Source organism: Phragmites australis, chromosome 20 (assembly GCF_958298935.1).
Source record: "Phragmites australis chromosome 20, lpPhrAust1.1, whole genome shotgun sequence".
Classification (NCBI taxonomy): domain Eukaryota; kingdom Viridiplantae; phylum Streptophyta; class Magnoliopsida; order Poales; family Poaceae; genus Phragmites; species Phragmites australis.
In genome coordinates, this window is record NC_084940.1 from 1,920,566 (window position 1) to 2,035,875 (window position 115,310).

Sequence of the window (115,310 nt, forward strand, 5' to 3'; positions counted from 1 at the left end):
TGTCCTCCCCGCGACTCCTTCTCCTCTCGACCGACGTCGCCGCACAGCTCAAGGCCGTCGTGCCACCCTTGCTATCACCGACCGAACTCCAAGGGTCTTTTATTGACAAAGTGATACCTTGAACGGATTCCTATCGCATGCCAAAGCCCCTTCTGATTTTCGATTGCCGAGTTGCATCACCAATCACTGTCGATGGGCTCGAGCAGAGCCGCCACGGTCGTCTCCTGTCGATTTTGAATAGGATCAATAAGGGGGACTTGCTGAAATTTGCAATTTAATTATGCATTTTCGTATTTTATAAATAAACTACAAATTTGATTGAACGAGAAACGTGTCACGAAATAGTAAACATACAGATGAGAACATTTCAGATTTTTAACATGCACAAACAATAATCCAACTTACCCAAATTTAAATTGTCAAACAACTCTTAACTTTTAAATCCCAGACAGAATCCAAAAACTGTTTTTTAAAAATCTACAGCTGAAGCAGTACCCTCAAACCGCCAAACAGGTACTCCACCAAAATCATTTTATTATTACCGACATAAACCGTAGTTAAGCAGGCAAATCAACAGCAGCCACGAGCTCCAAAGTCCAAGCACAGCTGCACAGGCGCAAGATATTATCGTGGCCGCAACGCAACGCCAACCACCAGTATACCTGACACCTCAGAATAAACATTCCCATCCCACGAAAGCCCGGGCCCCACACTCCTCGCCTCCTCCACCACAACCGCACGATCCAACAGAGGGCCCGCCCCCCACCGGCCCACCCTCGACCACACGATCCCGCCTCCCGATCCACCACGTGTCGCTGTCCTAGCCGTAGATCTGATCCTTTAGCTCGGGGCCTACCACGTGTCCCTCCCGCCCTGGGAAATATCGGCCTCTCCGGTCCCGGCCCACGCGGGGAAATATCCCAACCACTGACCAGGCTCCCGCCACGTCACGCGGGGCCCGCAGCCCGTGGGCCCAGGCCGCCCGGGCTTCGTAGCCTAGGTATCGATCGCCTGACGTGGCCGCAGATATTTCGTAGCCGCGAGGCCGCTCACGTGCCCACGTGCCACCGCCTTGCAGGCCCACTGATGAATGGGTCCGCGCATGCGTGGCCCACTTGTCTGTGGACGGGGTTTAGTGTATGTATATAGCCCGCGGCGCTTCGGCCTTGTCGTCTCTCTCGCACCGGCATTTGATTTCGCCGCCCACCGATTCCGGTTTCTTTTTTCTTCCAAGTGGCGAGCGCGAGAAGAGAGAGAGAGAGGTGGTTGGACTCCTCTCCGGAGAGGAGTGAGGAGGTGGAATGGGGGGAGGAGTGGAGGAGATGAAGGTGGTGGATGTGTATGACGGAGATGAGGAGGCAGCGGCGGCGGCGGAGGGGTCGAACAGGGAGACGCGGATGCTGCCGAGGATGCCCGTGCGGGTGCTGCTCGCCGAGGGCGACGACTCCACGCGCCACGTCATCTCCGCGCTGCTCCGCAAGTGCGGCTACCGAGGTGCGCACGGCCGCGTGCGAATTGATTTGCTTAATTACCTGTTATGTTGGTAATTAATTTAGGATTCATAGGGTTAGGGGTGAAGAGCGGCTAACCAGTAATCAGACGAGTGTAAGCATGGGGTGAGTGACTGAGTCGTCTGTGCGGCTGTGCCTCAGTGGTCTGTGGAATGGAGTTGGTGGTGTAGGTTTCTTGGGACGGAATCGATGCGTTGTTTGGTGTGCGGTGGAAAAGTTTCCAACTTTGGTGCCGATGTTTCTCGGCGGTAAAATTTGGAGGTGGCAGCCGATTTTTCTGTTTTCATGCAAGGCATGGTGGTATGGTTGCTTACTGTGGTGTCTGGCGTGATGACGCCTTGATCTGCTTTACAAGAAACCAGTTGTTGTCAGAGACGCTAATTATGGTTTCTAGTTGACAGTGGTTTGAGGATATTGGATAGTTACCTCCCTGCCTGAATCTTCTAGTGTACATCTGCTGAGTGGATGAGTGTTAAAAGATCATTGCTCTGTTGCCACCATATTGATGAGATTTGCTGCAGTGCTGCCTGCTTTTAGGACTACACCGATTAAGACTCGCATGAGCCAAGTATCAGCTAGAACAATAATTTATCACTAACTTCACGACATTTGGGGCATCTGCTGTTAAATATACTGTGTAACTAAGAGTACAAGTGTTATATTATGTACTGTCGTAATTTTTTTAGCATAGTTAGAAATGTGGTTGAAGCGGATGCTGATTTATAGACATTAACTTAACCTTTTTTTAGGTATTTTACCTTAATGTTTGGCCTCTTGAGTTTGTTCTTTTTTTGTTTTGAAAATGACATTTTTCATCAGCCTTATGCATCATATTTGTTCATGCAGTTGCTGCAGCCTCTGACGGTGTGAAGGCATGGGACATCCTAAAGGAAAAATCTTTCAACATAGACCTCGTCTTAACTGAAGTTGAACTTCCTCTGATGTCTGGGTTCCTCCTGCTCTCCACGATCATGGAACATGATGCGTCCAAGAACATCCCTGTTATAAGTATGTGTTAAATTTCACTTCTCCTCATGTTCTTTTTTTTTTGTCACTATTAAGCCTAATGCTGTTTTTTTTTTGGCATCCAGTGATGTCTTCACATGATTCAGTAAGCATGGTTTTCAAATGCATGTTAAAGGGTGCAGCAGATTTCCTTGTTAAGCCGATAAGAAAGAATGAGTTAAGGAACTTGTGGCAGCATGTTTGGAGAAAACAATTGGTAAGATGACATATTTGCATCATTTTAGCATGACTGCATTTCTTTCCTTGCTCTTATTAATTGAAACTTAGATTTGGCGCTCTTCACAAGAGTTAAGTATCACTAAATTTCTCTTACCCTATTTACAGGCAAACGGTGGGCCTGATGTGCAGCATATACAACAAGAAGAGAATCTTACAGAAAGAATCGAGCAGAAGACCGCCGAGACAAAAGCTGATCACTTGATTGAAACCACAGCCCGCAAAAATAGGGAATGCAGTGAACAAGAAAGTGATGCGCAAGTAAGTTTTAGAATCAGTAAACATAATGTTGTCTAGCTGCTGCTTCATCCTACTAATGGTAGCCCTGATTTTATGATTTGACTTGTAAAATGCTATGATGAGTTACATATGGCATTTGTGCTAGATCATTTTACTTTGCCCAGTCAGGATCGAATGGTAACACTTCCATCACCTGATGTTTGGTCCAAAGGCAGTTTCATTACCCACATAGTAAAGCTGGTACTAGGTCATTTCAGAGACGTTATTTAACCATTTGGATCTTTATTAATATTAGGAAACTGATTTATCAATTTTCCGAGTCAGGTGGGTAATGGAACTGTTTGTTGAATGAGAGATTGAGAGTAATGTTTCTTGTTGGGGAAGTGTCACAATTCGGTCCTCTTGGGCATGGTAAAATGAAGTGCATCTGCCAAAAAAAAGTGACTAGTTTTTTTTGGCTGCATGCAGGATCAGAATGTGCAACATATGAACAGCTAATGTAGCATAAGACTTGATTTCTTTTGAAGTACTGGATTGTTGACGTGTAACATTTTGACGGAACGTGATGTGTAACATTAAATCAGTAATGTGATGTTCTCTTCAAGACATCATACCGCATAGTGTTGAAATTCTTGGTAGTTGGTAGTAGGGGCTATTTTGCTGTTTGCCAAATTCGGTTATCTTCACTTTGTCTTCGTGGATTGAATTTGATGCCCCTTATGCAGAGTTCGTGTACAAGGTCAGAGCTGGAGGCTGAGAGTAAGCACACTAACAACTTTTTGGAGTATAATCAGCCAACAGAAAGGCATCTCTCTACACCTAATCATAAGAGCGCTGAGCAAAATGGACAGACCAAAATTCAAAGTAACAATCTTTCCAATTATTTTTTACTTGTATAATTTGCTTGCTGGCATTTTGCTAATTTATACCTGCTTGTCATGTGGCAGCATCTAGAGATAGTAACTTGATTCCAACAAGAGAAGATGATTTATCACCAACAAAAAGGACACGTTTGAATGATAATAATTCTGAGAAAGCTTCCAAAGATATTGAGCTAGTCCATATTATTGACAACCAGCAGAAGCATCACACGCAGAGCGAGGTGGATCTTATGAGAACAATATCTCAGGGAAATGACGAGAGTTGTGCCATCCCAGCACACCAGTTGGAACTATCGCTGAGAAGATTTGACTACAATAAATTAGAGAACCAGGAGAAAAATGATAGAAGAACACTGAACCATTCAACTTCATCCGCGTTTTCCTTGTAAGTGTTCCTTTCTTTCACTTGTTATAGTAACGATGCTTTTGTCATTCCAATGACAGCTGTAAAGTAGCTCAACTAGTTACAGTTCAGAACACCAGTCTAGATGTTCTCTTTGTGTCAAATATTTTTGGTCATTTAAAAAAAAACTCGACCAACCTAAGAGGAACTTGTAAATAAGAACAAATAGGCACCCAAATTCGCGTCGAATAGGACTCGAACTTGAGTGGTCTAGGCGTACATCTACACTCTCAACCAACCGAGCTAGGCTCAGTTCCTATTTTTGGTCATTTTAACATTTCATCATTTTTTTTCCAAACATGGTATGGGACCTTGACAAGATACGATCTTGCAAGCATAAAAGATCAAAAGATTGTTGCTGCAACACAAATTTTGACATGGAATTTCTTCTAGTGTAACTTGCACACAATTTGCTTGTTTTCACAGTTTCACAAGAGTCAAAATATGAGATCTTACGGTTGAAGTATCTTGTTCACAGGTACAACTGCAGGACTACGTCCACTTTAGGAAATGCTGGTTATGGTCAGATATGCGGTACCTCAGAAACACAAACCCATCTGGAAAACAAAAATGGAGATTTGGCAGCTCCCTCTCAAGAAAAGACAGAAACAAATTGCCCTCCTATTAGAGTTGTACCATTCCCTGTTCCTGTTGGAGGTATCACATTCGATGGGCAGCCATTCTGGAATGGCACACAGGTGGCATCCCTATACTACCCACAGGCAGCCCCTCCCATTTTGAATAGAAAGACATCCATGTGGCAAGAATCGACCCCACAAGCAACTTCATTGCAGCAGAGGTCACAACCGAATGATCCAAATGAAATGGGCCCTAAGCAAGTCGAAAATGCAGAGGAACAATCTGTCATTAGTCCTCCTAATGCCAATGACAAGTATCTGCGTATTGAAATTCCTAAAGATGAGCCACAGCATGTTTCCCCTATGACTGGTGAAAGCGGAAGTAGTACTGTGCTTGACAGCGCCAGAAATACTCTCAGCGGCAGTGGCTGTGACAGCACTTCCAACCGGATCACTGCCCCTACTGAATCATCCAACACATTTAATGGTGTTCCTGAAAACCCAAGCACCGAAGGCTCTCGTCACCTGAGCCAGCGCGAGGCTGCATTGAACAAGTTCCGGCTAAAGAGGAAGGATAGGTGCTTTGAGAAGAAGGTATCCCCTAATTAGCAACTGATTTTACCATCTACCATCTCATTTCAATCCAATTCTCGGTGTCACCTACTACGAGCGGTGGTTTACATTACACCTTTACATTCTTTTGCAGGTTCGGTACCAAAGCAGGAAATTACTCGCAGAGCAGCGTCCACGAGTTAAGGGCCAGTTTGTTCGTCAAGATCATAGCATTCAAGGAAGTTAGGGGTGCCTACTACAAGTGACTATTGGGTTCCGGCTATCCTGATCGTCAGTGTCAAAGATTTTGTTGAAGAGTTGAAAGCTATGATCTTGACGGGCAGTACTGTATATTTGCTAAAGCTTGTGCAATATATGTTTGTATAGGCTAACTTTGTTCTTTTCCTAGGTTAGGCACTGGACCTCGTACGTTTTAGGGCTTGTTAGTAGACATTAGAATACGTGGCTTACTTTGTTTCAGGTCAAGATGAGATATGAGTCTCCCGTGGCACGTGCGTGCTTAAGCTTTGTAACTAGCCAACTCGTTTGATGTTTTGGATATCCAGAGACATGCTCCTTTCTGTGCATCTTGTTACAATGAACATTGTTGGTATAGTTTCTGTAAAACAATTTCGTGCCTCGAATGCTATTGTGAAATTTTCCTGAAACAAACAAAGTGCTACTGTGGAATTGAGGGATGGTTATTATCTCAAGAGTTGTCTGGTTATTGTCTCTGTAAGGATCGGACCAGTTTGGACAGAATTCGTCTTTCTTGTTTGCTGGCCTCGCGACTGCTGTCGCTTACCTTCGCCAGCGCCACTGCCGTCGTGCGTATTTACCTGAACCTCACAGCACTAGAGGCAGACCGCGCCGCCATCGTGCTGGCTTTGCCAACGCTCGGCGCGGGAGGCCGTGCTCGTGCGTGCCTCCCCGCGCAACCGCGCCTCCGCCACGTTCGCCTACGTGTACAGCGGCGCGCGGCCACCGCGTGCTGCCTCCGCCGCAGCCTGGGCACGCGGCGCATGCGTCCGGTTGCCGATGAACACGACGGTCGCAGCACGGCTCGCACTAGCTTCCGGAGCCAAGGCAGGCTGGCTAATCACCAAATCAAGCGAACACGCTCACTGGGCGCGCGCCGCGCGGCACCGTCCACGCACCGACTGGGCATTGGGAGACACAGCATGGAGGACGCGCCGACTGGGCATTGGGAGACACAGCATGGAAGACGCACCGGTTGCGGTGCTTCCGAAGCCACCAAACGACCAAAATCACTAGGGAGTTAGGGTATGCGGTATTAGGATAAAAATTCAGCTAGGTTGCTATGTAACTGTCAACTCGTCTCAAAGAATGGTCAGAGGGCTTGTTTAGTCATGTGCAATTGTACATTCAGGGTTACAGTGCCTAGTCAATTTCACATATTCCTATCCAAGGATATGAAGTATAGGCCCAGGGGCGGAGACAAGGGGGCGGGCAAGGGCAACTTTTGTTTCATATGATTAATAATTTAGCAACCCTGCTGATCTAAGTTGGTTAAAAGATACATGTCCCACTCATGAATGTGTTTTAGTCAAGGCTCAGGCACAATAACTCAATAAGTGGCTATAGTGAAGCCCGTGTGTATCCAACCAAGTCTCTACGTTGTTTAACCTGTCAGAAGAGTCATGCAGGGTAAGGACTTGCCACGGCTCCCAATTGCGACTAGATTGTAGACTCTAGACATCCTCGTTTGTTCGTCTTCGCGGATGCCGCAAGCACACCGCCGGCCGGCCATTTGCCTAAGTGCGATCACCAACCCGACATTGCCGCAAGCACGCCGTCGGCACCGGCCATTTGCCTAATTGCGATCGCCAACATGACCTTCTCGCTCGGCCGGCCGTGAAGGTACGCTTTCAAGATTCAACGGGTGTGTCTAGGTCCTAGGATCTCCAATTGTAGTATCAATGTGTATTGTAAACCTACGAGATGCATTAATTGGGTATTATTTGGTATACAACATACACGGAATTTGGATATAAAGAATGATGTTTGAAACAATCTAATTCCTCTTTCAATTTCAGTATGCTTAATTGTGTGGTAGTGATGAAAAATAACAAAAAAAAAATGGAGATTTTCTATTGAAAAAAGAGTTTGTTTCACGCTCTAACCATGATAAAAAGTTCTACTCCGACTGCTACAAAACTATGAATCTACAATATATGGTAACATATACTTGTCATTTTTGACAAATGTGAATTCAGTTAAAAAAATTGACTGTCAATATCTTTGTAAATGTTTAGTTAGATTAAACATATGAAGATTTGTTAAGAAAATTACTTTTACAATAATATGATTTTAAAAATATATTATAATAGAAAATAGTTGTAAAAGTTGTTTTTCAAGGCATGTCGGTATCTAACCATTATGTATTTTTTTTTTTATCGAAGTGAGTAATTATTTTTTAGATCGCTGTCTACTTAGCCTCCCAATGTTCAAATCCTGCCTCCGCTCCTTATCTACAGCCCTAGCATCAGCCGCCGCCGCCGGTCCACTTGCCGAGGGTCAGTGACAATGCGGCGCATGCGAGTGGCAGTGCGGTGGCCGGGTCATCGGGAAAGCGAACGATGTAGGAGGCGTTGAACGGCTGCTGCCGCCGCGAACGGGTGGCGTGGAGGAAGGAAGCGGCGTCGGAGGGGCGCACTCTTGAGGCGAACAGCACGGGGGTTCACTGTTGTGGACTCTGACTAGAAGGGGACTGACGCGTGACGAGTATGGCCGTACATGTCTATGTCGGACACTTTTGATCCTGTGGCCACCGCACGGAGGAGGAATAAACAGGGGAAGTAAGAGAAATTTTATGGTACCTTCTACTGTCGATGGGAAGAGTAAAATCAGGACAACCATTTGTATTTATAGGGTGATATGCAGTGAGTACTTGTTTAGTTGGTTGTATGTTGTTTTGAATTTGGCTTATGAAAAAGAATATAAGTGGTATCTAATGTATGGTTTTGAGTTATCATTCAGTTTATTTTTTATTTAATTAGATGAGAGTGAATTTTTAGTTTATTTTTTAATTTTAGATCGATCTAATAACTAAAAAGTATGAAACTTGCATACTCATGGATAGAAGGACTTGTTAGCTAGCAGAGTGGAAACACACAGCTCTGCGGCCAGCTGTATATTTTGTAATCCACATCGGTGATTTAAAAAATTGTCAAAATTTTATGAAGTTTGGGAATTTTAGAGGAAACAAAATATCTAATATCGTAATTTTTCTTCCACTGACATGTGAGATTAACATAGTAGAGGACGAAAAATGATCAAAATTTCACAAATTTTGACCTTTTCAGCGACGAATGAAAAAATTACAAAATAAAATTGAAATCCCTGATCATCCTTCTTAATTTCTAGGAGGAGTTAACTTGGGAGGCTTCCATCGCCAAGCTCAGATGAGCTCGTGTGTAGACAGACAAGCCAGGCGGAGAAGGCGGGCGGGTGGCAGGAACAGATCCAACGGGCGCCGGAGACTGGTAGGAGCAGGAGAGTTGGGGGCAAGCGCGTGAGGAAGATTGACAGGGGAGGAAGAAGAACTGTGCTTGACCGGAGGAAGAAAGAATCTATACCGTTCAATGCTGATCTAATGGTAGAAAGTCGTCGACTGACAAAAAAAGGGAAAAAAAAAACAGACGTCCGGTTTCGCTTCTCCTTTTGTTTGTGTGTAAGGGAGGAGGTTCAAACAGGTACTCGCCCGCGCTGATCTCATCTCTGCTTCAAGTTGGTGTACAAATCAACGCAAGCGGCATGGGTCGCTGAGCATCCAATGAAGCTATGAACGGTGGATTTTGTACGAGGAAGAACACTGTGTCTTTGTTCCAGGGCGGCAGCCTGCATAATCACGAAGAGCATCATCAGCTGTGTTGCAACCTCACACTGCCGAGGCATGCTGATCAAGCTAATCGATTGATACGGAAGCAACTTCTGAAGATCCAAAATCGCTCGAGGACGCCGTGACGTTTCGGTTTTGACGACCGATTAGTTCTGACTATAATATTCTTGTTTTTGGTGTTTTTTACGCATGCTGATCGAGCTCAACGATTGAATGTTGTTCTTGATGTTGCTTACAGTTTGGATGTTGCTTACAGTTTGTCCAAAAAAGTTTGGTCACTTAGCTTGGAAGCTGGCTCTGCGCGCATGCATAATTCAAGCAAGTTGATTGCTTATCGCTAGATCTGTTGAAAAAGTTGGTTTCTTGTTGATGACGTACAAGAATCTCCATGAACCCTAACACTGGACGTGCTTTTCTCTTCGCTGATTTCTTGTTTGTTTGTTTGAGACTGTACGTTTTTTTTGTTTGTTGTCGGTTTAGTTTCCGGTGATTAAAAATGTCTTATTTTTCAGTCAAATTCTGAAGGAAAAAAATTGGATTTCTTGGGGCCAGATAATAGATGCCCTGTTAGGCACAATCAGTTGCCGCTCAGGCTAAACCAACTCGGTCGTGCCACCCATATGTTGGGCCGTAAGGCTCTTTTGATACAAAGGAACTGAATCACGAATTTTTAATTTTCATATTTCGAAAATAAAAATTATAGAAATTGACGTCTATTTGAAAATATTGTAGAACTAGGCTATTATCACCTGTTGAAAGGGCAATATACACATGTCGCCATTTCAAGAGACGATAGGTTAAAAAAATAAAATTACAACATTCCAATTATGTACAATGGGAAACAAAAACAATAAATTTTATTATATCTATACATATATTATATTTTTGTTTGAACTTTTTGAGCCATGTCATATTATCCTCTGCACCATAAAAAAATTTCAGAATTTTTCATGACTATCCAATAGTATTTTGAATTTTAAAGTAATAGAACGTAATATTTCTTTTGATTTTTAAACTTGACGTCCTCGCAACGGGTGGCAATAGTCCCGAGCTCGCGGTCACGCTATACGTCGTCTACTGCCCGCTGAAGCCGCAAGCCTCCGTGGCGCGCGCCGCCGTGTACCACCCGGCAAACGTCGGCAACAACGCCGCCGTGTACTAAAAAAAATCATTTGTTTTTCTACATCTTAAATCTAGTTATAAAAACAACTTTGTAAAAAATTATTAGCGAATTAGAATGATTTCGTAAGCAATTTAATAAACAGATTAAGTCAATTTAAATCGGATGTTTGATAAATTTTATGATTAAACTAGAACCATTCAAAGGATAGCTGCTACATATTTTTAATAAAAAATGAGAATAATTTATGAATAGTTCTGCTGCAAGAAAATTAAAAAAACAAATTTGTATATTTTTAAAAGCAATTACGACTAAAATACATACATATAGTTTTAAACTTTACCATAAGAAAACTCTAAGCAATTAGGACCATAAGTTGAAGCCAGTGTAGTCCGTACTGTTGATACAGAATAGCTAGCCGCTAATCTCTAGCCCCAGTAACCGTAAGTCATTGTTAGACTTATCTTCAACGGTTTTTCTTCGGTATCTAGAATTTCTTCACGACGGAATTTTCGTTAACTTCAGCATTTCAATAGTTTCTATTTACGGTTCCCGTCACAAAGAAATTTTCAATATCATTTCCTTCACGACGAGATTATCTTTTCTTTTATTTTAAAAATAAACTATTGAAGGTGAGATAAAATAAAAAAATAGAAAAAAAGAATAAAAAAACAGAATGAAGGGAATATAGTTATATCGGTCTTGCATATGGCCCCACCCGATAGCGGCTGTCGTGGCCTGTGGAGCTAAGAATTTCGGGCCAGTCCATTCTGTTAGGGGAAATGTAACCCCAGGTGTTTTGTAGATGTACTATCTATCTCGTACATATATTTATCTTATTTAATCTTTATTTATTAATTAATTTTTTATCTATCTTATGATTTTTTATCTACTTATTTAATAAGAATAATAGTAAGACATACCTGGGTAAGGGCTTGTGAAAATTTCTTATTTGTTCTGTTAGCAGCGATGCATTCGAAACCATGTTTGCATTCCAAAAAAAAAATTTGTTCACCAACTCTAGGATTTCTAAGAGAGAGAACGTTTCAGAGGAAAGAACTTTGCATGCTCGATCCGCTGGTCTGTAGACATCGAGGGAAAGAAAAACGTGGATCATGCTTCAGTCATCGTTTGAACAGAATCCGAGTATTGGTTCTATGGAATGCGATGGGCTGACAGTAGGGGTGCAAGTGGTATTTAATAGTAGTTTTAGGTTAGGTTTATTTTTTTAAACTTAATTTGGTGAGAGGAAGTCTTTAATTTATTTTTTGAGTTTTTAATCGATCTCATAACCAAAAGATATATAACTTGCAATCCTAATTGACAATTAAAAATAGCTTAAAGTATACCAAAATATCCTAGCCAGTAAAAACTTTCATTTAATTCACTCCGAAGATAATCTCCTAATTCAAACTAAAGGTGCATTTGGTATAGATCAAGATTTCTTAAAAATGTTCTTGTTGCATATTTTTCTTTGAAATATTTCTAAGGTGAATTAAAATTACTTCTAAAACCCGTTTGACTAGCTCTCTAGATTCAGTTTCTAAAAAAAGAGAATAATAATGCAATTGATTATTTTGTCCTTATGCTGTTATGGTGTTTGTTTGTTTTTTATTTATAATAACAACATTAAAGATGTGTGATGACAAAATATATGATTCTAATACAATATTGTAAATACATAGTTTTAATACAATATTACAAACTACATGGTTTTAATACAATATTATAAATACATGGTTCTAATACAATATTAAAAAATACACGGTTTTTACCGTTGGACCAGTGGCATTTTAGCATAAAATCCGTTGAAGTCTAGGGGCATGTTCGAAGTGCCCGACGCAGAAACGGTGAGAAGCGGCCTCCCAACCATTTCGGTGATTCAGGCCGATTCACCGAATCGATCCCAGCTGAACGTTTTGACAGGTGCCGTTTGGCTTGCGGCAACACCGATTCTGCGCGTAAACGGAATCAATTCAGCTATTCAAATGAGGTCAATACACAACCATTGTTGGGAGCACGAAAACCAGTGGAGCATGTTCCAACTCTTTCGAAGTTCTGGACAGGAGAGGGAGTTTTTCATGGAGCAGAGAAATCCTTGACCTGTTACCACTCGACCGTGACCGCGTGCCTGCAGGAGTTGCCCGGAAGCGCCTGCGCGGCCGGTGACTCGGCCGTGAGCACCGACCGTGATTCCACACGTGGCGCGCACGGGTCGGGACAAGGGCGTCTACGTACGCGCGGCGTGTCGCCTTCGCGTCGAGCTGGGTCGCCACCGGCGGCAAGGGCTGGGCAGCGTCCTGCGCTGCTGGTCACAAGACGACGTACGTGGACCAGCACCTCACTCAAAAGGGCCCGAAAGCCACGGAACCATGCCACCACACGCTACGCTAGTCGACGTGCCTTCCAAGCATCACGAACACGTACGCCGCACGCTCGTCCCCACGTGACCACGCTGCCTGAATCGTTTTTCCGTCTCGCAACGCAAGGTAGGTCTGCACTATTGCATGAGAAATGAAAGTAGAGATAGAAAGCATAGATAATAAAATTTTAGTATTGATTTAATAAAATGTTTATACATACAATAAAAATGTGTTATTGGAGAGATATGTCTTTCTCCAATCGATATAATGAAAGGATATTAAGTCTCTTAACTAAAGAATATGTCTCTTTGATAAAGACACTTTATTGCTAATTGATCACTAACTATAATCAAATTCTAACACTCCCTCGTGATAAATTATCCGTAATATAAACATTTTGTTGAAAAACTCATCTAAAATATTGTAGAAAAATATGAGAAGAAAATAGCCCTCTCTTCTATCCGAAGCCGGTATAAACTTCACTCTAAATTTGTTCCAGATTTTAGATTCAAGGCAAACCATCCGGAGCCTGATGGTGATTGCTGGAGATGAAGCTGTCAAGTGGGCCTAGGGAGGCGGTTCACGACCCCCTCGACCTTTAGCTGCGGTGAGGTTCCAGAGGCAAGGTCATCTGAAGTCCCGCGACGGTTGTCAGAGGTGGAGTCGGCGATCAAGCTGAGGGAGGTGGTCAGCGACCCCCTAGGCCTTTAGCCGTGGTGAGACTCCGAAGGTAAGGCTATCAGGAGGTGAAGCCGACGAGGTGGCTGAGGGAGGCGGTCCGCTACCCAGCCTTTAGTCGCAGTGAGGCTCCAGAGACAAGACCATTTAAAGTCCCACGGCGGTTGTCAAAGGTAAAGCTGACGAGGGGGGGGGGGGGTGAGGGAGCCAGTCTGCAACCCAATTGATCTTTAGCCGTGGCAAGGCTCCGGAGGCAAGGCCATCTGGAGTCTCACGGTGGTTGCCCGGATGTGGAGCCAACTATCGGGCCAAGGGAGGTGGTCCGCGGCCCGCTTGGCCTTTAGCTGCAGCGAGGCTCCGGAGGCAAGGCCATCCGGAGTCCCGTTGCGGTTGCCAAAGGTGAAGCCGATGAGTGGGCCAAAGGAGGCAGTCCGTGACCTGCTTGGCCTTTAGCAGCGGCGAGGCTCCGAAGATAAGGCCATCCGAAGTCCTGCGGTGGTTGCCTTAGGTAGAGCCGATGATCGGGCAAAGGGAGGTGGTCCGCGACCCACTTGGCCTTTATCCACGGTAAGGCTCCGTAGGCAAGGACATTCGGAGTCCCGCGGCGGTTGTCGAAGGTGGAGCCGACGATCGGGCCGATGGAGGCGATCCATGACCCCCCTGGGCCTTTAGCCCTAGTGAGGCTTCGAAGGCAAGGCCATCTAGAGTCCGATGGCAGTTGCTGGAGGTGGAGCCAACGATCGGGTCAAAGGAGGTGATCCGCGACTTGCTTGGCCTTTATCCACGGTAAGGCTCCGGAGGAAAGGCCATCTGGAGTCCCGCGGCGGTTGCCGGAGGTGAAGCCTATGATCGGGCCAAAGGAAGCGGTCCATGACCCCCTGGGCCTTTAGCCGAGGCGAGGCTCTAGAGGCAAGACCATCCGGAGTCCCGCGGCGGTTGCTGGAGGTGGAGCCGACGATTGAGCAAAGGGAGGTGGTCCATGACCCCCTAGGCCTTTAGCCAGCGCGAGGCTCCGGAGCAAGGTGGAGTTGACGATCAGGACAAGGGAGGCGGTCCACGACCCTCTTGGCCTTTATCTGCAGCGAGGCTCCGGAAGCAAGGCCACCTGGAGTCCAACGGTGGTTGCCGGAGGTGAAGCAGATGATCAGGGTGAGGGAGATGGTGTGTGACCCTCTTGTCCTTTATCCGTGGCGAGGCTCTATAGGCAAGGCCATCTAGAGTCCCACGGCAGTTGTCGAAGGTGGAGCCGATGATTAGACCAAGGGAGGCAGTCCACGACCCACTTGGCCTTTATTCGTGGTGAGGCTCCGGCGGCAAGGCCATTCGGAGTCCCGCGACTGTTGCCTGAGGTGGAGCTGACGATCGGGCCAAGGGAGGCGGTTTGCAACCCGCTTGGTCTTTATCCATGGCGAGGCTCCGGAAGAAAGGCCATCCGAAGTCCTGCGGATGTTGCCAGAGGTGGAGTCGACGATCGTGCCAAGGGATGTGGTCCGCGACCCCCTTGGTCTTTAGCCACGGTGAGGCTCCGGAGGCAAGGCCACCCGGAGTCCCACTGCGGTTGCCGGAGGTGGAGCCGACGATCGGTCCAAGGGAGGTGGTTCGTGACCCCCTTGGCCTTTAGCCGCAGTGAGGCTCTGGAGGCAAGATCACCCGGAGTCCCATGGTGGTTGCCGAAGGTGAAGCTGACGATCGGGCTGAGGGAGGTGATCTGCGACCCCCTGGGCCTTTAGCCGCGATGAGGCTCCGGAGGTAAGGCCATCTGGAGTTCCGTAGCAGTTGCCGGAGGTGGAGCCGAGGGAGGCGGTCCGTGACCCGCTCAGCCTTTATCCACGACGAGGCTCCGAAGGCAAGGCACCCAAACTCCCGCGGTGGTTGCCGAAGGTGAAGCCGACGAGGGGGACGAGGGAGGTGGTTCGTGACCCGCTTGGCCTTTAGTTGCGGGAGGCGAGAGCTGCGGGAGGTTTACCGAAGAGATATATTTTAAATTCTACCATCTATTGTTTGGATAGAGGTGTAACCTAAGCTAGGTCTAGTACCTTACCATTGTCGGCAACTAGCTAATTGATAGTATAAGTCGCGATTTGGTCGAACGGCTATTCTTTAGTACATGCCGAACTGAGGCATGGCTTAGGTTCTACTACCTATTGCAGGACCAAGATATAACTAAACTTAAGTTTTTGTTCTTTCGGCATCGAGGCTTACACCATCGACTCGCCGGAGGGGTTTTGCCTGCCGCACGTTGGATGATATTTTCGGCAAGGGTAAACCGTTTAAGCTAAGTTTCATACTTTACTGTTGAACAGTGATAAAGATTAAGTAAAGCTGCCTACTACTGAGCAGAAGCGTGATCTAGGTCTTATAGTACCCTGTTGCTGCCTATTAGTTATTTGTCATAGAGACTTTCTAATAGCTAGGCTAGCTATTTTCAGGGTATGCCAACTTTGCTATATAAATATAAACTAGCTGGATAAGCTATTGCTAGGTGGCTATAGACGGGCATACCTTTGCAAAAACAGAGCCTCCACCATAAGGTCAGGGGCCAGGGAGCCTTCACAGCCTAAAGGCGCTGGAAGGGTTAGTTCCCCCAGTCGGGGTTGTCTGTTGAAAGGTTCGGGCTACACGAGAGTCCTAGGAGCCCAGTCAGGGGTCCCACCCCTCCGGAGGCCCAGGTGGGGCCGCTTGTGTGTCTCAGTCCCCATCACTGGAGAATTGCATCGTTGGTGGTGGAGCCGGAGGCAGCCCTACGGGCCAAGTGGAGCTTGGTAAGATCTGGCCTCTTGCCCAGCGGCCTGCTGTAGACTCACGACCACCGGGTCGCCTGTTGACAGCTTTTCCTCCTACCGGGCATCCCATTCTCCTCCCAAGGAATTTCTCCCAGAAGGTTACGAGGGTCCGATAGTGACCGATGTTGTGGCCACGTCCGCCGCCTGCAAGATGCAATGGTATTCTTCCGGTAGTGTTGGAGCCTATGGTCGGCACCCCTGGTGCCAACGGGATATGCACGTATCAGAGTCTGTGGTTCCCCAGAACTTCCTTCCACCCACGGGGGGCGAGGAGGCTGCAAGGTGACCAAGCTCTCGGAGGACACCGGCTCAACGGAGGTGTTGGGGATGCCGTCGTCGGAAGCATCTGGGGGCTGGACCTAGGCATGGGTGCCATTGGGCTCAAGTGCCCAGAACCATTGGAGGGCGGCCTATCTTGCAGCGACCTCGACTGCAACCTCCTAGGGTGCGGCGAGGTCCTCACCACGCCATTGCTGGAAAGTTTCTGTATCATTTTGGGCTTCCGTGCCAACCTAGGCTATTGGGTCGATGTTGGCCAGAGGGTTACCACTCTGTCCAGCTGTGAAGCAGGCGTGGGCACATTGGGTGCCCGGTTGCAGCTGTCATGCGTACTCCTGCATAGGTGTGGCGATAGAAACGACTGCTTGCGCCAGCTTCTTGGTGGTCTTTGGTGGCGTCCTACCTCCCTTTAAACTTCTATATTTAGATTCCCACGGGCAGTGCGTTGTTGGCATAAGAAGATATCTTGCACGAATAAGTACGGCGAGAGCTCACTCACAAGAGTGGGTCAAATTTGGAGATGAAGTGGAGAGGAAGGAACACCAAATATGTTGATTGTAAGAAGGATTGGTCTCTTGGCCTGATGACCATGGGTGTGTATTTATAAGATCATTCAGGGTGCAGATGTACATGTATGTTCTTACAGCGATATAAGTATCGTAATACGTCAAGGGCCTAGAGCCGGTTGAATCACGCAGCATGGGTCTAGGTGGAATACCTTTGCTCCTAATTTAGAAGATATTATCTACTATAGTGATACATTAGTACAAGTGGCTCTAAAGATGTGGTATTCTGTCAATCGCCTATTACGACGTGCACTGCCAGGATGTCAAGACGTCCTCTACTTGCGCCGAGGATGCCAGGTTGCCCCCTCTAGTTAATCTTTCTCTAAGGTCTGATGGCCTCTCCCTCCAAGCTCCGAAAAACCTATCTAGGCTCCGAGAGACGAGAGTCTTCAGAAGGCTAGGGCTCTGAGAGATCGACGAGACCGAAGACGTCGAGATCCTCAGAGACAATCTTCAACTTCTCTCAGAGAATAATTTATTCTCCTACTTAAGGGACAATAGCCAGAGAGACCTATAGCCTCCAAAAGCTAAGCTTCCCACTTTAGATTCGAAGACCAAATGCTCAAAAGAGCTCGTCGTGATGATCTTTTAACAATATCTACGAGTTAGGATATTTCCTGGAGTTGGACTGTTCGTCGACACCAACGGTCCGCCTAGCTACCGGCCGGCCTGACGGTAGAAACGAGGGATTTTGCGCGATCGCTCTTGCAAAATCAGAGCGGAAAGTCCATCGAGCAACACGTTTGTGTTTCCCGTCTGACTCACCTCCGCTAGGAATAAGACGACTGACGGGCATCATACTGTAGAAAAAAAACAAGTTGGAAATGAAAAGTGAATATACAACTGCTAAAATATCCATATCCTCTCTTTCCTCCAAAATAAAATAAAATAAAAGGAATTCATATCCTTTTTATTTATCTGTCCACGATAGGAAGAAGGGTCGCAGATAATAATCACGAGTTCTTTTTTCATTTCGGTCTTCCAAGTTGCCCGGGCAGGGTTAGTCAGACATGAGACAGAGAATCCACAGCGTTGCTTGCACTTCAGTCGAAGTCGCAGTAGTGCACGCATGACTCTTAAACAACATACCAACTTCTATTTCTAAATACTTATCCATTTTAACCATTTTATTTTTTAAATACTTGGCACTATGCGCTTTTCGAGATTTTATTTTCAATTTTGCCCCTACCATGGCACACGTGTCAGAAGGCTGCACAAATTCTTTCAAAAAATTTCACCATTTCACTCATTGGCCCTAATTTTTTACTCAAGGGTATTTTCGTCAGTTGATACAAAAATGATGGTTGCCTTAAGTTTGTGTCTGAATTAAAATGGTCAGTTAAATAGAAACGGAGGTTAGTAACAGTGTATTGTATACTCACACCATGTACCACCGGAACCGTACATGGAACGTTAACTTTCCCAGAAAATATCTCAATAGCTTTGTCAACGCGTTACTTCAATCATTTAAAATGCCGAAGTGCCAACGATCTATATCTGCTGTTTTTTACCAACTCTTTTGACTTCTAAAATGGGTCAGGGATGTGATAACTTCAAACCATCGCAAAATCACCGTGCTAACAAGAGAATGAAACATTATTTTTCAATCATCCTAAATTTCAAATGCCTGGGATATACGAATTTTTCAATCAACCATGTGAACAGAGTGATATAGCGACAGGGTTGGCAGCAGTGACTTCCCGATGGAAATTTATCTATTGTTGGACTTAGAGGGACGCCACTGGCCGTAAGTGACGGAGGATCACCAGATGGGCTAATGCTCGGGCCAGAGAGGCAAGTTGATGGTCCCTGCAGAGCCAGGTTAGCGTGGTGGGGTACGACGGGCGTAAATCCGGCGACAGGAACGCCACCAGAGACGAGAGGAGGAGAGTGGAGCGTGGAAGCGAGTGAGCTTCGTGTTGGTATTATGATCTCGACGGCTAACACCGATCAAGTCATAAGGGGTATGACGCCCACGTACGCGCCCTGATCGGGGGTGCCAAACCAATCGATGGTTTAGGTCCCCAGTGGCCTACTGCAATATAAACAAAAGAGGGAGCCGGCCCTCTGGTTGATCCAACGATCTCCAGAGATTGCTCTTGCCCCCACAAATCCCTTGCCTGATCGGCTTGACACGGGTGCTCACGGGAAGAGATATGCCTCTACTGCAAGACCATGCCGATGACTTCATCCATGACATCGTTGTGAGCTACATCAAGCCAACGGTTTCTTGCTCACGCTGGCGTGCACTACATCACCTCATCGTCAACCCTAATTGCATCGCAGAACTCCGGTCAGTACATGCTTCTGAACTTATGTTTGTGTGTTCAATAGTTGAGATTAGGATTAATGATATTGAGCCCTGTGCGTTGGTTCGAGTCCCACGAAATGCAAAGATCAAAATATGTTTGAAAATGATGTGGATTGGACATATGCCATGGGCTCTGTATTAGGGTGGCTCTCGGGTGAATTTTTTTTTTCGTGTCAAAAAACAGAAAAAATGTTCGTTAGTCATAAGTGACGGGTCACAACTATGGCCCGTCACTTATGACTTGTAATAAGTGACATGTCACAGTTGTGACATGTCGCTTATGACCTTAATAAGTGACGGATCCTTATACGTCACTTATGACTTATCATTAGTGACGCATTCAGGGTGACGGGTGCGGCACCCGTCACCCATGACTATTATGACACTTCACTTTTGAGGCTTTTTCACATAGTGAAATCTTTTTCTCATGTCTTAACGCTTCCTCTGCTATTGCTACAATTGACATCATAGATCAACTTATGGGGAACAACTTTCCTACTTGGAAAGCTAAAGTGGCTATTGTTCTTGGAGTTTTTGACCTTGACTATGCACTTAGGGTTGACGCTTCCACTGCTCCTGCTATTAGTGTGGAGAATTATGATAAACTAAAGAAAACTTATGATACGTTTTCTAAGAAATGGGTGCGGTCCAAATACATGTCATTAATAATTATGAGGAACTTGATCTTAGAAGGTGTAAGGAGAGCAATCCCAATCTCATAAAAAAGCTATGACTTACTTGGCATGGCACCTCTAAGGTTTATACTAGTACGTTAATTCAGAAGCTCCTCAATACTAAGTATAATTATGGATCAAACGGTATAAGAGACACATCATAATGATAACAGACATAGCTGTCAAACTCAAGAGCATGGAAATGGAAATCTCTTATGCTTTTCTTGTCCATTTCATTATGACCTCTCTCCCTATTGATTTTTTTCCTTTAAGATTAACTGCAATACTTAGAAGGATAAATGGACTATGAGCGACTTGACGATGTGCGTCCAAGAGGAAGAAAGACCGAAGCCTAAAAATAAAGATTTCATTAATCAAGTAAGCAGCCTTAAGAATAAAAGGAAATTTCAAGCAGATTATAAATCTAAGAAGAAATTGTTTTTTATCGCTAAGCATGACAATACAGCATAGAGGGCGCCCCATGCATCTGCTCCTTCCGCCCCTGACACTGAAGAAACTAAGGATGATGATTGCCACTTCTGCAACAACAAAGGACATTAACAGAAAGACTATCCTGGTTTTTTAAAGTGGCCGACAAGAAAAAGTAATGATATAATAACATGTATTGATGAATCACCTTATGTTAATTTATCCTCTTATTTTATGTGAATATATTCAGGTGTTATTGTGCACGTTTCCAACTCATTATAGGCATTCCATACCATGAGAACAAAAAAAGAGGGGGAGCAAAGTCTTATAGTTGCCAATAGAACAAAGATGAAGTTGAAGCTGTCAGACCACTTTCATTAGTATTAGATAGCTGCTTTATTTTTCAACTTAATAATGTGTTCATGTTTCTTCCATCACGAGGAATCTTCCACTAGTTTTTTTATTGGACGATTATGGTTATTAATATAATTTTAGAGACAATAATAGTATTATTAAGCTTAAATTAAGAAATTAATAGTTTTCCTTCCTCTAAATGAGTTCTTGATATCTTTGAATATCTATGATGTGAATAGAGCGTTTCATTAAGGAACTGTTTCTCCACCATTTTAGACTCATCTGACTTTGACAATTGCATAAATGATGGGGAGTTGTTGATGTTTCTGAAATTTCTAATAATGCACCTAACAATTAGCCTTAGCACTCCTAGAAAATCCCAACTCATATGAAGAATGTTCGTCTAGGTGGTTTAATGCCATGAACAATTAAAGTTTATGAGCGATAATGATGAATGAGACTTAGTAGAAACTCCCTACATAGCCAAAACAGTATGCTGTAAATGTGTCTATAAAACAAAGCGTGGCACTAAGGGAAAATATCGAAATGTTCAAAGCAACACTCAAAAAGAAGGGATTGATAATAATAAATCTCAACTAATGATTTCTTTCATTTTGGTTAAAATTATAAGGAAATTAACAACTACATTTAAATAAAATTTAGATGTGAAAAATTCACCATCTTAATCATATAAAGGATCTTGATAAAGCTTTTACGTCCTTTATAATGATATTCACCGAGATAGGTCCAAAGATATATATCGACAGAGCACTAAAGAAATACAGTATGCATAAGTGACCTGCCTCGCTTGCTCCTATTGTAAAGGGCAATAAGTTTAAAATATTTTAATATGCGATGACCGAGGAACCATTATGAAACTAAGCAGATGAAGTTGGTTCCTTATGTTTCAGCTGTAAGAATCATTATGTACACGTCCTAATTTAGTTTTCATAACTGAGATACTTCATATATCAATAAAATCCAGGACCAAACCAATGGAAAGCCATTAAAATATATTTTCATTAAAAGGTATTAAGCACTACATGTTCATTTTAAGAATCTGTTTCCAATGTGTGTGGATACTAAGGAAATCCACGATATGTTTTATCCCCACCCTCGCTAGAGGAACTATCTCGTGAAAAAGCTACAAATAGACACTTACATCATTATCAATGATGCAAACTGAGTTTGTAGTATGTTATGAGGCTATCGAGCAGGCAATATGACTAAAGAACTAACGTTATTCTGGAATTAAGAATGTAATATAGTATTATGAAACCACTTATGTTATGCTTAATTTTCTATACGAGTAACAACAAGTCGAGTGGTATTGTCAAACACATCGATATTGAGTATTATGTTGTGAAAGATAGAATCCAAAATCAAACTATCAGTGCCAATCATATAAATATTGAATTAATGCTTATGGCGCTGCTCACTAAAGGCTTACCATCCTATTTTTTTTTATTATATTGCCGACATGGGTTATTAGAAAGCCTATGATTATGAATTAAGAGGTTAAACAGATCAACTCTCATTAAGTATAAAGTTTTTCCATATCTAGATAGAATAGTGCACTATAGGTGCTGGGATTTCAGTGGCATTTTATTGAACATTGTAACACCTTGCCTTGGTGTATTATTTTTTTGAGAGGTGGAATTATGATGTTAGCCTTTGACAATGAAGAGGGAGAATGTTGGTATTATGATCTCGATGGCTAACAATCGATCGAGTCCTAAGAGGGTACGGCGCCCAGTACGCGCCCTAACCAAGATGCCAAACCAATCGATGGCTTAGATCCCCAGTGGCCTAGCACAATATAAAGAGAAGGGAGAGCCGGCCCTCTGGTTGATCCAACGATCTCCAGAGATTGCTCTCACCTCAACAAATCCCCTACTCAATCGGCTTAACGTTGGTGTTCACAGGAAGACCTACACCTCTACTGCAGGATCATATCGGTGATTTCATCCACGACGTCGCTAGGAGCTACATCATGCCGACAATTTCTCCCTCACGCCGACATGCACTGCATCACCTCACCGTCAACTTAATGGCATCGCAGAACTCCGATCAGTACATGCTTCCACACTTATGCTTGTGTGTTCAATAGTTGAGATTAGGATTAATGATGTTTAGCCTTAGATAAGTACCAACACCTTGGGGACACCCGGCGGTTGGGCGGAAGCAAGAGGAAGAGGACGATGCTTGGAAGAAGAAGAGCCACATCCGTCGGATCTTGATCGTGTAGTTGAAACCAGTCAACTGAGATTAGCACCTGAAATAAAGAATCGTCTTTTTTTTAACGAACGGGTAGAGAATGAACATCTATTATCTTAGTATACGGGAAAAAAAGGAGCCTCCACGTTAATCCTCAAGGCCTAGAAATTCCCACATTAATCATAGAAAAAGGGAAGGATCTACACCATCTATTTTGGGTACTAAATTATACGGCTCGGATTGGAGATACGAATTGGAAATTGAACGTACTGATGTTAGTCTTCAAAAATATCTAAAATGATGTCGGATAGGAGATTGGAATTTGTTTATGTAACCATGCTGATCTCCAAAACTTTATGTCAGAAACGGCTCGGATTGGAGATACGAATTGGAAATTGAACCATACTGATGTTGGTCTCCAAAAATATCTAAAATGATGTCGGATAGGAGATTGGAATTTGTTTAAGTAACCATGTTGGTCTCCAAAACTTTACGTCAGAAAGCACGTCAGAAAGCAGATAGATATTTAAATATTGTAGGCATCTCCGTATCCTAATAGATTCCTCATCAATAGCTTATCATGACAATAAATATGGCATCACCAAAGACCAGAACAACACAGGCACGCCCAAATTTTGGAGTTCAATCGGCAAGTACGGACACAGATCCAAAATTTTGTCGCCAAATCCTGAGGCTACAACTCGCGGACCACTGCCACTTGGTTTTCAACTCGCCTGGTTGGTATGCTCCATGCCTATGCCTTCTTCATGCCCGTTACTATATTGACATACGCATATTACATATCATCACATTAATTTTGTTCTCAAAGTAAACCTGACAGATCCAAAATTTTGTTGCTAAATCCGGAGGCTACAACTCGCGGACCACTGCCACCTTGGTTTGCAACTCGCCTGATTGGTATGCTCCATGCCCATGCCTTCTTCATGCCCGTTACTATATTGACATACGCATATTACATATCATCACATTAATTTTGTTCTTAAAGTAATGTTAATGTGAAGACACCAGAGAGGAAGCATGTTTGAAGTACCTCATTAGCCTTCACAGTTATTATATGGGTTTGAAGTAGCTCATTAGCCTTCACAGTTATTATATGGGGATTAAACAATGCCCCTAAAGATCCTGAAAATAGCATATTTGAAGTACCTCATTAGCCTTCACAGTTATTATATGGGTTTGAAGTAGCTCATTAGTCTTCACAGTTATTATATGGGGATTAAATAATGCCCCTAAAGATCCTGAAAATAAGCACAAAAAAGTGAGGCAGGGAATATTTCAAAAGGATTGCTACCATACCATGATCATATCACAATTCCCATCTGCCTTTCTACTTTGAGTTACAAACATTATGTCAGCATATTTTGACTACTATATCATGAACATATCTGAATTTCCATTTGTCTTTGTACTTTGAGGTATCAATACTATGGCATATAAAAAACTGAATGAGTTCACGACAAAAGGAGAATCAATGAGCATTAAAGTGAAAGTCATAAGAATTTGGGATTCAATTAATAATGCAACTGATGAACTCATGAGCTTGGATATGATCTTGCTGGATGAACAGGTATTTTTTTAGTAATATTCGTCTATACAAATACATATTTTTTTAATTGTTTGCTAAATTCCTCTGTTTCAACAGGGCGAAACTATTCATGCTACTATCTGGAAGAATCTAATAGATACTTATAGACCACAGATCAATGAGAAAGCTATATATGCATTCAGTAATTTCAAAGTTCAGGAATCCAGCAGATACCGTCCATTGAGCAATTCAATTAAATTGTTTTCATGTATAATACAAAGGTGAAACAGGTGAATGAAGCATCAGATAAATTCCAGGAATACTACTTTGAATTTGCTACAAAAGACAAACTACTAGAACGAGAAAATAAAGATAAACAATGGTCAGGTAACTGTTTGGTTATGAACTAATTTAATTTATGATTGTTTTTACTGTACATTAATTTATCCTTAAATTTCCAGATATAATTGGATTACTTACCAGTATTAAACCAGTACAAGAGAGAACAATAATGAGGAATACATCAAGTCAGCGTACTAAAGATATCCGCGAGATTGAACTTCTCCTGTTAGAGTAAGACAACATATTCATTAAATTTATGGACATCCAAAAAATATTTTCTCGCATTCAGTTTTTACATTTAAAGTTCATGCTCTATAAAAAAAAAATTTCAGGGGTGAAAAAATCAGGATAACATTATGGGGGAAGCTAGCACATTATCTGAATGAAGATGTAATTGGAAAGCATACAGTTGTTATTGTTACATCAACTATGGTTGAAGCCTCAATGTTCAAAAGTAAGTTCAAATATTGTACAATATATTATGATGATTTCTCATAAATATAGATAACATATAAATGAGTCAACCAGGTCTCTCTTTGAAGAGTACTAGCGCTACAAGATTATATATAGATTTAGATTTACCAGAAACTTGGCAACTCATTGACAGGTATGCAATATATTCTCTATGTATTTTCGAAATATGGAAATATTGAATATTTTCCTGAATATTGTAATTATTACATCTTTAAACCATTTATTTTTATGTCTTAATACCGTGTATTGTACAGGTACTCAAACGATGAAACTTTACCAAAAATAATGGAGGTAAACAAAAGTATACAAGGGACACTAGAGGAGCAAATGTTTTACAACAGAAGAACATTACAGGAAATCACAGAAATGAGACACGACAACCCAACAGATCAAGTATATCACCTTTAATTGTTTAAACTTATATATTTGCAGTACTAACACTCATGTATTTTATTTGTAGGATTTTGTATTTACATCAAAAGCTAGGATAGATAAGATACAAGAAAATGCTAGGTGGTGGTACATGTCATGCAAGTATTGCAACAAAATGTGTGATAAAATAGACGAGAAGTATTATTGCAATAACTGTGACAAATATCCCAACAAGACAACACCTAGGTAAACATGTTGGACCAGCCTTTATTAACATTGTTTTAGTTCTATTATATTTTCATTGTTGTAACACATGTGTTATAATAGGTATTTTCTTCGACTGCAAATAAGTGACTCTACAACAACTACAACATGCACTGTATTTGATGATGAAGCACAAAGAATGGTCAACACATCTATCTCAAACTTACTAGATTCCCTTAATGGAAGCTGTGAAGATGTGCCCAAGATTATACAACAATTATATGGAAAAATACTTATCTTTCGATTCAAGCTGAGCAACCAAAATTTGACTGAAGGGAAGACAGGCTATTTAGTAAAAAGAACATTTGTGCCTAATGAAAATCTTGAAACAAAATTCTTGAATGATAAAGATAAGAAGGTAAGGAATATTTTCTGTATTCTTAAATCGGGTAATAGTATTCTATTATATTATAGATTAATATCTTTATATCTTTATGGAATCTTCCTGACAGGAATTGATGCATGATAATGAACTGGAACAAACAAAAAATAAGGTTGTTGAATAGATCTGCATGCAAGACTATATTTTTTCAACCAAAACAAATGACTGAACAAAATATTTTATTTTCAGGAAGACAACACAAAGGATTCACCAGTGAAAAAGACATCAAATTTTGTTGTGCATTGTGAAGAAGATATTGAAGATAGGGATGAAAGCAACATACATTTCAGTGAATGTAAAAGAAATAATTCATTATCAAGAAGTAGATGTATCATATTAGATGATGACTCAGATGAATACCACACAAAAAGAACTACACCAAAAGAAAAGGATACAAAAGTTTGCAGCAAAAAGAAGAAAATTATTGTTGCAAAATCCAGAAAGGGAACTCCTAAAGTTGAAAGCTTGGAATTTGACGAAAATCTCGCCAAACAGAAAGCTATTTTAGAACAAGCTATAAAGACTGGAATAAGATTAGGCAAAAAGATTGATCAGAAGAAGAGGAAATGCAAGGACACTGGTGATCAAATATCACGGATCAAAGATCCTCACAGAAAAAGGAAAGGAAGAAATGTCATAATAGAAACAGAAATTCCAACTTATCAGGTATTTGAGTGAACAAAGCTTTATGTTCTCATTGTGTTTAATAAACTGAACAACTTCTCGATATATTGCAGGTAGAACAAACCATTAATTCAGAGTATATAGAGGATGACAATAACGACAAGGTCACCACCAATGAATATGAAATTGATGTGAAGAAGAGAAAACACAAGGACACTGGTGCTCACACAATTCGAAAGAAAGGTGCTCATAAAAAAAAAGAAGCAGAAAGGTTGTGATCGATACGAAAAATTAAGATTATCAAATCTTTTTAAATCAACAAAACCTTTATATTTCATTTGCGTCTAATGAACTTAACAACTTATCGATTTTTTTTGGAAGGACAGACCACTGATTCAGAGGAGCTAAAGGAAGAGCAAAATGACAATGTGACAAATAAGTATGAGAGACAAAACAAGCAAAAAAAAGGACGAAATGCTAGAAGATTAATTAAAATTAAAGATTCAGATGACCAGATAAAAATTGGTCATGCTCATGATGATTCTGATATAGAATCAAAGTTTTCAAAGAATGAGGTACTGTTCCACATAAATATATGTAGTCATTTCATATTTGTTTATTAACATTAAATGTACAAATACCATTTTTAACTTTTGGTAGGAACAACAAAGCAATACTAGAGGAGACATAGATGCTGCAAAGAACAACAATATCAATGAGGTAATCCTATGAACATGTATTTATCGATTTATTTTACCTTGATAAAATAATATCTTGGAAATAATTATTATCATATTTTTTACTGCACGTTACTAATTTTCAAAACAAACAATACTTTGCAGAACAAGCATAAAACTAATGCAGAAGAAGTAAAGGAGGACAATGAAGGTATTAGCGGCATAAGCAACTCTGATGAAGGATGCAATCCAAGACCTACAGTGAAAAGAAAGGAGAGAAATATTAGTACCGAAAAGAACAATGAGGAGGACATCTTACCAGTGCACAAAACTGAACATCCAATTCTATATAGATCACAAAGAAATAGGAGAGCACCTGTAAAATACATGTATTAGGTACATAATTATTGTTCTGCAGAGAGATGTCAGGAGGAAGTTTGGAAAAATATTCACGCACATGCCACTACGCTAGAAGTAGAAATTTTATTAGTTCATATTAATGAACAACACTATTTGTACCTCCTTGAAATACCAATAGTATATTAACAGAGTTATAAATGCATTCGTAGTTCTCACAATACAGTATGAATATTTCATCAAGTATTTATCCCATCAATTAACTTCCTTGAATGTTATTGTTTTTCTTATATATATCAAGACAATGAAATACCAGTACTTAATATGAATTCATAAAGCTTTGGACTACTTTATCTGATGTTAGAACTACGTATCCACGAAATTGTAACATAAAAAACATGCATTTAAATATAACATATTGACCTCTATGTGCCATCTAGCTTATACAACTCAGTAAAGTCAATACGAAGCAATAGAGAACAAATCTAAATATTAAAATAGCAAACCAATAGAGACTCAGGAAATCTGCTGGATGTAGGAACTCAAGCGTTGCATCAGTGGTGTCGTCCATTTCTTCGACTTCAGCGCCGCCAAGCTCGCCGTCGCCTGCGTCGCCTGCATGTGCGACCTCATCGCCAGGGTCTCGCAGCACCGAGCCGCTGCACCACCTCCTGCCATTCAATGTTGCTTGCACGCTCCGAGAGACCCAGATCCAGAGCGAACCCATCAGATTCGCAGAGAAGTGGAAGCACCGGTCTTGATTGTTGGATCTACCGATTTTTTGCCATCGTAGACAACACAGGAAATGGGGAAAGGATGGGAAGGAAAAGAGATTGGAGGAGCTGGAAACCGCCCTACCCCGGCCACCTCCCCAGCAACTCCCTTGGTTGTTGGATCTAGCGATTTCTTGTTGTCGTAGATAACGCAGGAAATGGGGAAAGCATGGGAAGGAAAAGAGATTGGAGGAGATGACGATGCAGGATTGGAGAAGACTAGAAATATACTTGGGCTGGCCAGTGAGCAGGATTGGAGAAGACTAGAAATATACTTGGGCTGGCCAGTGAGCAGGATTGGAGAAGACTAGAAATATACTTGGGCTGGCCAGTGAGCAATACTTGGGCTGGCCCATATGCATTGATTGGGTTAGGCTAATTCTGTATTTGGCATGGACTGCACACTCCGAGTAGAATACGATTGCTATTAATCTGATCGTATCTGATTCAATCTCAGTTGGCAGGAAACGGATACGCCAGAATAAATTCAACACCATTGCTCACGATTCTCAATCATCTTCAAAACCGGTGATTCAACACCTCATAAAATCAACAAAGTATTATCAGTTTTATTATATTTCAATATATTTCTACCTATCACTTTTGTCCTTAAATTTTGTGATCTAATTCCTCTATAACCTTTATATTTAACAGAGAACTGATTGTATCCATCATATTCTTCAATCTCTATCAATCATACAATTTTCATCTAAGGAAACAGACAAGAGGTACGATCAATTATCTTATACTATTCTCAGCACAAATTCTAAACTACTTTTACTCAATCAATTCCATTGAATTCAGATTGCTTTCTCGCCTCGCTCGTCGATTCATATCTTGGTGCAACATCATATATTGATTGCTTGCCAGATTATTCAAACCATACTCCATTAACACTTCTGGTATGTTCCATGCCCATCTCTGTACCTATTATTATATCACAGACACAAAAACGATATTATCATATTATATCAATTTGCTTCTTTATTTGTCCATGTATCTATTTTGTGCTAATTAATTCTACTTCTGTAATTACCATCTGCCCCATTAATTATACTACCCTTACAACCTGCATCATGCACTGATGACAAACTTCAAATTCAAACTGCATGTAACCTTTCATTGACACAAATCAAATTTGTAAATTCCCCACACTAGCATAGTCTGATTGCATCTGCATCAAACTGAAATAAATATAGTACTTCACAACAACCTTTGGCATGTCATATTTCCAATTGGAGTGGAATTTTTCAGTTTCAAATGAGTTGACCTTGAGGTCTCATAAGCAAATCTACATGCACTTCAGTCGCTGTTCTGGGAGGAGAAAATCCTCTTCAGAGCACGGGGTAGGTCCAGAACGATGTCTGCATATGCTGAAACACAGAATAGGGAAGGTGTGAACACATATGGGAAAAAAATTCAGCACATATTACATTGTTTGGCAAGGTGAAAGACAAAGGCCGGGATAGCAACCTTCTGGTAGACACAAGGTCTTGAGTGCATCCTCAGCATATGAAAGGCGAAATGGTACCGGCTGGGCAGCTGAAGCAGCACTGGCCCTTGTGGATATTCTCTTCGATGAGCGAAGTGGCCAAGCCAAGACCCTAGCCTGACTCAGCAGTGTCAACAGTAGATCTGAATATCGAATGCTGACTGTAACCTTGCTGCTCAAGTGGCAAATGGGTGAAAAATTCAGTTTCTAGAAGAGGAATAACATGAGGCTTATGTATATAAAGCCAAGGGCCAATGAAAAACGAGGGTGACAATTACCATGTTTAAAATCAGTAGGCAGTATTCAACATGGTGCAAGATAACAAAAAAATTGAAAGACTGCACTATATTTTCTATATTGTTCATACATAATGTGTTCATACATTATTTAAATTTCAAAATCTAACATGCTATCTTTCATGTTACCTTAAGTACAGTTCTAAAACATGCGCCTCAATGGCACACCAATCAGGAGGACAAGCATTGCTGAATAGAAAGAGGAGGAAAGAACAACTTGACTTGAAAAAAAACAAAAGGCGACCTGTAAATGCAGAGGAAACAAGCAAGGCAAACTCAAGGGTACGAAGAGTTAAAAGAAAGGAAATACTTCAGCAAAAGAAGGAAGCGAAGCGTGCAAGAATAGACAAATATACTATCAACGAAGCATCCAGCAGTACCAATCATTTAGAAAATGTTGATAGCAAAATATGGAACTTTGGAAAACCAACATGCAGATGCAAGAATTGCAATGCTCTGCTATGGCACGAAGAAAGACTGGCTCCCAATGTAGGAACAAAAAAGCCATATTTTGGAATCTGCTGCAAACAAGGAAAAATCAGCCTACCTCCACAGAAGGAGCCTCCACCTTACCTCGAGAACCTCTTAAAAGGTGAAGAAAAAGAATCAAAAAACTTCAGAGAAAACATCAGGTCTTATAACTCAATGTTCGCATTTACATCCACCGGAGGAAATGTGGACAAAGAAATAAACAAAGGGTACAGACCATACGTTTTTCGAATGCATGGCCAGAACTACCACCACATTGGAACTCTTCTTCCTGAAGAAGGCAGCAAACCACGCTGGGCACAGCTATACATCTACGATACCGAACATGAGGTAGCAAACAGGATAAGCGCATCGGGATGCAAAGAAGAGACATCATCAGTTGATCCTAGCATTGTCGCCGGTCTTCAGAACATGCTAGATGAGAACAATAGCCTAGCCAAAACATTCAGAATGGCACGAGATAGATTCAGAGAAGAGAACTACCATGACTACACGCTCCGATTAATAGGAAAGCGAGATAGAAACGGGACGCATAGCTTGCCATCAGCATCTGAAGTTGCAGCCTTGGTTGTGAGAGATCCAACTGAAGAGAGCGAAGGGCGTGACATCATAGTCGAGTACAAAGATATGATGCCCCAAAGAATATCAGAAATCCATCCAAAGCTCATGTCCCTACAATATCCACTGCTCTTCCCATACGGAGAAGATGGATTTACACTCGAAATACCATACAAATATAAAGCAGATGTTAAATACAAAAGGAAGTATGTAACTATGCTAGAATACTATGCATACTATCTTCATCAGCGTCCAGGTGAATCAATGTTGCTGCTGATGTCAAGACGTCTATCACTGCAATTTTGGGTTGACATTTTCACATGCATCGAGCAAAATAGATTGAACTGGATCAGGCACAATCAAGGAAAGCTTAGAACAGAACTTTACAGCGGTTTGCAAGACGCTATCCAACGAGGAGACACTAGAACAGACCAGGTCGGGAAAAGAATATATCTACCTTCAAGTCATACAGGAAGTCCAAGAAACAAGACACAAAACTTCCAGGATGCAACGGCAGTATGTCGCTGGGTTGGATACCCAAACCTCTTTATAACATTCACATGCAATGCAAAGTGGCCAGAGATACAATATATGCTAGATGAAACAAGAGATAAACAAACACCAGCAGACCGATCTGATATTGTAGTACGAGTCTTCATGATAAAATTGAGAGAACTGCTACAAGATATAGTGAAAGGGAAACGCTTCGGAGAAACCACATCAGGTTAGCACCATCAAACATCAATATTTATTAGACATTTATTTATTACCCATAGTTATTTACTACTCAACTAAGAACTATGATATTTAAGTGCAGTCATCTACACAATAGAGTTCCAAAAACGGGGGCTCCCGCATGCACACATCCTAATATTTCTTAAAGACAGAAACAAATGCCATGATCCAACACAAATCGACCATATAATATCTGCTGAGATCCCAGACAAAGAAGAGGACCCTGAGGCATATGCAACTGTTAAGAACTTCATGATGCATGGGCCATGTGGAGAGGCAAACAAAAATTCACCATGCATGGTGGATAACAAATGCACCAAACACTTTCCAAAAGGATTCAATTCTGAGACAACAATTGATGAAGACGGCTTTCCCGTATACAGGAGGCGAGATGATGAGAGACAGATAAAGAAGGGCAAAACCATGCTTGACAACAGATTTGTCGTGCCTTACAACAGGGATTTGTTGGTCAAGTTCCAAGCTCATATAAATGTTGAATGGTGCAACATGTCTAGGTCGATCAAATACCTATTCAAATACATTCACAAGGGCGTTGACTACGTTGTAGGTTTACTAAAGGAGAAAGGATCATCAGAAGATGAAATAGACGAGATCAAGAAATACCTAGAAATGAGATACATATCAACAACCGAAGCATGTTGGAGACTGTTCCAATTTGATCTACATTACCAAGATCCACCGGTTGAGAGGCTAAATTTCCATCTAGAGAACGAGCAGCAAGTCATTTTCCCAGACTCAACCGATATAGAAAAAATAGTGAGAAAAGGAGTGAAAATTACCAAGTTCACTGAATGGATGGAGACAAACAAACAGTATGAAGAAGCAAGAGAACTAAAATACGGAGATTTTCCTACTAAATGGGTATGGCACAGCGACAAGAAAAAATGGGAAAAACGAAAAAAACATTATGCAATAGGAAGAATCTACTACGCACATCCAGCAAGTGGAGAGAGATATTATCTCAGGATGCTACTCAATACCGTCAAAGGATGCACGTCATACGAGGACATCAGGACAGTAGCTGGAGTCATCCACCCAACATTCAAATCAGCATGCCAAGCATTGGGATTTCTTGATGACGACAATGAGTGGATCGAGTGCATCAACGAGGCAACTAACTGGGCAACTGGAATACAATTACGCCAACTATTTACCACGATAATGTGCCACTGCGAGGTAACAGACCCAAAGTTGTTGTGGGAATCAACATGGGAAGCACTCTCCGAGGACATACAAAACAAGAGAAGGATTATCCTAAATTTTCCAACGCTAAAGCTGACTGATTCTCAGATGAAAGCATACACTTTGATTGAGATAGAGAAATTAATGCGACAAGCTGGAAAGTCGATGAAGGATTATCCGAAAATTGAATTGCCAAACGCAGATGAGTTTGAGGAACTTGGCAACAGACTTATAAACGAAGAGGAAAACTATGACAAGGACAAGCTGAAGGATGAACACCTCACCATATTCAACAATCTTAATCCCGACCAGAAAGAAGCATTTGGAGCAATTATAGAGTCAATAGACAAAAAACTGGAAAAGCTAATATTTGTTGAAGGCTACGGCGGCACCGGTAAGACATATTTATGGAAAGCCATTACAACAAAGCTACGTTCCGAAGGAAAGATAGTACTTGCAGTGGCTTCATGCGGCATTGCTGCTCTACTACTCCAAGGTGGAAGAACGGCACACTCCAGATTCCACATTCCACTTAACATAACTGATGAATCTACATGTGAAATCAAGCAAGGCTCCCATTTGGCAGGGCTACTAAATAAGACATCGCTAATTCTGTGGGATGAGGCTCCAATGACACACAAAAACTGCTTCGAGGCACTTGACAAAAGCCTAAGGGATATACTCAAGTTTACAAATGAAAATACTGAGACAAGACCATTTGGTGGCATGACAGTTGTGCTAGGTGGGGACTTTCGACAAATCCTTCCCGTGGTGCCTAAGGGAAGGAGAGAGCATATAGTAAATGCATCAATCAAGCGCTCATATCTGTGGAAACACTTTGAAATATTAAAGCTCACACAAAACATGCGGCTCAGTTGTATATCAAATAACATGATAGAACAGCAGCATGTTGCAGAATTTGCAGAGTGGATACTTAATATTGGTGATGGGAAAACAACATCAGATGACGGAGAAGAGTTCATAAAAATTCCAAGTGATCTACTGCTAAACAAAGGAGATGACCCCAGAGAAACAATTGTCAAAAGCACGTATCCAGACTTGATGTCTAACTACAAAAACCGAAATTTCCTTGAAGAAAGAGCCATATTATGCCCAAGAAATGAAACGGTCGAGCAGATAAATGACTATATCATGAACCAAATAAAAGGTGAAGAGGTGACATACCTAAGCTGTGACTCTGTATGCAATGCATCAACAAACAACATGGAGCATATGTACCCTAAGGAGTTTCTCAACACCTTGAAGTTCCCAGGGATTCAAAACCACGAACTGAAGCTCAAAGTCGGACTGCCAGTAATGCTCCTTAGAAATATCAACCAATATGCAGGGTTATGCAACGGTACAAGAATGACAATCACTCAACTTGGAAAAAATTCCATCGAGGTACAAATAATTACCGGAACACATGTGGGGGACAAAGTAACTATACCACGAATAATCATGTCACCGAGTGATACAAAGTGGCCGTTCAAGCTGAAAACAAGACAATATCCTTTGTCAGTTTGCTTTGCTATGACTATCAATAAGAGTCAAGGACAATCACTTAACAAGGTTGGATTGTATTTGCCTAAACAAGTATTCTGTCATGGACAATTGTACGTGGCATTATCTAGAGTCACAAACAGGAAAGGTTTGAAGGTGCTTATCGACGACTCAGAAAGTCAAGAGGACGACATGGCAAAAAACATTGTGTACAAAGAAATATTCTAATTTATTTTCATTCAATTCCTGTATATATAGACATTTCTAAAGTTTAATATGGACTATCATAAAGTACAGCAATAATCTCTGCACAGTTTAAATTTCTGTTATGTTCCTCATAACAAATTCACATTTTTTTCATTATATCTATGTTCCTACATATCTAGATTTTAACAGAAGCACATTCCTATATTTACATATCTATAAAATTATTGTGTTGCTTTCATGTTTCATCCAGACATTTGCCATGCATTGATGCAATCTAACTAACACCTTAGAAGCACTCGACTTAATAAGCTGAAATATACTAACTGTTCTCAGATCTGATACTTACCGTGCAAAACCAAACTGAGTACCTAGACATCGACTCTCTGAACGAAGGATTCAGCGAGATGAATGAGTGGAATCCCCGGAGACCCAACAGACAATTCTAAACTAACAACAGAGATAAAATAGTGTTGTCAATGAACTAATAAAATTTCTACTTCTAGCGTAGTGGCATATGCGTGAATATTTTTCCAAACTTCCTACTGACATCTCTCTGCAGAACAATAATTATGTACCTAATACATGTATTTTACAGGTGCTCTCCTATTTCTTTGTGATGTATATAGAATTGGATGTTCAGTTTTGTGCACTGGTAAGATGTCCTCCTCATCGTTCTTTTCGGTTGAACAAAGGGGCAAAGAGGATTGAAGCACGACAGTGGAATTTTTGCTTTCTAAATAAAATCTTTCAGCCTAGATCTTGCCCAACAGACAATTCTAAACTAACAACAGAGATAGAAAACATACCCAGCTCCTCAAAGATCACTCGATTCTAGATTAAAAATTTGTCATGCTTTGGCTCACCTACAATTTGAATCAAAAATTTCAGAAAAATAAAAAAAACCCTAAAATAAACATCAACACAAAGTTAGCGGAACACTCACTGTGATGGAGGAGGATCCGAGGAGCAAACGAGAAAAGGAGGCGAGAAACTGCACGAGGACGCCAGGAGAACAGGCGGCAAAGCTGGACCCGGAGAGCAGGCCGCAGGGAGAGCAAGGCGGCAACCGGCTGCTCAGCAGCTCTCCAAGATCTGGGAAGGGCGGCGAGCCGTGACTATCAGACGGCCGGATTGGGACTGGCCATCAGGCGTATGGAGCCTCTGGAGCTGCAGCACAGAAGTGTAGTGGAGAGGCGTATGGATGAGGGTGACCTGAGTATAAAGATGGAGACAAGGGCCAAAACCAGAGACAGGATACCTTCGGTAACAAACAGGTGTGCCGTAGACAGGTTGAGCTGAAGGATCCGGCCACCCGGGAGAGGTACGTGCTGGGTGCTCTTCCCATCTTGCCTCCCCTGCTGGTAGCTCGGTGCCTGGATATCGAGTTTCCCATGTGGTGAACGCCTGAAATAGACGCGACGCTAATGTCTTTGCTCGCTTCAGGCCTCATCTCCTCTTACTCTGCTGCAGAGCAGACGAGCGTACGAAAAGCAGCTACAAGGAATACATCGGTAAGAATTGCAGTATAAACAGGAAGGAAGAGACCAACTATGGAGTTGTGATGCTTCAAATACACCACCTTGTCACGTAACATCCCACTTTCACATAGAAGAATATCAAATTGCATATTTAAATGTATCAAATTGCATATTATTACCACAAAACTTCAATTCACATTAAGTATTTTCTTAAATACATTTCATCGAAGTTTAAATTATTCTCTTCAAATAAAATAACTTTCCGCCGCAATATAATTGTACCAAATTTCAAATAAAAAGTGTATGTGACATTTGTAAAAATTACCTTATCCATTTATCACAAAATTAAGTTGTATGGTACTCTAAAATTTTTTGCATTCAAATATCGAAATACTTGATTTACAACTGACTAATAATTTATCTACAATTATATAAACATGATGTATCAACACTAGCCGCGCAAATGCGCGGGCAGCCTTACTAGTTAAACATTAAACTGTTAATCCTCACCGCTGAAGAGACGCCACGTGCAACTCAGGCGAGCGGCCAACCGACGAGCGTTCTTCCCTAGCGCCCGAGACCAGTATTTCTTCCCACTCCCGCACGCATCAGGTTGCCACTTTTTCCGTCTCCGTTACGCGCTGAGAAGAGAGCAGGAGGCGAGAGACTCCCGACACCTGAGCTTGGCCACCCGCGCACACAACCGCGACGTTTCCCGATTCCACCACCACCTGCTGTTCTTCCCCTTTGGCTCACTCTTATAACTGGTACCAAACGGTCCAAGAAGCCAATTGCGAGTCAGGAAGCGCAACGAGCCGACTCCGGCCACTTGCCTACCTCTCCTGAGCTGCTAGATCTGGAGAAGGAGAACCATCCGGATCCAGCTGAGGCGTGCAAGCTTCGTGCTTCGCCGAGGGTTAATTAGCCGCCGCCGGCCGAGCTCGATCCAGCTTCTGCGGAAAGTCTGCAGCTTGTCTTGGTCCCAATTTGCCAGCTACTTTTGGTCCGTTCCAAGGAGCAAACATGGCAGCGGCCACTTCTGCTTCTACTATGTCCCTGCTCCCGATCTCCCAGCTCAAGCAGCAGCAGGGGCACGCCGCGGGCGCGGTGGTCGAGTTCCGGCGGCGGTCCCGGGACGCGCGGCGGAGGCGATACGTCGTGCCGGTACGCAATTTTCACCTGATCTCCCGTGCGACTTGCTCGTTTTCTTTTGTTTGGGGCGTTGTGAGCTGATGAGTCAGCAGGGGCTGGTGCGGTGCTCTGTCTCCAGACGGCGAGGCTGTTCGGGCCGGCGATCTTCGAGGCGTCGAAGCTGAAGGTGCTGTTCCTGGGCGTGGACGAGGAGAAAGAGAAGCACGGGCACCCGGCCGGGAAGCCGCTGCTGCCGCGGACGTACACGTTGACGCACAGCGACGTGACGGCCAGCCTCACGCTCGCCGTCTCCCACACCATCAACCGCGCGCAGCTGCAGGGGTGGTACAACCGGCTGCAGCGCGACGAGGTGGTGGCCGAGTGGAAGAAGGTGCGGGGCAGGATGTCGCTGCACGTCCACTGCCACATCTCCGGCGGGCACTTCCTCCTCGACCTCATCGCCGGCCTCCGGTACTACATCTTCCGCAAGGAGCTCCCCGTGGTACGTGATGCCGATGGAACCACATGTACTGTGCAATTATTCGTTTCTCGAATTATGATTGGTGGGCGAGACCCCACGCCGACGCGGCAGCACTGTCTGACACGATCTGCATCCTGTCGTCCTCGTTTGTCCCGTCCACGATTTGAACATGCATGATAGCGGTAGAAACTTCAGCTAGGGTGCGTTTGGTTGTATGCTTAGAAACTTCAGATAGTGGTAGAAACTTTAGCTTGGTTTGAAGCTATCTGTTTGGTATGATTAAAAAGAGATATTGCTTGATTGTTTGTATAAAGATATATTATATGAGAGAAAATATACAAATAAATATTATCATAATATTTATTTTATGTCATTATACTATAGTCATTAATTTATCTTATTAAGTCTTAATATTTTTAAAATACATTAATATCACTTAATATACACTAATCATATACTAATAATATCATTAGCTGAGCATGCATCCAGTGAGTCTGGCTCTGCAGGAACGTATTTGCATCCAGAGCCAGCATGAGTGCATATATTTGCATCATGAGAGGCAGACTGCTCACCAGCCTGAGTGCATATATTTGCTGCTCACCAGAACTGTTCGATCCTAGTGCGATAAAAAAAAAAGGAAAGAAGAAGAGCTCCACGTAAAATGGGGAGATATTAGGTTGTGGTTAATTACACTTAAGAAAAATGGAACAAAATAATCACAGTTAATAAAAAGACGCCATTATTATGCAGCTTATGTTGAGTCACGATATTTAATCAGTCATTTGTACTCTGCTTTAGTCTCTGATACTGTTGAAGCAAGAAATAATTATAGGTTCTCTTTGTAAAGAAGGGATTAGGATGAATATTCCTAGGATTTAGAACAATTTTTGAACTATCCTGAGAAATTTTATAGCAAGCTACCTCCGGACCCTTGTCTTATTTTGTTGGTTCAGCAGTTTAGTAGTCAGTCGGTCGCTCAGGGTGTTTACCTCGCCACTCTGCTTTGCTGCGCAGGTTCTGAAGGCTTTCGTGCACGGCGACGGCGACCTGTTCAGCCGGCACCCGGAGTTGGAGGAGGCCAGCGTGTGGGTCTACTTCCACTCCAACCTCCCCCGCTTCAACCGCGTCGAGTGCTGGGGCCCTCTCCGCGACGCCGCCGCACCCGCCGAGGACGACTCCACCGCGCCGGCCGCGGGGTCCGAGGAGGGTCAGATGCCCGCGGGCGAGTGGCCGCGGCGGTGCCCCGAGCAGTGCGAGTGCTGCTTCCCGCCCCACAGCCTCATCCCCTGGCCGAACGAGCACGACATGGCCGCCGCCGACGCCCCCACCACCGGCCAGACGCAGCAGTGACACTGCCACGTACGCCGACGACGCTACGTAAATCGTCGTAGACTAGCGAGTTGTTTGGTTGGGTAGCTGCAAACGCATGCATGCAGTGGCGCCAAAACCGACCTGCATGCCCGCGTTATTCTTTAGTTGGTAGCTTAGCTTAGCTCAGCCTCAGCTCAGCTATACTCCCACAAACCTAGCTTTCAAAATAGCTTAGCCGAGGGCAGGGGAAAAAGAACGTGGTGGTCTTGTAAATAGAATGGAGTTCTAGATGGCAAAGAACGATGTACATGTACGTACGTACATCTTGCTTCAAGATGCATGCATGGCAAGTTTCAGGGCAGGCAAGTTTCATCTTTACAGTACTCTACACTTGAACTGGACTGGACTAGATTTGTATAGTGAAATGATACTTGTAGATTAAACCATTTAATTATTTTATCTAATTATATTATGTCCTGAGATATAAGTTATGCATGCACGTCTCTGTCAGACGATGTCAAGATGCTTCTCAAGTCTGGAAGTGGGAGGAGAAAGTCGTTGCGAGTTTGGTAGTTGTTGATCTCAAAATGCGCCTTCCCCAGGGGTCTGGAGTTACGGCCGGTAGCTTTCGCGATTGCGTACCGGCTTGATGAAGCTGGCTCTGGAGTGTTAGAGTTTGTGTTAATTCGGTTTGTACAGATACAGGAAATCAGTTTGTTTTGGTAGTTAGAGATAATCTTGGCATGATCTGATTGTATAGACTTTAGAAATAGATATTGTACTTCTTTCAAATTGATCTCCTGTATATCTCGCATGATCTATATATGCCGCCGCAGGGGCTTTTTCCATCCTATATTAACATTCAGAGCGGCCTGGAGGGTTAACGCTTCACAATTTCTTTCATGGAATCAGGGCCTATCTCCTCTAATACATCAATGTTGAATTCATCTATTTCTTCTTCTCTTGCGCCTGCCGTCATGCCTGGCTCATCGCTCGGGCTGTTAGTCACCGAGAAGCTGACCAGGGATAATTTTATCCTTTAGAAAGCTAAGTGTTGCCGACGATTAGGGGTGCTCAACTCATTGGATACCTAGATGGTTCTGTCCAGATGCTGCCAACAACAGTTGATGTCACAAGAGACGACAAGACCATCGAAGTTATGGCAAACCCGACGCTCTCTGCCTGGATCGCCCATGACTAGCAAGTGATCAGCTATGTTCTGGCATCACTGTCCAGGGAAGTCCTCGCTCAAGTGGCGACCCTGACTAGCGCCGCTGATGTTTGGAAAGAAATACAAGAGATGTTTACTTCGCAGTCACGTTCAAGGATCATCCATCTACGGTCCAAGCTTACAAGTACGTGCAAGTGTGATATATCTGTGTGAGGAACCATCCAAACAATATTCTAATTAATTATTAGGAGGATCATTATTCATAATCACAATCTCAACGATTAATCAGAATACCATCCCAGTAGTCCCGACACGTATTTTGTGTCTAAGATCGGAACACATGCCTTTCCAACATAAGCAATCATAACCAAGCTTAATAGAGAGCGAGTAATTAAAGTTATATTACAAGTTATTAACCATTTATATGTTTAACAATTTACAGCAAAAGAGATCTAGGAGGATACTAAAACTGATCAACTCATAGTCAAAAGAGAAACTACGCGGTGGAAATAAAAGCTAAAGACAATAAAAAATGGGTGAAATATATGCACTTAGGCTTCACCCAAAAGCGCGATCTCCGAGTAGTTGCCTACTCATTCCCGCCGCCAGCATCAACGAGCGTAAAGTAGCCAAACATCGCCTCATCCTCACTTGTATAACATGTAGAGCAGGTGAGTACGAAGGTACTCGCAAGACTTAATTCATATATGGTACATATAAATAACCCGACTCCAAAGATTATATATTGGTTTATTAGAAAAAAAAAATCACAAGGTTGATTAAAACATATGCGCTGCAACCTAGACACATATGTGTGAGTATCTAAACATAACTAACAACAATACAATTATACCCTGCAATAACCAACTATACATAAATATAAATGGAACCATAGTAATACATCAATAGCTAGTCATCAACATTACCCAACATACCATCCATACCACCATTTCACATTCATAACTCTACGACTGATACAAATGAACATAAGCATGCTCATGACCGAGAGCGCGATATTTTAAAATATTTTTACACCCTACAGCGGATACTCCTAGACCCACATAACTCGAGGACCATACAACTCACGTGTCCACACAGGCCCACACAAGGAGTACTCGTGTCAACATTTTCCAATAAGCCTCAACTATTTGGATCGTGCATCGCTCAGCGCGGAGGTATCTAGAACTACTCTAGGAGCAAACCAGATACCTCTATAAGCCCGCCCGCTCACACCGTCGACGTTCAGACCCAAATAATCACAGATACAAAGGTATTCGGCTCGTCTTACCATTAGATCGGCTTGTGCTGAGTAAGGTAAGTGTTAGAGACAACTGCACCGACGTACAGCCTTAAACGATGCATGCGATCTACGGTGTCCGGGTTCCTCTCCCAAACTGCCCCGAGGACTCCTCCTGAACAGAGAACACCGCTAACATCGCACACATCTCGCCTCATACTCACCACTCATCCAACCATCTCAACATCATAAATGTATTTGTAAACCGTAAGTAAGACCTAAGCTTGTGAACAATGGTTGCACTATCGCTCAACTTCTACCGAGGATCTATGCATTGCTAAGCATTTCGAATACTTTCAAGTTAGACATCAACAATGTTATCAAGACTACAAGGATGAGGATAATTAACAACTCAAAGTAGAGGATATGCAATTTAACATATGTTCTACCTGAATAAGCCTGACACTTGACTCAATACATGCAAACATACATATATTGGAAAAATGGCAGCCTAACTACTTATTATCATCATCTTGAAAGCTGGGTGCATAGTTTATTAATTTAGACTCTCTTCAATTGAACAGAGGGTGCAATATGCTTAGATGCCTGTCTTGCTGCTCTGTTGGTTGTCTGATGCTACCCGCACAAAACTCACAAAAGTGTGGTAGACCGGCGGTCGTTTTTGCTTGCTTGAATTGTCGGATCGACACTCTCTAAAAAAACACAGGTGCAATGCATAAATAAACGAACAATGCAAAAAGGATGCAATATGTATGCTCAAGTAATAGTAGAGCGCTATGACTCAAAAACATCTGAAAAAGATTGCTAAAGGATTAGGGTTTCAAAGTTTGAAACCCTGGATAAGCTAACCTTAGCCTTCATAGGCTGGCGGTCAGACCGGCCTTGGGGTGGTGGTCAGACTCCTGTATAAGTTTTTAACTCGCATTCTCCAGTCCCCAACTGGTGGTCAGACCGGCCGTAGCGACGGTCAGATCGCCAGACCTTTCCGGCAGCGTCTTTGCGATGTCGCCAGCTAGGATTCGGATGAGACCTTCGACAATGAAGGATACCAAAGTGCTCTATAGGACTAGTGAAGTGTTTCTAAATTGATTTAAACATCATTCACTGAGCTAAACTCAAAATAACCCATAGATTGGATCTAGGCTAGGTTGAACTTGGTCCTAAACGACATGAGGGTTGAATCAAGCTCGGAAACAATAGGAAAATGGTAGGGGATAGCTCACCTCAGCTTATGAAAGCTTTCTATTGGATTAAAATGCTTCGGGGAGGCTCTGATTCACAGATCGGCTTCCAGAGTGGTGGCGAAGCTTGCGGTAGATGAACGGGTCTCCGGTAAGGGAGAAGAGAGGGAAAACTTAGGGAAGTCCTCCGAAAAGCTCATGGGAGTTCCCACCTCCGATCTCCGACCTTCGAACGTGATGAGTATAGCTCTCTTTCTCTCTATAGGGTCAAGTGGAGAGAGAGAGTGAGAGAAGAGTGAGAGCAAAAGGAAGTGGTCGATCCACTTAACTTGAGCCTCTGTGTGCTGGCTGTCAAACCGTGAGCTCGAGCGTTCAGACCATGGGAAATCCACGTGGCAGCCCACGTGATGGCACACCTAGTGATCAGACCGCGGGTGACACTAGTCAGACCACGAGGGGGTTCTTTTGCTGAAATTTTTCTAAGTCTCACCTCATCCTCCTCCTTCTATTCTTTTCCTTCTCCAAGGCATGTAGGGATTCTTCAAAGTGCTCTAAACCATCTCTAAGGTGTTTGAGACATGTTTAACTGGCTTTTGATAGACAAACACGTGCAAGAACATGCGATGACGATTATGCATGCCTAATTACGTAATTAGCATTTTAGGACGTGATAGTCTGCTGCTGCATACTTCTCCAAGATGAAGGGTTATGCAGATGAGATGGCCGCCGCTGATAAGTGGATTGATGAAGATGACATCGTGTCTTATATTCTCATGGGACTTGATGCTGAATACAATCCGCTCGTGCAGGCGGGTAAGTGCTAGACTTGGTGCAGTAAGTTTAAGTGATATCTATGCTCAGTTATTGTCCACAGAAGATCGGTTAGAGGCATCAAACTCCCAGTACCAGGTGACTACCAATCAAAGATGGCCAAACAGGTCACTTGGGCTGGCCTGGCACGGGACCGGCTCAGCACGGCCCAAACGGCCCGACTACTGTAAGGGGTCGTGTCGTGCCGACTCGCATGCCTTCCCCTCGGCCCACGGCATAGCCCGTCGGCCACCGTGTTGTGCCAGGCTGGCCCAGGCACGATTGCGGCCCGGCCGCACGGCAGGCCCAATAGGCACGATAGGCATGGCAGGGACAGGGCCACGGGCCCATGTTCGGTTTCTATAGATACAGAAGATCAGTTTGTTTTTGGTAGTTAGAGATAATCTTGGCATGTTCTGATAGTATAGCCTTTAGAGATAGATATTGTACTCCTTTCAAACTGATCTCCTGCCTATCTTGTATGATTTGTATATGCCATGGCGGGGGCTTTTCCAGTCCTATAATAACATGCAGAGCGGCCCAAGAGGGTTCAACGCTTCACAATTTCTTTCATGGAGCTCTCTCTCTCTCTCTCTCTCTCTCTCTCTCTCTCTCTCTCTCTCTCTCTCTCTCCAAGTTCTTGGGTCGTTTAGGGTGAAAGATAAGATCATCTTGCCACTTCGTCATTGCTAGAATCGACAACTTTGTCAACAGTCGTCGTCGATTTGTTAGAATTGCTTGTTGCGTACGTGTTAATAGTTCTGCCATCCTTTTGCTGCTATAATGATTCCTATGCATCTTAGCAACAAATATCAAGAACACCTCTCAAAGAAAAAAAAATAGAACCGAAGATAATACAAGTAGCTATGTTCTTTGGGAAAGAAATATATAATATATATAATAGTGTTACAAACTGGTACTATATATTATTGTGAAGTCTTTTCGATGTAGATGGGCTCATCAATTCTCAATATCCCTTGTCATCCATCTTCTCGTTTGTTATGATGTCCAAATTGGAAATATTTAACTAGGGGATGAATCGTGAAACCAAGAGAAGAGAAATAGAGAATCCAAGCCTACAATTAAATATGTTGTGTTCGTGTGTAGAAAGCCAAGGTTAGTCAGGTTAGTTAGGCACTCATACTCTGTTGTTTAGGTTGTTAGCGGTGACCACGTTCCTAACCGAGCATGGCATGCACATGACCGTGGCAAGCGTGGCTTGCACGAACGTGCACTACGATATCAAATCTCCAATGATCCCCATGTAAACGTCTGCTATAAATGGAGATCACGATCCATGTTGGATGGTGTGCTCATCAATCCATTCTCTCCTTTCAATTCTTTCATGGTATCAGAGCCTAGATCCAATTAACCACTCTTCCTTCCCTTGCCATGGCTAGCACTAAGAGCACCCCGTCTATGACGAACACATGCACCATAGTCGCTGGCTCCACCTATTCTCAAGCTACTCTCTTGCCCACACCATCCTTATATCACATGTAATGTGAAGCTCTCGAGCAACAACTATTTTCTTTGGGCGTCGCAGTTGTTTCCATACATGCGGAGTAAATGTCTCATGGGCTACATTGATGGCACTATTGCCTATCGGAACTCGACGATCACCCAAGCTCTGGAAGGTGGCACCACCCAGATCATCGTCAGCCCAGAGTACAACCTTTGGTGCCAACAAGATCAACTCGTGGTGAGTGTTATCCTCTCTTCTCTCACTGAGGAAGTGCTTGCCACAGTTGTTGGGAGATTGACAACGCATGATGTCTGGTGTGTTTTGGAGAGGACCTTTGCATCCAGCTCCCGAGCATGGATCATGCAAATCAGTATGCAACTAGCGACGATCCAGAAGAAGGACATGGGGGTCGGTGAATACTTCAGCAAGACAAATAACCTCGTTGACACACTTGCAACCGTCGGTAAGCCATTGGAGGACGATGAGCTCATATTGTACATGATGCGCGGACTAGGATCAGAATTTGATCCACTGGTGACGAGCATTACAAGTAGGGCCGATCCAATGACGGTCAACGATGTTTATGCACATATGCTTAGCTTTGCATTGAGGCAAGAACATAACAATACCATTGTGCAAATTTCTTAAGTCAACCAAGTCAGCAGGAACCAGAATTGTGGTGGCGGCAGGAACGACCATGGCTGGGGGTGCAACAATGGTGGTCGGTCTTCTGGACATGGTTGTCGTCAACCCAATCAAGGCGGTGGTGGACCAAGACTTGTGTGCCAGGTCTGCTATCGTGAGGGGCATGATGCATTGTGCTATTATCATTGATTTGATCACTACTATCAAGCTGAAGACTCAAATCGGGTTGCAGCGACAATCACTAACAGTTACTCAATGGATTCAAACTGTTACTTCGACATTGGATCTACGGACCACATCACTAATGCCTTGGAACGCCTGACCACCAAGGAGCGCTACACGGGCAATGATCATGTTCAGGTTGCAAATAGCACAAGGTTGTCCATTACTCATGTTGGAAATCCTTTCATTGTTGTTGCTGCTAGACCTCTTCAGTTAAACAATGTGTTACATGTGCCTAAAATCAACCAACATTTACTCTATGTCCATAAGCTTGCCCTTGACAACAATGCATATGTTGAATCAGAACTTCAACGTACTGCTCAAAGGTAAGTGTGAAGATGGTCTCTACTGTCTCCCAAATAACAGTCCCAGTCAAGCTTTTTCTTCAATCAGAACTTCCAGAGAAACTTGGCATCGTCGGTTGGGACATCCTGCTCCCTCAGTTGTTCATAGGATTCTAGAAAAGAATAAGTCTATTGTAGTCCCAAATAATGAAAATTCTATTTGTGATGCTTGCCAATAAGCAAAGGTTCATCAACTTCCTTTTGCTTCCTCCTCATATGTGTCTTTTAGTCCTTTAGAGCTGGTTCATAGTGATGTTTGGGGACCAACTCATGTGTCAGTCAATGGTTTCAAATACTATGTAAGTTTTGTTGATGACTACAACAGATTCTCTTGAATCTATTTTCTCAAACAAAAGTCTAAAGTTGAATCAGTCTTTTATTAATTCAGAAGCATGTTGAATTGCTGACAGGAAAGAAATTGTGTGCTGTTCAATCTGATTGTGTGTGTGGGGGGGTGAATTTTAGCATTTGCATAAGTATTTCACTAATACTCGCATTACACATCATATTTCCAGCCCACACACACATCAACACTACGTCATAGTAGAGAGGAAGCACATACACGTTGTTGAAACCCATTTAGCCTTGCTAGACCAATCTCAAATGCCACTTCGATTTTGGGATACAACTTTTCATTTTGCATGTTATCTTATCAATAGATTGCCCAGCCGTGTTATACACCATGACACACCTATCCATAAGATTACACGTACTGAACCTGATTAGAAACTCCTGCAAGTCTTTGGATATGCTTGTGAGCTTATAATTCTATAAAGTTATATTTCAGAAGTAAGCAGTGCGTGTTTGTTGGTTATGGTGCAAATCACAAGGGGTATAAGTGTCTGGACAGAAAAACAGACCGTATTTACATATCCCGAGATGTTTTTTTTATGAAAATTTGTTTCCCTTTGCAATCCAACCATAAACACATACAAAATTCACACACACTTCAAACCAACCCACAGTTCTCCCTTATGTTGTCCCCTTGGCTTAATACACTGAATAATTGCTCACTGAATCAATACAATAGTCAGACAGACTGTCTGAAACATGTCTGACAACAGAACAAACACCAGTTCCTACTCCTAGCAGCTCGGCAGTGAATGAATCATCCACTGATAATGGACTTACTAACCCAAAAACTGAACAATCTCCTGGTGGTACATTTGTTTCTGTAGAATCTCTAGGTCAGGCAGACCAATCCTCACTTGCAGCATCAGCTTCAGAATCAATTGTTCAAGCTTCAGGTCAGTTGGAATACAGACCAGCCATCCAATGCGTACATGACTTAGAGACAACATAATCAAGCCAAAGGAATTCAAGGATGGGACTCTCAGATACACAACATATTATCCACAGATCGACAACAAACTTGATTGAACCATCATCACATATTCAAGGTATGCAGCAGTAGGAATGGATGAGGAGTATTCAACATTACTTAGGAATCAAACTTCGACATTTATTCCACCAAAAAAGGGCATTAATTTAGTAGGTGGGTGTTCAAGTTGAAGAGAAAGACACATAGTTCAGTGGATAGATTCAAAGCTAGACTTGTAGCAAAAGAATTTAGATATAGGTTTGGGATTGATTATCTTGATACCCACAGTCTAGTTGTAAAGACTACCGCAGTGAGGATTATCATGTCCCTAAGGCAAATTGACATACAAAATGCCTTCCTACATGGAGTACTACAGGAGAAAATATATATGAAGTAGCCACCTGGTTATTCTGATCCATAAGTTCCTTCAAATTATATCTGCAAGCTCAATAAAGCTTTCTATGGTCTTAAGTATGCTCCTTAAGCTTGGCATTCAAGACAAACCAGAAAACTTCAGGAAATGGGATTTTATTCCTCTAAAATTGATGCCTCTTTGTTCATCTGCATTAAGAATGGACTGACAATATCTATGCTTATTTATGTGGACGACATCATTATTGTGAGTTCATGTTCAACAACTACTGACAGACTTGTTGAAGAATTGACAAAGGAGTTTGAAATCAAGGATTTGGGTGCACTTGAGTATTTTGTGGGCATTGAAGTGAAAAGAAAAACTCTAAAGGACTTATTCTTTCTCAGAAGAGATATGCACAAGATATGCCGAAAAGGGCAAATATGCAGAATTACATACCTATATCCACTCCTATGGCATCAAATAAGAAACTGTCAAACGAAAATGGGATAAGTTTGTTAGATGATGTACAATTCTAGTATAGAAGTATAGTTGGAGGATTGCAATACTTGACAATTACAAGGCCATATCTATCATTCTCTGTCAACAAAGTCTGTCAGTTCATTCAAAGTCCAACATACGCACATTGGGTTGCAGTCAAGAGGATTCTTTGATACATCAAAGCTTCACTTGAACAAGGTCTGAAAATTCAGAAGTCCACAACCAATCTCAGTGCATTCTCTGATGCTGATTGGACAGGGTGTCATGATGATCAATGCTCCACAAGTGGTTTTGTTGCTCTATAGGGGTCAAATCTAGTCTCATAGAGCTCACGCAAGCAACCTACTATTTCACGGTCTAGCACTGAGGCCAAGTATAAAGCCATTGCGAACGTTGCAGCACAACTCGTGTGGATACAATCTTTATTGAAAGAACTCAAGATTTTTCAACACAAGGCTCCAATACTTTGGTGTGACAATCTTGAAGCAACATATCTTACAGCAAATCCGATGTTCCACTCAAGGACTAAACATATTGAAGTCGATTTCTATTTTGTTCGTGAGCAGGTTGCACGCAATACACTAGATGTTCGGTTCAATGCATTGGTTGAGCATGGCGTGTGCAATGCACTTGCCGAGCCTGGCGTGCACATGGCAAGCATGGCGTGCACAAACATGCGCTACAATATTGGATTTTCAACTATCTCCCATGTAAACGTTTGATTTAATTCGAGATCACGATCCATATTGGATCGATACGCTCGCCAATCCATTCTCTCCTTTCAATTCTTTCACGTCTAAGGCAAAGAGCTACGTGATGGTATACATCACCCGATATAGATATAACAAGAGGGGTATTTTTTTGTTCTATTATATAAAAAATAATCTGTATTTTTGGGAGAAAAGTAGTATATCTGTATGTTTATTTTTCCCTTTTATGAGAGGAAGCACATCTGCATACATTTTCTTTTCGACGAACATCTGATTTTTTTTTTTTATGGAATGCATGTTATACTTTTTTTCTTCTAGAGGAGCACATCTGCTTTTTTTTTTAAGAGAGAAGTGCACATCTGCAGAACTTTTTTTAAGGAAAACATCTACAGAACTGGAGATTCCGAACGTGCGAACCACAGAAGTCACAGGGCCCAGGAAGCCGGCTAGCCGTCACCTAATACTTTCCAGTCATCCGAGTTTTTTATTTTTATATGTGGAAAATAAAAAATTGCAAAAAATAGGCTTTGTTTGAAAAAACAGGTTGCTGTCGTGCTTACAACGTGCGACAATAATATTGTTCTGTAATTTTTTCAAACAGGCGTTTATTTTTATAGTTTTTATTTTCGAAATATATATATAAATCCCAGTCATCGCATCGAGCGCCACGCGTCGGCCCATGCACGCCTCCTGGGCACTAAATGGACCTTCCGTTCGAAGCAGAGTCCAGCCCAAATCCCACAAAAATCAAACCCCACGAGCCGCGGCCCGTCGATTCGGCATTGGGTGCTTTGCTTGCCGTTCCGTTCCGTTCCTGGCTTCCTCACCTCATCACACCACTCCCCACTCTCCCAAGGAAGCGAGGCGTACGCGCCTCGCCCCGCCCTCCGGCGAGCCCGCCGCCGACGGATCGGATCAGATCCGGAGCCCGCCTCGCCGAGCCGCCGATGCCGACGCCGAAGCAGCGGCTCCCGTACTCCGCCGCTGGCGGAGGCGGGGGGAGGCGCGCCGCCTCCTGCGTGCTGCCCCCCGCGGTGGTCCTCGTGTTCCTCTTCGTGATCGCGCCGTCGCTATTCTTCGTCGCGCGCAATGGCGGGCACGTACACGTCGCCTCCGGTCTGATTCGCATCCCCTCCCTTAGCCCCTGATGCGTGGCGCCGTGAACTGTTTAATTCCGGGGTTACGTTGCACGATGAGCCCCTAGATTGGGCAGAGTTTGGTTAAATTTATCTAGCTTGAGGGTTTGATGAGCTTTACAGCGTCAGTGAGACGTGGGCTAGTTGGAGAATGGAATCTATGTAGTTTCGGGTCATTTAGGGATTGTTATTTGGTAATCGGTGTGCTGTGGCTAGGTTTTGTTTGTTTGGATGGGAATTGTGTCGGTGGAGCACGATTCTCTGTAGCGGAGGATGTTATAATCCATTGATTGTGGAATTTGTTCTCCTGTCACTTGGTGTTACATTTTGCCGTTGCTAGGTTGGATGTATTATAGAGGGTGAAAATAGGATGCTTTTGTAGTCTTATACAAGCTAAAGTTTCATACATATGACATTGTAGTGCCCCACAAAACTATAGGCATTCGGGCAAGTGCAAACAAAACTGTCTAATGGGTTATGAACTCATCATGAGCATGCTGAACAACCTTAAGGCGTTACATTGGCTGAAATGAAGTATTGTTGACGAAATAAACATTATATAAAATTTGAAATCATGTCGTTGTTAGCTGTGAGAATTCTGTTCTATTTGAATACACTGTTTACTGATTTGAGATAGATAAGAGGTGATATATTTTGGTTACCTGCAGATCCCGAGGGTTGGAATGGCGATCAGGTATCCATTCTGAAAGGATTTCTATTGCTTTACTAGCCAAGTTTTTGAGGATTCATCTCACTTCATAAATTTCCCTGTAGGCAGCACAGGCAATGAAGAACCTGGAACCTATTTTGTCTAAGGAGGTCAGAACATCTTGCAAATCAGTAGTGCAATTTTCTGATATCCCTTACTTTCTTCCGTGCTATACTTTAATTCTTTTTGACATTAAACATGATGCTTAGGTTGAATCACCTTCAATGCTGACTTCTCCAACCATACTATAATACCAAGCCCTGATGTTTCTGTTTTAAAATTATGTGCGCGTAGCTTATGCGCCAAACTGTGTGGTGTATCAGTTGATAACCCATGTCAGAATGTGGTGACAAACCATATCATTATAGTCATTTAACTTCTTTCTGTTTTTTCTAGGCAACTATTGTTGTTTCCCTGTCTCATGTAATCTATTATGCCTTATAGTTCCCATGACTTTGCTTATTACCCACTGTGTAGTGTTGCAGTCTGTATATTGCATGTTGTGGTAATTTATTAACTTTTATTTATCATGTTGATCGCATATAAACAGTCATGAATCTTTTCGCATTTCCTGAACTTCTTTGTATTTTTGCATCCTTTGGTCTTCAGGTGATTGAAGCTATAGCTGCTAATCAACAAGAAGCAGGCTCATTGAGTCTTGATTTCTTTAGGAATCATGCATCTCTCTCTTGGAAAACTGACGATCTAGTCAATGAGAAGAGCATGGATGTTGATGACAAGGCTAAAGCTGAAAACAGTGCTGCAGAACATGGTTTACCAACAAATAAATCACCAAAAGATGATCCTGGTACCAACATAAGTGTGAAATTCAAAAGCCTTTTTACATCTTTTGATTAGGTACACCAGAAAATAAAGTGCTTCTCAATGCAGATGAACATCAAGTTGACACAGCAGCAAAAATAGCTCGAAGGGTAAAAGTACTAGCCTTGTATACATATTGCCTTTTTCTGGTCTATGTTTCTATGCATTTCTTACATCTTTTTTACTTCCCTGGATAATGTAGAAACTAAGGGAGAAAAGGCGGGAGAAAAGAGCAATGCATTTGGTTCGCAAATATGATGAAGCACATGTTAAGCTAGAGAATGCAGCTATTGAGCGATCAAAGGCCGTTGATTCTGCTGTGCTTGGGAAATACAGCATATGGAGAAAAGAGAATGAGAATGAGAATTCAGACTCAACAGTTAGGTTGATGAGGGACCAAATCATTATGGCTCGTGTCTATTCTGCGCTTGCTAAATCAAAGAACAAGAATGATTTATATCAAGAACTGCAGACCCGAATCAAGGAAAGCCATTGGGCTGTTGGAGAGGCTACTGCTGATGCTGACCTGCATCACAGGTGCACATCTATTTCACCCTTTTTTATCTTATTCTAGAAAAAAAGTCCTTTTCTTACTTTGTTCTTCTTTTTTCACAAACCATCTCCTTTGCAGCGCACCTGAGAAAATCAGAGCAATGGGCCAAGTTTTATCAAAGGCTAGAGAAGAAGTGTATGATTGTAAGGCGATAACTCAGAGACTAAGAGCTACACTTCAGTCAGCAGATGAACAGGTCAGGAGCTTGAAGAAGCAGAGTACATTTCTTAGCCAGTTGGCTGCAAAGACAATACCAAACAGCATTCACTGCTTGTCTATGCGTTTAACAATTGATTACTACCTTCTCCCTCTGGACAAACGCAAATTCCCAAGGAGTAAAAATTTAGAAAATCCAAATCTCTACCACTACGCACTTTTCTCAGACAACGTCTTGGCAGCCTCTGTTGTTGTGAATTCAACCATCATGAATGCCAAGGTAATTTGCATCTCATTTTAATCGATTGCACTCTTTTACAGTATTGGTTTCTAATGGTGATGCTTGACGTTTGATATGACTTCTTCAGGAGCCAGAGAAACATGTTTTCCATCTTGTGACTGATAAGTTGAACTTTGGAGCCATGAACATGTGGTTTCTGGTGAATGCACCTGGCAAAGCCACCATCCATGTTGAGAATGTGGACGAATTTAAGTGGTTGAACTCATCATACTGTCCTGTGTTGCGGCAACTTGAGTCTGCTGCCATGAAAGAGTATTATTTCAAAGCTGATCGTCCCACCACTCTTTCAGCAGGTTCATCAAACCTAAAGTATCGGAACCCCAAGTACCTCTCTATGCTGAACCACTTGAGATTCTATCTCCCAGAGGTCTATCCAAAGTTGGATAAGATACTTTTCCTCGATGACGACATAGTTGTGCAGAAAGATTTGACAGGCTTGTGGGATGTTGATCTTAATGGAAAGGTCAATGGCGCTGTGGAGACCTGTGGGGAGAGTTTCCACCGTTTTGACAAGTATCTTAATTTTTCAAATCCACATATTGCTCGGAATTTTGATCCGAATGCTTGTGGCTGGGCTTACGGGATGAACATCTTTGACCTGAAGGAGTGGGAGAGGAAAGATATTACCGGGATCTATCACAAATGGCAAAACTTGGTGAGATTTCTACTCTTGTTACTGAATTGCATTGATTTACAAAAAGAAACTGTTGCGCAAATTAGTATGTTCTTAGTTTAAACACTTCATATCTCACATAATCATTTCTGTTTTGTTAGAACGAAGACAGAGTTCTTTGGAAGCTCGGGACGCTTCCACCTGGCCTCTTGACCTTCTACAAGTTGACGCATCCTCTGGACAAGTCGTGGCATGTTCTTGGATTAGGATACAACCCAAGCATAGACCGTTCAGAGATAGATAATGCTGCTGTTGTTCATTACAATGGGAACATGAAGCCATGGTTGGAGCTAGCGATGACAAAGTACCGACCGTATTGGACAAAGTATATCAAGTATGATCACCCTTATATCCGTGGATGCGACTTGAGTGAGTAGATAGACGTAATGGAAAACTGATGGAGGGTGACCCAGCTAAATAGAAGTGTTCCACTGCCATGTCCTGCGGTACGTTCTTTGATTCAGCAAAGTAGTGCTACGAGCAATTAATTGCATTCGCCCTGAGAAATTTGCTGATGGATGTTCTAACCAGCGATGTATTATAGCTAGCAGTTTTTTTAATTCAATTAATGTGCAGTTATGTTTCACCGTCAAAATTATCAGGAGAAAGCTGTTAAAAATGTGTTTCGGGGTTTGATGTTGCGTTCTGCTTAGAGGTGTGTCTAGACTCTAGAGAACTGCGAGTTGTTGGAATTACATCGACTTACGTATCAGATGACTTAAAGTACAAGCCAAAGTCAAATTCATGAATTGTATGGATTACAATCTTAGTGGTGACTAGTCTAAATCTTTTTTTCTCGGCAATCTTAAGAAAAGCTGGTATCAGCTGAGATGATTTATGAAGCTGCCTGCTACTTCTGTGATTCTTCTGGTCCTGCGTGTTGCTCAATGGAGCGCAGGAACCACCGGCGAGGCCTAGCCAAAGCGTGCTTACATTACCGCTGTGATCACTGACCAAGGCCGCCGGCTCCTTGTAGAAGGTCACGGCACCGGCCGCACAAGCAGCTGCTCTCGGCCGGCTCCTCTTCGTCGCCAGTTTCAACTAGCGGCTTCCCACCTCCAAGTTCAGGGCTCTGCAATGCTGCTCCTGACCCTGTGAGCGTATAGGCCGCCGGCGTCCTGCAGCAGCACCCGCCCATCTCTCCGTTTGCCGTTCCAAGGCGTGTGCAGTGCGGCAGCGGGAGACGCTGCCCACCCGCCCGTGAGGCAGCGTCCAACGTGACGCACCTAGCCCCAGGCACTACGCCAAAGGAACCGTCGACACGGGCTCAACGTAGCCGAATGTGCGGACAACGTCCCGCCCTCCTCCGCATGCCGGGCTATCGGCTCGAGCCTTTTCCCCGTGGTGATCAACCCTCTCACCGTCGCTCTTCTTCAGCCGGTCACGGTAACACGGTAGTGCTATAATGCCCATGATCGGGACTACCGACTCCCTCTTGACGCGCGCACGGTCCCCGCCTCCACGACACGGAGCAGCTGCGTCGGCCGGCGTCTTCGCGCCGCCCCTGCATCGAGATGAGCCTTCGACCAGCACCTTCTCCCCGGCGTGCTCGACCCTCGTCACTCCGCTCCCCTTGATCCTGTGCGCGTACAACGCCCCGTCCTCCCCCTGCAGCAGCAGGTGTTCCCGGTGCACGGCGTGCGGCCCCGGCACGTGCCGCAGCAGGCGACGCAGCTGCACGACGCACGGGCGGGCCCACCGCCCGTCCTCGCCGAGGCGCCACATGCCCATGTTGTCGTTGGACGCGTCGAATGGCTTGCCCGATGTCGGGTCGTGCCTCGGGCTGGTGATCACGCACGGCCTCGCGTCCGCGTCCATCAGCCGGCAGTAGAGCGGCCTCTGTTGGCCGTCGAACGGCGGGAGCTCGACCGACGTGATCACCTCTTCGCTCAGATCAAAGCGAACGAGCCTGGTCATGGCCACCTTGTAATGCGTGAGCCAGTACACTGCGCCGTCGCCGTAGACGGTGCCGCCCGTGGACAGGCAGCACGCGGCACCAGGTGCACGTACGGGCCTCCAGTACTTGCCCCCTACCCTGAGCACGTACACCACCCCCTTCCCCGTGGAAGCGGAACTCGCGCTCTTGTAGTCACTGGGGAGGTGCACGATCTTGTGCCTCCTCGTGGTCGCGTCGAAGCCGAGGCAGTACGCGCGGGGGTCGTGCCGCGTGCTCGTGCACGGCGGCGGCGGCAGGTCGAGCGACTCGCCGGTGACGGGGTTGGAGACCTGGACGGCGCCGCGGCGGACGTCGAGGAGGCAGAGCAGGCCGCCGCACGCGCCGATCATGTCAACAGAGGTGCCCGCCGTGAATTTGGACGTGACCGCCCACTTCTTGTCGAGCACGAGGCCGCGGCCGGGGCGCGGCTTGTTACCACCCAGTACCGGAGGGAAGAACACGACCGTGTGCGTCGGCGCCGTTTGGTCACGATGGGGCGCACGGCCCTCGCCGCCGGGGCCGGCGTCAGCGTCATCGTGCGGCGCTGCCAATCGGCGGGGGGAACCGTGCGGGCTGGGCGCTGGGGCTTGCGGCATCAACCGTAGCAAGCTACCAATGTCGTTCGAGGCGTGCGTGGTTGGGAACATATTGGCGCGGACGGGGCTCGTGTGCCGAGTCGGAATCGAAGCCGAGTTGCACGTTTGGGTGCCGACGACGACGAGACCAGGAGGCTTTGGTTCTCCGACTCCGCAGGAGCCGATTTTATGTCGGAGAAAGGCAGTACGTGTGCGTGTGGTATATGCGGTGTAGCAGGAGATGTCGTACGTGTGTGGTATTGCGGTGTAGCAGGAGGTCATGGTACCATGACTGGGGAAAATTCTACTACGGCATGCTTACGAGCTCTAGTTTATTAGTATCATTTATTTATATTAAGATTTGTAAAAAATTATAGGATATAAAAGAGAATTAATAAATAGATAAGTACTGAATTAAAGAGATAACAGTTAAGATAGATCGTACCTACGTAAAAACATACGAAGTTACATACGAAGTTCATCCTTTAGCTTTCCCACATGTCACATGAGTACACGACCCAACCGTAGTCTACACGGTTTCTGATTATTTTTAGAAAATCAACAGTCAGAGCGTCATGTTCCCTCTTAAAGAAAAATGCCTGTTTCTTTTGCTTACACGCAACGAAGAGAGTAATGTTAATGCTAAAATATACAGCGCTTTATGATATGCGTCAGTCACTATGCGAAGAGCGATATTTTTTTACAGAGAGGTCTTCACTTGCTTTTATTGAAAATGAATAAGAGTCTTAGCTAAGCTTTCCGAATATCCCGCTAGAATCCGAAACTTTAGCTAGGTTTACACTGCAAAAGGATTCAGATTTTTTTTTCTCAAACATGCGTAATTAATAAATCTCAGAACAGGACTACCAACGACTAAAGCTAGATTCTACATCTTTAGTTTGTCGAATCTTGAGGAAATCGGCAAACCATGTCTTCGTCTTCAACAACATTTCATCTAGTTGAGCCTGTTTGGGTGCACAAAAAAGTGTTCTCCATTTCTGCACGAAGAAGAAAATTTTGTGTAACAGGTCAGAAGGAGTTCGTATGAACTTTTTTCTCGATGGTCATGTTGTTCCTGACTTTCAGATTGACCAAGCAGTTACAGCCTGGCAAAACACCCCCAAATTATAACCTTTCCGAACTTTAAACTACATAATCAAATATTTCAGACTTAAACTTTAAATACTCAGACATTTGGCCCATATGATGGTATCGGATGTCAGTTGCCTTGTTGTAAGATCTATATCCTCTACAGAAGAGAGGCTGTTTGCATGGGAATTTTAATGTCATATTCTGAAATTTCCCCTGCTTGCATAGTGCTTTTGAGTCCTATGTATAGTATTTTGCAGTAGTGATGTAGCGATTCTTTTGTCCGAAGGAAAAGTTGGGACGATTATACTGTTCATTCTATTGCAAGGACCGTTTTTGAGCACATTGATTTGGATCGTCCGCTACTTATCGGACTATGGGGATGCAAAACATTCACTATGCACCAGAGGATCTGCTTCCTTGTTGCATCTGAGAACTAAGTAATGGTTGGTGCTTGTTCTGTTTTATGTATAGTCTTCTCTTCTTGTTTAGGATAACATGCATGTAAGAGTGAGATTGTTTATGCAGCCTGAATGAGGAATCTTGAGTTCAAATATGTGCATTTTACATAGAGACACTAGACGATGACCAGTGAGCAAGCTACCTGACATAAGAAAACTAAACTTCGGCTCTGCACTCTGTAGACGTCTGTTGCTTCTCCTATACTCTGTAGATGTGGTTCGTTTTTTTTTTTTTTCCTTCCGAGGTATCAAGAGGTTTATTGGCAAATCTCACAACGAGCTTTTCATGGATTTCATCGACCAATGTAGGGTTTTCTTCCTTGAAAGAACGGCATAAGCTCTACCAATTTTATCATAGAAGAAGAAAGATGACTTAGTTTATGAGAAAAATCAAATCTAAAAACCTTACAACAGTAGGGTTAGATAAAAAATCTCTAAAGGGACGGACTGTCAGACAAGCTCTCCATCACGCTCACAACGGTGGTCGGTATTGGCAACAACACTAAGTTCTGAAGTGATCGCTAGTTGTTGGGACAATCTCTAAAGGTACTAGTGCCTCATATGCATGCTTTGGTATCTAAACGCACCTCCAAAAGACGAACTGTCAGACAAGCTCTTCACAACAACACTTGGATTCATGGCATCAAAGGCACCATCACGGTCCAGGTTTTGGAGGAATTCCTTTAGGAGCTTTTGTCCAAGGTGAAATTACATAAGGATGTTGAGAACTCGCACCTCTGGTCTGCTTCCGCCTCGGGTGTGTTCTCTTCCAAATCGGCCTACAGAGCCTTTTTCACGGTAACATTGAGTTTGAACCATGGTCGCGGCTATGGCGATCGTGGGTGCCTCCTCGAGCGAAATTTTTCATCTAGTTGGTGTGACACAACCGGTGTTGGACTGCTGATCGTCTTGCGCGCCAGGGATTGCCTCATCCGTCGAAATGTCCACATTGTGATCAAATGGACGAGATTATCACACACCTTCTTGTCGGCTGTGTTTTCACTTTGCATGTTTGGGTGGAGGTCCTGCAACCAAGTGGCTTAGTTCGGGCAAGGCCAATGAGCCAAAGTTCCATCTCCTTCCGGACCTAGTGGTACAAGGCGACCACGGTGGTGGATACCCATCGACGTAAAGGCTTTCATTCTTTGGTCATGTTGGTGACTTAGCTCCTTTGAAAACATCGCTGTCGATGACATAGGAACCAGGGGTCCCCGAGTCCCGAGGCCAGAACAGCAGAGTGCCATATGGCGCCCTCCCTCGGGGGTTATCTTCCCGAGGTCCGAGAAGACTAAGTTCCGAGAAGAGGGTGCTCGGGGCCATGAACAGTGGTCCCCGAGTACCCGAGTTCCCCGATGACTCGAGAAAACCAAGTACCGGGAAAATGGTGCTCGGGGACCACTGTGCAAGTCCCCCGACGACAAGAAAATCCAAGTTCCGGGAGAGAGTGCTCGGGGTTGCGAACAGTGTCCCCCGAGCACCCGAGTCCCCTAAGGACACAAGAGAAGTCAGTTCCGGGAGAGAATGCTCAGGGCCGTGAACGGTGGCCCCCGAGCACTCGGTTCTCCGAGGACCCGAACAGTCAGTTCCGGGAGAGAGTGCTCGGGGTCGTGAACAGTGGCCCCCGAGTACCCGGTTCCCCGAGGACCAAGAGAGGGCATATCCGGGAGAGAGTGCTCGGGGCTGCGAGCAGTAGCCCCCAAGCACTCACAGTTCCCCGAGGGCCTGAGAAGTCCTTCGCCGGTGGTCCCCACAGAGGCCCAGCGGTGAGGTGTCAACTGGTGAGAGACCCGATGCTGCATTTAAAGATGGTGCGTGGCCTGTCACTTCCAACTGCTCCCCCCATGCTTGTTGTCAGTCCCTGCCACGGCCTGGCAGGGAGGCGTGGGGATATTTAATGCACGGGTCCCATCGCGCGTCATCCGGCGCGCCTCGGGATAACGTCGCAGAGCTCGAGGCACCCCGCCTGCCGCCCTGCTGTGTCAGGCTTGCTCTGACCGGGCGGGCACGTCGGGCTGCTCAGTGGCTGCCCGATGGCCCCTCCCTGCGGCGTCCGTTGAAAAGCGGCATGATGACGAACAAGACCAGATGGGGGCGCGTTTTCAACCCTCCCCGTCACCTCGCGCAGCAGCCCATGATGGTTGCTTTCCATTTATGGTGTCTTGGGACTCGCGCCATCCTTTCTGGGCACGCTACCACCCTGACGGGTATATAAGCGGGGCGGGCTCCCCGGAGAAAGATAGTTGAGGTCGAGACAACAGAGGACGAACCAGAAGACAGATCAACTGAAGAACAAGAAGCACGAAGCTCTAGACTTAGACAAATATTCTTGTAACTCATCAGATACTCAAAGAGACATTCTCAGAGCATTTATAACATACACACAGGAGTAGGGTGTTACGCTCAGTGCGGCCCGAACCTGTCTAAAAATCTCCTGAGCATTTACTCCTTCCTGCATCCGATCATTCCACCCCCACCTGCATCTCATTTACTCCCATTTATTTCACCTACAAAGCGGATTCAGAATCATCCCCCAAGCCGAATCTCAAAGGGATCCCTCCGGATCCCCGCTTGAGGAGTTCACCCTCCGACAATCGCAATGAGTGTGTTTTTGAGGGTAGGAACCATAATGTTCCCTAGCTATTCCATAGGATCCATGAGGGAGTCCGCTCTATGGTGCTATGTAGGCGCCGATGAGATGAGCTACTTGTTGGTACGAGTCAGTTGGTGTCTAGGTCGCTCTTTTGTTTCATTGGCACGTATGTACATCTTGAACCTATGTAAGTGGGGTGTGGGTGTTGGTGTTCTATTTGTTCTTTGTACTATTTCCTCCTTCTTAATATAATGACGGACAACTCTCCTGCTAGTTCGAGGAAAAAAGAAAAAAGAGAGATGGAAAATCAGCTAAAACCCTTAGACTTTTGGACGACGGAGACAACTAGACCAAAAGTGGATCTCACTTCACTCAACAAAGAAAAATTGCCTCGATGTCATTACACTCGTGCCCATGGCCACAACTAAGATCACGAGAAAGAGCCTTGCCTCGTGTCATCATTGTCGAGCTCCATTGGACCCCATCGATGCAGCAGCTCTGACTCCACCTTATAGCATGCTCGTCCTAAAGTGTGTCAACAACTACCCGATACAAAGCGAAAACACCAAAGAAGCAGCAACCCTGCCGACACTTCTGAGCCTTCTAGAGTGGTCAAAACCACCGTCAAACCAACCACACTTCGCCCAAACTAGCGGCCACCAGTACGCAGCGACGGACCTCCAAAGGCGACTCCTCCAGGGAGGATGCGATGTACAAACGCCACCGTCACCTATCCAGAAGCCCAGACATGGATTTCACTTGGAGATTCCCACATTTCGGAGAGGGAGAGACACCATAACAACACCTCTATGGAAGAGAACGGAGCCCGAAGGCGTCGCCGTTGTCGGCACTGGCAACTAGCCAGGCTAGATTTTCGCTCGTGCCTCCCCGAAACCCACCCACTACACACGGCAGCTGCACATCCGCCACCGCCAGATCCACCCCTTCAACAGGGTTGCGGCCAACACATCACGCACGCACCGTCCTCATGGCCGCCACCACCCACCACCAGGCTCCCCACGGGCCAGATCTGGTGGGAAGAGATAGATCAGTAAGGGGAGGAGACTGAACGACATCGGGAGGCCATGACCGGGTAAGCGCCATGAGGCTAGAAGAAAACCCCGCGATGAGCACCAGCACAATGACCAATGGTAAAGTCCACGCTGGCCAATGCCTCTAGAGGAGAACTAAAGAGTGTCAAAAACTCACGAGCAAGAGTGAGGAAAAGTCTCATGTATACCAAAAGAGAGGCAGTATGTGTCCCAAATACTCCACTCCCACTCGCACCACATATCTCTCCTATGGCAAAAGCAAAATCTAACTAGGTGACCCTCTCTCTGATAGTAAGTGCATACATATCATCTCCCAGGGATCACTCTAGGTTCTATCATGGGGGATTTCTTCTTAGGCTGAGGAGCTTTCTTGGGTTGTGTCTTTGGAAGCTCTCTCTTCTTGATTTGTGGTATAGGCTTGTTCTTTTCTGGCATAGGTTGTGCAACATTGATCTTGGCTTTTTCAGACTCTAAGGTAGTGGGCGCGATGAAAACAGTCTTGCCAGGACTGGTGTAAGCAACTTTCTCAAAGCTCAAATCCAAACTAATCCAGCCTTATCGACACACATCTTAATCTTGACCAAGATCAAATCTATTTTGCACTTACCTTCTGAGCACTTCCAGCTGAGCTTGTTCTGAAAGATTATACAAGTGGAACACTGTAACAACCCAAATGACTTAAGCATGTCATTAAGCATCATAAACATCATTGGCATCATGCTTAATTATTTTGGTGAATTATGAACATGCTTTTTCAGTAACCATAAATTGTAAAAATCAATGTTATTTGGTGCATTGTTAAGCAACTCAAAATATTGCTATACAACATAGGGTTAGAAACAATTTTAGAAATTATTCCATGCAATTTGAAGAATATCAATGAATTTTCTCAAATTTTTGGGATGCTTTTGAAGGCATAAAAATTACCACAAGTTTGAAAAAGTTGCATTTTTGGAGAATTTTAGTTTGAAATTGGCTCAAGAATTATGGGTCAAACCAGTTAAAATGGGTCCCATGATTTTTGGACCACGGAAAGATATTCTTTTGAATAGAAGAAGTGGAGATGATATTTTTCTTTAGTCGATCACTGTTCACCAGCCCCACCTGTCATCCCTCTCTCTACCTCTCACCTCCTCTCACTCGCCGAGCTTTGCTCAGGGGTAGCCGCTGCTTTCCTTGACTTTGGAGGCCAGCCACGTCGCCCTTATCTTCCACCCCCCCCCCTCGCTCTCTCTGCTCTCCTCTCTCTCTCACTCGGCCGCACAGTCTAGAGCATAGCAAAGCGCCATAACACGGCCGCCACCCAAATCCGCCATGCCGGAGCACGAATCTATTGAGCCCAAGCCGCAAGAAGCAAGAGAGAGAACCCAGGGAGCATCATCGACCGCCTCTCACACGGATTCCACCCTTCCGCGACCGAAATCGGGCGCAGGCGCCTTCTTTCGCATTTTCGGCGGCCTTCGTCGCCACATCTCAGTCGAGCGACCGCACTGTTGCTTCTCCAGACGAATCGATCCCGCGGTGAGCTTCCCCGCAATCTCTTGAACACTTTGCACGCGTAGTTTTTCCTTTTGCCTGTCGTCGGCACGCTTCTCCACGTGAGCCGCCCGCCGCCACCACCTCGGCGCACACTACCGGCCGGACTGCCATTGGGCCTGTTGAAAATTAGCACGCCGTTGAATCCACATGCTTGCGTAGATGCTATGGGGCTGCTCGTCCGGCTCAATTGCATCGTCGTTTAGCCGCCGGTGAGCCGAGCCGTGCCGCCGTCGTGCTGTTTTCGCCGTGCGCCGTTGCTCGCCGCCTTCCGGCCATCTCCGTCGATAATGTGTACACCAGTTGAGTTCGCGCGCCTCCACTGATCACGTTGCTATCCTCCCCGGCCACCGGCATTGTGTCGTTCGCCGCCGGCGAACCGCACTAGTACCACCCGTCGTGGCCGGCCTGGGCGGGGGTTCAATTTTGACCCGAGTCAAAACCCACTGGGCCCACTATCAGTGACTGTGGCTAGCTCGGCTTGGGTGCAAAAAGGATTCTGAGCTATTTTTAATTCGGATATTCCAGAAAATACGAAATTGAATTTTGGTTCAACACATAATTCGGCTGAAACTTGTAAAATACATAGAAAATTGTATACAACTCCAAAAATCATGAAACTAATTTTGTTAGGTTTATATGATCATTATCTACATGTTAAAAATACTGGGAGCTATGAAATGTGTATTTAAATCGCATGGGTTAATAAAATATGTTTGAGCTTCATTAATCCATAATTAAATATTGGTGATTCCAAAATTGATGAAAGCCATTTTGTAAATTCTGCTAATTGATTTCTTGTTCATTAAAAATAATCACCCTCATGTTAGACATGATTAAATTCCTATTTAGAGTTAAGCTTTGTGTTAAGCTTAATTAATCTAGGAAAAAAGTAGATACTTAACATTAATCCAAATTAAGAAAAAATTGAGGCTTTAAAACTCATGTCATGATGCGTTGCATATCCACCTTGTCATGCACTGTGGAGCATCCGTCATTGCATGTCATTCGTGCTCATCATTGCATGCATTATTCAGTAGTGAACGAAGAATCAGAGCATGACGCGAGTGTGATCGAGGGTGACACCGAGGCACACCACTTCTGCGAGTTCTGTTCGGGAAGTATCAGGCAAACCTTGGAGCAACAAGGCAAGCATCTAAGCATACTACACCCTTTTCTCAATTTAAATGGAGTCTAAAATTGATAAATTATGCTTTATGTATGTTTGCGTGTGTTGAGTCCAGTGTCGGGCTGATATGGGTAGATCTATGTTGATGCATTATCTCTATCTTGACCTCTTGATGAATCCTTATCCTTGTATCCTTGATGATATAGTTGGTGTCTAGCTTTAAGGATTATTCGAAATGCTTAGGTCCTCGGTAGAAGTCGAGCGACGGTGCTACCGATGTTCGCGAGCCTAGGGCGTAATCACTGTTCATAGATACAAAGATGAGGTTAAGATGGATGGTTGAGGTGTGAGATTGAGGCGAGGTGTTGACGGTGTTAGGGGTATCTTCTACCCAGAAGGAGTCCTCTGGGTAGTTCGGGAGAGGAGCCTGGATGTCATAGACCACTTGCATCGTTTAAGATCGTCTATCGATACAGTTGGCTCTAGCACTTTCCGTACTCACCACATGCTGATCTAATGGTAAGGTAAGCCGATTATCATATGCTGTGCTGACACTTACCTTGCGACTCTATGACGCGTAAGAGAAAAAGAAAAGGAGAAGCAAGGTGGCGGGGAGCTGGAGGTGTCCGGGACACGCTCACGGTAACCCTGGTGCCATAGGGGCATTGCAAGTGGGTGGTTTCGGGTATGAGAAAGGTTGACTCAAGTACCCCTTGTGTGTACTTTTGTGAGTAGCACAAGCCGAATGGTTCTCGAGTCGTGTGGGTAAAGTTGTACCCCCTGCAGGGTGTAAGAATAATTTGAATTACCGCGCCCTTGGTGATGAACATGCTATTGTTTCATTTATATCAGTAGTAGAGTTTACGAATGTGGGATAAGGTTATGGTATGATGGAATTGGTTGGTGGTTTGTTGATGAGTTACTATGGTTACTATACATATATGTTCAAGTTGTGATTTACAGGGTAGAAAAGTTGTTGTTTTTGGAGTTAAGTATAGATGCTCACACATATGTTTCTAGTTTCCTTACCACATATGTTTTACTTAACGTTGTGGCCTATTCTTGCTAACAGTTCAATGCATAATCCTTGGAGTCGAGCTATGCATATGTGCTCTATATGGTTTAAGTCTTGCGAATACCTTCGTACTCATGCCTGTGTTTTCAGGTTCTGCTGATGAGGGTGATGCGGTGTTTGGCTACTTTGTGCCTGCCGATGCAGGTGGTGGGCAAGTGTAGTGCATCCTACTCTGGTGAGGTGTAGCTTTTGAGATGGAGCCTAAGGGCATATGGTTCCACTCTCCTTTTGTTGTTGTTAAGGTTTGCGTAGTTTCTCTTTGTGTAAACTGTTGCAAATGGTTGCATGCTTAAGAACTTGTAATATAACTTTTATTACTCGCTCTTTCTTAAGCTATGTTGTGATACGCATGTTGGAAAGGCATGTGTTCCGATATTGGGCATAAAACACGTGCCGCGACTACCGGGATGGTATTCTGGTTAATCACTGAGGTTGTGATTATGTACACTGATCCTCTTGATGATTAATTAGAATACTGTTTGGACGGTTCCTCACAAACACAGTTCAGCTGCACATCTTTTAAACATCCAGCACTCTCTAATCTATATTTTAGCTTCTTAAGGCGTTTGTCTTTCCATTCAATATCCTTTGTAAGTAAAGGGCAATTCTTGCAAGCATCTAAGAGAGTTGACATAAACTCCTCCTCAAGAAGCTTCTTCTCGGTACTCTCAAGCCAACTGATGATTTGAGCATGCACATTCCAAAGCTCAGCAAGTTCAGCCATGACGACAAATAAACTCTCACACTCCTCAATATGAGGCTTAGACGTAAGCAATGCAAGTTCAGTAGACACGGACTTATACTTAAGCCTAAGATCCTTCAACTCTCGTACAACTTTTTTAAGTAACCTATCCTAGCTAACAAGAGCATCATTCACAGTATCGACTTGGATGGAAAGATGGTCGTAGAAAGGCAATACCTCGGAAGGATCAAGTTCGGGGTCGTTGTAATCCGATGAAGTTCTTGGTCTTCTTCTTGCTCTTCACTTATGGTTATTCCTCCTCCGAGCTTGAAGAGGTGTTGATGTTGCTGAGTACCGCACGAACGCCCTAGAAGCCGCCTTGGTCGCTTTCTTGGTCATCTTGTCGTGGTTCTTCTTGAAGAAGGGCTTCTTGTTCTTCTTCTTGTGCTTATCGTAATTATGGCTGTCGGAGGGTGAGCTCCTGTCGCAGGGATCCCGAGAGACCCCTTTTTAGAGATTCGGCCGGGGGGATGATCCTGGATAAGCTTGTTTGGGAAATAAGCGGGAACGGAAACAAATGCAATGGCTGGTGGGAGATGATCGCCCTGATGCGAGAAAAATGGGTGCACTGGGGTTTAGACAGGTTCGGGCCGCACGGAGGCGTAACACCCTACTCCTGTGTGAGTGTTATATCTGCCCTTGAAGGGAATTCTTCAAGGATGTATCTGATTACAAGAGAGAGCCACTTACTGAGAGCTTGAGGCTCTCGTGTTCTAGCTTGGCTTGAGCTGGTTTGAGCGTCTGCGTCCTCTTCTTCACACACCCACCGTCCCTTTTACGTGTTCTCCATCCTTTCCTTTTATAGGCGCGCCAGCCTCAACATATCCTGAATGGGAAAGAGGGGATGCCAAATGCCAAGGTGCCACGGAGAAAGGCGTAATTATTTCGTCTTGGCGAAGTGACAGGGGCGGTGTAGAAATGCGGCGCGCATCCGACCACCCGCCGCTGTGGAAGCCATCGGGCGCCATAAAGGGGGCCCACCGGGCAGCCTCAGAGGTGCCCGGTGCGCCCACTCTGTCTTGTTCTTCTGCCAGGGCAGGGTGGCAGGCGGAGCGCTTCGATTCTGGCAACGTTATCCCGAGGCACCCGGGTGAAACGGGACGGGACCCGTGCATTTAATGGACCCACGCCCCCCTGCCAGTGCATGGCAGGGTCTGACACTAGGGCGTGGGCAGCTGAGAATGTCAGGATGTCAGGATGTCAGGCCGCGCGTGCCTATTAAATGCGGCATTGGGCCTTTGACTGGATGACACCCCGACGATGGGACCCTTCGGGTCGTCGGATGACCTTGCGCGAACCTTCGGGGAACCGAGTCCTCGGGGGCTGCCACGTGCAGCCCCGGGCACTCTCTCCCGAGCACTTCGGTGGGACCTTCGGGGCACCGAGTCCTCGAGGGCTGCCACATGCAGCCCCGAGCACTCTCTCCCGAGCACTTCGGTGGGACCTTCGGGGCACCGAGTCCTCGGGGGCTGCCACGTGCAGCCCCGAGCACTCTCTCCCGAGCACTTGGTGGGACCTTCGGGGCACCGAGTCCTCGGGGGCTGCCACGTGCAGCCCTGAGCACTCTCTCCTGAGCACTTCCTTCCCGGTATTTGGGCTCTGCGGATCATCGGGGAGCTAGGGTGCTCGGGAAATAGAGGCGGTGGCCCCGAGCACCTTCTCCCGGGACTTAGCTTCTTCTTACCTTGCAGGGTGGTGACATGTGGCGGATGGCCGGCCTGGTCTCGGGACTTAGGGACCCCTGGTTCCGAATACACCGATAGCAGCCCCCGGGCCCGTTGGTAGGTGACGGGACGGAGACTGCGAATGGGCCCTTCGTCGCGGCCGAGGCCGAGGCTGGTGCAGACGCCATGTGGCAAGCTTTCGAGAGGTGGCCCTTGCGGACCCGAACCTCAAGTACGCCCCAACGGGAAAACGAGTGGACGCGTGTCCACACAACTTCCGAAGGGTATAATGACCATACGGGCGGCACGCGCGGTCGCCACGCAGATCGAGGAAAATACGCCTGGCAGCCGCTGACATCGCCCGATCGGCGGGAGATTTGCCTGGCAGTTGCGTCGATCGAGGCGACGCTTCGCCGAGCGAACCGTTTGGGCGGCAGTTTTTGAACTTTGAGATATAAAAGGGGGAATGGATCGGTCCGTTCCCCTCTTTACGCTCTCTCGCACTTGTGCTCCTGCCTTCTTTGTGCTCCGAAGCCCTCAGGAAACTCCCAGGCGACCGGAGCGTTCTCCCTTCTCTCTCTCTTCACCACCAAAAACACCCTCCATCCTGTCGAGATGACGAGGGTTGGAGGAGGACGCCAGGACAAGACTTCGGACAGCATCTTGCCGGAGTCTCGTCTGAGGAACGAGGAGGCGGCGGACAAGATTAGGAAGCTGCTGGTACCGGAGGGTCAGGAAGGTGCTGTGGTGGTGAGGCCGGCGACTCTGACGCCGGCGACGACCGTCCCTGGGCGGACCGTCCTCTTCACTTCCTTCGTGGCGGCGGGGTTAGTGCCGCCGTTCTCCGTCTTCTTTCTGCAAGCGTTGGAGACGTACGGCATTCAATTTTTGCACCTAAGCCCCAACTCCGTGGTGGTTTTGGCGACTTTCGCGCATCTCTGCGAAATGTTCGTGGGGGTGATACCGTCGGTGACGCTGCTTCGTCATTTCTTCGTCCTTCGGCCGGTGGGGAAGAAGAGGGGCATTCCACGGCGGACGTCGCGGGGTGTTGCAACCTTCGGCTTCGGGACGGCCTGGGGGATCGTTACATTCCCCAGGTGCTGCGCAGCAAGTGGGAGGAGTGGCGACGGGACTGGTTCTTCGTCGACGTCGACCCCCACGAGCGCCTCGAGCTGCCGGAGGCGGCGGCGGAACCTCGGCGATCGACGTGGGAGGCGCCGCCACCAGAAGATGCGAGGCTGAAGCCGGTGCTGGAGCGCATCCTGGAGCTGCGCGAGTCCGGGCTGACCTCCGTCATGGTGGTCATGGACTTCCTGCGCCGTCGGCTGGCGCCTCTGCGAGAACGGGCCCGGCCGAGCTGGTTCTACACCGGGCCGGAGGACATCACCAGGACTCAGATCGGCGCGAGCTGGGATCTGGGGCAGGCGGAGCTGCGGGGGATGACACGGGTGATCACCGGAACGGAGGACATGAGCCGGACGGAGCTCCCGTGGCCGGAGATGGCGCTCTGCGCCAACCCTAACCGGGTGGCCATTATGGCGGGGCTGCCGGAGTTCGACGCCCAGGGGCCTGTGGACCGGCCACGAAGCCGAAGTCCCGAGGCCTCCGAACTCCCCGGGCTGGAAGAGCTACTGGGCGAGGAGGTTGCTGGCGGCTCGGCATGGGCTGGCGACGGGGCCGCCGCAAGCAGCAGCCGCCGTGCCAGAGAGGAGGGCGCCACTAAAGTCGTAGAGGAGGTGGCGCCGGGAGACCGGGGAAAGCGTCCCCGGGCTTTGATCCTAGTGCCGGACTCTCCGCCGTCGCCAACGACAGCGGTGGCATTTCCGGTGCTGGAGCCGCGCCTGGTGCGGATGGGGCCTGCATCGGCGCCCGCGACCCGCATGGCGGAGACCGAGACCCGCGCGACGGCACCTGAGGCCCGCACGACGGCGCCCGTGGCTCGCGCAGCGGTTCAGCCGAGCCCCCAGCGGAAGAGGCGGCGGGAGGAGTCCGGACCGACGGCACCGGACCCGGACATCAGGCTCCCAGCGGCCAAATGACAGTACCGGTGAGTCTCTTTTCTTGCTTCTCCATAGGCATTTCTGGCCCGAACTAAGCTTCGGCATTTTTCATTTGTCTCCCGTAGGCCGGCCGCAGGCGCTGCTGCGACGGAGAATGAGCAGGCGTCGGGACCAGGGCCGAGCCCGCCTGCCGTTCCAACGGAGGCGGGCACCGGGATGGTGGAGGCGCCAATCGTAGTGGCGGCCAGCGGGAGAGAGACGGAGGCGGCGGCCGAGAGGAGGACGGAGCAAGCGTCCGGATCCTTGGCGCCGGCGGAACCTACCCCGGGCGCGGAGAGCCCGGGGCGGATGATGGTGGAGGTGGATGTTTTGCCGGGGCCGGCGGACAGGGCGGCCGATGCGGGAATGCGGCCGCCGTCCGAGACCTCAGCGCCGGCGGAGCCTACCCCGGACAGGCAGAGCCCGGGGCGGATGGCAGCGCAGGGCCCCGCAGAGAGTTCGGCCCCCCTGGAGGCACTCTGCGGAGAAGCCTGGGCCCCACTGGCGCCCGGCCAGCCCACCGACCCCTTCCTGGCCGCCATTGAAGGCGTCCAAGTAGCGGTCGGGCGGCTGGGCGCAGCGGTGAACGCCAAGGAGAGGGAGCTCGAGGCCGAGCGCTCCCGCCTGGCATTGGAGAAGGCGCAGCTGGCGGGCGCTCAAGAGGAGGCCCGTGCGGCGGCCGCACGGGAGCAGAAGCTGCTAGAAGACATCTGCGCGGAAGTCGCGTGGGAACAAGAAGTTTTGAAGACCGCGCGGGCAGAAGCCGCGCGGGAGCGAGAAGACGCCGCCCGCCTGGTTGAGGCGTCGAGGCAGCAAGCTGCCGAGGCCCTTGCCAGGATGGGGCAGGCGCAGGAGAGGGAGGCGGCAGTCGCAACTCGGGAGCAGGCAGCGGAGGAGCGGCAAGCCGAGCTGATCCGCCGGGAGGGCGCGGCCGATAAGACGCGCGCCGACCTCCAGCGCCGGGAAGACGACCTCCGGAAGATCAGAGAAGAAATCAAGCGCTGGGAGGAGGACGTCTCCATCCGGGAAGTGGACAACGAGCTATCGGCGTCGGATCTCGGTGCCCGGGAGGATTCGGTGGCCCAGCAGGAGGATGTGCTGGCCCGGCGGGAGGATGAGCTGAGACGCCGAGAAGGCGAACTGAGTCGCCGAGAGGGCGAGGCTGTCGCGGCGGCGGCGGTCGTGGTGACCAGGGCGGAGCAGAATGCGAAGCACGAGGCGGAACTGACCGCCCGTGAACGCGCTTTGTCCGAGATGGTGGCCAAGACGAAGCAGGCTGCCGCCCCCGCAGCAGTTTGCAGTTCTTCTGGTCCAGGCGGGGACCAGGGACTCGAGGCACAGCTGCGGGCCGCCAAGGAGAAGCTCGAGACCGCCTTTGTCTCGCGGGTCAACCTCGAGCATATGCTGGAAGACATACTCCGGCGGATGCGGCAGGCCGTAGAGAAGGGTGGCCTCGGACGGCTCTTTGAAGGCGAAAAGGGCGACGGCCCCGCACGACAAGTGTTGGGGCTGCAGCAGGTCTGCGAGCGCCTCGAGGCCGTGCCTTGGGTGGTCCAGGAACTCGCCGCCCAGGAGGGACGTGGCTTGGCGCATGCAGTGGCCGAGCACGTCCTGGCCTGCTACCGAAGCAGGGACCCTAACTTCCCGCTGGAGCCGGCGCGGGAGGGAGTGGTCGAGGCTGAGGGAGAGGCCGCCCGGGCAGCGGTCCGGAGTACCGCCGCTGAGGTGGCGGCCGGCTTCAGGCGAGAGGTGCCACCGCCGCCAGCGCCCGGGGACAACTCGGAGGATTCAGCCGACGCCTCTGCCGCCGACTAGGCCTTTTGTGCCCTCTTTTCTTTTGTTGTAGATGTAGGAGTGAACCCTTAGAAAATGCCTTGTAAATATCCTGCGAATATTAAATGGTAGTTTTTCCTTGGGCTTGCAACTCCAGTTTCTCTAAGTGTTTGATGCTTCTTCTGATGTTTTACTTTGAAGTCCCGGGGAGTACTCAGTCGGGCCGTTCCCGACCTTCCCGTCCCCGAGGATGAAGTTGTCTTGATCGCTGTTGCTGGCACAGTCGGCCTTCAAGTTCTCGCGAATCCGCATTGCCTAAGTTAAGAACAAAGACACAGACTTCCTTACCCGGGAGATGGATCGATCCTGCTCGGAACACGTCGTGCCTAATGAACACTTTTTCACTTTGCGACCACTCAATTAGTAGAAGGGAGACGCGTGCGGGCGAGAATGTGACCAAGAGTCCTCGCGGTCCGGTGGTGCCCGGGCTTGAAACGGGCCGGACCGAGCACTGACAGCCTGCCCCCGAGACCTGAGCTCCGGACTACTCGAGTAGCTCGAGCGATAGGATTACCCAGGGTACCCGAGGACTCGGTAGTGCTCGGGGTCCTTAAAAGCGGACCGAACACCACGACCACCACGAAGGGCTTCGGTCAGACATTATCGCAAGCGCGCTACTCTTTTCTGCAAACCGCTCTGTCGTTCTGGGAAAAAGTAGACACGCGGCAGGGTTTTTGCGTGCGAGGAAACCACCTCACCGAACAGATTAAGGGGCGAGAGCCCCCGAGAATGACTCGAGAACATAAATTTACTGAAAGCAGACTTGTCTGAATATAACCACTCACCGGACAGCTGTCGGCCCTCTGGCCCACCGATCCATGAGGGATGTGCTTTCGAGCTCGGGTGCCCGGGAACTTAATTCTTTTAATGGGGCGCCCGAGCGCCCGGAGGCGCACGAGGCTCCTAGGGTCGGGTGATCTCGACCACCCATGCCTAAGTGGTAGGACCACCCGAGGACCCTTGGGGCCGACCAGGGACCGGGGCATTGAAGCCCTCGCGGCCGAGCTGCTAGCGATCGCCAGCCTGTGACTTAAGAGAAAATTGGGATTTCTTTGTCTGGTGCGCTCTGTTAGTGCGGTACTTGCTATAGACTGCTCTCGTTTTCGACCCGAGACCTCTTGAACACCCAAACCGGCGGACAAGAGCGGGCAGAGGTATAACCCAAAGGTCCTATGGTTTGGTGGTGCACGGGTATGACAAACCAGACCGAGCACCGACAGCCCGCTCCGAGGGCCCGAGCTCTGGACTACTCGAGCAGCTCGAGCGATGGGATTACCCAGAGCACCCCGAAACTTGGTAGTGCCCGGGAGCCTGTCACGACACCGAACACCACAGCCTACCATGCCGGACGTAAGTTAGCGGCGACTGCTCGCATGCATACCGATCGGGATTCTTTTATCAACGGGAAAAAAGAGAGAGAGCGAACTTTTTCTCGCACAACCGAGCACCTCACCAGACAGATTAAACATACGGAATCCAGAAAAAATATTCTGACACAGCGATTGCTTATTGAAATACTGAATGCGTAATATTTACAAGGTTGGGCGACAGCGACTTACCCAAGGGGTGAAGCCCTCGGACTGCTTGGGCGGGGAGAAGCCCCCGGTCTTGCTGACCTGAGCCGCAAGCACGACCATCTATGGGTAGAAGCGTCGGAGATGCTCGATGTTCCAGGGATTCGGGAGGGGCTGTCCTTCCTCCGCCGCCAACCTGAAAGAACCTGCCCGCGGGACCGCGATCACGGTGAAGGGACCTTCCCACACAGGGGACAGCTTATTCATTCCTTCGCGCGACTGGACGCGTCGGAGAACTAGGTCCCCCACCTCGAGAGACCGGGCCCGGACATGGCGCAGATGATAACGCCGCAGATTCTGCTGGTACCGAGCCGCGCGGACAGCGGCACGCCGCCGGCGCTCTTCCAGGTAATCCACGTCATCGCGTCTTTGCCGCTCCTGCTCACCCTCAGAGTATGCATGCACTCGAGGGGAGCCCAGAGTGAGCTCGGAGGGGAGGACTGCTTCGGCGCCATAGACGAGGAAGAAAGGAGTCTCCCCGGTGGCGCGGCTTGGCGTAGTTCGATTGGCCCACAACACGGCTGGCAGCTCGTCTACCCATCCCTTCCCGTGTTTAGCGAGCACGTTATAGGTCCGGGTTTTGAGGCCCTTCAGTATCTCCGCGTTGGCGCGCTCGACTTGCCCGTTACTCTGAGGATGAGCGACGGAAGCGAAGCAAAGCTTGATGCCGAGATCTTCGCAATAATCCCCGAACAAGGCACTCGTGAACTGGGTGCCGTTGTCGGTGATGATCCGGTTGGGGACGCCAAAGCGGCTAGTGATGCCGCGGATAAACTGGAGCGCCGTGTTTTTGGTCACCTTGATGACTGGGACCGCCTCCGGCCACTTGGTGAATTTGTCGATAGCGACATATAGGTATGCATAGCCCCCGACTGCTCGGGGGAATGTACCCAGAATGTCCAAACCCCAGACCGCGAAAGGCCATGATAGGGGAATGGTATGGAGAGCCTGAGCTGGCTGGTGAATCTGTTTTGCATGGAACTGGCACGCCCTGCAGCGCCGAACCAGCTCGGTAGCATCCTGGAGAGCTGTAGGCCAGTAGAAACCTTGCCGGAAGGCCTTCCCGACCAGCGTGCGGAACGATGAATGGCCACCGCACTCGCCCTCGTGGACCTCAGCGAGAAGATCGCCGTCTTCTGCCCGGGAGATGCATTTCAGGAGGACACCTCCTGCGCTACGCCGGTAGAGATCCCCATCTACTATGGCATAGCGCCTGGACTGCCGAGCAACTCTTTCGGCAGACGCCTCATCCTCGGGTAGGAACTTTTCTTTCAAGTACCCTCGGATGTCAGACATCCACGAGGCATCTTGAGAACATTCGGCGAGCACAGCGCACTCGCCGGACGGCGGCGCCCTGACGGGGCTTCCCACTGAGGGCACCGCCGAGGTCCCCTGAATTGAGTTCGAGGTTTCCCCTTCATCCTGTTCGGCAGGCAGGACGGAAGGCCGTGCGAGTCTTTCTTCAAAGACTCCGGTAGGGACACGCGCACGTGAGGAGGCCAGGCGAGAGAGCTCGTCGGCCAGAGCATTGTCGCGGCGAGGGATATGCCGCAATTCAAGGCCGTCGAAGCGTCTCTCGAGCTTCCTGACTGCAGCCACGTACGCCGCCATTTGAGGATCCGTGCACTGGTACTCCTTGGATACCTGGTTGACGACCAGTTGGGAGTACCCTTTGACCAGGAGGCGACGAATCCCGAGCCCCATCGCAGCCTGGAGGTCGGCGATGAGACCTTCATACTCCGCCATGTTGTTGGATGCGCGGAACTGCAACTGTACGACGTACCGGAGCTCTTCACCTGTTGGGGAGGTGAGAACCACTCCGGCCCCTGCGCCTTTAAGCGAGAGGGAACCGTCGAAGTGCATGACCCAGTACCCAGGCGCTTCATGCCCGGGATAGGTAGAGATCTCTTCTGGGACGACGCAGGGGACGGGCGTCCATTCTGCCAAGAAGTCGGAGAGTGCCTGGCTTTTGATTGCCTGGCGACAGACGAAGTGTAGGTCGAACTCTGCCAGCTCGACCGCCCATTTGACAACGCGCCCGGTGCCCTCCCGGTTCCGGAGAATGGGTCCCAGTGGATAAGTGGTAACCACCGAGATCTTGTGCGCCTGAAAGTAGTGGCGCAACTTCCGGGAGGCGACGAGTACGGCATAGAGTAGCTTTTGCGCCTGGGGATATCTTGTCTTGGCCTCCCAGAGGACTTCGCTGACGAAGTACACCGGTCGCTGCACCCGGTGAGCCCGGACGGCGGCTCCGCCCGGGGGGCTACCGCAGCCCCCAGGGTTGGCGGCACGGTCGGGGCTGGCCGGGCGCTCGGGCTCGACTCCTTGGCTGGGAAGAGCAGGGTGCTCGGGCTCGTCCCCTTGCCCAGGGGGAGCCACGAGGACAAGTGAGTGGTCGGGGGCCTCTGGGAGCTGGGACCCAGCAGCCGGCCCCGAACATTCGTCGCGCTCCACCACCAGCACTATGCTCACGACCTGTGGAGTGGCCGAAACATAAAGTAGTAGGGGCTCACCTTGAGAGGGAGCCACCAACACGGGTGGCGAAGTAAGGTACTTCTTTAAGTCGCGGAAGGCCTGCTCGGCCTCCGGCGTCCAGTCAAAACGTCCGGATTTCTTCATAAGCTTGAAGAGGGGGAGCCCACGCTCCCCGAGCTTGGAGATGAAGCGCCCGAGGGCTGCCATGCAGCTGGCGAGGCGCTGGACCTCCTTGAGTCGAACCGGGGGTCGCATCTGCTCGATGGCCCGGATCTTCTCTGGATTGACCTCGATCCCTCGGCCAGAGACCAAGAAACCAAGGAGCTTGCCCGCCGGCACCCCAAAGACACATTTCTCCGGGTTGAGCTTGAGGCGGGTAGAGCGGAGACTGTTGAAAGTCTCAGCAAGGTCCTCGAGCAGGGTGGCGCGGTCTCGGGTTTTGACCACGAGATCGTCGATGTAAGCCTCGACGTTGCGGCCAACCTGCGAGTTAAGAGTGATACGAATAGCGCGCTGGAAAGAGGATCCAGCGTTGCGCAGGCCGAAAGGCATTGACATGTAGCAATAAGTCCCCACCGGGGTGGTGAAAGCAGTTTTTTCCTCGTCCCCTATGGCCATGCGAATCTGGTGATACCCAGAGTTTGCATCTAGGAAGCATAAAAGATCACATCCCGCAGTTTAATCTATAATTTGATCAATGCGAGGTAAGGGGAAGGGATCTTTAGGGCAAGCCTTGTTAAGGTCGGTGTAGTCCACGCACATGCGAAGCTTGCCGTTGGCCTTCGGGACGATGACTGGGTTTGCTAGCCAGTCGGGGTGGAGGACTTCTGGGATGAATCCGGCGTCGAGGAGCTTGCTGACCTGCTCGCGGATAAACTCCTGGCGCTCTGGCGCCTGCCGCCGGACCTTCTGCTTCACCGGGCGGGCGTCCGGACGCACGGCCAAGTGATGCTCGATCACCTCCCTAGGGATCCCGGGCATGTCGGACGGTTGCCAGGCAAACACGTCTATGTTAGCCCGGAGGAAGGCGACAAGCGCGCTTTCCTATTTGCTGCCCAGGTCGCTGCCGATACGGACAACCTGGGTAGCGTCTTCGCCCACCACGACCTCCTTCGTTGGAACAGAGGTGTCGGCGGCGAGTCGGGGTTTGGATGAAGAGGGTCCTGGGCCCCCTGTAGAGCCATCGACCTCGGCCTGCGCTGAGACCAGAGCCATGTATGATTGTTCAGCGCAGGAGACGGCGCCGCCGGAGTCGGCGATCACAGAGATAGAGCCTGCGGGGCCGGGCATCTTAACCGTAAGGTATGCATAATGCATGGCCATCATAAACTTTGCAAGCGCCGGACGCCCGAGGATGGCGTTGTAGGGGAGAGGGAGTTCCGCGACATCGAAGAGGATGCATTCCGTGCAGAAGTTGTCCCGGCTCCCGAACGTGATAGGCAACTCAACCTGCCCGAGGGGCAGGGAGTGCCCAGGGGTCACTCCACAGAAGGGGAGCGACGGCTTTAGGCGTCGGGAGGACACCTGCATCTTCTCAAAAGCCTCTTTGGAAAGGAGGTTGAGGCCAGCACCACCGTCGATCAGCACTCTGCCGACCTTAACATTGCAGATAGTGGGGGACACTACCAGAGGTAGCCGTCCCACGGCTGCAGTACTGGCGGGGTGATCAGCCATGCTGAACGTGATCGGAGCGTCCGACCACCTCAGGGGTCTTATGGCCTCCTCGCTCGGGGTTGCTGAGCACACCTCGCGTCGCATGACCTTGATGCCACGACGCGAGCAGGGTGTGTAAGCGCCCCCGTCGATGAAGGCGATGGCATGCTCGGGCTCCTGGAAGCCGAGCTCGGGGTTGTTGGGGGCGACCTCAATATCGCCTCCTCCGCGGGACTCGTCGCGCTCCCTCTGGCGCTGCTCCACGAGTCCTTTGACCGTACGACACTCCGTGAGGTCATGCCATCTGGTCTGGTGTATGGGACACCATTTACCTGGCTCGGGCCCCGCGGGAACGGGGGCCCTCGCTGGAACAGGAACTCGGCCGGGGGCCGGGGCTCTTGCTGGAGCCGGGTTCCTGATGGGTACAGAGGCCCGAGGAGGAGCCCGAGCAGGGGCCCTGGCGGGGCATCGATCGACACCCGGCCGGCGTTCTTGCCAGTGGTCGGGCTCTTGCGGCACCCTATGAGCAGGGACCTGGGCTGGCTCAATGGGAGCGGCCTCACGCTTCCTCCTCTTCTTCTTTTCCCGCTTGTCGGAGCGGGAAGAACTTGGCTGGTCGGAGGTGGGGTGAGGAGCATGCCACGCCCTGGCCTCCGCAGCCTTGGCGCACTTATCGGCCAGTGCGAAGAGTTCCGCAGGGGTCTCGATCTCGTGCGTACCTAGCTTTTCGAGCATCCGCTCATCGCGGATGCCCTGCCGGAAAGCAACAATAACAGCATGGGGGGCCACTCGAGGAATGGTGTTGCGAACCTAGCTGAAGCGCTGTATAAAGCGCCGTAGCGTTTCCCTCTCCTGCTGTTGGACGGCGTGAAGGTCGCACTCCAAACCGGGGCGCATAAACGTGCCCTGGAAGTTGGCCACGAACTGGTGGCACAGGTCATCCCAGGAGCCGATAGACCCTGGGGGTAAGTTCATAAGCCAAGAGCGGGCGGAGCCCCTCAGGGCAACATGAAAATAGTTTACCATCACCTTTTCGCTGCCTCCGGCCGCTTGGACGGCCGTCGTGTAGATTTGGAGGAACTCGACGGGGTCGATGGACCCGTCGTACTTCTCCGGCAGCTCGGGGCGGAACTTGGAAGGCCACCTGACCCGGCGGAGCTCGGCGGTGAAGGCACGGCAGCCGGTGCCGTATCCCGCAGCGCGAGCGGGGGTCCTTGGTGGCGAGTGGCGATGAACCGGGGATCCCCGGTGGCCTTGGGCCGGGAGAGAGGAAGCCTGGTCCTCTGCCCCGACCCCCTGCCAGGTCTCCCGCTGACACTCGAGAGTAACCCGGGCATCCTCGCGGCCCCTGCGCTCGTCAAGGCGCAAACGAAGGTCCCGGGCTTCAGATACGGCCAGGGGGATGGCACTCCGCCTAGAGACCCCTCGGCCCGCGCGGGTGTTGCCCGTTGAGGAGCCGACTCTGGTGGCACCATGCTGGGAAGTGGTGCGAGGACTCCCGGCCTGTACCTGACGACGAGCAGTGCCGACCAAAGCAACGACATCTTGGATCCACCGACCTTCCGGAGTGTTCGGCGTGGCCTGAACGGGCGGGTGCCTAAGGAGAGCATGTGCTGCAAGCAGCGCGCTCCCTGGGCTGGCCTCGCTGAAAGCGAGCCTGCACCGAGGCGGCACCCGACGTGGTCCAAAGGCGGACCTAGCGGCCGGGGTCCCGACCACCTGCTGGGGGTCGGAAAGTGAGTCGGCAGCGGCGGCGGTGGCCCTGAAGGGCCCAGCGCCTTGATCCCCTTGAGCGGGAAGAACTGCGCCCGCGGATGGCGGCTGCTGCTGGCATGCAGCAGCGACTGGGCTCCTTCTGACGTTGGGCAGCGCTCCGTAACTGGAAGTGGAGCCGGAACGCTGGAGACGGTGCCCACCGGCCATCTTTTCCTGTGGAAAAAAGTGAAACAAACAATCCAGGGATATTCCCCCCTACCTGGCGCGCCAGCTGTCGGAGGGTGAGCTCCTGTCGCAGGGATCCCGAGAGACCCTTTTTTAGAGATTCGGCCGGGGGGATGATCCTGGATAAGCTTGTTTGGGAAATAAGCGGGAACGGAAACAAATGCAATGGCTGGTGGGAGATGATCGCCCTGATGCGAGAAAAATGGGTGCACTGGGGTTTAGACAGGTTCGGGCCGCACGGAGGCGTAACACCCTACTCCTGTGTGAGTGTTATATCTGCCCTTGAAGGGAATTCTTCAAGGATGTATCTGATTACAAGAGAGAGCCACTTACTGAGAGCTTGAGGCTCTCGTGTTCTAGCTTGGCTTGAGCTGGTTTGAGCGTCTGCGTCCTCTTCTTCACACACCCACCGTCCCTTTTACGTGTTCTCCATCCTTTCCTTTTATAGGCGCGCCAGCCTCAACATATCCTGAATGGGAAAGAGGGGATGCCAAATGCCAAGGTGCCACGGAGAAAGGCGTAATTATTTCGTCTTGGCGAAGTGACAGGGGCGGTGGAGAAATGCGGCGCGCATCCGACCACCCGCCACTGTGGAAGCCCTCGGGCGCCATAAAGGGGGCCCACCGGGCAGCCTCAGAGGTGCCCGGTGCGCCCACTCTGTCTTGTTCTTCTGCCAGGGCAGGGTGGCAGGCGGAGCGCTTCGATTCTGGCAACGTTATCCCGAGGCACCCGGGTGAAACGGGACGGGATCCGTGCATTTAAAGGACCCACGCCCCCCTGCTATTGCATGGCAGGGTCTGACACTAGGGCGTGGGCAGCTGAGAATGTCAGGATGTCAGGATGTCAGGCCGCGCGTACCTATTAAATGCGGCATTGGGCCTTTGACTGGATGACACCCCGACGATGGGACCCTTCGGGTCGTCGGATGACCTTGCGCGAACCTTCGGGGAACCGAGTCCTCGGGGGCTGCCACGTGCAGCCCCGAGCACTCTCTCCCGAGCACTTCGGTGGGACCTTCGGGGCACCGAGTCCTCGGGGGCTGCCACGTGCAGCCCCGAGCACTCTCTCCCGAGCACTTGGTGGGACCTTCGGGGCACCGAGTCCTCGGGGGCTGCCACGTGCAGCCCCGAGCACTCTCTCCCGAGCACTTGGTGGGACCTTCGGGGCACCGAGTCCTCGGGGGCTGCCACGTGCAGCCCCGAGCACTCTCTCCTGAGCACTTCCTTCCCGGTATTTGGGCTCTGCGGATCATCGGGGAGCTAGGGTGCTCGGGAAATAGAGGCGGTGGCCCCGAGCACCTTCTCCCGGGACTTAGCTTCTTCTTACCTTGCAGGGTGGTGACATGTGGCGAATGGCCGGCCTGGTCTCGGGACTTAGGGACCCCTGGTTCCGAATACACCGACAATGGCCATGGTCTTCCTTCCTATTTAGCTTGGGACAATCCGTCTTGAAGTGGGTAGTATCATCACACTCAAAGCAGGCATGGGAACCGCCCCTCCTCCGGTCTCGTCTGTTATTGTAGAAGCGAGTAAACTTCTTTACAATCAGTGCAAGGTCTTCATCATCAAGCGTGTCCACCTGATTGCCACACAAATCAAGTATTAGCATAACAAATACCAACACTAGCCTGATTGCCACCACTAAGTCTTGAAATCAAAGCCATATTCTGAGACAGTGATTTTCAAGATCTATTCTAGTCATCTTGGCTATCTTAGTAGACTTGACCTTGCTGAAAAGTTCATCACAAGTCAATGTATCATAACTCGATGACTCTTCAATGCTCGAGATCTTCACTTCTCATATGCTACGGTCAAGAGTAAGGCGAAGCTTGATTGCTCTCTCGTGATCAAAATAGGGCAAAACTCCAGTTGATCTAATATTGCTAACAATCCCATCAAAGCAAGAAAACATGGCATCCAAAGATTAATAATGTCCTTACGTAAATATTTGATATTCTTGGTTGTATGTGAAAGACACTCAGAGTAGGCCAGATCTCTCAGGCAGTACATAAGTGTTAAATTTTGTCAAACTCATTCCGACTCAGGCTTATGAACAAAAAATTTATAGCCTTATTATTGGTCTCATATTGTTCGATGTGAACCTGAGTTGTGCGAGCAACAAGGATCTAATAGTTGAAATAACTATTTCTCATATTGCACTTCCTTGGATGAGAAGATAAGCCTCCATACGCACCTTCCAGTATAAACTATTATGACCATCAAACAGCAGAATCTTCTCACTTCTCTCCATATCGTCTATGGATCACAAAGCTGGTTAAGATCAACAAGTGATCAAAATGGTACTGATACCAATTTTAGGACCGAGAACGATGATTAGAGGGAATTGATTCTGACTTGTTTTATCAAGAGCATAGGCGAATTGTGGTGAATAGGCACCTTTGCAAATTTCTTTCGAAACAGATGGTCTACTCGTTTTTTACCCAACGCTCCTCAAAATGCACAAGTGGAAGAAAATAGAGAGAAACAACTTGAAGAAGTCATAGCTCTCGTGGATGAAATATGAATCTTAGGTTCCATAGAGCACTAATCCATGAGTCATCGCCACAAAGGCAAGCAACTTGCAAAGAAAAACTCAAAACCTAAGAAGATGGTCACCAGTGAAGAAACTCTCCAAGTTGATGACTTAGAGACAAGACAACACGAGACCCAAATTTGTACTATTGTATGCGCATTTTATGCCCCTAGCAACAAGAAAAATCACTTCACAAAGGTGAAAAAATTACAGGTCAAAAAGAAAAAGGAAATCATAATCGAAAAGATAAAAACTTGCAAACTAGCAAGGGAACCAATAGAAAGAGACTAGAATGAGGGAAATTCTACAAAAGCATAAACTTCATTACTTAAAGAGGTCAGCTCTATTTTAGATAGATTATAAGGATTTTTCTCTCAAAAACTCTCACCTATTATATAGGTTAAGCACTTATCTTCCTCTCCTCTAAAACCATAGCAATAGGCTCTCAAATAGGTGACATAAGAGGCTCAAGTGGGTGATTCAAACTTTCACATGGCACTACCTCTCTATTTATAGACCTAAGAAACTTGATCTCTAAGTTTCTTAGTTTGTTACCAAAATACTCTTATTTTGTAGTACACTCCTACCTACTATCGAGTGTATTTTGATTTATTTCTTGCTTCGTCCATCGCACAACTGTGGCGCCTTCACGACTTAGTTTCACCTCGACGCAAGCTTCGCGATGGTGCTACATACTCCTTCAGTCATCTCACGGTTTTGAGACCTAACCATGAAACCCTCTGCACGTTTCTCAAAATGTGACTTACACTTACTTACACCTTAAGAAATCGCTTTGATATCGACACATGTATTCCGTCTTGCGATCCTGGCCGCCAGTAAGTCTCTCCCGCTCCCGATCCCTCGAACCATCTTGTCACTTGTATCGGTATCCCTTTCGCTTGACTTTGTCAATATGTCGTCTTCATCCCTTATTTCATACTTTGCTTAACCTCCACGTGTACATCTTGGATCACTCTTGACTCCATCTGCCCTCCTTGATCGTCCGGCACTAAGCACTTGCTTAGCCCTGATCAGCCACTCTCAACCGTCAAATTACACCCGTCACCTACACAACATGAGACAAACAAACACATTTATTCAACTCCAGCTCTAACTCCAATTAATCCATAATCAAAATACTCAAACCAAGCTCAAACAATTCAAAACTCAACAAAACAAATCAATAATTTTATCGATCACTCGTCACATATAAACTAATCCATATCTCAACTTAGTTTTTCATTTTACTTTGCAGGCTGCGTTAGCTCGATCGCTTCTCTTTCTCTACTCAGGAAAAGAAGAAAGTGCCGACTCGTTCAAGCTACGATGCCAGACAAATGCATTGAGCCACATGAAAAGAAACAAGCTGGAAAGTCCGGACGCAGTTTGAACAGATCCTATCACGAGTCATATGAGCCATGACGCGGTGCTACTGCTCTGTCGAGTCCATCTGTCTGACCTGGTCGCTGGCACGCACGCGTCATGTGTCACGTAAGCTTCTAATGTTCTGGTGAACAATAGTTGCCAGTCATAGGAAATGGAGCTGCAAAGTGCATATATAATGGACCATCATCTAGTCCAGTTCAGGTAACATGGTGTACTAATCTTTTCAGTCCCATGAACAGTCCCAGTACATAAACGGATAGGGATACACCTGCCATTGGTTTGTGCAATTGTTCTTACAAGAGGCGCCCCTTCTAGAGATCACACCTCACCGTAGCTGGGGAAGGTCACTATTGTAGGTTGGAGTGAAGTCTCCAAGGAGAGGCAAACACGAGGAGGACAAATTTGTAGCCTGCGAGACAGACAACAAGCAAGCTAGCTGCCCCTGGAAAACATTCCTGGTCCACGCTCGGTTTCTCACCTGCATTCCGCATCCAAAGCGGTCGTCTTCCTCAATCCTCATCTCGCGGGGCGTACTCTACCTCTGCAACGCGCGCGATCCGTCGATCAGCCTGAGGAGAGATGATCAACCGGTGCTTCTGCTGCGTCGCCAGCGATCCCGAGCCGGAGCAAGCCACCGCCGCCGTCGGCGGTCATCGCAGCCGCAGGTACACATATATGCATCATGAACCAAGCGTACATGGCTGCTCGTTGATTCTTGATATCTCGTGGTGATAGCATGTGGCCGTGCCTCGGTGCATGCACGATAAGTTGTTTGTCTCTGATGAGGTGATCAGTTAAACTGATGAATCTTCTTGTGACGCTGTTTTGGATGGGATGAACTCAAGAACGAATCCGTCGTCCAGGGCATCCAGGAGCAGGAGCATGGAGTATCCATGGGAGCAGTACACGCTCAAGGAGATCCTGCAGGCGACCAACAACTTCAACGAGAGCAACAAGCTCGGCGAGGGCGGCTTCGGCACCGTCTACTGGGGCCGCACCTCCAAGGGCGTCGAGGTACGCGCATGATCCGTCATCTTGCCAAGTCGTAGTCCATTCGTCGCCGGTGCATCCTTAGAAGCTGAAGGTGCATGTGAATTGTGATACGTATGTCCAGATCGCGGTGAAGCGGCTGAAGGCGATGACGGCCAAGGCGGAGATGGAGTTCGCCATCGAGGTGGAGATCCTTGGCCGGGTCCGCCACAAGAATCTGCTCAGCCTCCGCGGCTTCTACGCCGGCGGCGACGAGCGCCTCATCGTCTACGACTACATGCCCAACCACAGCCTCCTCACCCACCTCCACCCCCACCGCGGCACCCCCGCCTCCCAGCAGCATCAACCCCTCGACTGGCCACGACGCGTCGCCATCGCCATCGGAGCCGCCGAGGGCCTCGCGTGAGTCATCATCACGCCATGCACCCGAAGGCTATCCATCAATTTCTGCCATGATCACGATGCCATCTCGCTATATAAGAATCCATGTATTTTACAGGTACTTGCACCACGAGGCGAACCCGCACATAATCCATCGTGACATCAAGGCGAGCAACGTGCTGCTGGACGCGGAGTTCGTGCCCAAGGTCGCCGACTTCGGGTTCGCCAAGCTCATCCCGGACGGCGTGTCGCACCTGACGACGCGGGTGAAAGGCACTCTGGGCTACCTGGCGCCGGAGTACGCCATGTGGGGGAAGGTCTCCGAGAGCTGCGACGTCTACAGCTTCGGCGTGCTGCTGCTGGAGCTCGTCAGCGCGCGCCGCCCGCTCGAGAAGCTGCCGGGCGGCGTCAAGCGTGAGATCGTGCAGTGGGCGGCGCCCCTAGTGGAGCGCCGCAAGTGGGAGCGCCTCGCGGACCCGCGCCTCGCCGGCCGATTCGACGCGCAGCAGCTCCGCGCCGTGGTCGAGGCCGCCATGCTGTGCACCCAGAGCAACGCCGAGAGCCGGCCGGCCATGGCCGAGGTGGTGGAGATGCTCAAGTTCGACGGCGAGCGGCGTACCAAGGAGATCGTCCCGGTAGCGGCCGCGAGCAGCGGGGAGACCACGGACATGGACGACGTCACCGGCAGCAGCGAGCCGCTGGACAGGCGGAGCTGGAAGCTGACCAGGCTGAGGTGATTGATCGTCCATTGATTCATGCATGCATCACCGAACCAAGGCATGCAATTGAGATGCAAAATGATTAGTAGTGATTAGATTGCATTGTTAATTGATTAGCGCATGCAATTGGTGGTAATGGTGTTCGGTGCGAGAAATCAAGAGTTGTTAATCTTCTCGGCCTGCAAAGTTTTGTTTGCTTGCGCCGTGGGGTAGTTGCATTTGCTTCTTGTTCGATAATATATGGGAGGTAGCAGATGTGCAGAAATGATTAAGGGTCAAGTCAACCTTTGTTCTCTACATACTTTGGTTTAATTTATGCAATGCCGGAGGTTGTTTGTAAGGAGTCGAGTTTGATACACTGTGGAACAGATGAGTGGGCACATGCAATGGCTGCTTGGTTAATGGTCTTTTGCAGTTTTCATATTAATGGTACAGGTGCAACTCTCAAATAAGTGAGGTTGGTTCAACAGTCATTCAGTCCAAATGTATTTGAACATGACTGTCACTCTGTCAGACACAGGTGTTCAACAATTTCATTAAGTTCAAATGTAAATTTCTTATACGTGAGTGAGGAATGGGTTTATATGTTCTTCAACATATATAGTTATTTCTTGCTTGGTTGAACAATGGAAATCGGCCCAGAAGGGTCCCTCTTATTTGTTTCTTGTTTTGCGATAGCCCCTGAAGTATGGTTGGCAGCAAAAGTTATGCATCAAGCTTGTGAACCCACCTGTACTATGGTTTGTTTTGGTGCAGATAATAATTGAGAATCAATAGAACTCTCTATCTTCAAAGTGCTCCATTCTTTTAGAAATAGTAGATGTATATATTTTGCATTCGATCTTTAAAATTAGATTTTGAGTAAAATTTTCTCACAAAATATATCATTTATAGCTACAAAACCTATATAGTGTGAAATTATTTTAAATTATGAATCTAGTATAATTTTTATACATTAGATACTTATATATTTTGATTTAATGTTAGTCAAAGTACATAAAGTTTAACATTTTTAAAATAAAATATGTCTACTATTTCTGGCCGAATAAAATAGTAAACTTGTTCCAAAGTGTCCAAACGGCAGCTCCACGAAGACCAGCAAATGTTTATGTTCTTTCTTTGGAAACTTGCAAGCCCAATTTAGCACCTTTTGTGCCCAGACCACTACACCTATTGCTATTGATCCCCAAAGAACAAGTGGGCCATGGGCTTTTGTGATATTATTATTTTTACTCGGTGAGGCCCGTTGACAACCCTAACGGGCTTAACTCTATCATATGCATAGTCAGATCCTCACACCTCACCGAAGGAGAAAAAGGGCCCAAGCTTTATCAGAGTGCGTACAAAATTCAGACATCATAAAATGAGTACAGAATAACATATTACTACCAACGGCAAATGCAACACAGCATGTGCTTGCACAGTATGACTTATCTCGGTCATTTATTTATCTTAGCTGATACTTATCTATATGTTAATTCCTTCATTTATTTTACAATTTTTTCACCTACTTATCTAGCATGAATGTTAACACAAATGAATGGATTTGATAAACAACGTATTTGTATGCTTTAGTGGAATTTTTGTGTTCCCATACCAACAAAAAGAGAGCACTTGGTCCTAATAGAAACTTAAAAATAGACCCTACTCCAATAGCAGGAGGCAGCGAGCGAGACAGCATCACAGCAAAACGTGCGACAGGTTCCCGTCGTGATCACACCGAAGTAGAGCCCACAAGGCCACACCGACGAGTCATGATAATTATTAGGACAAGTGATCGACTAGTCGACTCGGCTGCACCCATGACATGTATATGGAGCATATGACCTCACTTTACGTGCACTTTCGGTGTCAACCGATGGAGAGATATCGATTCCTTCGTTGCGTCCCTGTCACGTACCAGCAGATGCACGTATGTCTCGTCCTCTAGAAGTCTAGCCACGAGTTGATCGCTGCTGCACCTTGACTCTCTTTCCGGCCCGGAAGAAGTAGGCAGGATACGACCGGGGGGCTGTGCAATATGCTCCAGACAAAACCGCAAGTAGTATTTGGTCGCTGAACTAGGAGTGTGTAGGTTTGGCACCTGCATGTGTAATGTTGCATGCACGATGTATCGTGCTGTACTGAGAGTCTGACACGCGCATGCACATTTTTTTATTTTATGTGTTCATAGGCATGCAAATGCAAGCAAGAATTAGGCTAGCCAGGAGCAATGATCACACATGCCACTTCTGTGGAAACAGGGGGCCTGCCTTTGGGATAGGAACGCCACATGCTATAACACAGTTGCACGTACGTAAGAACCAGACTTGTTGGATTAGTAGTACCTTTCCCCGATTACCTGAGACAACAGTTGGTTATCAGAGGATCCTTACTCCACAGTAATCCGATATGAAATGAAGCCGTACTAGCGTATATACTTTCTGCTTTATAAAAAGGTGTACGTGCCGACGCTAACTGTTCACGGTACGGCGCAACAGTTTCTACTCCTATTGATTAGCGTACAGTGTGTGGAAATAATGAGCTGGGAAGGACTTTCTGCGACTGCGCTTTTTTTTTTTTTGCCGGAAGTGCGGAAGCTCTTGTGGAATCAATTGAGAGTGGGAACTAAGAGTATTAATAAGAATATTTATATGAGTTTCAAGTATAGGTTAGCCGTAAAAGAAGGGGGGGGGGGAGACAACAGTTGCTAAACGAAATTGTAAGTCGCTAAAACAACAGTGTCAGACCTAATAACAAGGCCGTCAGCTCATTAAGAAGACCACAAGTAGAGGTGGATACTGAGCTGGCTTGGCTCAGCTCGACTCGGTTGGGTTCGATCGAGCTCGTTATGCTAACGAGCTTGCTTGACTCAGCTCATTTTGGAACCGAGCTAAAAGACAGGCTCTTCACTTGGCTCGGTCCAGCTCGTAGGTCAAACATAGGGTCACGAGATAGCACAATTAGATTATGAAAATCCTGGCATTAGTTGCTCCTTTTCTATGTATAAATATCAAGGCGTCATGCAGTGCCCGACGGGCTATGTGACGTTGAGTACTGGGAGCAACAGGAGTTAGGGCTAAAGGCATTGGCACTGCCAATGTGACGAGTGACACCGTGTGGTCACATCACGTGGAGTAGGCATCCAGACAGACTTAAGTCATCGAGTGGAGTTCAGGTGGGCCAGGCTAGCCGGTTATATTGGGACTAGCTCGCTAGGCTCGTGAGCTGGCTCGTTAACAAAAACGAGCTAAAATACTGGCTCGACTTGTTACAAAATATAACGAGTCGAGCCGAGTCAACTCAGTAGCTTCGAGCTTTTTATCGACCCCTAATCGCACGTCTCCTTTAAAGAATGCTGTCGGAGGGTGAACTCCTCAAGCGGGGATCTGGAGGGACCCCTTTGAGATTCGGCCGAGGGATGATTCTGAATCCGCTTCGTATGTGAAATAAATGGGAGTAAATGCGATGCAGGTGGGGTGGAATGATAGGATGCAGGAGGAAGTAAATGCTCAGGGGGGTTTTAGACAGGTTCGGACCGCACTGAGCGTAATACCCTACTCCTGTATGTATGCTATAAATGCTCTGAAAATGTCTCTCTGAGGGTTTGCTGTGTTACAAGAATATTTGTCTAAGTCTAAAGCTTTGTGCTTCTTGTTCTTCGGTCAATCTAAGTCTCAGTCTCCGTCTTCTCTGTCTTGCATCCGATTGAAGCCCCTCCTTCTCCGGGGAGTCCGCCCTTCTTTATACCTGTCAGGGCGGTAGCGTAAACAGAAAGGATGGCGCAAGTTTCAAAACGCCATAAATGTAAAGCAACCATCATGGGCTGCTGTGCGAGGTGACGGGGAGGGTTCAAAATGCGCGCCCGTCCGATCTTGTTCGTCATTATTCTGCTTTTCAGCGAGCACTACGGGGAGGGCCTACCGGGCAGCCACCGAGAAGCCCCGCGTGCCCGTCGGGTCAAAGCAGGCCTGACACAGCAGGGCGGCAGGCGGTGTGCCTCGAGTTCTGCGACGTTATTCTGTGAGGAACCGTCCAAATAGTATTCTAATTAATCATCAGGATGATCATTATTCATAATCACAACCTCGACGATTAACCAGAATACCATTCCGGTAGTCCCGGCACGTGTTTTGTGCCCAGGATCGGAACACATGCCTTCCAACTCAAATATCACAACACAGTTTAATAGAGAGCAAATAATTAAACTGGATTACCATTGTTAAACAAGCAACTGCTTCCACAATTTACAACAAAAGAGGAACAACAACAACTACTATGCAACGGAAGAAAAACCTATACAACAAAAGAGTATGGAGCCGTATGCCCTTAGGCTCCATACCAAAGCGCCGGAGTTCGGAGTAGAAGGTGCTACTCCTGCCCGCCACCCTGATCGGCAGGCACAAAGTAGCCGAACACTGCCTCTTCTTCGCCGACCTGCGAACCTGAAAGCAACTTAAGGGCAGCACCCTTAGTACGAAGGTACTAGCAAGTCTTACACAGTATGAGTATATATATTCTCGACTCCAAGGATCATGCATTTAAAGCTGTAGCAAGGATTAAGACATGTTTAAGTTCATTAAGCAGTAAGCAACCTAGACTCTAGGTGTAAGCAACTGACTTAACCAACCACCGACTCAAACCCAGCCAACCAACTGATCAGAACAGATATATGAACAACAAGTGTATAAAAGTAAACCATTCCCACCAAACCACCAACCACATACCGACCAAACCACCCCAATCCAACCATGCCACAACCCACATCGAAACTCTACGACCAAAACATGGTCGCTCGGTGGAGATAAGCGATAGCGATGCTCATGACCGAGAGCGCGGCAGTTCGAACTGATTATACACCCTGCAGGGGGATACTCCTGGACCCACACGACACAGGGACCATACGGCTTGTGCCACCCGCTAAGATGCGCACAAGGGGGTACCCGTGACAACCTTTCCCAACCAGGCCCAACCATGTGGATCAACCATAGCTCGGCACGGCGGTATTAGAACTACTCCCCGAGCAAACTAATACCGCTAAAAGCCCGGACTTAAACCGGACTCACACCGTCTATGACGGGACCCACATGACCACGTCTGCGAAGGTAATCAGCTCGCCTACCATTATATCAGCATGTGGTGAGTAAGGTATGTGCTAAAGCCGACTACACCGATGATCGGTGCTTAACCGGTGCAAGCGGTCTACGGTGTCCGGGTTCCCTCCCCGAACTGCCTGAGGACTCCTCGTGAGCAGATGACACCCCTAACACCGCCCACACCTCGTCTCAACTCACCACTCACCAAACCGACTCATCACCAACACAACCATAAGTGTGAACAAGTAATAAATCCTAGGCTCGCGACAACGGTGGACGCCGTCGTCGACTTCTACCGGAAAGCTTAAGTACCACTAAGCATAGCGAACTAAAATTAGACCTCGATGACACCACTAGGCTCCTAGGAACAACACATGACATGTGACCGAAATGGGATAATGCATCGGCATAGGTTCTACCCAACTCAGTACCCGACACATGCAATGTATACATAAGCGTAGATAACATATTAAATTTTCAAGTAGACACGGTGCAATATGAACGATGCTTGCCTTGCTGCCCTGGATCAGAAAGGTGGGACGCCTCACGATCGCCCACGGCCTCCGGGATCGACGGATCGACGTTCATTACAGAAAGCAACGCGTGCAATGTAATGAGCATGTATGAAATGCGACCATGTAAGAAAAATATGCTCCACAATACATGACAACATTATTCCAAGATCGTACTGTCCAAATCAGAATTTTCCAAGTGGTCTCAAAAAGTTTGGAGTCCCTACGAATTAACTACGAATTTTACAAGCTATCAGCTATCAGGAAAGCCTGATAAACCGTGCTCGGGGTGCCCGGGATGAACAGTACTCGCGGGTACCCGGGATAAACAGTACCCGGGGGCGCTCGAGGTGAACAGTACCCGGGGGTGCTCGGTACCCAGGGTGCTCGGGTGAACAGTACCCGGGTGCTCGGGTGAACAGTACCCGGGGGTGCTAGGGGAGTGCTCGGGGTGAACAGTACATTGGTGCTCGGGTGCTCGGGTGAACAGTACCGGGGGTCGGGTGAACAGTACTCGGCGCTACAGTAAAATCAGCCTCGCGCAGCTCGAGAATAGCAGCCATTACGAAGGGAAAAACTGGGCTAAACTAACCTGAGAGTCTCTATAAATCAAAAGTAAAAATACCTAGAAGGGTGTACAGGGTCTAGACTTTGCTCAACCGCCTAGCAACATGATTCCTAACTCAAATCCACATAAATCCTCATTTGTTCCCAGACTGCAGAACTTTAAGAACTTTGCAACCCTAGTTCCAGATTCAAGATCTATCCAACCAAAAATGAGCATACTTGCCATGGGAGCCTAGCAGACTCACCCAAGGTCCTTTGCTGAGGTTGGTGACCGCCAGTTGAAGGAGGAAACGACGGAAAATGGCTTGGAGAAGAGAGGAAAAACTGCTGCTTCCTTGCTTCTCCCAAAGAACACCAAACAAGTTCAGAACCAGCTCGAATTCTTTCGGGGAAACTGAAAATGAATTAGATGGACGAGTAGTCCTTGAGCTGGTGGTCACGTGAGTACCACATACGTACCTTGATCTTGCTCCCAGAGGTAGGGATCCAAAAGGGGAAAAAGGGAGCCTAAGAGAGAGAGTGAGAGACAGCCAACTCCAACTTGCTTCCTCAAAAAGCCTTATCTGGTGGAGTGGGTGAGTAGTACGTATGGGCAAGCTTTTTAGGAGGAGAGAGAGTGTTGTTGCCCACCTATAGAGAGATATTTTCCACCCAAGTGGGCCCCATTCACCTAGAGGAAAGTTCAGACTTGCTTCTAGCTCTTTTATTTCTCTTAGTTTTTCCTTCTCCCACCTCATTGATTCAAAGTGAGGTGCTCCAGTGACCCAAACTGGAACATAAGCTGAAATTGCATGTTTTTAGGATTAAAACACACAATTACCGATTTTAGGACGTGACATATTCCGAGGCGCGTCGAATGACGCGCGATGGGACCCGTGCATTAAATGTCCTTACGCCTCCCTACTAGACTGTGGCAGGGACTGACGGCAAGCGTGGGGGAAGTGGTTGGAAGTGATAGGTCACGCACCCTCTTAAATGTGGCATCAGGCTTCTCACCAGTTGACACCTCACCGCTGAGCCCCTGTGAGGGCCACTGGCGAAGGACTTCTCAAGCCATCGGGGAACTGTGAATGCTCGAAGACTACTGTTCATAGCCCCGAGCACTCTCTCCCTGATATGCCCTCTCTTGGTCCTCGGGGATCCGGGTGCTTGGGGACCACTGTTCACGGCCCCGAGCACTCTCTCCCGGAACTTGACTGCTCGGGTGCTCAGGGGCCACTGTTCACGGCCCCGAGCACTTACTCCCGGAACTGATTTTTCTTATCATCGAGAAACTCGGGTGCTCGGGGGCTATTGTTCAAAACCCCAAGCACCCTCTCCCGGAACTCGGCCTTCTTGAATCATCGGGGAACTTGGGTACTCGTGGACCACTGTTAATGACTCCGAGCACTCTCTTCCCGGAACTTGATCTTCTTGGGTTATCGTGAAACTCAGGTACTCGGAGACCACTATTCATGACCCCAAGCACCCTCTTTCCGGAACTTGGTCTTTTTGGATCATCAGGGAACTCGGGTACTCGGGGACCACTGTTCATGGCTCCGAGCACTCTCTTGCCGGATCTTTATCTTCTTGAACCTCGAGGAGATAACCCCCGAGGGAGTGCACCACGTGGCACTCTGCTGTTCTGGCCTCGAAACTCGGGACCCGTGGTTCAGATGTCACCGACAGATGCCTTATACCATTTGATTTATAACTTGATTTGGTGTTACGCGACTTCGCATATATCATGTCAACCATTCTCTACTAATAGCTGCCTGTGTGAGTTTGTAATTTTCAAAATAATTTATATATTTTCAAAAGTCCCAATGTTTTTAAGAACTTCTAATCTTCATTTTCCTACGTTAAATTCAGGCTGAAAGCGTCAGAATGTTTGCCCAATCCCCTCGGCGGTCTCCGGGAGCTCACAGGTCGGAGTATGGAGTTGCCCACGGTCACAGACTCACAGTGACAGACAGGGTACCCCGTAAATCGAGCCGCGCGTTTTGAGGGGCGCATGCAGCCACACGCCGCAGTCCTCACGGCCGTGTCTCCCGCACCCATCCCATCCCCTCGCAGGCGCTTGTGCGTGCAAGCCGCGCTCCTGGTCAGTTCGTTACGCGTCGGGATCGGCGCACGGCGCGGCGGGCTGGGCCAGGCGAACGAAAAGGAGGAATCCCATCCGCGCGCTGTCTCGCCCGGCCCTCCCGCCCGCGCCCCTGCCCGCCGCTACGTACTGTTCCCTCCGTGTCCGCGCGCGCGCATCCCCGCGCCGCTCGGCGGATGGGACGTGGGCGCGCGGCAATCACAGGCGGGCGCAGACGCACGCAGCGCAGGCGCGAGCGCGAGCGCGAGAGCTTCCCTCACGCGGGGGCGCGGAAACGGACCCGGCCCGCGCGAGGCACGGCGGACGTGGCCGGCGTAGTAAAGAACAAGAGGAAAACCAACCGCCTCCGCCCAGGGTCAACTCGGACGCGGGTACAGCGAGTAACAGCGGCGCACGGCTCGAGGCGCGGGGCTGCTAGCTGCAGCTGCCTGCTCGCAGGGCTGGCCGCTTCCGGCTTCGCTTCATTATTGGGGCCCGGGCCCGGACTTTCTCAGCACAGCAGGCACTGCAGCGCGGCGCCCTTCGGATTCTGTTCCCAACTTTTTCCTCGCCCCCTTCCCTGCTTTTTCCCTTTTATCGCTGCAGTACAGTACTTGTGGGGGCAGTAAATTTCACTCGATGCGTGGCTGCCGGTGGAGTTTTGTCGAGGAGACGGTCCCATCTGCCTCGAATTAATCCTGATCGTGCTGTTGCTGCTGCTGCACGGCAAGATGTGAGTGACAACCTACCGGCAACCAGCAACAGCTGCCTGAAGCATTTTGACCTTGCGGAGGCCAGAATTAGTCCTCCTTGGTTTCATGTTCCAACTTAAACAAACCATGCACTGTGTACAAAGTTTAACTGCACTTGCATGGATCAGGGACAAAGCAGTACTAGCACCACAAATTTACAGTTGCTCCTTGGACCCTGGTCTTATTTTTTTCTTATTTTACAAATTAATTTGTCACTGCCATCAATTGGTCTGGAGAGCTTGTAAATTGGTCGTACAAGTGGTATTATACACCATGGAGAAAATTTTCGCATCAGCAGTGGATTGAGACGTGCCAGGCTTGCATATGTCCGATCAGAGCAAGGCATTACCACAGCAGGCGCGTAGTGCACCGTACGCGCTCCAGCTGGCAGCCGCTCGCATCTGCATGCAGCATGCAGCAGCTTCTCGGCGCGTCGGCAGCGCAACACGCCGGACGTTCTCGGCATCTGCCGTACGCCGGCGCTTCGCTCACGGTTCATGCTGATGCGTGTGTGTTGCAACGCGCTTCGCATGGACAAAATCTGATTTCACACAACTTTCAGGAGCCTGAACCGGTTGCCTTGTCCCTTGCGTTTGTTTTACTCGCAGGGCGCAGGCTAAGAACAAGGGGCCGTACCGGTTTCTTCTGACTCGAGAATGAGGTGGATCTGATCGCGATCAGAGCTCACAATAAATGGAGCCGTCCGGACATGGAGAGGTGGAGTACGCACTCCGGCCTTCAATGCTTGCTCCTTGTCGTTTGATGCATGCATTGGTCTGTACGTGGTACTACACGAGTAGAGTAATTTCTTCCGGCTGTTTCGAATTCCCTCCCATCCAGCACGGCAACTGGTCATGGCCATGCATGATGAATCGGAACCGAACAGCGATCGGGATCCGGTCGAACTCGCCAGGCCTCAACGGCTCCGCGGACTCGAACAGTGGTCGGGACCAGAACAGTGGCCGGAATCGATAGGTACAGTAAACAACGTGACCTCCGGCCCTTTACGCAGGAAGGTTGCTGTAGTGGGGTATAGGGTTTGAATCCCCGTCCTGCTGCCAACATCCCGGCCGGTTTCCGATCTCTACAACAGCAATGCACCACAAGGTGCCGTAGAACCGGCGGTTGGGATAAAAATGAAAATGGTAATTCTCGGCATTTTGGATATCATTTTTAAACTTTTTCGACTGCAGCAGCTAGAAATAATATAAAAAAAATAAAAACGAAAATAAAAAAAACTATGCAAAAATGATAACAACAACGATTTAGACTCTTTTCAATTGTTTTCTACTTCTTCGTTTTCGACTAGAACTCTTGTTTATAATTATCATGGTTCATCTCAACTCAGTCTTAACCCACAACCTAATAGGAAACAAGCTCTCAGGCTCCCACCCTCCTACCACAGTCTTCCGTTGTCTATTCATCTAGTTATCTGTGGCAGGCTGAAGCTGGAATACTAGAAGCACTTACTAAATACCTATCACTTACACTATATGGTGCAACAGAAAGAAACTACGACTAAATTGCTTACTGGCCATTCTTTTTAGTAGTGCAGAAATAAATCACCATGAGTCCATGAGTAATAGCTATGGTTTAGTGCTTTAGAATTTGAATTATCGATTTTCGATTGATATCAACATGTTTCCTAGTACCATTTCTGGTTTGCTAGTATTATCGACGTTATATTTATTTCTGGTATTATTATTATCGATTTTGTTTCCAAAGAAAAATATGAAACTAAAAGTAAATTAGGTTTTTTTTTATCGTTTTCGTACTGTTTTTATCCCTAACCGGCGGCACTTTTGTGGACGCCATTCTAGTGCCCGTGGTGCTCAGATTCTATTCTATTTGAAAAGCTTTTGCCGCTCAGTCCAACTCCTCCATTGGCCAAAGCTTTGAGCAATTCTACTACTAGTAGTTCGATCGCATCTTCAAAGTTGCACAAATCTGTATACAGTTTGCTCAAGTATGCACAATAAAATGATCTAATATAAGCTAGAAACTTTTGCATGGTTGGGAATGTCAACCATGTGTCTACTCAAGTAGGCATCCAAGACTGAACCTTTATAATCTCACACTAAACAACAACAACACAGGTTTCCCAGAATCAAAAGTCCACATCACATCCTGGTATGCACGTCCTCTCCCTGCAAACCGGGGCGGACTCACTGACTGGATCACTACGCATGTTGCGTCCACGCCTCCACGGCCAAGATAACCACGCGTGCGGACCAACGCCGGGACATGGATTTCGGCTAGGTCACGCGTATCTCCTACCAGATCACCCCACACACACTGCCGCAGTGCCGCCCCCTCCCTTATTCTATGCCCCGGTGGCCAATGACCACTCCGACGCTGAGGACCCTTGCGTTTTGGCGAGTAAACCAAACACCGAGAGGAGACAGCGACGTCAACCGTTAACGCGCAGCAAGACTCGCCGGTACTTTGGGTCTTTTGTTGAATCAATTAGGGTTGGTTGATCGTCTAATAAGTATCGGTCATATATATCTATGTATGTAGAGGCTGAAATATTTTATGAGTAAAATTCATTAACGGTCTTTAAATTTGCGTCATGTTCACATCTATACTATAAACTCTCAAAATGCATAGTCAAGCACTTAAACCTATCTTATTGTGTCATCAAGCACTATAAACTCTCAAAATTACATCTTCTAACTCCCCTTTCTTTCTTGATTCTGGCTCTCTCTCTCCGCCTCCCTTGACCCTGACCCCGATGACAATGATGGCGACGACAAGAAGAATCCCTACATGTCATCACTAGAAAAGGGGAGCGTGGCGGTGGCGGTGGAATCAACAGACCCATCAGTCGGAGGTCGTCACCCTTGCTTGCCACGCGGGGAGGTTTGATCAGGCTTTGACCGGTTGCCAGCGGCAAGTCTCGGACGGGGAGGGGTACCACGAGCTTCAGTGCATTGTGGCGGTTCCATTTGAGGCGTCAGTTGCAGTATGCACAGTGGTGACCATGGCCCGGCGGTGACCATGGCGAGCGGCGGCGCTCGGGTCGATGACGAGAGCACATCGCAAAAGGAGAGAGGAGAAGAGAAGGGGGTGGCGAGCTTCGCTGGACTACGACAGAGCTCACTTTTGGGTCGCCTCGGGCAAAGGCGGCTCGTGGCCCGAAGTTGATCGTGGAGGTTGACGAGCACGTGGTGATGACCGGTGAGGAAGGGGAAGAAGGCACGCACGTGGGAATTCCAGTTGGGTTTCGGCTCAAGGAGGTGGTGGACGAGCTTCTAGCACGGCTCCTTGTAGCTCGAGGGCGACAATGGAGAGGAAGGACGATCAAGTGCGACATGGTGGGGGAGCTGGTGCTGTTTCGTGGCAGCGCTCGATCGAACGGACGGTGGTGGTGGCGGAGCCGGAGTTGCCACGAGGTGGAGTGTGTAGGACTCGTCACCGTGGCGTCCTGAGGAGGGTGGTCGCCGCGCTACGAGGTTAGAGCTCGGTAGCGCTGGTGAGATCGACGAGCTACTGTGCCACCTGACCTTTAAGGAGCACGGAGAAGAGCAATCGAGCTTCCTAAGCCAACTCCCGCATAGATCTCATCGCCTCCGGCCAAATCATGCGCACCTCCTCCTTTCTTCCATGGCACTGGCGTGTATCCCCGTCACCCTGCCATCGAGCTGCCACATCTGAGTTCCTCCTCACAAATTAGACTCGCGGTGAGCTTCCTCGAGTCTCCCTCACTTGTTGAGCGCCGCCGTCTCCCTGCGCTCGTCGCTAGCCTAGGTTTGGTTGGGTCTGCTGGGCGACCTTTGCTTAGATGGGTTCTTTATCGCGCGCTGGTTCTTGTGGTGTCCTCAGCCAGCCGAACCTTGCCACCGTGTGCCGGCAGTGAGATGTGCTGCTGCGCTCTCCTATGCACGCTGGCGAGCTATGGCACTGTGGGGCCAATCCACATCAGCTCCATAAGGTACGCCACATCGATGCTTGGGACGATCAGAGGGATTTTGGACGTGAATGACACACTAAAACAAATTTAGGTATTTTACTGTGCATTTTGAGAGTTCGTGCATGTATATGAAAACTTGGTACTCCCTCCGATTGCAAATGTAAGTCGTTTTAGACTCATGCACAAGGATTAAGAAAGTAGATCAAATGACCTTGTTACCCCTTATTTATTCTGCATTGGAAAAGATAACTCATTCATTTGTGAGAGTGATAGCATTTATTAAACAAGGGCAAGAAGGGAACAAAAGAGAAAAAAGTGCATAGAAATTTGAGAACGACTTATATTTAGAGAATAATTGAGGAGGCTAAAACGATCTACATTTGCAATCAGAGGGAGTACAAGTTTATAGGCAGCTGATGATTTTTACTCTATTTTTATTATTTTGATGAAATAGAACTCCCTTTGTCTTAAAAGACTCGGAGGGAGAACGACAGGTAGCGCGTTGGAGTGCAAGTGCGCGCAACCCATCGCATCGCATCGCCGTTGCATCCGCTGAGGCGACTCGTCAATCTTGTGATCGAGTGAAAGGGACCAACACGAGAAGCTTGCTACGGTCCGCTGAAATGGCGCAGGTTGGAGTTGGAGTGACGCCGAGTGTGACTCCGTACCGCGAGTTTGAACGAGCGCGTCCCGTGGGAGACGCAAAGCTGGGAAGGGGAGGCAACGAGACGAGGGCGGACCGCCGGGGGCGCCCGGAATAAGCAAAGTTGAGTTGAAAGCAGCTGCCCGTCCCACGTAAAGACGACAGCAAAAGCAGCCCCCGTGTTTCCCGGTCTTGACCCCGCGCGGCGGACCAGAACGGCGGATGCGTGCATGGGCCGCTCCGCGCCGCCCGTGGACGATCAGACGGTGTCGGTGGAACGAGTCAGGGCGCAAGCAAACAAAACGAAAGGCCTTGGTGCAACTTTATACACACTGGTAAACAATTTTTATACTACAAAAAATCTACTACTAGTACAACGATTTGTGTACGTGTATCGGACTCCCGGGTTTTGAATATTGCATTGACCGGAGGCAGGGGAGCCAGATACAAACATGCATGCGGTGAGTAGCGACTGATTTCTGGAGCACGCTACCATCATGCGGCAATCCTTGCTGGTCCTCCAGTCCAGAGTCCAGCGGCACATTCCATCCAGCTAGCCATATTCAGGAGGAGGCACGGCACGGAAGGCCATCCGTCCATCTCGTTTGCCCCATATTCTATTGGGAGACTGTACCTGGCCTCCTCCCCACCCTTTTCCATCTCTTCTTTCGCAACGCTCTCTCTCTATCAGCAGCAGTCACAGGCAGCCGCGTTGCGTGTTCGTGTGGTGCCTCTGTCACTCGGGGGGTGGAAAGGAAGAAAGGGGAGAGAGAGAGAAGCGAGGAGAGAGAGAGGCAGGCAGGCAATAAAGGGCAGTTTAGGTGCGCGCAGGCTGATGGCGGCGTGGCAGGTCCTCTCTGTCGCCTCACCGTCTTAACTCCGGCCGCACAGGCGCACCACAAACCACACCGCTCCGCCCACGCAGATTTTAATCCGTCGCAGGCAGCATGAGCACGCCTCCCAGAGCACAGACTACGAGCCGACCCTAGAAAGAGAGAGATCAGGCAAGCAGCTTGAGCTTCAGCTAGCCGGGCACGGCGGCCTATGGATCTGGGCGCATGGCGGGATTCCCTCTAGGCGGAGGAGGCCACAGCCACAGCCGCGACGCCCCCGCGCCGTCGGTCCCGCCGGTGCACCCCTCCGACGCCGCATCCTTCCTCTACGCCGCGCGCGCTGGGGGGAGCCTGCAGCTATGGCAGCAGCAGGAGCATCAGCAGCACCCGTTCTACGCCTCCAACATCATCCGCTTCTCCGATGACCCGCCCGGCGCCGCGCAGTCGCTCGCGGGCGCCACGTCGTCGTCGTCTTCGCGCGGCACGCGGAGCGGTGGGGTAGGCGGCGGCATCAGCTGCCAGGACTGCGGCAACCAGGCCAAGAAGGACTGCACGCACCAGCGCTGCCGCACCTGCTGCAAGAGCCGCGGCTTCTTCTGCTCGACCCACGTCAAGTCCACCTGGGTCCCTGCCGCCAAGCGCCGCGAACGCCAGCAGCAGCTCGCCGTGCTCACGGCCTCCGCCGGCGCCACAACCTCCGGCGCCGGTCCATCCCGCGACCCCACCAAGCGCCCGCGCGCGCGTCTCTCCGTCGCCACCCCAACCACCTCCTCGGGTACATAGCCATCATGCACCTTAATTACTGTCTTGCTATCTCGCGCGAGCTCCGACTCATCGTACCTCGCGGTAACTCTTGTCTTGTATTCTGCTGCTGCGTGCGTGCAGGGGATCAGCAGATGGTGACGGTGGCAGAGAGGTTCCCGCGGGAGGTGAACTCGGAAGCGGTGTTCCGCTGCGTGCAGCTGGGGCCGGTCGACCAGGCAGAGGCGGAAGTCGCGTACCAGACCACTGTCAGCATAGGCGGGCACGTGTTCAAGGGCATCCTGCACGACGTCGGCCCTCACAGCTTGGCTGCTGGCGGCGGCAGCAGCGGCGCCATCGAGTACCACTTCCGCAACGCCGGTGACGGGTCATCACCGAGCACGGCCGCCGCGGGCGAAGCAGGCGGTGGCGGTGGCGTGGGTAATGTCATCGTGTCATCGGCTGTGGTGATGGACCCGTACCCGACCCCCGGGCCCTACGCTGCGTTCCCGGCCGGCGCGCCGTTCTTCCACGGGCACCCGAGGCAGTGACCGGCTGCTCGCTCACCAGCCGTCTCGCTGTAACGACACCATGACTCCGTATCTCCCTCGATCTGTCAATTGCTGAATTCTTAGCTTCTTATTGAGATGCATAAATTGATGTTTCTTCTCTAGCCTAGCTAGCTTAGCCGCATTAGTCTTGTTGCTTCTTGGGATAATTCGAGGTGAGTAGCAATATACTCGGCCGCTGCAAATGGTTAAGATCTGAAAGTTAGGACCTTCCTGAAGCATTTGAGATTATTTCTTGCACTGTACTTTGTTCTTCTTGTTCGTGCTGATTGAGTTGGTAAGTCTTGTTACTGCTGTAGTTTTGTGTAGTATTATAAGGCTAAGGTTTCTTTGCTTTCGCCATGTAGCTTCTGTCTGTCTTCCATGAGGAGCGACCCCTCTGCTTTACTACTAGCACCTTTGCTCTTCAAAAGCTGAGCCCTAGAAACCTAGTAGGCTTTAATTGGTAGCTCATGGATTCTTGATATCGTTTCGTGTTAAGTATGCATGTGCTTAGAGGACAGAGAGGGTTGAGTCATCATATGCTCATGGGAGAGAGAGACAAATGATATCTGATGATTGGAAGCTGTGACCAATCGAGCCGTGCGTTTATCCCTTGATTGATTCAGGGTGGGTTTTTTTTTATGCTCCCGAGTATAGCAACTGCGAGATCTGGAATTCTGGATATGAGGGCTCGCACATTCTCGTGTTCTTCATCTCTGACATGAACTTGTTTCCTCGTTGATCCCATCACATCAGGTTCCGAATATTTATTTTTATGGCTCTTGCGCTGCTGCATCCTGGATTCTCACTATTGTTGCACAGGGAATTAGCCTATTCAGGAATATCTTCTCATTTCTGCAATGCATTGATCTTGACACAAGAAATGACATTCTTTTACTTCTATCTCTCAAGAAATGATTACAAGACCACTGGGGCAGTACCTTATATGCTGCATTTTACTAATTAGATTTGCTTTGGCATGTGTAAAAAAACTTTTTTGTGACACAATGGCGTTTTAATAAATTGCGTACTCAAATGTTTTGCATGCACAAAAGATTAAATATATTCATCTATATGTATATATCTAACTATTTTAAATCGGAATTCATAACTCGATTGGTTATAATTTTTTTCTTTACATGTGATGTTATTGGCATTCTTGATTGATTACAAATCTTGGTTGCCCGCTCAAACCTTGAGTGGCACTTGGGGACTGCGAAGAAGATTAAGTTGGTAAATAAAATTTTCTTCGAACTGGGTTTCCATGTCAACACAAGTCCAGATTTTAAGATGGTAAATGATTTATTGTTTTTGATTGTGCCGACTTTAATGCATCATTATCTACAACCCAGGGGCCGGATGCTTAATTATATGATTTACTTTTTAGCTTACCACAATTTCAAAGCTTGGTTCTACAATTTCTTTCATATAGTCCATTTTACACTGGATTTAATTATTCTCACTTCCTATGCTCGTCTGTAATCCTGCTTGTTATGGTAGAGCTAGGATAAACAAATGCAAACTCTAAGTATAACTTGATCGTTTTTAGGTGATGTGATGCTTTTGTGGTCATAGTTTGCATTTCATCTAAGAGATAGCTTTTCTTTAATATTTGATTTTGGTTCTTAAATAAGATGAATAAATTCCTTGTGTCAAATGTTATTTGCACGTTCTAAAGCAATAAACATAAGCATTTTAAAGAACATATAGATTATAGTCTCTGAAATGTTGTGATAACATTTGTTTTTGTTGGTCTTTCCAAGCCTATAATCAGTGGCGAATACAATGAATTACACTTCGTTTTTTCTGCAAATTTTGTTCGTACGTGTCACACCATTTACCTTCTTTTAAGAAAATATCATGTCTTTTTTAGAGTGAACTGAACAGTATGTCCGTTTTACATGCCGGTTTATCCGTACATTTAGAATTACTATATTTCAATGACCTGATATTGATCCTTGTGGAACGTGGAAAGCTAGTGTTAACCATCGGTAAAATACTGTGCTCAATACTTTTATCAATTATGGTTCTCGTATTTTTCTTCAACAGTTATTATAAACCTTCTTTTTCGCTGCTACGGTAAAGCGGGATGAAAATAGGGACCGGAAAATTTGCGGTCAAGAATAGGATCCCGCAACATTTTAGCTGAGTATGCGTGTGGGTTCGAGAGAAAAAAAAAGAGTAATGTAAGATGGGAATTAAGGTAGCTGTTGAAGATAAAAAAATAGTAAATACTGTAATAGTGTTAAAGGATGTTGTAATAATTTTATAGGAAATAGATTTTTAGAGTGTATTAGAGATGGCCTTAGGTTGTATCCGGTATCTCATACTCCTAGTGTACCTTATTTTGCTCAGAGCAAATCCATTTACAAAACTACTTTGCATCTTTCTAGCTTCCGTTGGTATCTGTCAATCTTTTTGGACCCTTTCTGGAATTTCAGTTTTTCATTCCCAGTATTGGTGATTTTCCTCGGGACTTCGGGAGGGAATAGCAGAACCAGCTCGACCTTGATCTCATGGACCACTTCTTGTGGTGGCTGTCTGGCTGAAGTGCTCGCTGCCATGCATAACTTGCGAGGAGATGGCAACAAAATGCGCGTGCCCTAGGATAGTTGATTTCATGTCTTGTGCTGCTGCCTAGACTGAGAGATGCATTGGTTGTTGAAGCTATATGGTAAAACAGGGCTACTTTCTTTGACTGAGAGCCACATTCAAAATGTAGGATCTGAACTAGAATTTCGGACGATTTACTCGTCTCGACTCTCGAGCAAAACTATACTGATAAGTAACCTTTTGAGCTCCAAATATACCCTAGACTATTTTTTTAGACTTCGGCAGGAGCTCTGCCATTTCATTTAAGCGCGTACCCTGAACAATATCTTTTCGAAAAGACTCATATCCTAGCTAAAATTGTAAACTAGGTGCGTGGCTTTTTTAGCTCGATGGAGAATGCAAGAATTATGACGTTGGCGGGCAATGGCTGCTGGCAAGTCTTTGGGACTGAAAGTGGTCTCTAGGACAAAGTGAGCAATGTGAGAAGACAAAAGAACAGGATGCTACTTGCATATAGTTGCCGACACTTTTTATTTGCTCTACCCACAAAGAAGGATGGATCGGAATTCTCGCAAATGATTACACTCATTGTTTGTACTGCTGCAGGGAATAGGGGGAAACATGAGACGTGACAGATTCTAAAGCAAATGCATGCAGACTACCTCTCATCTGGTTTTCCTTGGCCACAGTAGCAGCAGTAACAACCAAGGGTGTCTGCTTTTGTTTCTTTCTCCATGTGATTACTTGGCGTCATGGAGAGGGCAGCTCGGTAAATAAATAAAAAACACTCTTCCAAGATAGAAAATCATTGTGAAGACATGGAGTATAGCACATGAACAAACAGTGCACTGCCTTCCTTTTTCTGATGTAGCTATAGTGCTCACTACTGTTTCTTCACCTTCTCTCTCCTTTAGTTCTTACTCGTGATAAGTGAGAAGGGGAAAAGGGCATAAAATTGTCATGGATGGATGCAGGCTAAGATGTGTAGGGCTCTTCATTGGGAATCCTTAGGTTTTGTTAGAGTGGGGAGAGCAAGAGAGAGCAAGAGAGGAGAGGAGAGGGCATGGTCCCATGAAGTACGTGCGTTGAGTAGTTGTTGTTGGTGACAGGGGGGTCACGTGCCCCCTCACTCCAAGCAAAATGCCAAATCCTACAGAAACCGTTAAGCCTCAGCATACAAAATTTTAGCTATGTCACTGTTCTGTTCAGTGCTCAGACCGGGGATGATGTGTGCAGTGTGATACTGTACTGTAGTTCTAGAATACTGTGCATCAGACTCTTCCCCGCAATGATAATCGCGCCTTAGTTGATTGGTGCAACTAGCTCCATTTTTCTTTTTGTATTCAAAGACTATGTTCTATACGACTCTAGTACCTACTGTTGTCGATACAATTTTGTTTTAATCGCACAAATCCCAAAAACATATTGGGGCCTCTCATGACACAACTAACAAATTGTGTTAGAATATTTTCAGTTTTTTTTTTTCAAAAACAGTACAGGATTTGGTGAGTCCACATGGCTAACATCGGCTAGCCCTAGCTAATTAAGCATAGCAGGGGCATGCAAAAATCTCGGGCAGCCTGGTCCTGCGCTAGGAGGTGCAAGCAGGAGACCGATATCGATGAGCGTAGCGCAGTTGGCATGGGCTGCCGATTTGCACCCTGCCCACCCGCTTTGGAGCGCTGGGGTTTTCCCCTGAATAGTTTTTGTGCCTCTGCCGCGGTTGTGCCACAAATGTTAGTGCAATTCCTGTTGCTAACGAAGCATGTGGCTTCTGTTTTTATAGCGTGTGTGGGCATATAGTTTATAGATCTACCGTGTATTCAGATACTACCACTGTAGAGAGGATAAAAAAACCAAGATCGATTGATGCGTGTACAATTATGGGCTCCTGTCACCGCCAATTCGCGGCCGATCGATCAGCAGCATGCATGGCTCCACCACAGACAGAGCCACCAGAAATTCCTTTGCACGGAAGTAAATAACCAAATGATCGGAGATGAACTCAGATCATTCATGATCCCAAACGGGCCCATGCCTTTGGAAGAGGCAGAATGTTGGATCATGTCCATCTCCATTGCACCAGCAGCAGCAATACTGCTCTCTCTGCGGTGATTCTGGAATGTGTTTCGAGTTGCCATTGGGGCCAATGATCTTTATGCATGCAGATGCAGCGGCTGCAGCATTGTTTGTAAGAGCTAGAGCTAGAGCATCAGCTTTCTGATTGCTCTTTTTTTCTGTCTGTCACTGTGGGTGGAATAAAAAGGCTGGGTTAGGCCTTAGGGCTCCTTTAATTTGTTCTTGCTTCCACACAAAAGCCTTCGCCCTGTGCAACTTTTCTTCCCATTTATATGCGACCCGGAGCTTGCTCGATCGCCCGTATCTTTAGGCCTCCAGGGCTCCATTGCTCGTCACTTCATTTTTCAGAGGAGAAAAGCTCGAACCTCTGCTCGTTCTTTACCTGTCACTTTGTTTTGACAGAAAGGAAACAAAGGCGAATGGATGCTATCATCTGACCATGCATGTACTGGTTCAGTTTTTCCTACGCGCAAAGCATGCATGCATGGCCGCCTTCGTCGTTCAGAACTCAGCTTTACCCATGCAGGAGCTCGCCGTCTTGGGAATCCATGCCTCCATGGCCGCTTTTGTTCCCCGACGTACACGCAGCTCTTTCAAGTCGATGTCTCTTGTCTCCTTTGCTTTTACTTCTGCAGACCAGTTTGCCGTCCTTGTTATGGCCAAAGCAGAAGAGAAAAAGTCTGTCCATGGCCATACAATTACTGTCGACTGTTTTTTCTCTGAAACTCTGAAGTCGATGAATTGCAGCAACTTCATCATTCAGCACCCAAGAAAAATCATAAAAAACGAGCAGTAACAGTCTCACAGCAAGGAGTTGACCAGAAACATCTAGAGTAGTGTATGAGCATGACTATGGGCCACTACTAGTCCTAGGTGTTCGTTAGGGACTTTTGATCTCCCGATCTTTTCTCAGGCACCCGGGCCCTTTCACTAATCGGGTGCTTCACCTGTTGCTAAATAAAGGATCCCAAAAGATTGATCGCCATCTCCAAGGAATCATGCCTCCATGTTCTCACCGAACCGATGGCCAGATATCATATATGCCATCTCGTGACATCACGGATGATGATATGGAGGGAGCTGCTACTAGCAAATATGCCTCTCGCGAGTGAGTGCAAAAGCTTGGAGCCAAAGGAAAGGAAATAACTACTCATTGTGTCCGCCCATGATGTCAGCTTTTGCCTCTCCCGTTCCATGATGGCATCAGCTGACCCGAGTCACGTAGCCCAGCTCAAGTAGGACTATCAGAGCTAGCTTCCTCACTCCCGTTTCTTTACCCGGCTTGTGTCGTCTGAGTTGGGCATAGGTTTCTTTAGCCGGCTTGAGCGGACTTCCAACGATGCCTCTGGCCTGTTGGCCCAACATGGCTCATCTACTCTCGGGCCTGTTGGCGTCTGGCCTTGTTTCATTCTTGGGGTTCTCTCTTCATATTGGGCAAATGTGGCGTCGTGAACAGTATTGCATGCAGATTTTGACATTTTCTGCACGGCTGCCACTTGGTTTGTACCGTGCGACTGTACAGGCTACGAATTTAGTTTTCAGCTGAATTATAGATGTTTGTGTTAATAATGATTGTATGCTAAGATATATCAACAATTAATATTTAAATATTAGAATGTAAAATATAAATGTAATTTTTGTTTATAATATTGGAATCATGTTTATTATTTGTGAATAGATCTAATTTATAATTTTCATTTTATGTGTTATGCAAATTGATTTTTATTTGTTTCTTGATTTTTTGAAATTATTATTATTTTTAATGTCGTCACCGTATCTCATATTATTTTTTAAAATACATTATAAATTTTTTGATATTATTTTATGTGATAATTCGTAATATGTTTGCGTTTTGTTGTTTTAATTTTGTAATATTTGATTATAACTGGTTTGAAAAAGTGTGTTGATTGCTAACGTAACTAAGTTTGAGTTTGCTAAAGTAATCTTGTTGGATAAATGGTATCTACAATAAAAAAGAGAAGTAAATGTAAGGCAAGAAGTAGTTTTTGGTCTGGACTCTATGATTTATTTTTTAATCTTTTATGTTGTTTCATCTGGTTGTTGATCCATGATTACAGTTAGTCATCAATTAATTTGACGGTCGGATGTTTTACCTTTTTTAGAATTTTAAGAATTTCCTAGGATTAACGTGAAAGCAAATAAAAACCTCCAATCAGTAAATATATGATGGCAACTACTGTACGTCCTCTCGCCAAACAGTTGACAGGGACGGCAAATAAATTGTAAAACACACCAAATATTCCAGTTATTGAAAGGGTGAAATGAAGCAATTAAAAGAGGACCTGATGCTTTAAAGAAATCGACCTATTAAAAGTGTTAGCATCCAGATGAACATCAAAATATATTTGTTGTAGAAGTGCTTTAATTTCATGATACTATAATAGTACAGCTTTGGGTGGAAAAAATGACTAGTCCAAAATGGCACTTGAGATATTGGAAAGTAGCAGTAATACCGTGCAACGATCTCCATGCTTCACACAAGGGGCCCAGCTCCTGCACCAGCTACTGTGATGGCAAACAGGCCACAGGCCAGAGAAAACCTTGTCTCGCTCGTGTTTGCACTGGTTCACTGAGTGACGAAGAAGTAGAAAAGCGTTATGTTCTCAATCTCAATGGGCCCTCGCGGTTCGGTATCCGAAAGTTACTTCATGGTGGTTACATCCACACCAACACGCCCAGCCTCGTTACTACATAGACTGATAGACATGTGCCGTGATTTTAGATGAAGGGGTTTTTTATGGAACTTAGATAATTACATAAAAATATACAATCCCTTTGAGAATAATTCTGATCTCTTTATAATAAAGATTCACACAGTCAAAACTAAGGAAAAGGAAAGCATAAAAAAAATTAAACAATGGTGATAACAAGAGATGCTAAGGTGTCTCGATCGACCTACTTAGCCTGCCACCCATAAACCTAGGTATAACAATCTCTGACCACCCATTTCAAATATTGACACGTCGCAAACACTATATAATTCCTGCATAATTAAAGTGACCAACAAGTAGCAACCACCTCTAACAGGACTTTCGTAGCTACGTACTGAATATATGCGATACACTATGAGGACAAAAGAGCCCAGAAGCCACTTGTATCATAGACCACACTGCGTGAGCAAAATGACAGTCAAAGAACAAATATTTAATTATCTCTTCTTATAAAAAATAATAGTTCGTACTCCCTTGCTAATTGCGCTTAGCCAAATTATCTTTCGTCAGGACTACACCTTGGCACAAATACCAAAGAAAAATTATGACTTTGAGTGACACCTTTAATTTTCAAAGACCTTTGTTAATATTGGGAACATCGCAATGCACTAAAGCAAGATAGTGGAATTTTACCGAGAACTGCCTTTTCGAGATTAAGTTCCAACGAAACTCACCTGGCTCCTGAGTAAGCTCAATATTATAAATTTGAGGTAAGGCATTCCACGTTATTAATTTTGACCTATCAGATCATTCTAAAAGAAATATTTAGAGGAAAGTTTTGAATGACTTGTGTTACAATATCTTGTTTGTTCCTTACAATATTGTACATGCATAGATACTGTTCTTAAAAAGTTAAAATTTTCAACTACTTGTCTTCCCAAAACTTGAAATGGATGCCATTTTTTATTATAAAGGTTCCGAAGTGGAGGAATTCTCGATTCACCTTCATAAGTATGACCCAAAAATGCGAATCCCTAGCTTTCCACTGGACATGCGATAGGGGTTTAGAGCCAAGTACTTATTGCGAATAAGTTGTTGTCATATTCTATCAATCGTGAGCAACTTTAAAAGTTATTTGCTAAGTAAGGCAATATTCTTAGAATCAGTATCATGAATACCTAGACCCTCTTGATCTCTGAGTAGGCACAAAATGTTCTATTTAGCAAGACGAGTTTTTTTTATTGTCACTTTGCCAATAGAGCCTGTAACGAAAATAATCAAGCTTTTTAGGGACCCCATTGGTATAGCAAAAAAGAATACCATATACATGGGCAGATTGTTAAGCACCAAATTTATCAATGTCTATCAGTTAAAAGGTGTTTTCCCTTGCAACTACTGAGTTTCTTCTTCAAATGCTCTTCAACCCTTTTCCAATCCGTATTTCTCAGTTTCCTATAATTAATAGGAATACTAAGATACCACAAAGGGAATTCACCAGTACCGCATCTCAAAAGCTCGGTGTATTGCTCAGTCATGGCTTGGGCGTTGCCAAAACAAAACAATTCTCTTATAAAAATTGATCTTAAGATCCGATAATTACTCAAAAGCACAAAATATCAACTTCATATCACGAGCTTTCTCAAGATCATGATCCATAAAGAGTGTCATACTATCGGCATATTGTAGAATAGAGATACCATCATCTATAAGATGAGGCACAACTGCACCTATTTGTCTATTTGCTTTGACCCTTTTGATAAGAACATCTAGCATGTTAGCTACAATATTGAACAACATCGGGGAAAGAGGGTCTCCCTGTCGGAATCCTTTTTTGTTTGAAACAATGGTCCGATGTCATCATTCACTTTATTTGCTACATTGCCTCCTAAGACTAAGTATCAATCTAAGAGATCCACTTGGACGAGAAACCTTTCATACGAAGAGTTTATAGTAGGAAGGGACATTTAACATTGTCATAGGCTTTCTCAAAGTCTACCTTAAAAATAACCCCACTCGATTTCTTTTTGTGTAATTCGTAAATTGTTTCATGTAAGATGACGATTCCCTCTAGGATATTTTGCCCTCGCATGAACGCAATTTGAGTTGGACTAACCACATGGTCCGCAACGGAATTAATCTAATCTCTGGCCACCTTTGTGAAAATCTTGAAGCTGGCATTCAGCAAACAAATAGGTCTATATTGTTGGATCCAGTTTGCCTCTTTGATTTTTGACAATAGAGTTATCACCCCAAAATTGAGGCTAAATAATGGCAGTTCACCCACATACAATTCCTGGAATAAATTCATTAAGTCAAACTTGATGACTTCCAAAACTTCATGATAAAATTCTGCTAGAAACCAATCTGAGTTGGGAGCTTTATTGTGTTCCATATTGAACACAACATTCCGAACTTCTATCTGGGAAAAGGGTGCTATAAGGAAATCATTCTCTGCCTCCAAGACCTGAGAGACGTCCTCTTTTCTGGACTCATCAAGTGAGAAAGAATTCTCCTTAGGCAGCCTAAACAAAGACTTATAACAATTAGTAATATAGGCCTTTAGAGAAGCCTCACCTACGATTTTACCTTCCTCTTAATCTAGGCAAAAAAAACATGTTCCTTACTATATTTTCCATTGGCAACCAATTAGAAATATTTCGTATTATTATCACCAAGTAAGAGGTCAGCCACCTTCGCTTGCTGATACAACTTGAGTTCTTTTTCATGAAGAAGTCTAGCCAGCCGATCTCTAGATTGAGCCAACTACTCTCTCTCTCTCTCTCTCTCTCTCTCTCTCTCACACACACACACACACACACACACACACACACACACACACACACACACACACACACACAATGTCGGTCAGGTTGCATACCTCGGCGGCAATGTCCAATTCATCTATGGTTAACTGAAAAGTTGATCTTTTCTTGTTTGTAAGTGCATGGTTACATCCTTTTACTCGTTTATTCCAGATTTTCACCACTTGTTCATGAAAATCATCTCGAGTGAACTAGCTAAGTTCTAATTTGAACTACTTCTGGTTCCCTGGGAAAGCTGTTGTTCCAATATCTAGCAACATAGGTGTGTAGTTTGAAACACCTCTATCTAGACCATATACAGAGACCAACGGATACTTAGACTCCCATTCTGTAGTCATAAGATCTCTATCTAATTTTTCATAAGTTGGATTAGGAAGGGAATTTGTCTAAGTAAATTATCGACTCGCTAAATCAATTTCTCTAAGATTAAAGTTATCAATGAAAGCATTGAACAGAAAAGTTCAACGGTCATTATATTTGTTGTTATTCTTCTCAGTACTATTCCTCAATATCTTGAAATCCCTGCCAATCAGGGTTGGTAGATGGTTCTGCTGGTAGGCTCGCACTAGCTCTGCTAGGAAGCTAGATTTGAAATCGTCTTGCACCGGTCCGTAGACCGCCATAAAGATCAGTTCAAATTTATCTATTTTGTTACTTAGATGGAATTTAAAAAAAAAATCCCTTCCGCAATCAGAGACAAATCTAAACTGGATGCATTAATCCCGAAGATTATACCTCCAGACCTACCACGAGGAGGAAGATAATGCCAAACAAAATCAGCGCCACCTGAGAGGCGAGCCTGATTCGTTCTTGACAAATCACTATTCCCTATCTATAATAAGTCTACAAAATCCAAATTATGTTCTCTAATACCATCAACAACGTACCGATATTTAGCTAAGTTGGAGAGACCTCTGTTACTACAGAAGATGTCTTTCATTAGAAAATATTTTTATTAGATTTCTTGCTGTTGTTTGGGACCTTTTGCCTTTTTGTCTTAGAGTATGATTTAGATTTTCTAGCAGTAGCCATAAGGTCACATATTTTTGTGACTAGCTCTGTCTCATCCCAATTGACCTCCGACACATCCTTAAACTAGTGAGCGAATAGAGCACCGTTAGGTTCGGTGTCCTCGTCATCAATTCCGTCAAAGGGATTCATCTCTTTTGTGAAACCATAATTTGGCAATTTAATCGTTACTTTGAATTGGTAGCCACTTTCATTTTGTCTACTTCTACATGTTTCAAAGTATTGATAAATAGATTTATTGTCATTGCTACAACTACCCAAAGAAACACCTAATTTACCCAAGATTGAAGTAAATTTCTCTTTAGGTAAAGAAGCAATAGAAAAACTGGAGGTAGATTATGGCATACCTAAATTAGAATCTTGAGAGGTGGTTGCCGAGCGTGGTGACCTGCAGAAGCCAGTCACCTCGCAACCCTCTTTGGAGAATCTAGATTACGAGCAGTAGCCCGCTTCGTTGCCTTGATCAAAGTATCTTCATCTACCACTGTGATACTGCGTGGTGAGGAGATTGCATTGAAGCGATCACTTCGGGGTGGACCATCCTGGGCCACCAGAGGGGCCGCCACGGCAGCCTGAGGATCGGTGTGTCCCTTGACCATACCACCTAAGCCCAAGGACTCTGGTGAGCATGAGGATGGAAGCTTCAAAGACATAGGACCCCACCTAGTCCGTTGAGCCGGTGCAACCACCAAAGGAGTCGCAAGCATTTGTGACGACGCGTCCACTAGAGTGGGCACAACTTCCTTAGACGACACATCCACTTGAGCTAGCACAACTCCTTGAGATGACGCAACCACGAGAGATGATGTAGTGGCACTAGGCACGAGTAGTGACGAGGAATGCTCAAACCCACAATGGATGGCAGCCGTCATACAGACAGAGAGGAAGGAGACCGAGAGAGCGCCAACCAGGAAGCTTCGTCCAGAATGTGCTCGATCCTGGGTGCCCGCCAAGTGGATGGCCACTGAGTTGACATCACTAGTGGCGAGACCGAGTCACCACAGAGCCGAGCAGGAGAAAGGTCTGGCGCCGCAGAACAACATAAAGGTCCGTGGATGTAGGATCTTTGGGTGTCGAAAATTCCGTGCCATTGCTAGAGAAAGTGACTAGCATGACAGCAGTGACCGCGTTGGGCATGGAGGCGACTTCACTACGGTTTGGCAATGCAACAGAGCCACTCATAAACACCACCTTCCTAACGTCTTCGAATGGCGATGAACCTGAGCGGCCGGAAGCGACCACCTGCATTTGATGGACAGTGGCTTGCATTGTCGCATATGTGCCCACGTGTTGTGCCACCTCAGCGGCACCAGGCTACGGCTGCTACGAAGCTTCCTGCAGAGGAATGTTGGTAGTAGAAGATGCAACCACCAGTGATTGACCAGTTTCTAATATGTCCCTTGAAGGTGTAGCTCAGACCATACGCCGAGAGCGGCCATGGTAGGTCATAACCTTCTTGTGAAAGGAGTCACAACAATGAATTTCGGCGCTACTAAACCATACATCATGCTCACCAACGCAGCCCCATCCACCTACATAGGGACAAAAGTTGGGTTGTTGCTGTTATCTTGAGAAAAATTACCTTTAGCTTCCTATTTTGCTTGGTCCTGAGATGCGATGTGGTCATCGTCAAGCAGATCATCCTCATCACCATTAAATTCAACATCAGAAGGATTAGACATCAGGCCATCATTTGAGACAAAGCCCTGGTCTTCGAGTGTGAAGGTGATTTCAGATCCCACATGGCCAAGGACCATTGACTTAGTAGGCAACAAATTGGAACCATAAGATCAATCTGGACTCGAACAATGCCGCGACTCCTTAAGCATTGCATGTTGATTTCGAACATGGCACCTAACACCGTCGCTATATCCCAAATTGCCATATAATGCAAAAGGCCACGGGAATACCTGCTATATGCACCCAAACTGATTCCAGATGAAATAGCGAGCTTGGCTCATCAGATGGCTTCCATTATCTAATGGAAATAGTAGCCCCTTGAGCTTTGAAATGTAACTCAGCATCCACCATTACTCAGCTCATCTGAGTTCAAAAAATCCACAAGATAACTATCTACTCCCTGTGAAACTGCTTCCTAGTTCCGGTCGGAACAGATCCTTTGCCAAAGTTAATTCTGAATGATTTTAGTTGTTAAATGGTTACCTTTAACCTTGACCAACGCTGTTGGTGGTGACTGTAGATTAATTCCATTATGACCGGCTTGAACCACTTGAAAAAAATCCATCTTATCAGCACCAAAATCGAGCATCAATACATTCGACTTCAGTAGATTTAGAATCGGGCACTTAGTGGAAATATGATCGTCATGCTTGTCGCAAATGACATAGTAGAGAACTGCATCGCACGCCTCCATCGAGTGCCCCTTCGTCTAGCACCGGAAGCAGAAAATTTTCTTTTGTCTCTGCTTACTTTCCTTTGCTTCGTCAGTCTGAGACAAAGGACCGTGGGACGTAGCCGAACCGAGCAGAGGTAAGTTGCTATCCTCCTGCAACCTCAAGAAGCAGAGTGTTTGTCCTGTGGTGCGTCCTTGACCTCCCAACCGAGCACCAAGGCTAGGGCATCCCATAAAGGGAGGACAACAGGTTGAAGGGCCAACCCAAACATGAAGTGTCCACCTTGGCCAACACCAGGTCCGACCTATCTCCTGAATCCACTGAGAGCGCTAGCCGACTGGGCATCAGAAAGCGATTTGAAAACGGGAACAGAAGATTGTGTCAGCATGCCCCGTCCATGACCGCCGATGGGCCTGGAAAGTTCTTCTCTAGGTCGTCCAGATCCTCTCGTTGTGGCGTCTGGTTGGCTGTCGAGCCCACTAGTCCCCTTTCCTGGTTCATCACCACCATGTCCCCTGGTCGGAACACTGGTGACCCCCAGGCCTGACCGCCACCAGCTACATGATTGGAACCAGTACCAATACCTATCATCGCCACTTGAGCATAGGAAGGGGAAAGAGTTGGTCGATTGATTATACTAAGGATGTGAGTAGGTCAACTTCGTCTAGCACAAGCACGGTGCCAAAAACAAGGTGCACAAAAGGAAGCATGC

The 115,310-nt window shown here is 46.9% G+C and overlaps 8 protein-coding genes, 1 long non-coding RNA gene and 2 other non-coding genes across 15 annotated transcripts; 9 read left to right on the forward strand and 2 right to left on the reverse strand.

Moving 5' to 3' along the window:
• The first annotated feature begins 1,163 nt into the window (after nucleotides 1–1,163).
• On the forward strand, nucleotides 1,164–5,994 carry LOC133901346 (two-component response regulator-like PRR95). The gene is made up of 8 exons (XM_062342683.1): nucleotides 1,164–1,494; nucleotides 2,358–2,519; nucleotides 2,603–2,733; nucleotides 2,862–3,014; nucleotides 3,719–3,857; nucleotides 3,941–4,259; nucleotides 4,756–5,449; nucleotides 5,562–5,994. Exons 1-8 carry the CDS (start codon nucleotides 1,302–1,304, stop codon nucleotides 5,652–5,654), a joined length of 1,884 nt encoding a protein of 627 aa, XP_062198667.1. The 5' UTR covers nucleotides 1,164–1,301; the 3' UTR covers nucleotides 5,655–5,994.
• Nucleotides 5,995–24,423: 18,429 nt separating this feature from the next.
• Nucleotides 24,424–27,325, forward strand: LOC133902313 (uncharacterized). Its single transcript, XM_062343912.1, has 5 exons — nucleotides 24,424–25,162; nucleotides 25,264–25,538; nucleotides 25,660–25,798; nucleotides 26,613–27,089; nucleotides 27,161–27,325. Exons 2-5 carry the CDS (start codon nucleotides 25,447–25,449, stop codon nucleotides 27,323–27,325), a joined length of 873 nt encoding a protein of 290 aa, XP_062199896.1. The 5' UTR covers nucleotides 24,424–25,162; nucleotides 25,264–25,446.
• LOC133901603 (uncharacterized) lies at nucleotides 27,088–28,331 on the forward strand. The gene is made up of 3 exons (XM_062343020.1): nucleotides 27,088–27,623; nucleotides 27,712–27,767; nucleotides 27,890–28,331. The coding sequence occupies exons 1-3, from the start codon at nucleotides 27,395–27,397 to the stop codon at nucleotides 28,118–28,120; spliced, it is 516 nt and encodes a 171-aa protein (XP_062199004.1). The 5' UTR covers nucleotides 27,088–27,394; the 3' UTR covers nucleotides 28,121–28,331.
• Nucleotides 28,332–29,370: 1,039 nt separating this feature from the next.
• Nucleotides 29,371–36,577, reverse strand: LOC133901604 (uncharacterized). Of its 5 annotated transcripts, none has more exons than XR_009906737.1 (7): nucleotides 36,281–36,577; nucleotides 36,144–36,200; nucleotides 35,046–35,121; nucleotides 34,813–34,950; nucleotides 30,328–30,518; nucleotides 30,068–30,227; nucleotides 29,371–29,970 (listed from the first exon to the last, which is right to left on the reverse strand). It is a non-coding gene; the product is annotated as an uncharacterized LOC133901604 (long non-coding RNA). The 5 variants fall into 5 exon arrangements; XR_009906738.1 differs by having other exon boundaries at nucleotides 29,382–29,781; XR_009906739.1 differs by having other exon boundaries at nucleotides 29,384–29,781; nucleotides 30,125–30,227; nucleotides 36,281–36,576.
• An 845-nt stretch (nucleotides 36,578–37,422) lies between these two features.
• Nucleotides 37,423–40,215, forward strand: LOC133901879 (protein STAY-GREEN, chloroplastic-like). The gene is made up of 3 exons (XM_062343415.1): nucleotides 37,423–37,979; nucleotides 38,086–38,448; nucleotides 39,442–40,215. The coding sequence occupies exons 1-3, from the start codon at nucleotides 37,839–37,841 to the stop codon at nucleotides 39,775–39,777; spliced, it is 840 nt and encodes a 279-aa protein (XP_062199399.1). The 5' UTR covers nucleotides 37,423–37,838; the 3' UTR covers nucleotides 39,778–40,215.
• A 3,866-nt stretch (nucleotides 40,216–44,081) lies between these two features.
• Nucleotides 44,082–44,221, forward strand: LOC133902608 (small nucleolar RNA Z247). Its single transcript, XR_009906933.1, has one exon. It is a non-coding gene; the product is annotated as a small nucleolar RNA Z247 (small nucleolar RNA).
• A 1,870-nt stretch (nucleotides 44,222–46,091) lies between these two features.
• Nucleotides 46,092–46,230, forward strand: LOC133902601 (small nucleolar RNA Z247). Its single transcript, XR_009906927.1, has one exon. It is a non-coding gene; the product is annotated as a small nucleolar RNA Z247 (small nucleolar RNA).
• A 4,308-nt stretch (nucleotides 46,231–50,538) lies between these two features.
• LOC133901655 (polygalacturonate 4-alpha-galacturonosyltransferase-like) lies at nucleotides 50,539–54,702 on the forward strand. The gene is made up of 9 exons (XM_062343091.1): nucleotides 50,539–50,834; nucleotides 51,523–51,548; nucleotides 51,629–51,673; nucleotides 52,173–52,371; nucleotides 52,455–52,495; nucleotides 52,588–52,922; nucleotides 53,017–53,374; nucleotides 53,463–54,050; nucleotides 54,170–54,702. Exons 1-9 carry the CDS (start codon nucleotides 50,666–50,668, stop codon nucleotides 54,443–54,445), a joined length of 2,037 nt encoding a protein of 678 aa, XP_062199075.1. The 5' UTR covers nucleotides 50,539–50,665; the 3' UTR covers nucleotides 54,446–54,702.
• A 113-nt stretch (nucleotides 54,703–54,815) lies between these two features.
• Nucleotides 54,816–56,662, reverse strand: LOC133901656 (uncharacterized). Its single transcript, XM_062343092.1, has one exon. It carries the CDS (start codon nucleotides 56,649–56,651, stop codon nucleotides 55,308–55,310), a length of 1,344 nt encoding a protein of 447 aa, XP_062199076.1. The 5' UTR covers nucleotides 56,652–56,662; the 3' UTR covers nucleotides 54,816–55,307.
• Nucleotides 56,663–84,172: 27,510 nt separating this feature from the next.
• On the forward strand, nucleotides 84,173–85,859 carry LOC133902152 (PTI1-like tyrosine-protein kinase At3g15890). The gene is made up of 3 exons (XM_062343753.1): nucleotides 84,173–84,364; nucleotides 84,465–84,742; nucleotides 84,840–85,859. The coding sequence occupies exons 1-3, from the start codon at nucleotides 84,185–84,187 to the stop codon at nucleotides 85,456–85,458; spliced, it is 1,077 nt and encodes a 358-aa protein (XP_062199737.1). The 5' UTR covers nucleotides 84,173–84,184; the 3' UTR covers nucleotides 85,459–85,859.
• Nucleotides 85,860–99,487: 13,628 nt separating this feature from the next.
• Nucleotides 99,488–101,317, forward strand: LOC133901268 (protein SHORT INTERNODES 1-like). Its single transcript, XM_062342574.1, has 2 exons — nucleotides 99,488–100,572; nucleotides 100,683–101,317. Exons 1-2 carry the CDS (start codon nucleotides 100,023–100,025, stop codon nucleotides 101,087–101,089), a joined length of 957 nt encoding a protein of 318 aa, XP_062198558.1. The 5' UTR covers nucleotides 99,488–100,022; the 3' UTR covers nucleotides 101,090–101,317.
• Nucleotides 101,318–115,310: the final 13,993 nt, after the last annotated feature.

Excerpts from the sequence above, each read along its gene's own strand:
- LOC133901346 (XM_062342683.1), top strand. The coding sequence starts at position 1,302 with ATGGGGGGAGGAGTGGAGGAGATGAAGGTGGTGGATGTGTATGACGGA. Across the intron at positions 1,495-2,357 it reads CCGCAAGTGCGGCTACCGAG|TTGCTGCAGCCTCTGACGGT; the intron begins GTGCGCACGGCC and ends TTGTTCATGCAG. Across the intron at positions 3,015-3,718 it reads AACAAGAAAGTGATGCGCAA|AGTTCGTGTACAAGGTCAGA; the intron begins GTAAGTTTTAGA and ends CCCCTTATGCAG.
- LOC133901268 (XM_062342574.1), top strand. The coding sequence starts at position 100,023 with ATGGCGGGATTCCCTCTAGGCGGAGGAGGCCACAGCCACAGCCGCGAC. Across the intron at positions 100,573-100,682 it reads CACCCCAACCACCTCCTCGG|GGGATCAGCAGATGGTGACG; the intron begins GTACATAGCCAT and ends GCGTGCGTGCAG.
- LOC133901655 (XM_062343091.1), top strand. The coding sequence starts at position 50,666 with ATGCCGACGCCGAAGCAGCGGCTCCCGTACTCCGCCGCTGGCGGAGGC. Across the intron at positions 50,835-51,522 it reads GCACGTACACGTCGCCTCCG|ATCCCGAGGGTTGGAATGGC; the intron begins GTCTGATTCGCA and ends GGTTACCTGCAG. Across the intron at positions 51,674-52,172 it reads AACCTATTTTGTCTAAGGAG|GTGATTGAAGCTATAGCTGC; the intron begins GTCAGAACATCT and ends TTTGGTCTTCAG.
- LOC133902313 (XM_062343912.1), top strand. The coding sequence starts at position 25,447 with ATGAGTCAACCAGGTCTCTCTTTGAAGAGTACTAGCGCTACAAGATTA. Across the intron at positions 25,539-25,659 it reads ACTTGGCAACTCATTGACAG|GTACTCAAACGATGAAACTT; the intron begins GTATGCAATATA and ends TGTATTGTACAG. Across the intron at positions 27,090-27,160 it reads CAGAAATTCCAACTTATCAG|GTAGAACAAACCATTAATTC; the intron begins GTATTTGAGTGA and ends GATATATTGCAG.
- LOC133901656 (XM_062343092.1), bottom strand. The coding sequence starts at position 56,651 with ATGTTCCCAACCACGCACGCCTCGAACGACATTGGTAGCTTGCTACGG.
- LOC133901603 (XM_062343020.1), top strand. The coding sequence starts at position 27,395 with ATGAACTTAACAACTTATCGATTTTTTTTGGAAGGACAGACCACTGAT. Across the intron at positions 27,624-27,711 it reads AAAGTTTTCAAAGAATGAGG|AACAAAGCAATACTAGAGGA; the intron begins TACTGTTCCACA and ends TTTGGTAGGAAC. Across the intron at positions 27,768-27,889 it reads AGAACAACAATATCAATGAG|AACAAGCATAAAACTAATGC; the intron begins GTAATCCTATGA and ends AATACTTTGCAG.
- LOC133902152 (XM_062343753.1), top strand. The coding sequence starts at position 84,185 with ATGAACTCAAGAACGAATCCGTCGTCCAGGGCATCCAGGAGCAGGAGC. Across the intron at positions 84,365-84,464 it reads GCACCTCCAAGGGCGTCGAG|ATCGCGGTGAAGCGGCTGAA; the intron begins GTACGCGCATGA and ends ACGTATGTCCAG. Across the intron at positions 84,743-84,839 it reads GGAGCCGCCGAGGGCCTCGC|GTACTTGCACCACGAGGCGA; the intron begins GTGAGTCATCAT and ends TGTATTTTACAG.
- LOC133901879 (XM_062343415.1), top strand. The coding sequence starts at position 37,839 with ATGGCAGCGGCCACTTCTGCTTCTACTATGTCCCTGCTCCCGATCTCC. Across the intron at positions 37,980-38,085 it reads GGAGGCGATACGTCGTGCCG|ACGGCGAGGCTGTTCGGGCC; the intron begins GTACGCAATTTT and ends CTCTGTCTCCAG. Across the intron at positions 38,449-39,441 it reads TCCGCAAGGAGCTCCCCGTG|GTTCTGAAGGCTTTCGTGCA; the intron begins GTACGTGATGCC and ends TTTGCTGCGCAG.